This window comes from Enoplosus armatus, chromosome 14, assembly GCF_043641665.1.
Source record: "Enoplosus armatus isolate fEnoArm2 chromosome 14, fEnoArm2.hap1, whole genome shotgun sequence".
NCBI classification, from domain to species: domain Eukaryota; kingdom Metazoa; phylum Chordata; class Actinopteri; order Centrarchiformes; family Enoplosidae; genus Enoplosus; species Enoplosus armatus.
This window is the reverse complement of record NC_092193.1, coordinates 9,576,333-9,720,511: the sequence shown is the minus strand read 5'-3', so window position 1 is coordinate 9,720,511 and position 144,179 is coordinate 9,576,333. Positions and strand designations below refer to the sequence as shown.

At 38.9% G+C, this 144,179-nt stretch overlaps 7 protein-coding genes across 7 annotated transcripts; 4 read left to right on the top strand and 3 right to left on the bottom strand.

Annotated features, from left to right (window-relative positions):
- Window positions 1-1,964: 1,964 nt before the first annotated feature.
- On the bottom strand, window positions 1,965-3,500 carry LOC139296592 (5-beta-cholestane-3-alpha,7-alpha-diol 12-alpha-hydroxylase-like). Its single transcript, XM_070919046.1, has one exon. It carries the CDS (start codon window positions 3,498-3,500, stop codon window positions 1,965-1,967), a length of 1,536 nt encoding a protein of 511 aa, XP_070775147.1.
- Window positions 3,501-10,629: 7,129 nt separating this feature from the next.
- On the top strand, window positions 10,630-13,575 carry higd1a (HIG1 hypoxia inducible domain family, member 1A). Its single transcript, XM_070919409.1, has 4 exons — window positions 10,630-10,744; window positions 11,244-11,318; window positions 11,528-11,662; window positions 11,894-13,575. The coding sequence occupies exons 2-4, from the start codon at window positions 11,249-11,251 to the stop codon at window positions 11,965-11,967; spliced, it is 279 nt and encodes a 92-aa protein (XP_070775510.1). The 5' UTR covers window positions 10,630-10,744; window positions 11,244-11,248; the 3' UTR covers window positions 11,968-13,575.
- Window positions 13,576-15,413: 1,838 nt separating this feature from the next.
- Window positions 15,414-19,678, top strand: ccdc13 (coiled-coil domain containing 13). Its single transcript, XM_070919568.1, has 13 exons — window positions 15,414-15,595; window positions 15,799-15,947; window positions 16,039-16,181; window positions 16,382-16,465; window positions 16,568-16,684; window positions 16,800-16,904; window positions 17,068-17,238; window positions 17,322-17,498; window positions 17,805-18,008; window positions 18,182-18,282; window positions 18,587-18,649; window positions 18,767-18,898; window positions 19,570-19,678. Exons 1-13 carry the CDS (start codon window positions 15,414-15,416, stop codon window positions 19,676-19,678), a joined length of 1,737 nt encoding a protein of 578 aa, XP_070775669.1.
- A 10,577-nt stretch (window positions 19,679-30,255) lies between these two features.
- On the top strand, window positions 30,256-39,532 carry tmie (transmembrane inner ear). The gene is made up of 4 exons (XM_070919672.1): window positions 30,256-30,366; window positions 33,242-33,359; window positions 34,252-34,401; window positions 39,234-39,532. The coding sequence occupies exons 1-4, from the start codon at window positions 30,256-30,258 to the stop codon at window positions 39,530-39,532; spliced, it is 678 nt and encodes a 225-aa protein (XP_070775773.1).
- A 4,003-nt stretch (window positions 39,533-43,535) lies between these two features.
- pth1r (parathyroid hormone 1 receptor) lies at window positions 43,536-65,404 on the bottom strand. Its single transcript, XM_070918758.1, has 13 exons — window positions 65,354-65,404; window positions 63,446-63,548; window positions 57,386-57,496; window positions 57,014-57,135; window positions 53,739-53,833; window positions 51,639-51,825; window positions 46,997-47,150; window positions 46,519-46,579; window positions 45,204-45,270; window positions 44,959-45,053; window positions 44,371-44,512; window positions 43,980-44,021; window positions 43,536-43,898 (listed from the first exon to the last, which is right to left on the bottom strand). The coding sequence occupies exons 1-13, from the start codon at window positions 65,402-65,404 to the stop codon at window positions 43,536-43,538; spliced, it is 1,593 nt and encodes a 530-aa protein (XP_070774859.1).
- A 32,196-nt stretch (window positions 65,405-97,600) lies between these two features.
- On the top strand, window positions 97,601-101,631 carry myl13 (myosin, light chain 13). The gene is made up of 6 exons (XM_070919601.1): window positions 97,601-97,748; window positions 99,302-99,329; window positions 99,740-99,889; window positions 100,062-100,235; window positions 100,339-100,450; window positions 100,535-101,631. Exons 1-5 carry the CDS (start codon window positions 97,641-97,643, stop codon window positions 100,443-100,445), a joined length of 567 nt encoding a protein of 188 aa, XP_070775702.1. The 5' UTR covers window positions 97,601-97,640; the 3' UTR covers window positions 100,446-100,450; window positions 100,535-101,631.
- A 5,808-nt stretch (window positions 101,632-107,439) lies between these two features.
- Window positions 107,440-137,989, bottom strand: LOC139296076 (corticotropin-releasing factor receptor 2). Its single transcript, XM_070918362.1, has 12 exons — window positions 137,869-137,989; window positions 137,635-137,754; window positions 119,108-119,193; window positions 118,406-118,512; window positions 117,497-117,614; window positions 117,211-117,364; window positions 112,623-112,683; window positions 112,464-112,536; window positions 111,831-111,916; window positions 109,623-109,758; window positions 109,033-109,074; window positions 107,440-107,580 (listed from the first exon to the last, which is right to left on the bottom strand). Exons 1-12 carry the CDS (start codon window positions 137,987-137,989, stop codon window positions 107,440-107,442), a joined length of 1,245 nt encoding a protein of 414 aa, XP_070774463.1.
- Between the last annotated feature and the right edge of the window lie 6,190 nt (window positions 137,990-144,179).

Genomic DNA, 144,179 nt, shown 5'->3' with positions numbered 1-144,179 from the left:
TCGTCTTATCATCTGTCACTCGCCTCTCACCTATCTAGTCTGTCTGTATCCAGAGTCGCAATGTTTATCGCCTGGAATGCACAGATTTGATTGGCTGAGTAGCGTCACGTGGGCTGGCGTAACTCGTATGCAATTGGTCTGTGAGTTTCTTGAGCCGCTAAACCAGTGCCGCAAAGACTAGAAAAGCTACGCCGGTTAAAATAGGAGCGCCCCGTCAAAATTTAAAATCCCTTAATAATTTGTTGATTATAGGTCCGGGTCCGTACAGGACGGCGTCTGGGTCCGGACTCGGACCGCGGCCCGCCTGTTAGTGACCCATGTTATAGAGTATATTCTCCTGACATTTTTAGATGCCAAGCCTCTCTATGACCTGTAGGTGAAACTCACACTGTCACAGGATAATGATTGGTTAGGCGCGCCCCAATACGTTGTTTGCAGTCACGTGATTCTGATGACTCAAAATTCAGAATGAGGCAGGAAGTGAAAGGCAGAATGGACAAGATGGAGGAAAGCCTGTACTCTGCTAGTTACTGTTTAGCCATTGTGTCGTCCCAGTCAATATATGTGTGAAATCTGGAATGGTCCATTCTTTAATTATAAACCATGTTTTGTGGTCACAATGACTTGGGTCAAAAATGTCACCTATTCAGTCTCCGACCATCTGTGAAGTATGGTGACAATCTCCCTTCTGTTCCTGAGTTATAGTGTTAAATGACTGCCAAAAAGTGTTTTTCCAGGACAGCGAGGTTTACCTGAATCTGTTTAAACAATGTCATATTTCTCCAAAATGTCAGCTTTTTAGGCATTCTTTAGTTTATCCTTGTTGGTTGTAAAAGTGATTTTAAAGCATGTACTGTATTTGATGATTTTTCTCAACTGATAGTGGAACATGTAGTTGAGTGTGAGCACATCCTTGTCTGTACAGGGAGTTAAAAAAAAGTTATATCTAATAAAGCACCAAATCAGTAATGAAAATCAGTGTTCTGGACCTTCATGTCTGTGATTCAGGACATAGAGTAATCTTAACTAATAATACATATTTCCAGACTTGTAATGTAAAATGCAAATGTAGAAACTGTTTCAGAAATGGTGATATATAATGTCACAAATTCACGTTACAAGATATGCATGTTCTGATGTATGTATGTTCTGTAAATGGATTACAACACCTAGTCTTATGTAAAACTGCAGTCCGCTCAGTTGAATGACAGTGAGCATAAGCAACAATTGATTATGTTATTTAAATGTGGCAATAGCTACCTTAGCTGCTGAGTAAACTCTAAGTTGCTAAAACAGACCACAGTATGTCATAGGTTTATCCGGTCAAGGAAAATGTACTTCTCCTCCAGTCTCATTAAATGAATAGGCCCCGGCATCATAAAATATGATCTTCTGTTTTTGTCAAATGAAGTCTTTATTACAGGTTGAAAAAATCTAAAAACAGTCACATTATTGCATGATCATGATAAGAATTATAGTTTATTATGGTTACAGGTACAGTTTCTGGACCCTGAATAAAACCTAACCCTGACCCTCTGGGGAAACCAGTCTAGTGATGATTGAATGGTTGACATATTAAGTATCACACATATGTGAGACAGAATCTATCAAAGATAACATCTGCCCTCTCTGATATTAATGTTAAACACACAGATGTATTTTTTTTCAATAAGTTATTAACAATTACAAACAGAAAGGCTCTTAATAAAACATTCTTTTAAAAGTTTTTTTCAATTTCATGTAATTAAATCAAGAAATGCACACAAAATAAATCAGTGCAATTGGTTGTGTTGCTGCCCCTATCCCCTCTACAGACATCTGATAAGATGTAACAAGTAAGGTCAACTACTCTCTAGGTGTAGAAAATACTTCATTGTGGAATCACATGTTTCCTAGAAACATAATTGTCAAATTAAAGCTTGATCAAAATCAGAAAATGTTTTATCAGAAAAAGATTGATTGGTTTAATATCTGACTCTGTAACGAAACTGAACGTCTCTTTTGGGTTGCATCGTTCCAAAGCCCCATCGAGTAAAGTCAAATTCAGGTCTCTTCTCATCAGGATTCTTCAGCTCAATCTCAAAGTAGACCAGCATGAGGAAAGCAAACTGTTTCAGCTCATTAGTGGCAAAGAAACGCCCAGGGCACATGGAGACCCCAGCACCCCAGGGCATGTTGTAAAACTTCACCTTCTTGCCTGCTTTGTAGAAATCAGTTTTCTTGGTCCCGTCTGGATTGAGAAAGCGGTTGTACTTGAATGAATGTGGGTCAGGATGGATCTCTGGGTCAATGTGAACGGCACTGTAAGGAAAGACAGCCATTCTGTCACCCTGGCGAATAAAGTATTCACGCCCATCAGCCATCTTGAGGGTCATATCCTGCATCACTTGTCTGGTGAGCATGGGTGAAGCAGTGAGTCGGAGGGTCTCTTCTACAGCACTGTCCAGGATTGGAGTTTTCATTAGCATGTCATAGGTCAGGTTGATTGATGGGCCACCACGTTGGACTTCTTGGCCAGATTCTTTCAGAACCTTATCTATCTCTGCTTTCACTGCTGTCATGGCTTCTGGGTGTTTCATGAGGAAGAAGAACAGCCAGAATGCAGAAGGTCCTGTGTTGCCCTGAGAGGCCCAAAGAAGCACAAACATGTACCTGGTTATCATTGACTCGTTCATACCATTCTCCTCTTTGGCCTGCTGCATGTCCCACACCCAGCGACTGATGTTGTCCTTAGTCTTCATCTCCTTCACTGACAGAGACTTCCAGAAGAATTTCAATAGCCTCTTTACTTCCAATCTTTCCCTTGGTGGCAGGACCCCATAAGCCAGGTTGGGGAAGAGTCTGTCATATTTACGAAACTCGTAAAATAAGGCTTCTGATTCAGCTCTATCTTTGGCTTTGGCTTTCTCTTCACTTCCTTCTGACTTGTGTGACACATTGCCATACAAGGATAAGTAGCCGGCCCTAAAAAGAATATTGTAGCTGTACATAAAGAGTCCGTCTTCCATCCAGGTCCTTTGGTCTGCAGCTGAGGCGATGTTGTGCAACATCAGGTCCTGTAAATTACTTGCCATGGCTAGTGTCATTACCTCCAAGCCATCCCCTTTCAGGTGCTTGCTGCTGGACATATGGAGAATGTGGTGGTCATTCTCTATGGCTTTGTAACCAAACACTCTGTGCACCAGGTGCAAAGCAAACTTGTTGAAGTCCAGTTTTTCTCGACTCTCCTTAATAAGCGCTCCAAATGATAGGGGGTCCTGAAGGAATGTAATATAAAACCCTGCCAGCTGTACTGTGAAAATGTCACCATGCTTTTGCTTCATCCTCTCTAGGAACTTTAACGTGTTCCTGCGAAACTCTAAGACATGACCCAGCCAAGGGATTAGCCCCTTATCCAAAGGGGGTTCTCCTGGTCGCCGCTGTCGAAACACCCTGAGTAGGTGCAGCCCTCCAATCAGAGCGGCAAAAAAGCCAAGAAGGATTGGCAACAGCAGTTCCATGACTGATTCCTCTGGAGCCAGACAGTCAAATGAAGTTAGAGTCCAGATCCTGTATAATAAACAGACATTTGCTCCTCCCATTGCTTGTGGCATGACTTCAGCATTCCAGGAACTGCAGACTCTATAGTACAGAGTCTATACATTTCCATTTAAGCAGTAAACAGTGAAATTCACACAAACAACTGCATTTGCATTCATGTGTGTTTAGATGACAAATGAATGTCTCTTTGAGCAATGTATTATAATGTATATACAGTGCATCCGGAAAGCATTCACAGCGCTTCACTTTTTCCACATTTTGTTATGTTGCAGCCTTATACCAAAATGGATTAAATTCATTTTTTTCCTCAAAATTCTACACACAACACCCCATAATGACAACGTGAAAAAAGTTTTTTTGAGATTTTTGCAAATTTATTAAAAATAAAAAACCTGAGAAATCACATGTACATAAGTATTCACAGCCTTTGCTCAATACTTTGTTGATGCACCTTTGGTAGCAATTACAGCCTCAAGTCTTTTTGAATATGATGCCACAAGCTTGGCACACCTATCTTTGGGCAGTTTCACCCATTCCTCTTTGCAGCACCTCTCAAGCTCCATCAGGTTGGATGGGAAGCGTCGGTGCACAGCCATTTTCAGATCTCTCCAGAGATGTTCAATCGGATTCAAGTCTGGGCTCTGGCTGGGCCACTCAAGGACATTCACAGAGTTGTCCTGAAGCCACTCCTTTGATATCTTGGCTGTGTGCTTAGGGTCGTTGTCCTGCTGAAAGATAAACCGTCGCCCCAGTCTGAGGTCAAGAGCGCTCTGGAGCAGGTTTTCATCCAGGATGTCTCTGTACTTTGCTGCATTCATCTTTCCCACTATCCTGACTAGTCTCCCAGTTCCTGCCGCTGAAAAACATCCCCACAGCATGATGCTGCCACCACCATGCTTCACTGTAGGGATGGTATTGGCCTGGTGATGAGCGGTGCCTGGTTTCCTCCAAACGTGACGCCTGGCATTCACACCAAAGAGTTCAATCTTTGTCTCATCAGACCAGAGAATTTTGTTTCTCATGGTCTGAGAGTCCTTCAGGTGCCTTTTGGCAAACTCCAGGCGGGCTGCTATGTGCCTTTTACTAAGGAGTGGCTTCCGTCTGGCCACTCTACCATACAGGCCTGATTGGTGGATTGCTGCAGAGATGGTTGTCCTTCTGGAAGGTTCTCCTCTCTCCACAGAGGAACTCTGGAGCTCTGACAGAGTGACCATCGGGTTCTTGGTCACCTCCCTGACTAAGGCCCTTCTCCCCCGATTACTCAGTTTAGATGGCCGGCCAGCTCTAGGAAGAGTCCGGGTGGTTCAGAACTTCTTCCACTTACGGATGATAGAGGCCACTGTGCTCATTGGGACCTTCAAAGCAGCAGAAATTTTTCTGTAACCTTCCCCAGATTTGTGCCTCGAGACAATCCTGTCTCGGAGGTCTACAGACAATTCCTTTGACTTCATGCTTGGTTTGTGCTCTGACATGCACTGTCAACTGTGGGACCTTATATAGACAGGTGTGTGCCTTTCCAAATCATGTCCAATCAACTGAATTTACCACAGGTGGACTCCAATTAAGCTGCAGAAACATCTCAAGGATGATCAGTGGAAACAGGATGCACCTGAGCTCAATTTTGAGCTTCATGGCAAAGGCTGTGAATACTTATGTACATGTGATTTCTTAGTTTTTTATTTTTAATAAATTTGCAAAAATTTCAAAAAACTTTTTTCACATTGTCATTATGGGGTGTTGTGTGTAGAATTTTGAGGAAAAAAATTAATTTAATCCATTTTGGAATAAGGGTGTAACATAACAAAATGTGGAAAAAGTGAAGCGCCGTGAATACTTTCCGGATGCACTGTAATTATGGATGGAGGTTATGCACATGATGTCAGCGTAAGCAGAAGTAGCCACAGTCTCTCCTGACTTGGAAACACCCAACAGTCAGCATCTTCCACTGTAAATCTCCAATTATAGTTCAGCTCGGTCAATGGCTGAGTAATGGTATGTGTGTCTATTAACATCATGTGAACGTTTCTGATAAGGACAACACACCCAATGCGACATACAAGGTCATTGTTTTCTGCACTTTCCACAGTTTGTGCCTATAGAGCTGGAGAGTGCCGTTTTATTTATTTATTTATTCATTTTTCATGTTTTGTATTTTATTTTCTATTAAAGTGTTGCAGTGCAAAGACAGAAAGTATGCATAAACACAAAATAAAGTGAAAATTTGTTTTAAAAACATCAAAACAAACAAGGAAACAAAAAGCTAAAGAAAAAACAACACTAACAATGCAGGTCATAAAGGAGTATCATGGGATGATGTATCTTGTCCATGTTCACAATAATATGCGTTATGCATGCATGTACTATGTGTCAGGTTGGTGGATTTTTAACATCATTTATTACAATAATGAGAATTATATTCCTATCAGAAGCTGTTGTCATAACAATAATACCTTTCAATATCAACAGCAGTGACAGTAGTTGCAGTAGTAGTAGCAGTAGTAATAAAAATAATAATAATTATAACAATAACAATCATCATCACAGCAGGAATGACAGTAGTAATAATTGTAATAGCATTAAAAGTTGGTTTGTTTGTTCTTTCATTTAATCATTTATGGCATGTTAGAGATGTTGGGAGTAATATTGGAGGTACTGCCTACAATCTATGAGGGGGCCAGTGGCAGCAGGAAGGGAACGTTTGTTTGTTTTAAAATTTTTTTTGAAATGTATTGTTTTCTCACGTCTCTAAAATGAAAGTGAAATTATGTCACAAATGTTAGAAGACATACAACCATACTTCATGTTAAAAATACACGGTGTTCTCATAGATCACACCACACCCTCATGTAAAACTGTATAGTCAACTCAGTGGAGTGATTGTGAGTATAACCCTTGCCCTTCGAACTGCTGATTGTGGCAATAGCTTATCTATTGTTGCTGCTGGATGAAAGTTAGGAAGGTTCAAGACATGGGTCATCATGAAATATAATCTTTCGGTCAAATAAAAGTTTTATCAAGCGGAAGAGTGTAAAACAAACACACTATCTCATTCATAAGATATAATTAAAGGATTTTATGGTTACAGGTGAAGTTCAAATGAAAGAGGACAACCCTGATGAAACCTGACCTTGACCAACTAGTGAAACTAGTCCAGTGACATTCCTTTTATGCACGTCCTTAAAACTCTGCTGCCTTGATTTACATATTCATGAGCAATTATGAAACAAAGGCTACTACAGATAACACCTGCCCTGTGTAATATAGGGATTAAAGTATTAAAGTGTTGTTCTGCTTTTCTCCACATTGTTAAGCTTTTATGTGTTTTTTATTACTTTTTATTACTAAAATCTACAAGCAAATGTAAACAATATATACATTTGGATTTAATAAGGACTAAGGAATATGAAATAAAGTGCTTTTAGAGCGATATTAAGCGTACTGAATTCACCACTTCACTACTCCACAAAATGTATTTGAACATAAATGTCAAGAGTCATTTGATTTCCATAGTCTGAGTCATCTGTTTGCTCTGTTGTGGACATATGGCACCACCTACTGGAATGTAAAAACTATGTAAAGAGCAGCAGTGGTAGGGTGTTCACTATGAAACCATACAGTCTGTGTGAAATTTATTTGTAAGTTTATTTATACCAGATATATTTAATTATTGTTTGTACTGAGTTAAAACACTCTTTAATGTCAGGTGCACCTATCACGATTGTGACTCATAAGCAGAAGAGCGTAGGAGTTATATTGAAGGTCAACAGTTCTATACAGCTGGGCATTTTTGTAGGCTACATTGTTTGGACGAAAATGATTCTTTCTCAGAATGTAATAAAATATTTGTTGGTTGACCTAATTTTATAGAGGCACATATGAATTACTTAATCCAGTATCTGTGGATCCATTAGATTAACTTTGTACCCCTCGCTCTGAAGAGCCCATGTACATGAAATTTTAAGAATGTTTTTCATAGCTTTCTTACAGCTATGACAACATTTCTGACCATCTTCTCGCAGTCCTTTATACTGTGAATGTTGTCCATCCTCTGTCAATCCTCTGTCACTCAGCACAATAGGCATCTATTCTAGTGTGACTTTTTATGTATTTATTACAATTTATGAGCAGAGTTTAGTGTGTGTAAATATGAGGTATAACAACACAAAGTGCATTTTTGCATAAGAGAGAGCAGCTGAGATTGAGTTAAATAGACTAGCAAAATAGACTCGTGCTGACATTGATGATTAAAATTAATTCAATTTAACTTCTGTTTTGAAGTTACATCCATTGTCTCCTTATTGTGATGATATTGGTTTTGTAAAGGTGGAGGAATTATTGGGTGGTTAAGATGTAACATGGGACGGTCTTGAAAGAGGTCAGCAGAGGTCAGAAGACAGGAAATTTGTGAAACAGGAAATTTGGTACTTGAAACCATCGGGTCCACCCAGGCTAAGCTGGAAGTCTCTGAGTGTGTGTTCAGACTTAACCTCAGTGGAGTTTTAACAGCTCAGGCGATGAGTAATGATCATTTCATTTAGGCATGAACTGTTTCTTTAAATTTGTGTTAATATTACTCTCAAAACACCTCACTGATTGTGTTGCTGAGAACTGCACGAATGTGGGTTACATAATCACATGCAATGGACATATGTAAATCCAATATCCATATACTACCTCATTATTTATTCTTTTAAACAGTGCAATACATACATATACATTGTTATTGTATATATATTTTTATTTTTCACTTTTTTCACTTAAATATTGTAAATGTGTATATTTTTAATTTTTTATGTCTTATTTTTGTACATACTCTTATTTCTAAATTCATGATACTTTCTATTCTTGAATGGGAGCACCGGTACTGTATAATTTCCCCCCAGGGATCAATAAAGTATTTCTGATTCTGATTCTGAAAACATTTTTAAAAATGTTGAATGAAGTATAAAGCTTGAATAAAGTATGGATTTGATCTAACAACTGCCTGTCTATGTCAAGAAACTATGACAAACTTTTAATTTATTTTATATATTATAACTTTTATAACTTTTTATTGGTGGTCGTTGTAGGTTGCTTATGATGATCGGTGGCCTTTATGTTCTACATAACACCACTGCATACAGACACCCTAGCAGGGATAAATTGATGAATCACATTCATAAACAAATATATTTACAGTAAGTTGTAAACGTAGCAGTTACCATCTCACCTCACTACTGATTCAAAAATTCACCACTGGGTGGTGATGTTTTCTTTATTTACAACATAACTGCATCCCTCTGGGCTATTTGACTGAGGCAGTGTCCTTTACAACAGTTTTAAATTTCAGTGCAGTTGCCTTGTTTGTGCACAAAGCAAAGTGAAAAGCTGTAAAAGCTAAGTTAGCATTCAGATATTAGTTGATAATTTTCAATATTACTTCTCCAGGTCAGCAAAGACATATGAAACAAAGGATGGATCAGCAGAAAGTACAGTATGATGTGTGACACTACATAATACAAAACATCAAAGGGGAAATAAATATAAAATGTGTATTCAATTATGTTCTTAGAGGGTTGTCTGGAAGCTACGTGATGGCTGTTTGCAGCACTCCTTCCTTTATCTCTCTAATTTAATCTGCGGTGTGCATCAGGGCCTGGTGCATGATCAGTGGGAAATGATAGTCCATACTTGCATAAAGGATATGCCACAGGCTCATTAGTGCTTCAAAGCTGTTTTTGATTTCTCAAGAAGGTTGAGGTCAACACAATGCAGAAGCTCTCATAAAAATGTGGAAAGTTGCTCTTAAGATACCAAAGAATTATTCTGCTTTGTTTGGGGTGTCATTTTATAGATCAAGAAGTACAACTTATAATCATGCATAATGTGTGCATTAATTATCCGAGCAAATATTTCTGGGTCAACAAAACTTTCTTAGTATATCACTTTGTGTATTTAACTATTTCAAGGCAGAATTAGAAGTTGTTAGTTTTAAGAAACCACGTTTCTTCATTTAAATTAAATACATGAGCAAGATGCTCCAAATGTTTTGTTCTTATACTGTTTTTTAGTTTGTATAAACACGATTGTGTCAACATACACACAGACATCACTGTAATTATTATTATTATTACAATATGTTATTAGTATTACAATAATAATAGAAACCAGTAGTTACTAATAGGACTAGATGCTAAATGTATTACTCAAAGTAATTTAGAAGTGGGTCATACAACTATCCATCAACTCGGATTACTAATAGAAATATTGTAATAGTTCTTGGTTACATTGTTCTGCAGCACGTTTCAGAAACGTGCGACCACGAGTCCTTATTACATGAGCCCACTGTTACATCATCCCAGAGATCATCACGTGAAGCAAGAGGATTAAATTCCACCTACCTCCAACTTCGTTTAAATACCAGTAAGTCATACTGTGGCATTTTACAGTTACAGTTAAAACATTGAGGCTGGGAATGCTGTACGGAGGGATCATACAAAAGCGTAAACCAACGTGGTGTTACTTAAAGACAGAGAAAGAGTGTCGTTATTGGGGGGGGGGGGGGGGGGGGGGCATTAAAGATGCGTTAGTTTCCCTAGTTTCCCCGACAGTAAAAGTAAAGCCGATATTTACCGCCAGAAATGCAATATGATGACGTGAAAAATCAGATGACAGTGTAAAAGAGGTATTTATTGTTTCATTGCGAAACAGACTACACGCCTATAAGGCTGCGAGTATTATCTCAAATTCGTTTCACTGTCTTCGATTTTGTGAGGGGATCGTACAACTCATGTGGCGTTCAGGATAAATCGGATTTACACACCAACTTCTTGCCCTGTTAAATAAGTATCAACCGGAAGCGAACGTTTGTTTTGCTGCCTAGGGTAACATTGTGTTAAGTTATGTCATGTTTAGCCAAATTGAATACTGCGTAGCCCTCATTCAACAAACAAATCCAGCTGTGAGCCCCCACAAGTTAAACTTACAACCTGAAAGCAGTTTCTAGGCGCAATCACTCTTTCACATTTTCTCCTACGACCTGAACACAACACACTACTGATATCCTGCTGACGTCAGACATGCGTGCAATGGTAGTTACATCACGCAGCCGGCTCCTTACTTCCTTCACACACTCTGTGCGATCTGACGCTCTAAAAACTCATAAAACCTCTCTGGATATTTTATTTATAGGCGATTCAAATAGCGACACACTCCTTAAAAACAGGTAAGAATCAGTCCGACCTCCTGTGGCGTAATAGAGGTTTTATCTGCTGTTAAAACTGTAATCCTCACTCTCGATTGTTTTATTTTATTCTCTGGTGTGTTTCTGGTTATTTGGCCTTTGATTAAAATGTAAGCCACTATAACTTAGCATTGCACAATGTGTCCTACAATATGCAGGATAGGTATAGTTATTTAGGCCTATAAAAAGATGTGTCTTCCCACTGCCCTTCATGTGTAACCTCTGAGAACAGTTCTTGTGGTATTAACATTAGCTCTGAACAGCGAATAACAAACCAGCTTGGGGTTACGAATTTAAACAGTATTCATTAGTATTTAGTTGGCTAAAACTTTAAGCCTATCCACAAATGTAGGTTAAGGTTTACAGTGAAGACTTGGCATGGAACATGGATCTCGCCTACATCGAATGAGCTAGCATGCTATGTTTTGGGAATAACATAGAACTTACAGTAATACCCAATTTCCTTTTCTTTTCTTTTTAGTCAAGATGTCTGATTACGAAGAGAATGAGTCCAAGTTCCTGCGAAAAGCAAAGGAGAATCCATTTGTCCCAGTGGGTGAGTACATCATGTGCCCTCATGGTTATATCATGAAAAGGAAAAAGTGAGTTAAATTAACTTGCAATAACTTTGAAGTTAAGACAGTCTGAAACTAGGCTGTTAAGTGTACCCCACTGTTTGTACTTTTTTTGTTGTAAAAGTTATTAAACTGACTTTGTTTTCATCAGTCACCTATGTAAATTGATCTGTCTTTTTGCTCCTTGCAGGAATGGCTGGATTCTTTGCTATTGTTGGGTACCGACTGCTGAAAATGAAAAGTCGGGGAGATACAAAAATGTCGGTTCACCTGATCCACATGCGAGTAGCAGCCCAAGGATTTGTGGTTGGAGCCATGACTGTTGGTATGTAGCTTTGAGTGTCATGTTTCTTATTAGATCATAGTTGCATTGTTTCAGTTTGTTATCAGAATTGGTTTGGACTAAAACTGCTCACATAAAAAAATATAGGTCTGGATCTTGGCTGATTACATTATAACCATTTTACTTGTCAATGATCAAGTCTGAGCTGCAGTTTTTTCTTATCTGTTTGTAAAGGTCATCATGTAACTTATCCCTCTGTTTCTTTGTTTTTAGGGGTCCTGTATTCAATGTATAGAGACTACATTGCAAAACCCAGAGAAAAACAGAAAGAAGTGCAACACAAGTGAACAGGAACGCTGATATTTTCCCCTTAATATTGCCTCATATTAAGGTGTGTAAAGTGAACGTTTATTTTTACAGATGTGTCATAATTTTTGTATGCACACGTCCCTTCAGAAACTCACCTCTACTGTAAATAGTGAAGTAACTTATTGATTACACTTTCTATCCTCTAAGTAGTATACCAGAGGGTCAAGCTATCATTGAGAAGGAGGTGTATTGATCTGAGCTGTTTTTAACACTGGTTACACTTTGTGTGTTTGCGGTTGTAAACCCAACCGGTTTGATATCTGTGTGGACAGGAGACATTACTAAGTTTTGTTGCCTCTTATTTGAAAGGTGTGTAAGTGAAATATAAAAAGTATTGAAAAAAACTAGAAAATGTAGCAAATCAGATGAAAACAGTATGACTAGGCTAAGCCTAGATTTAAAGACAACTACCAATGGTAGGTCGCCTGACCTTTGTTTCCCTTTGTAATTGTTTTATTGTCTCATACCAGCTATCTTTATTTGTGTACCAATGTAAGGATTTTTGCCAAAATGAAAATGCTAAAAAATGGGCATCCCAGTGCATTATGGAAGGCTTTGACAACATGTGCTCTACAGACAAGACCTGTGCTTTCACATTATTTTAACAACAAGGACACAAATGGTTTTTGACTCATTACAGTATCAGATTACCCCACAAAACAAATGTATAAAGTAATGACATGGAAATATGTAAAATAATAACCATGAAACAAAACCATAAAGGTGTCTTGTAGAAATAAAATGTCTGATTTAATTCAATAGCCTTTATACACACTGCTTGTAAAGGCCAAGTCTTTTTTTCATATTTGTATCATTATATTGTGATACACAGGGGTCCAATATTTCATTACAGTAACTTCATGAGACATATGAGCTAAACTAACTGAGGTACACCTACAGGCTGTGAAGTAAGCTATATAAAATATCATCATATGGCCTATCTTGTGATACGCTTAAATAGATGCCTTCTTAAATTATTCACAAAGTTCAGTTGTGTGCAAATACAGAACATTATTTTTGAAGATGTGTTTTGTTTTTTCTCTGAAAATTAAAATTACCAGTCTCATAATTCTGAAATTCTGTTGTGTATTTGTTTTTGAAACCTCTCCAAGTTGCACTGAAAATGTCTTGACTGTTGTAGCTTATTCATAAGAAATGCCAACTTATACTAGTTTATTATGTACTCCTAGCTAAAACTAATACAGTTCAATACTACTAATACTCTAATAATAGTCAATAGTTTATTCTGTGTTATAATACAGTTCAACAGCATCACAAACATCAGCCTCCAAAATCACCATTAAGTTGCAAAAAAAGGTGAACCTTAAAACATACATGATGGTAGGATTCATTGAAGACTGCATTAGTTTAGTAAGGTGTACCAAAGATAGTGGCAATTGAGGGTATAGTATGGTTATGTCAAATGTTATTACTTGTAACTCCTGTTAGTTGGAAAATGTTTAGTGCTCACTTCATTGTGCACCAGTTGGTGTCCAAAAATTCCAACCAATAAATCCATTACACAATTTTGAACATAACTCTACTACTCTCGTCAAATAAAACTGCTCTGATTTCCCTCACTGTTATCTGTTTTGCTTTTAATTATTTTCCTGTGTATTGTCCCACCCTATGACACAATTTAAACAGGAAATGCATTACATCAATTTAGGGTAGCAAGAGGCTCTAAAATGCTGTGTCATTGTGACTTTTGAACTCCTGTGTTGAGTATTACTTACAATAAAGAACACAATGAGTCTACTTGAAATCCGGTAAATAATATGCAATTGCCATGTATCAGCTGTGTACCACACAAAAATGCAATGTACTTGTTTAGTTCATCACAATAACACCTGAGGATAACATAATAACACACAATTATACCAAATTAGCATCCTTAAGATTGTATGGGATGACCGAGTTACTTGTAAAGCTTCTATGAGATTTCCTGTCAAATGAGAAAAAGTATTTCACTTTTCTGTTTTTAGAGTTTATTATAACTCACTGTAATTGTACCTTATATAATTGAATGGGACAAATAAACTTGATTGACTGATAGTCTTGGTGGAGTATCTCGTCACCTTGTGGCCATGTAGGATATTGCTCAATGATAAAGGCTTGAGTTTTATATTTCCACGGGAGAAATACTATTACTCACACTACTAATGGGTCTTAGCAAGTTTTCAAACACTTTTTTTGCCTTGAGCTTACCTGCTTTAAACAAATATCTCTTTCGCTGAGAGTTTTGGGGCCAAAAATAATGTTTTCTCAACTTTTGCACTGTAATGTTAAGATATTTAAAATTACATAACACAACAGCAAAACCGAAAGTACCAGCACATAGGAAAAGCTGGACAACACTCATTAATTTGGTATGTTTTAGCTAGGAATAATTCTTTAATCAGTGAAGAGGTTTTGCAACTGTTACTGTTAACTAAATTAATTATTATTATTAGAAAACGACTGACAGACAGCATACTCGCAGGACTCATTACTCAATTTAAGTTATTGACTTAAAATATTGAAAATATTTAACTTAGCTATAACGTTACAGACCAGTTAACTGTGGGTCTAGCTGGTAGCGCCCTCTTGTTCCCGTGACAAATTCTTGCTCCCGCGAGATGTCGTCCTAGGTCTCTGGAGTGCCGTTGCTATGGATACAGTAGCGTCGCAATCAGGAAGCTGCTGCAGATTCTTCACGTACCGTACAAAATTATGCAGTGCAAAACACCCTCTAATTTATTGACAAGGGCGGTACTTGGATAAATGACAGGTGGGCTATTTTCTCTTTAACCAACCTTAACGTATATGCCACTTAGTAAGGAGTTTAAAGACTAGGATTAAAGTTCTGAGAGCTACGTACTCAAATGATCATAAACCTCAACGTTATCTCGCTGATTGCTCGTTACATCATCTAGCATATACTGCCTTTTTTGCAAACAAGACGGCAGTAGTCAGTTTTAGGCTGTTAATGCAAAATTTAGGCTACCAGTGGGGTCATCAACAATAACCTCGTGCCTGACAGTGATGTACTCTATTCAACAAGAAGGAGGGCACTCAAATGCCATTTTGAGGAGCTATGAAAAGAAGGACTCTTGTTTTGCTGCTACTTTCACAGGGATGAACACAAATTTAGGGCGTTTATTTAAACCAGTATAAGTACTTGATCTTCTAGAAGAATGTAGTTAAAAAAGATTGCCAAGCTGGTAAAGGTAGTGGTTATTTTCATTCAGCTAAAATAAACAAATGCCGAAAACTGTATCACTTAACTGTATTGCAGCCTTCCAGACAACCAGGGAAATGTATATTCAAGTGTCCATGATATTACTATAACCAAATTCCCTCACAATGTTTAGTCACAGTATTGATTTCCATTTCCCCCCTTTATAAGCTGATTCTTTTCTCCTTATGCTATAAATCATAGATCATGGAGCATGATGGTGAACTGAATGACTTACGACTTCAGTTCCAAGCACTACAAAAACAGCAGGAGAAAAGAAAACTGGATAGGAAAAAGGAGAAAGAACCGGATAAGCTTAATGACGGTGTTACCCAGGATGATTTGGATCTATCTAAGCAAGGTATTCAGGCAGACAATCTCGAAAACAGGTGAGTCTTACAAAGAATGAAATAAATGTATACCAAAGTTGTTTTCCAGCTTGAATTGTGTTGATACTTTATTAATTAAACAAAAAATATAAATAAGCACACATTACAATTCTTCATTGGAAATATTCATCACCTACATGAACAATCATGTTCAATTTGTCACTCTCATCCATTTAGTATTCATTTTAATTACCTCCCTATAGACTGCTACAGAATGACGAACAAAATTTGTTGGACCAGCTGAGGGAGGTTAAGGATGAAAATGGTCGGCTTTTCAAACTTCTGAGTGAAAAGGATTTTGAAATTAAACACCTGAAAAAGAAAAGAGAAGAAGAACGACTGTTTTTAACAGGTATAATAACATAACTTCCACTAATTTTGCACCACAGTGATGTTACAGATATGTCACAGCTTCCTCATGACTCAACCACTCCTCTGTTTAGGTACATCGGGCTTGGCAGGGGATTTAGCAGCCACCAAGATTGTTGAGCTGTCCAAGAAGAACAGAGAGCTAACTGCTGAATTTGAGCGAGAAAAGATTAAATCGAAGCAAAACAGCAACAGAATCAAAGAGCTTGAGAAAGGGGTAACAAAGTTTTCATCATCATTTCACTTGATTTGTTGGATGGATGTGCATCATTTCAGCACACAGCTGTTCACAATAATTAAACTATATATTTGTTTAAACAAAGATACATTGTTTATAATGCTGTTTGTGAAAGTATATCATTCATTACAGAGGGAATAAGTTAAAGAATAATTGTAATATTATTCTCCTTTCCATAGCTGCAGGCCGCTTTGGTGCAGTCTCCACTTGGGCAAAAGATTGACACAAAGTCACAGGATAAGAGGTCATCTGAAGACTGTGAGGTAATTATTGATGTGAAAATTCACCAAAAGGATATTTTTTATGTCTTCCTAATTTGAATGATTGCAACACAGTCTAAATCGTATATCATTTGTTCACAAAAGCAGGAAAATCCTGTGGTGAAATCACTGCAGGAAAAATTAGCTGCTACCCAGCTGAAGGTGATTGAGTATCGCAATCAGGTTCAATCCATCAAACAGGAGGTGAAAGTAGCTCAGAAGGTGGTATATTTTTTTCCTGCCTAGTCTAACAGCCCAAGAAGAATATTACATATTCATATGATTAATCATCAGTGACTTCTGTATTCCAAAATATGGACTGCTCCTGCTGTTGTAGGTTTTGATCAGTGAGGTTGGAGAGGAGGTCAACCTTCAGCAATTACTAAGCTGCCCAGGGAGCTTTAGAGGTCGCTCTCAGCAGATACTGGCTCTTCAGACAAGGGTAAGCTAAACATTAAATTATAACTTAAGTCATAATGTGCTTCTGAAATTAAGGTTCTTTACAGAGTTAATAAAGTGCTTTGGAAAGCCACTAATACAAGATAGCAGACATATAAAACAAATGCCTGAATTCAACATTAACAACAGTTGGGATTGTGCGACAGGTGCGAGACCTTGAGCAGCAGCTGAAGCAGTCAACTCAGCAAAGACAGCCAAGTGTTGTGAGTGTAGAGGAAGAGTTTCTGGGCATGGGGGTCCTTCAGAAAACCCCTCCTGAAGACAGGAACCTCAGCTACATCCGCACCATCGAGAAGGAGAAGAGGGAGGCATTTCAGGTGTGTGTACATAAATTGCAAATGGATTGAAATATGAATTTGATAATGTACTGAGTCCCTGCTCTCCTTCCAAAACTGTACAGAGGATCTCAGTGGACTATGAAGCCCTCCTGAAAGACCACGAGGATGTGAAGAAAAAGCTGGAGGCCTCTAAAGCCCGGAACAAATTTCTGTCTACGGAAATGAAAACTCTGAAGGTCCAGATCTCCACCCTCCTGGAGAAGGGAAAGCATGATGATGAGCTTGTGGATGCTCTGCTGGTAAGGCATTAGATAAGAGAAAAATATGTTATATTTATATACTTGGTGTAAGTTCTACTATGTGTACACACACAAATTGTGTATACCTCAATTAGGTATTGTGAGACATATAGAGCAAGAAAAGCAGACACAATTTAACAGCATTTTACACAATTCAGTTCTGTTACTCTGACCAAATAACAATAAATAATCAGGGATTTCACATCACATTTACAAATTTACACATTTAAAATAAGCCACAGACTACAGAAAGAAGGATCTTCTGTGATAAGCCCGTGCTTTACTCCATCCTTCTACCTCTGGCAGAAGCAGCAGACCCAGATGCAGGAGGTGCTGAGACGGCTCAGCCAAGCGCAGAACGTACGGAACAAGGAGATCCAGCAGAGCCCGAGACAACAGCTGAGGGATGAGCCTTCAGAGCACAACGCTCTCATCCACAATCTTAAGCAGACGGTTGCTAAGAAAGAGGCCAAGATAAAAGAACTACAGGAGGAAATCCAGCAGCTCAAGGTAAACAAAAAAAAAAATGAGAATCACATCTAAACTCACCTCAGCAAATATCATGTCTGTTTGACTTCTTAACAAGCTGCACAAAATTGAGGAAAAGTTGAAAAGTTATTCGTCCATCTAAACTTTTCTCCTAATGCTTGGTCATTTACATTACATGAAATGTATGTACACAGGAAGAGGGCGTGGAGAGCCAGTCCAGCCTCAAGACAACAGTTTGCAGTTTAGGATTTCCCCCTGAAGAGGGAGACATTAACAAGAGAATAACAACTTCAAGGTATGTGTGCTAATGGTAACCATGCTAAATGATCATTGTAGTGTGGGTTTTGTTAGTTTACTTTAATGGAATTATTCACTGACAATCAGTAAGACTGTTGGTCTTCTATTTGCATCTCCTCTGCTAACTGTTAGAGTAAGGCTGGGTTCTAAGACATCTTGTCTGGCAAAATAAGGGTTAATCATTCACTCTGGCTAATGGCGAACTGTGATCAGGTTATTGATTTTGTTTGATGCCTCACACCTTTGTCAGTGTATTCTGCAGGGATTCCTGTTAATAAAACTGTCTGTCAACTTTTTTCCAGATCAGTTTCTAAATTTGGTCATAAACTGGTGCTGCCAGATGTCAGAAGTAGTATAGAATTCAAGTAAGTGGACATCTGGCTGATCTATTTATACTTTTCATACCACATCAATTTGTGTATGACTGTGAAATGAATTAACAGCCAAACGGATGTTTTAATGTTGTATCCTTTTGTTCTCAGGGGTCCACGCTCTTCAAAATGTCCACAATGTTCAGCTGATGTGAGTGCACTGATGATCCAGTGTAGTGAATATAAAATTCTCTGCACGGAGAGGGACAGACTCCTTGAGCTGGTTAACATCCTACAGACAAAGTAATATGTTCTGTTGATACTGTAGCTCTCATTTTTCTACTGTCAGTGGTGTTTGTTGAAATGCATATCATGGAGAAACAGATCTAAAAATATCACTTCATCTGTAGCTTTAAAACAATTTTTATCAATTGAACAAAATATCACAACAAAACAAGTGAACACTTTGAGCCAGCAGCACTGGCCATGGGCTTCAAAAGCAAGAACTTTTTCATTCTGTTACCTTTCTCACTGAGGATGGAGTCTGAGATTACTGAGCAAACAACATTACAGCTCGACATATTTTATTTTCATAAATATGAAGGTGTGAAGGAACGTTGCAACGCTACACCACTATAATATTCTATTAATTAGTGGTCCATTGCACGTGCCCATGTCAAGGCCATGGACACTTTTATTTATTTAGTCAAAATTTCTTTGACAGCCTTCAGGCTTAAGTCAGTATTAGAATAATTTAGAATAATAGAATTCTAAGCCAAGCATCACATGTACCCTTTCCTTCACTAGAATCACATTACATTTCTAAATCTGAAATTGGATTATGCCATTATTAAATAATTAGAAAGGTTATATAGGCAAATTACTTATTTTATCAATTTTATTATTCAAAAGTAAGTCAATCTATCGTTACAAACACATTTGTACCAATCAGATAACTTGCTTGAATCCTTCAGAGAGAAAGAGATGAACCAGATGTTTTTGGAAACAGAACAGAAGCACCTGGAGCAGCACCACAGGATAGAGATCCTGGAGGAGCAGCTGGAGAGGACCAAATTAGATTAAAGGTAAGGACTGTAAAATCAGCAAGGGTAGAACTGATATGCCAAGTTTTAGTGACAGCATGATGCAACAATGTCAAGCAGATTTTCATTTTTGTCTTTTTTTAATGCTCTGACTCATCAATTTCTCACTTGTCTGTCTCGCTTGTGGCTATCACGACTCAGGAGCAGCATCCCTCGGCACAAGAGTGGCAGGAGTCTCTGAGCAACAGGAGCTGTCCACAGACAAACTGAATAGACTGTCCAACGAGTCCATTGGCATTTGTAAACATTTTATTTCTAACTTTGACAACACTGTAGATGTCTTGAACTGGTAACAAGCGAGATTTTCATTTTTCCAACTATTTTTACACCAGATGACAGAAATAATCATGCATGGCAATGGACACACTGCCTGTGGACAGTGCTCATTCTAACCCTCGTGTTTGGGCTGCACAGAGATGTTCATGTTGCTCTTGTAATGTATGTTGTCTCCTGGCTGGTCATTTAGCTGCAGGAAACAGAGGCGCTGAGGGCATTGCTAAAGAGCACTCTCCACCGTGACCTGCAGCTCTGCAGTGACGTGATGAAACAAGTCAAGCATGTTTTCCTGCAGGCTCTGTGGCAGCCCAGACAAGACACTAACCAGGGGAACTGGCTGGTCCCTGCTCAACCTCACGTCCAGCTGAGCCCTACCTTCTCCTGTCACATGTGACACACAGCAGCCTGCAGGAAACAGGCTCTTCTCTTCTGCAACACAAACATCATACAGATCTCTGCGTTATTCTCCATTTGAAATCTCAAAGACAATTTGCGGTGGTTCTTTTGTGCATTTGGTGACCTCACTTTAACCACTTGAGTACCTTGAGTTGCAGAGCTTTCAACTTAACCCTGATGGCATCAGACAAGTGTTCCTACTGATTGCAAAAATGTTTGACGCTGATAGGATGGCTCCCCCTGGTTTCATATCTTGTCTGCTTGCTGTTTTATAAATGTCACTGTCACATTTTATTAAATCTATGAATGTCTTGTCCTCCGCTGGCAACCTTAAGTGCATTACAGGTGAGAGAGCAAAAACGTCTGTTTTTAAAGTATTTTTGTAATTTAATGGGGCAATTTAATCAATGAAAAGAGAACCAAATCTCCACCAAATGTTTTGAATATATTGTTTACCCTTCTGGATATGACCCTCCCAGAGTATTGCGGATTTCTTTGGCTCCAGATGGTTGGACATAAATGTGTGACAGGCCAATCCAAATAGTAAACACACCAGTTAAGGTCCCAAAAACTCCAATATTCCTTTTAAATATTACTGCTAATCATTTCTGACTTGAAACCAGCTGTGTGGGAATAGTGGTTGAAAATGAGTGCGTACTCAAGCTGCATAAACTCCCACTGTAGTCCTCCATAGACTCCCCAGAGCATGTCACATATGTACAGTATGTGATCTTAGCTTCTTAATCCAAAGGTTGTCTGGATGTGCGTAGCCTGGTGGGAGTGGCCTCTACATTCATACTAACATCCGAGTTATTTTCTTCCGATGTAGCCAAAAGGATTTCAGCAGAACTCTCCCTCCCTCCCTCCTCCTCTCCCTCCACATCACGCTTAATTTAAAACCATGGCTGAGTTAGTGTGCTGCTTCAAATACCGCACTATTTCTTCCAGGACCCTGTGGGAGATTGGCAGGTCCCCATTGGACTGAGCGAGAAAGTGCCACAAGACAAAAATATCAGAGTTTGGACTTGATGAAGAAAGCCTTTATGCTCAGAGTAACAAAAAACGGCTTGTATTGAATACCTCCTGGATAGAAGGTGAGGCACCCTTTAATGTAGTAGAGTGAGATGTGTCTTTGGAGGAACAGATGAGATACCACAAGCCTTATGACTACATGCCCTGCAGCACTGCCCAATATGTATCAAATGTAGCAATGTGCGTCAGAAAGGGTGTTGATGGAGCAAATACTTGTCATGGTCCCTAACTGCATCCGATTCCAGGGAAAATGTTTAACTTAATACATTTTTGTTTGATGTTTTTTTTTTTTAAATCTGTGTTTGTGAGCATTTCGAATATTTTCCCAAACATGTAATCTAAAGCTTTCATTTTGAACATGTGGTACTTGATAGGAACAAGGCCAATATTATCAGCTTTTGGATTTTAAATGAAGCTTATTGCTGTTCAATACTCATTTTTCTGTGTAATTTCAGTTTCAAACCAATGTTGTCGATTAATATGACTACTCTTGTTGACTTCAGTTATTAAAGAGTGTCATCACTTTCAAATAAATTACACTTCACCAAACAATTTTAATATTGTTTTATGTAGCTGTATTACGCAGAAAGGTGTAGATTTATTCCAAAATGCCCAATAACCCACCAAACCAAACACAAACTTATGTAAACACAGCATACGTAAACAGCCTCACCTATTTGTCATTCCAGGTTTGAATGACTCCTTTCTCCATCCTTCTCCTCAGAGGTATTCCCTCGTTCTGGACCAATGCTTCCTGCAGACCATTGACTGCATCCAGAAACTAAAGTAAATAGTGGAGCTGTGAACGCAGAGGTTAAAGTTAGCCATCAGTATATGAGGGATCTGTGAACTTTACTCAGGCCAGAAAACGGTTTGTGCCTCTATGAGTCCATTCATCTCCCAGTGCCTCTCATTTACATGTAATGGAAAGAAAATAAACAGCAGAGTCCTAATGTGCTCATTTACAGTAAGTAGAAATAAAGTAATGTGCTGTTATCTATATTGAGACAGTGGGGAAACAGTGATAAGCACTTTTTTTACAAGTGAAATGTTGATTTAAGTCTAGGATGAGTTAAATTGTTGCTGACGTTGATATCCAAACTCAAGTATGGGGGTGTTTACCAGTCACCCACAATTCATGGTGATGTGTTGACAAGACACATTCTGTCAGCAGATTGTCTGATCTTGATTTTGATCTGTGCCTCTTGCACTTTCTTATATTTAAACTTTGGCTTTGCTTGCAGTTCGCCAATAGACTGGTCTGGTGCACTAAGGTATCATGTCAATCCTGTATGCTCCTTTTTAGTCATTTTGTTTATTTTCAGCAAGTTTAAATACATATGGCATCACTAGATGGCAGTGTGGTTAGTCATGTACTATATATCAACCACTTTAGATGATTTTTTAGATGTCTGACTTGTTATTGTCCTGCAATAATGTCGTCTAAAACCAAAATTGCCAATTAAACATATACAGCTTAATCTGTTGCACACAGCAATGCTGTGCAGTATCTATTCAATACAGCTCAATTTAATTACCATCATGATGACCTAGTTGTGATTAAATCAATAAAGTAAAGAAAAGTGATCTTCCTGCTTCTGAAAGCGATGGAGTGAATAAATATGAGAAATACAATAATGATACAATACACATCCTTATAGAGACTATATTGTCTATTGAAACAAACAAAGAGAACAGAACAGACAAAATACGTTTGTATGGCAAAATACAGGAATATATCTTCTTGGTGGTGACATGACTGTAGAATAAAGCAGCTGTGTTTCTGCTACTAGCGCAAATGCATTGAGAGCAAACGGACACTAAAACAAACTGACTCTGAAATGGTGACAGCATTGCTTAGAAAATTGCTATCTTTTGACAAACTGTAGCTCCTCACAGTCAGTGCCCTGCATGCTCTGACACTACAGGCTGCTTTCCTCCCACAGTTTCCTCCCCGCTGTAGTAACCCAGCCGTCACTCGTATCTCGGCTTGTCCTCGTGGCTTGTCCTCGCATCAACCCCTACGATGGCAGAACAATTTTCTCACTCTAAATTGAATTGCTCGCCGTGCTCTGTCAAACTCTAAAATAATCAATTTCTTCAGGAATCACTCCACATCTGAAGACAGTCCTGGCATAAAAACAAACAGAGCTTTGTTTTATTTCAATATCTAGTACTCGTCTACTGACATTGTTGCATTCTAATGTATCTCAAAAACTACCACTGTCAAAGATGAAAGACACACAGTGTGTTCATGTAGACATACAGTATATATGTATAGCTAAAATGAGAAGAAGCTGGATGTTTGAATCATTGGCTGTGTCATGTGTGTCCATCATCACTGGTGCAGATATCCTTAGTGTGTCTCTAAGCGAACAAAGTTGTTCAACCAGTCCGTTAACACAAGCTGACACAATGGCATTGACATTTTGCTTACAAACATGATCACTGCCAGTGCGATCTGCTGCTTTCTAGAGATGTGTGCATGAGCACCACTGATCACAGGCTGCTGATTTTTGTAGTTTTACCTTTATCTGATAGTTCACAGCAGAGAGAGACAGAAATAATTGGGAGAGACAAAAGGGGATGACATGCCAGCTGAGCCACCTCGACGCCCCAGGAGGCTGCTTACTGTTCAGTGAAATACTGTCTGTGTGTGCTTTATGAATATATATTAATATATTATATATATAAATGTGTGAAGCTTTGTTTTGACACAACAATCACATCAACTGATTACTACTTAATGGGTCCTCACTGTGTCTGCACAGGTTCATATACTATAGCTCGTCATGTAGTGCACGATGTAAAGGTGTTATGCAATTAAATATTATCAGACCCAGTAAAGAAAAAAGAAGATGCTCGGATATTTTAAGATGTTTTGAAGCTTTTCTGACAACCCTAAATGAGATGCATTATTAAAACAGAGTGCAACTCAATTTTAAAATGTGCATATGTTTTGTTTATTTCTGTCAGCCACCGCACCCTGAACAAGCTGTTCTGCCTCTTATTATTCATGCAACTGGTTCCCAACACTAAAGATAGTCTGTAATTCGGTAAAAAAGGACATTTTTATTAAATATTTCACACATTTCCATGCCATAAGTGGAGGCCCTACCACCTTGTCCTCTACCCCCTGATACCAGGCGTTGATAATTCCAAGTGTGTTTCTTTTTATCACACATCTAGCTCAGCAGATGGCCATAGGATGGAAATGTCAAACTCACAGAGTTTGTCCCACTGGAAGTGGCCTTTTGACTCCCTGTATTACAATCAGACAAGTGTTCTGACCTTCAGTGTTTGAGGCTTGAGGATGCAACATGTCCTTCTTAACCCATACTTGACCAACACATCAAAATGGTAGTAAGACTGCCAAGAAAGATCATTCTATTTAGTTTATTTACTCAGAGTGTGCATGCATCTATCTATTCTATCTATTTAATAGAAGTATGCGTGCATCTATCACTTTCATTTCTACTACCAATCATTTACTATCATTTTAAATATTTATGGATAAAGCGTTTCTTGTGATAAAAAATTCCATACAGCCACAGAGTTTCTGGTAATAGCAGCTTACTACTATTTTTCTTGGTGTGTGCAAATAAACATTCGTGAAACAAGAATAAACACTGTCATAGATGCAATGTACTACTACTTACATAAAACACAGAGAACCACCAATGGTTGAGACTTTGTTACAAAAAGAAGAACAACAAATAGTTTGTCACTGTTAATTAAAAAGTTACCCGGGACCAAGAAAAGAATCTGAATCAGAATCAGGTTTATTGCCAAGTAGGTTTACACATACAAGGAATTTGCTTTGGTAGAAGTTGGCCTTGTTGATGAGGCCAGCTGCGGATGGGAAGAAGCCTGAGGTGAGTGACTGAAACTGTTTGTGTCCAGGGTGGGAGGGGTTGGTCACAATCTTTCCTGTATGCCTCAGGCACCTTGAGGTGTACAGGTCCTGGAGGGATGTCAGATTTCAGCTAATCACCCTCCCTGTGGAGCGAATGATACGCTGCAGTCTGCCCTTGTCCTTGGCTGTGGCAGCAGCTACCAGATGGTGATGGATGAGGTGAGGATGGACTCAGTGATGTGGGGCTGGGTTCTGAAATTCACAACCATCTCCACAGTCTTAAAGAGTTGAGCTCCCAGTTGTTCAGACTACACCAGGTCACCAGATGGTTCATCTCCCACCTGTAGGCATACTCATCTCCACTAGAGATGAGCCCTATGAGGGCCCTATGATGACTGGAGGTGCAGTTGTTGGTATACAGGGAGAAGAGTAGAGAGGAAAGGAAACCAAGGAGTGCAGGTTCTGGAGGATGAAGTGGAGGGCCATGTTTACTTCCTCGTCTCTGTAGGGTCTGTAGCAGGGGGTCCAGGAGAGGGTCAGTAATGGATTTGAGGTGTGACAACACAAGGCGCTCAAATTACTTCATTACCACAGAGGTCAGGACGACGGGTCTGTAGCTGTTAAGTCCTGTGGTCCTTGGTTTTTGGAGGAAGGGGATGATAGTGGAGGATTTAAAACAGACTGGCACATGGCATGTCTCCAGTGAGGTGTTGAAGATGCCTGTGAACACCAGAGACAGCACAGTGCTTCGGGGTGGATGGAGAGACAGAGTCCGGTCCGGCTGCTTTGCAGTGATTCTGCCTCTTGAAAAGCCTGTTAATGCCCCCCTTCTGGATGGAGAGAGTTGTCACTGGGGTAGGGGAGGAGGGGGTCTCTGAGGTGGGCAGATGTGGAGAGGCAGAGGCCCCTGCTGAGATGGGTGAGGTGGCGCAGGTGGGCTGGAGCTGGTGGATGGTGTCAGGACTGTCCTATTGTCTTTCAAAGCGACAGTAGAACTCATCCAGTTTGTTGGCAAGACGAAAGTTGTTAATGGAGTAGGGGGCTTTAGGTTTGTAGTTGGTGATCTGTCTGAGCCCCCACCAGACAGGAGCAGAGTCGTTGGCTGAGAACTGGTGTTGAAGTTTCTCAGAGTACAGTCGTTTAGCTTTTCTCACAGCCTTGCTAAACCTGTACTAGACTCTATAAACCTGTCCCTGTCCCCACTCCTAAATGCTTCTTTCTTTTCCAACCTTAGCTGTATGAGTTTTGTTGTGAACCAGGGTTTGTTGTTGTTATAACTCACCCTGGTGCTTGATGGTATACAGTAATCCTCACAGAAGCTGATGGACGACATCACAGCCTCTGTGAACTCATCCAAACTGTTGTAGCTGTTGTAAATGTTGCTGTTGTAGCAGTCCTGAAAACATACTAGTCAGTACAGTCCAAGTACATCCTCCATAGCTTCACTGTTCCACTGCTTTGATGTCCTCACAATAGGTTTACCGAGCTTTCATTTCTGCCTGTATGCAGGAATCAGGGGGACCATGACGTGGTCAGTGTCCCAGTGACGGCGTGATAGGTACTGTTGATTGTTGTGTGACCAGAATCTTCTCCTCTCTGGTTGGGCATTAAATTAATTGTCTGCATTTGGGGAGCAGAGATTTCCTTTGTTAAAGTCACAGAGGACAACAAATAAAGACTCCGAGGTTGTCCACTCCACCAGTGCGCTGTGCCTTCAGCATGTTGAGCAAATTGAACTATAATGACATATAATCCACTTCAGCTAATGGCATTTCTTATTAAAGGGCATTTTAGACCTTCTGTGAGACCTGAGAATGATGCTTGAATCCATGTGAACAGTCTCTCTCAGGATTCTTCAGTCATTTAACAGAAATCTTTATGTCATCTGTAAAGTAAATATAAAGTGCTGCTGTTAAGTAGGTTTGAAAATCGATATTACCCTCACAATAGCACCAAATGACCTGAGATTGGATAACTGACCCTAAAAGACATGCTGGCAATAAGTTCTGTACAAATTAAAATACAGCACAGTAAAACTCAGATACTGTAAACATATAATGGTGGAAAGTAACAAAGTATATCCAAGTACAATAGTTAAAACTACTTTAATCAACATTTTTATATTAAAGGAATAGTTTGACATTTTGGGAAATAGGCTTATTTGCCTTCTTGCTGAGAGATAGATGTGAAGATAGATACCACACTCATGTTTGTCCGTTTTATAGGCTACAGCCAGGAGATGGTTAGCTTAGCTAAGCATCAAAACTGGAAACGGGCTTAGGGCTCTGTCCAAAGTTAACAAAATCTATATAATCTATTATATCTCATTTGATTAATCTGCATGTAATAATTTGCCTGTTTCCAGTCTTTGTGCTAAGCTAAGCTAACAGCGGCTGGCTGTTGCCTTATATTTAATGGAAAGATACAAGAGTGGTGTCAATCTTCTCATTGAACTCTCTGCCAGAGATGAATAGGCGTATTTTCCTAAATGTCAAACTATTCCATCAACAAATGGATCAAATTAAATGTGTAATGTATAAAGGGTCAAATCTGTGATCATCACAGTATGTGCGCTTACAACACTGTGTGTCAAACAGAGTGGTCAGTAACACCGGGGCGCCGCAGGGGACTGTCCTCTCTCCCTTCTTCTTCACCATCTACACCATGAAGTTTTCAGATGACTCAGCAATAGTTGGATGTATCAGTTAGGGTGATGAGGAGGAGTACAGGGCTGCTGTGGACAACTTTGTCACATGGTGTGAGCAGAACCATCTGCAGCTCAACGTGACAACAACTGTTTCCATCCAGGGGGTCAGTGTGGACATTGTAGAGGATTACAAGTACCTGGGAGTTCACATTGACAATAAACTGGACTGGGTTAAGAACACTAATGCCCTCCACAGGAAGGGCCAGAGCCGTCTCTATTTTCTGAGGCGGCTGAGGTCCTTCAACATCTGCTGGACTATGCTGAGGATGTTCTATGAGTCTGTGGTGGCCAGTGTTATCCTCTATGCTGTTGCATGCAGGGGCAGCAGGCTGAGGGTGGCGGACTCCAACAGACTCAATAAACTGATCCGCAAGGCCAGTGACGTTGTGGGGGTGGAGCTGGACTCTCTGACGGTGGTGTGCGGGGCATCTTGGACAATGTCTCACATCCTCTCCATGACGTACTGGTCAGACACAAGAACACCTTCACTGGGAGACTCATTCCTCCCAAATGCACAACGGAGCGCCACAGGAAATCATTCCTGCCTGTGGCCATCAAACTGTTCAACTCCTCCCTCTGAGTGTCAGACACTCAGAAGAAATAGAACAGACAGATTCTGGACAAATTCCTCTCAACAACTACTACCTCATTATTATTCTATATTTATATTTATACTTGAACTGTTCACTACTGACTGTTACTGACTTAAAATTACAATAACCTGTACAATAATTCACCAGTGCAATACATATATATACATACATATACATTATTATTGTACATATTTTGTACTTTTATTTTTCACTTAAATATTGTAAATGTGTATATTTTTTATTTTCTATTTCTTATTTTTATATTTTGTACATACTTTTAGTTCTAAATTTTTGCTACTTTCTACTCTTGAATGGGAGCACCAGTACTGTACAATTTCCCCCCGGGGATCAATAAAGTAATTCTGATTCTGATCTGAATGTTGCTCCATATATGCCGGATGTGTATTTAAGCAACTGTTTGCAAACACATTGGACGTATCAACTGAATAAGTTGATTATATGTAAATATTATGATTACAGCTTGTTTCTACTCCCAAGTGGCCAAAAAAGTGTTTCATGAAAATGGTTTCATGTAGTATTTCTATTTTGTAGGGAAATAATATTGTCATTCTTTCTCTTGTATTTTTGTATCTGACGGCTGCTGTACTGGGTGGTTTACAGATTAGGATTTCATAAGCAAAACATGAAATAAGCTAATAGAAAATAATGCATTGCTATTGTTCAGACCACCATCAGTACTGTACGAATTAGTTAGACCTGGCTGCATAACCTGGACCACCTGTAACATTAAAATACAGATTTGCAATTCACCTGACTGATCTATATGTTTTTGTAGTTGTCATATTTAAGGACATTTGAATGTTGTTTCCTTATTTTTACATATGAGTTATGAATAAAACACTTTTAATTAAATAAAACTTTTAATTGAGTACTTCTTCCACTGTGTTATGGCTTCTTGTGCAAAAATAATTATTTTCCCATCACTGGAAACATCATAGAAAGAGATCTTATATATTAAGAGCAGCCACATACCATACACACAAACAAACAAAAACCATTGAAATAGCATTAACTTCACTTCTGAGTTGAACACAAATGACTGCAACCAAAGCAATGTGACTCCAATGTTTTTGCTCTTTCCTGAGGCGGGTGCATATTGAAAATGTTGGATTCAACAGCTCCTTGGCTTGTCACATTTTGCCACACTGAAGGGACGAGGCTGTGAGGACTTTTACACTCCAGATTCTGAGGCAATAAACATGATGACGCTCACAGCCGTGTGCTTCCCTGTCCTGCGCAGGCCAACCTCATGGTTAACTGTACTGCCCATCCCCCCACACTGTGTTAACTTCCTGTCCCCAGCAGGACGAGCTGGCTGTAAACCACACCAGGTCTATTAATTAATTTATGTACCCTAACAGCAGGGTTGGCTCCCTCCATTGTAGTGGAGCTGTTTTGAGCTGCCTGCAGTGGTGACCGCCGGTGTGTCTTTGAGTTCCTACAGTGTTGTGGGAGAAAGGAAAGAGATAGAGAAGCAGAGCAGCAGACAGCTGTGGATGGGAGGAAGCCGTCAGCACCATAGTAACCATTAATCACCCCGGGCCATTGTGGTCCTGTCCTGTAAACGGCGCCAGTGCAGGCAGGCAGGCAGACAGAGAGAAAGAAGAAGAGAGGAAGAGGCAGAGGGAGAGGGAGAGAGGGGGCAGGGTGGCTGCAGGGAGAGAGAGGGGGAGAGAATGGTTGGGGATCAGCCTGTATGTCCACCTCAGCTCCTACCGCGGGGCTGGGGAGCAGTGCTGCTGTCTCAGTGCTTGTCCTCCGTGTTCTCCCAGATCCCGGATCCTGAGGTAAGAGATACATCACCATGTCCTCCACAGGTTCCACTCAGGAATATCCTGAGGGTTTCTCTCAGACGGGTGAGGGGTTCTGGCGTTTAGTAAAAGGTAGCTTTATGTAATTCATAGTTATTGTTTGGTCGCCAGAGTTGTTGCTTGCCTTACTTGATGAGGAGTGAGTGAACATATGTTGAAACCTGATACATTACATGGTCTTACATGAACAGCCAAGCCTCGTGTTTAATAGTATGACGAGTCCTGGTACGACCAGTTGTTTTTGTGCTTTTGGGCTGAAGAGAAGTGGGTTACATTGCAGACAATATAACTACTACGACGATCTGACTACAAAAAAGCAGCTGTTTTCTAAAGCATAAGGTAATCAAATAATTCTGCATCTGAAAAAAAGGAAATGTACTTAATTTCAAGGCAGTACTCTGTGTAGAAACATGACTGAATGAACAAAATGCCATATTAATATCACTGACAAAACGTCCCTTTATATCAAAGTGGATCATCAGTTGTGGTTGTATATTATAGACATGCTAGAAACAAAGGACACAAGGAACTTCTAGAAACAGCCTCGCTCCTATAAATATAATGTTTATACTGTTAAAGGCCAGATCAATAGTATCAGCCTCTGTGGGTGTCAGACAATAAATCATCAGTTTTACTGTCATGTGCATGTGGCGCATGTGGTTAATTCACTTTTTCTCAGGTAAAATACACAATACAGTAACAATAAAAAATACACATGGTTGCAAACATCAGGAAATAGAATCCAAATGCTGTAGGCATGGCACACATTTGTATATATCCTTTACACAGGATATCTTTGCTTAAGGCATTACTTAGCAATTAGTATTTTGCTATTACACGAATAAATAAACTTTTATCCCAGTGCTGATTTTTCTATATTTAGATGCTAATCCTCCGTTCAGTGATAGCCTACTAATCTTCCTTGATTAGTCCCTAAAGGATCTTCTTGGAAAAACAAAACACTTACTTGAAGAAGAACATCCAAACATGCCATTGAATATGTAATGAACCAACTAACCAACCAACCAACCATCCCACCAACAAAAGTATGCAATAACTTTGGGTATATAATGATAAACATGAGGTAAGTTAAGGTCAGGATGCTTCTGAGCTTGTGTTGTTTGTTCCACCAAAAGAAAACTTGAGGCTTATAACCACTAATCCTGCCACATGAAATGCCCCTCCAGGGGAAAGGACTTAGCATTACATAATCACTCTTGAGGCAAAAATTGTTATTATTTAAGAGCAGTGCTAAATATCTCCATCAAGACTAATCCTTCTGTGGGAGTCGCACAAACGGGAGCGTAAACTCATTCAAACTGTTTTCTTTGCAGCTTCTTTGTGCAAGTTCACAGCCCCTCTTGTGTCCTCCTCAGCAGACAAACAGTATAGAGGCCCTGAAGACAGCTTGTTCTGTCACATTTGACATGTTGGCTCGCTGAAGCCTATTAGGTCTGACAAACAGCAAAAACAGGTTCCTTGGCCCTGGTGCTGAGAGCCTCACATGGCACAAACGAAAAAAAAACATAGAGATGTTGGAAAAGCTCTTATGCTTTATTTGGTTACTTTCACATGAACTCAAAGACATATTCTCTGCAAAAACTTAAGGGTACATCCATGGTCATTGTGATTATATGTTTTTATTTTAGTACATTTCTACTTTTTAGTACATTTCTACTAAAGCAAACTTTTCATCCTCTGCAGAGCCTTCAGCTTATTCTTAGAACATTTTTTCTATTTCACCATGAGTTATCAGTAAAGGCAGGAAATGTAAGTGTCCACTTTCTGATCCATCTGCTTGTTGGTTGATGGACTAAAGTATAGAGTTTCCAAGACAACCTTGTATCATCCAATCAAGTGATCGATATACAGTAGTCAGGGAGAAATCCTCATGATGATTTTATCAGAGAGCTGATGCTCTGCCGGCTCCGGTAGTGATCCAAGGCATTGATTTAACACAGAGACACGCACACTTTTTATTCTTATTGTTCCCCAATCCCCAGCTCTGGAGAGATAATTTGAAATGCGAAAAGTGTTTGTTTTGGAACGCTATTGACTGAACTTTGTGCAGCAGAGAATTCAGGCACCTAAGACCACTGCCGAAGTTCAGAGAAAATGCAGGAAAAATCTGGAAACCAGCCCACTCTGGTTGCATGGTGTCATGCCGGTCACGTTTGTAGACCTCACCACTTGTTGGTGTTGAGTAAGACCTTTCCACTAGGGCCTTTTGTTTTTGTTTTTTAACATTTTTACAATGCCTTGAAATAACCCTTTTCCTTCAAATCAGCTCTGTGGTTTTCTCTTCATCTATTTCTGTCAGGAACGGTATGTCAGTTCAGTTAGATGTCACAAATCTAAATAATCTAAATTAGATAAATGATAAATGAAAACATCAATCACACCAATAAGGTATGACATCACAGACTGACGGAGTTCAGAGGGAAAGGTGAGGTTGTGGATGGATCCCGCTGAAAGCAGACTGAAATTACCATTGAGCATTTTGGGCATGTGACACTTATGATAACATGATAACTGGTGATTGGGGAATCTGTGCCCTTTAGTGGGCTTCTGACTCCTCTTTTATATCAACATTTTGTGTCTAATATGTAAATTAGAGTTCATCATTGATTCATTTTCACTTGAAGTCAGAAAGATAGAGAAGGGGCTGAAAATTTTTACATTAATTACTTTGATCTTGTGGTAATGTAGTTTACATTACCTCAAGATCAAAGTATCACGCAGAGAACTGAGCATTATTGAGCTACTCTAAGATCGTGTTTATTCCTTGAGCTTTGCTCTCCGTTGTAAAACCCTCAACTCAACATCAATGTTGTCTCTTTTTTACCCACAGCTTTTACCCACAGATCCCCCAAAGAAGCCGGACCCTGTCACATCAGAGACCGTTGTTTTCTGGGGGCTGCGCTTATGGCAGGTTATCGGCATCTTTGCTGTGTTTGCTTTAGCAGTTGGTCAGTATATCGCTTGAAATCGCCTTGTTGTCACCTTCACAAACCATTCTTCAAATAGACAGCTATCTTGAGAAAGAACTGCAAGCCAAAGATGTCTGTGCATAGCAATTATGCGTCCACAGTGTGATTATCAAACACATTGTGATTAGTGGTAATGACACAGATTATGATTATGATATGATTATGTCAGGAAAGAGAGGGATCACTGCTGTGTTTCCAGTCACCCAAGGAATAGCAGCAACTGTAGAATGAAGAAAGAGAAACTCTCACTTTTCACTGCTTTTCACCCTGATGGCTTTAATGTTGGTTTAGACTAGTTGTTTCATTTTAACCAACAAATTGTGTAGTCCTATTCTTTGTTTAAAGGGTCAGTTCACCCAAATTAGGAAAACAAATATTTTGTCACTTCCCTCTTGTAATATCTAGCCATGCAGATAGTTTGGGACATATGCAGTTTTCTGGTTCAACCCCAACACAATAAAGGTGAAGAGAATTGAGTATTTGGAGCTCAAAGGACAAAAACAGCATTTTAACAAGACTAAGAGTCTACAGCCATGTTAGCGTTTCTGTTAGGAAGGGTTGCTGCTGAATTTTGTAAATGTCATTTCTTCTGCTGCTGTGAGCACCACAAACAGGCAGAAATCTCTGAGACAGGCATGTCAAAAATTGGGCAAATAAAACCAAAACTAGCTGAGGGCTAGATACCACCAGAGGTAACTTAAGTACATATATATATATATATATATATATATATATTGTAATTTGGGTAACTGTCATTTTAAAACATTTTGAAACACTTAAACCCATCCTAATCATGTATAAACTGTTGCAATTTATTAAAATGTGTTGAATTAAAATAAACTCATTATGTCCCTGTTCCCCTCTCCCTCAGTTATCACTCTGTGTTGTATATTCAAATGTCGAATCCCGAGAACCAAAAAGGAAATAGAGGCACGGCATGCGCAAAGACAGGCCGCCAAGAAATACGCCAACACATTAGAGACAGTGCCACCTCTGAATGAGCTCACCGAGATCCCAGGATGTAAGTACCTCTCTCTAATATCTTTACAATATTAATGTGATGATATTAAATTGGCAATTAAAAATGAACAAGCTGAGATACACAAGCTCTTAGTCTGTGGCGCTTTCTCGGAATGGCTCTGCTTATTTTATTTTGTGCCAGCGTTTCTCTTAATACTCCATATGAGAAAATGGGAGATATATGAAATATATATATATATATATGAAAATAGTTTGAACCTTCATACATTGAAGTCCTATGACATCTATAAACTGCACAGAGTACGTCATGCTCCCTTAGGCCAATCTGCGATTGTTTTCTGCAAAAGCCCACTCTAGAGATCTGAAAAGCAGGAGAAATAAGTGTGGTGAGTCCAGCTCTCTGTGGATTGGATTTGGGTCTCTTTCTATTGGCAAGGTAGTGTATTAAATACCAGAGTTACATCTTTTTCAAATCTACAGGGTCGTACAAGACTCTTGCTGTTGTAGTCCCATTTTAAAATGAAGGCTAAGAGGACAGCTGTCTTTTTACATAACATCTTTTCTGGGGCAGCTTTCATTTCTTAATGAAAAATCTTTACTGTCTCTTTTTTTCACCTCACAAAACTTGCTGCACTTGTTTCAATCCTTCTGCTCTGTTTTATGCTCTGTTGTACTAAATTTCCTCTTCTCTTCTTTTTTCTTCCTCCTTGTTTTTTTCCAGCTACTCCAGATGCGTCTGCAGTTCAGACAGTCTCTGAGCAGGTCCAAACTCAAAGTGCTGACAACAGCCAGCTCTCAGGAGTTAGGGTCAGCGAGGAGCACCAAAGCTCCCTCACTTTGTCAGAGATGGGATGATTTTCATCCCCTCCTTTTCTTCTGCTCTTATCTTCTTTCAGACACTCCTCTTGGCTAAGTGATTTTAAAAAACATAGTGTATACATCGGTGGCCACTCAAAAAGGCCTCCTCATGCATCTAATGCTCATCTATCCTGAAGTCAGTCCATCTGGTCTTCTTTAAATTGCTATTGCTGCAAATGGAATTTAAGAGAGATTCAAGCGTAAAAAGAGGCACCTCTCATTCAACTGCTTACCACATCACTTGTGTAGCGAGAACAGAGTACAAGTTGAATTTTCCAAACCTTGCTTGGTAGTGGAGTTATAGTGCAGCAGTTTCTTTTACTGTGGCTACCAAATGCAGATTGTACTGCTTTTGCAAATATGATTTCTCTTGGGCAGCTGGACTTTTGTATTTTGTGAGGCTCTCATCTTTAGATGTTTTTAATATAGATGCACATATTTTGCTTCATGCGTATTTGCATGAAAATGTCAAGAGCATATAACTTGATAACTTCGAGGAAATTATGAAAATTTGCTACCAAGTAGTGGAAATGCTAAAGCATGCAGAATGCCTGTTTGTGCTCTGTATCTGTCTCTTTCCCTACCTGTCTGTTGGCTTTCCTGAGATTAGCTTTGAATAAAGCAAATCATTCACTATCTTCTTGATGTCAACAACACTGGTCTCACCTGTGATTAAATGTTCTCGTTTTTACTTTTCCTCTTTCTCTCAGGAATTTGGTGTGTTGCCATGTGTGTTTCTAAGCCGTCTTAGCTGCTTAGCTGCAGCTTTTTCAGGTTAGGAAATATGACAAATAGGGACTGACATCTGTCTCGTCCTGTTCCTCTCGATGATATATTATGCATTCGTGTGCACAAATACATTCGTTCCTTATTGTGTAATTAATTATGGGAGACAAAGCATTGGGCTGTCTATAAGTTTTTCTTGCATGATGACAAAAAAGATCACACTGTAAACCTACTGTGGTGAGAGCATCCATATCTCCTCAATCTCTAGTGTTGATCTGATATGCACAGGAGTAAATCCTCTTCCGTGACTATATGACCAATCAACTGTGTGGCTGGGAGAGGTACACTGACTACGCCCATTATAAAGAGTGAGGATGAACACATATTCACTAGCTGCTCTCAAACATGAACTCCAAACAAACCACACTGTAATGTTCTCTTCTGGATTAACTTCTGCCCCTGGAGGAGGGCAATATAAATGTACAAGCAAATATGCTCAATTCTGCTTTTCTCCAGTGATAATGTCATGCTTAGCGGACACTGAGATGAAATATGCAATAATATGACCACAAACAGAGAATATAGAGAGAATGTAGTATTGTTGAATATTAAGTAGTAAAAAATGTAAATATAAAATTTAATTCATAATCAAAAAGTTTTTGAAATGAGGACTTGATTATGCAAAACAACAGTACAATTAGAAAATGTTCTTCCTGAGCAGTCAGTAAAAATAGCACTGAATATAACTTAGCAGTTAATTCACTGTTACTAAATGATGTTCAAGAAATGCCCACTCTTATCTTTTGGATGAACAGAAGCTTCTAATCTGTTGATGTGTTTCCAGAAAAATGTGTTGTATAAAAGCACTCAGGGAAAAAGAAATGGGGCTTATACTGTAAACTGACCTAAGTTAGTTTTACAAGATTCTCTTAAGAATTTCTCTGTGCCTCCATTTACACGTACTTACTCAACAGTTAAAGGCATCTGGGACAACATCTGAGAAAAGAAAGCAGTGAGCCTTTCCAGGTTCACAGAGAAAGAGAAGGAAGAAACGAATGGTTTGTCTCTAGCTATCATCGCACTCTCTCCATTTCCCTCACAAGCATTCACACAAACATTTAAAAAAAATACAGTGACTGAAAAGACAGGGCTGTGAATCAATCCCTGCTTCACTTATCTGCCATCAGCTCTCACTAGACCTGCTGCTTCTACAGTACAAAGTGCTTAATATTCAAGTAGCTGCAAATGAAAAAGTTCTGAAGTTGTGTTTTTAACAACTCAAACACATTTCTCACACATCTGTCCCCTATAGCTCTGAATGGGCTACAGGGAAAAGGTCATTTGAGGTTCACAGCACGCCGACTGATGAGTGATGGACTTGCGAAAAATTTGGTTACAAGTCGCGCTCTGTTGTGCAAACTTGCAAACTTACTTGAATAAAAAAGACATTATTTGTGATATCAGAGAGACAGTTTGTTGCTACCAGGAACATAATTTCTGGGATTGCGTTTACAATTTCGATTATATTGCCCCAATCAGACTGAACTGTGATTATTTTTTCAAATGTCACAATGCCAAAATGCACTGTGCCCTCAAGTTTTATCAAAAATTCTACCAGCTTTATTTGAACTGACCTTTTGACATTTAGAAGTGGTGTGAGGGTCAAGGCCTTTTGTAGAAGGCAATGTTAACCTTTAATTATTCCACTACCATACACAGTATGTAAACAACAGGAAACAAGGGCAAAAAAGGCTCCAGCACTCCCGAGTTTGACCAAAATTGGAACAATGTCTGAGCCTGAGACACATCTGGGTTTCAAAATCTGGCATTTAATTACAGCTCTTCATTTATCCGCCACCAACCCAGACTTTAACCCATTGCACTGATACATCATCTCTTGAAGTTTTGAAAACTTCAGAAAAAATCAGACTGTTATAAAGAAACAAGAAGAAAATTAGGCAAAAGAGCTTATGAGTGGAGGACAAATGCATGAGGACAAGAGCGGAAGACAGTTGCAGAACACAAAGAAATCTATTCAAAAACATTCTGATGGTTGGTTGATTATTTTAAGTCAGCTGGATTCACCCAACACAGTAAAACACGGGACCAAAATACTTTCAGGTTTACTCTGACCCCCTCCGGCAACTTTTGACATTTGGCGTGTGTTTGTCATTTGGTTTCCTGGCCCTTCGATTGAGTATCCAGTGTCCTTGCAGCATCTGTAGTGCACCGGTAAAATGTTTGCTTTGCTACTGGGAAAACATGCAAAAAAAAAAAAAGAGAGCAATGAAGCTGTGTTTGGACCCAACCAGAGTCTTTCCTGTGAGCAATCTTCACAGCTTTTAAACAATAGTTGCTGAAGTGTAAAATCACACCAATGTTTCTTGTTGGTCTATAGCACAGTCAGGTTTAATTTGTTAACTCTCGTCTGATCAGCTTTATTTTAGGGGTGCAACTTTCATGTGGAAAAGCTATCAGTAAAATCTGATTCCAGAAAGAAAGCGCTGTGGGCTCTAATGTTCCAAGAAATTAATTAAAAATGTGTTTTCAATTAATGTGTTGTGTTGTTAGAAACTTTTGATTTTCTTTTCAAATACTACCCTTAAACTCTAACTTAGACAACCAAAAAAATAAATAAATGTGGCATAATTAGATGTATAAAAGGAAGAGGCTGCAGGGTCCACTTAGCATCTAAAGGTGAACAGCTTTTGAACATTTACTGGTGCAAAATCTCCACAGGCCAGCAACCTGCTCATTAAAGATTATCTTTGCATGTATAATTCAGGATTTATCAAACAGGTTTGGGGGATATTTGCTCCAGAGAAAATATAGTGTCAGTGAAGGAGAAGTTTAAGCAATAGTTTTGATATTTTGGGAAATATGCTTAATTGCTTTCTTTCCAAGAGTTTGATGAGAAGATTGATACCACTCTCATATTTGTCTGTTAAACATGTAGCTACAGCCAGCAGCCAGTTAGCTTAGCTTAGCATAAAGACTGGTAACAGGGGGAAACAGCTAGCCTTGTCTCTGTCAACACACACAAAGTTGACTGTAAAATTTAGCTCTCCGTTTCTCACATAGGACGCACTTGAAACAATCCCATCAGAAGAATAAATAGACCATGCTTATTAGAACAGATAGAAATGGATGTGCCTTCATTACATGCAACCTACTTAGGCATTCAGTTGGATTAAATTCTCCTTTCCAATTAGTGATACAGACAAGACCCTGATGATACCTGACGCTGCCATGAAAGCCTTTAACCTTTTGTTTCTTGTTTTCCGGCAGCTGCAAAAGCAGAAGAAAATGAGGAGGTGACAACAGTCTCTGGGAAAGTGGATGCCGATAAAGGAGAGAAGAAGACCAAGGAGGGAAAGAAAGAGGGCAAGGGTGCCAAAGAAGGGAAAGGAGATGAAAAGGATACATCAACAAAGAAGAAGGGCGAAAAAGGTGAAAAGGGAGCAACCAAGAAAGAAGGCGGTGAAGGGAAAGGGAAGAAATCTGGAGAGAAGGGAGATAGAGGGGAAAAAGGAGAAAAAGGAGGCAAAGGAGGGGCTAAAGGGGGAGCCAAGAAAGCTCAAAAGTGAACTCTGCCTTCCATGGACAAAGATAATTTATTTTTCACTGCAAGCTTTTTGCACACTTTTGTTTTCTAAAATGAAATTTGTATCATATATTATATTTGAAATAAAACAAAATGCTTATATATAAGAAAATGCATCATTTGTCTACTTCAGAATTATGAAAGTTGCAAGAATATCAGAGTACAGTAAAATTATACATTTATTGTCTTATTCACAATTCACTGATGAACATTAGAGACCAGAAAACATCTTCCTATTTTATTCCAAGTTTACATTGATATCTACAACGTGCCTTCATCACTATAGAGTGATGAGAAGGTGAGATGTGTCTTAGCAAACACTGCCCACATACTCTATCTAAAGAATGAAGACCAATGTCGACACCACTGAGTACATTTCGGCACGAGATAAATAAAAGACATTAAAACACATTTTATACTTCCATGAGAGGTATTTGAAATACAACATTAGCTCTATGATTATTGGCCTTATAGTACACTAGATTCCAAAACACAATCATTTTACAAGATACAATCAGAACAAAATACTGTATTATAGGGTATTAAAGTGCTCAAATATAATTTCCCCAAGTGTTTTTTTAATAAAAGATTTTCATGGTCTGATACTAGCCGCCTTTTGTAATGAAAAACTGTCTGGATTACGTAACAGCAACATAATGTTTACCTGCCCAGTGGCAATTAGTGGAAAGCCAGATTGAGTATGAAGGGTAACCACCTCAGTCAAATGCATATTTAAATGTATGTACTACAACTATACTCCTGAATGGGATATAAATTCAGAATTACTGAGGAATGCAATAAATACCAACTAAAAGAAGTCAGTTAAATATGAAAAGTCCTTTAGTGAGATTAAGATACTGTATTATCAAGTGACAAAGGTTTCCCTTAACCTCAGTCTGTTCCTTTTTCCATCACTGGGGCCTGCAGCCACCAGTAATTAGTGCTGTAGTCAATCCACTCAACCTCAAGTCGCAATCATGACCGATCCCCATGGAAAAGGCACTTCTCAGAATTCCACTGCTAATTGTTCAAAATGCACAAACATCTGACCGACTAACAAAACAGTTGGAAGTTGTCTGAGCTCAAATTAGTTGTTTCTAAAATGATTGGAGGTCATTCTATATTTTTCTTTTTGCCAAGAAACGCCATCTTTCCAACCACGTCTTTATCTCTTATCCGAAAACCAATTGAAATCTTTTGGTTTAATTATTTTAAAGGCTACATAATTTCCAAAAACAGCAGGGCACTGTAGCGTTTAGCAAATGTTACACAAACATGAGTAAATGGTGCATTTGTTTGGGTCTATTTTAGAGTGCTGATTATTACACATTTGGTGTACTAGTGAGTATTTACGTGCCCAGGACGGTGTTTGTGGGATCGCCTCAAAATAAACTACATTGCCTACATTCGGCATAATGCAGAAAAATGTAACCCAGTGCAACAGCATGCCTTCATATTGTGTTTTTAATAATAATAATAATAATTTTTGACAACAATGGTGGTCTATGGCACAGAGGAATAAGCTATATTAGACGATTCTCAAAAGTCAGTTCATGTTTGTTTTGGTGTTTTCATGGGATTTGTTGACAATAAGAAAAATATAGAATAATACTAGACTTATCTTCGCTATACTGCTTAATGGAAAACCAATGAAGACGGTTTGTAAACTTGTCTGATTTATTCCAAAGTAATCTGAAGCAAAAGTACTAATTCAGTCTAATACCATCTACAGTACTCTTTTAGATGCAGTACAAATGAGCTGGATGGCTTTAACAATTCAAAACTGAGCCAAAGGACACACCTTAATGGATCATCAGGTGGAGCAAAACTGGGAATCAGGGGAATTGGGAGCATAATTCAGTCAGTGTGAAGTCACCAAAAAGAACACAAGAGAGCTTGCCATGAAATTGTGGTCACTACTGTATGATAAAAATAAAAAATGTGGCAAATATTAGCTTTGGTCACATATTAGTTGAAATAAATCAGATCTAAATCACAACTCCATCAGACGTATTAATCCAAACCAAATAGCGACTAAGACCTCCAAGTGGAGGATTAAGAGCAACATAACTGCCTTTAATATTAATGGTCTCGGTTCATTGTTACTAAGCTACTGACTGTTGTGAATGTTTTTCTCATTTGCCTCACTGCTGTTTACATGAAACTGGGTATCTATAAAGAAACAATCTGTGTGGGCGCTCTGTTTCAACACTTTTATTTTGACATTTTCCTACACTAACTACCAGTAGCAAATACTTTTTTATTGGAGGGTGATTTTACCGCAACTTTAAGACTTTTTGGTCAGTGTAAACAAGATGGTGGATGAAAATACAAAGAAATGCTGCAAAATAATAATCTCTCTGGCAGCAAATCATCCTTTTCTCTTTGGTATAAAAGATAATGTGACCTAACCTGCAAACCATGCAGGTTAAGTTCTGTAAATTAGAAGTTGCAGAGTTTAAAATATCTTGTGGAATGCTTCATTAAATGCTAGTTTGAATGCCCTCTGACACCTGTAAATATATTCACCAGTTTTGTTCTGGACTATCTACATAATCAAATATTGAAAACATTCCGTAAACAAACACATGAAAAAACCTATACATTGAAACATAGCTTTATAACATATCCATACACATGAACACTATTAGCTCACAATTAGAATGTATTTCTGATCTTTGTAAACATTGTGACTTGTATATATACATCAAAAAGCAGCATAACACTGGACCGTCTGTAAAAATTACTGTGTGTTATTCATTTCTGGGTTTTCCTTCATATCCACACAAATGTCACTCTTGGAATTCCAGCGGAACTTGAGATTTTCTTGGATTCTTCATTTAATTAACATTCCACTGGAATATATGAGGGTTTCCTGCTCCCTGTGTTTTCAAATGGGGTCTCTTCCTTTGAAGACTTTGTGAGAACATAATGATAAGTTCTTCTTTGCCTCAACTAACACTGTACTCAAAGAGAGAGAGAGAGAGAGAGTCTTCAAAGATATATTCTTGCTTTGGCAGCATGTTCTCTCTGTGTGTGTGTGAGTGTGTGTGTGTGTGTGTGTGTGTGTGTGTGTGTGTGTGAGAGAGAGAGTATTTTTGGAGAAAATTTGAATATGAAACATTCATTTGAATTTTTCTGTTGTTTATCTGTTGTATTTAGAGAGATGCTTACTGGGTTTTCTAAACAGCAAAAACTGTACAACATTTTGAAAAAGAATATTTAACACAGCCTTATATAACATGCCAACATCCTCAGAGAAATGCTGACCATGCCAAAACACCACTTTAAAAGTATAAAATTAGGTGTGCAACAACAGAGGACTTCAATTACCTGAGTACCTTCCCTTTTACACTGAAGTGGATTTAAGTCAATGCAGAACAAATGAGATACCATGCCAGAAAGCATGAACAGATGCCTCAAAAGAGTAGCATTAATCATTTTTTAAGAAGAGCCTACGCTTAGTCTACTCACAATGACTTAATCCCAAAACTTGCTGATGAAGTTGCCCACACAAGTGCACTCAAAATCCACCTGGCTTTACATAGGTGATTAAGGCTGTTTTTGGTAACTACTGTAACTAACCCCAGTTTTATGAATGCACAAAAGCTGAGCACAAGACATTTGCCAAAAAAGCAAACAGAAAACAAGATAACAACAGTTATGGCAGTGGAAAAGAAATAAGAAACGGCAGTCTGTTTTCATCCTTTTACACATTCACTGTGGCAGGTGGTTGGGGAAAGAGATGAGAGTATTTGCCACAACAATGAGGGTCATCATCCCTCAGATAAAGGCTGCCCAGCTCACAAAAGTGATACACCCTTTTTGCCTTGAGCCTCATCAGCCGGCAATGTTCTGGCTCGATTCACAGGAGAAAAAACTGGCAGTGTTGATGCATGCAGCCGTCCCCTTCAGACCACCCTGAGACCGTTTCATGATTTGTTTTTTCCCTCCGTTTTCATCCTTATACACAGCGCTCCTGGAGGTCACATGACTGTCTCCCTCTCCTCCTCCACCACAGGTGAGGGTTTCTCGTCCTCGCAGGGCCGCGTGTGAGCTGAATGCTCCTCGTCGGGAATGTGAAGCTCCTGTCCCGATGAAGGCATAGAGTTCTCAGAGACGGAGCCGTTCTTCACGTACCCGGGGAGGTTCCGGTGGCCGTTCACAGGCACTGGCCCCAGCCTCGTGGTGAGGTGGAGGGCCAGTGGTCCTCTGGCAGTGACGTTGGTAACACTGGTGTGTGACACCATAGGTCCATAGCTGTAAGTGTTACTGCCGCTCCGAGCTTTTCTTTTGAAGTCCAGGGCCAGAGTCCTCCTGCTCCAGGACTTTTTGATCTCAGCTTGCACCTTTTGAAGAGAATAAGTTATTTATCCACGTAAGAGCTTAAATATCATACTGGAGTTTTGAGAGTAAAATGTAAAACTTACCTCCCCATTGCAAAAGCAGTATATGATTGCCACTAAAAATCCCTGGAAAAGAGTAGAGAATGATTTTATTTCCAGGCCAACTATCTGTACTTAGCGGTACATATTTGATATTTAGTATTATATTTTATATCATCAGCCACCCCTCTCTTCCTCTTTATCTTATTAAGATAATTATAATAATATCTAATATCTCAACAATAAGCAACTATTGGACATGAGGTAACTGATCCCTTCCAGTGTTTTCGGTAATAAAGACATGCTAACCCTGAGGACTTGTACAATCCTGATTAGGTCAATCTGATTTGTTCAACTTGAGAGGATACAATAATATTTTCTGGGGCCCTCAGAGTTAGATAAGCATTTCTGGCATTTCTACCACAAACAGCTTTACCTGGAAGGAGTTGAACAGCATCTCATAGTGCATTTGGATCAGCCAGGGAACTCCAGACACCTCTGTATATGGCATGGCATTGAATATGATGTAGTGGACACCAAAGAGGGGCATCAGCACCAACGTGGACTTCAACAGTTTTCTGTAACAGTAACATAATCTTAATAAAATACTATACAGTAGTTTGCCAAACCTTCTGCACATTATAGAGCCAAAACATCAACGAATCTGAGTCGAAGGTTCAAGTCATTTATCAAGCAAAAAAGCAAAATTCTTTGTTTCCAGCTGTTCAGGATTGGCTGAAAATGTTTGGGTTTTGGACTGTTAGTCTGACAAAACAAGCTATTTGAAGACCTCTTCCTGGGAAAATGCGATGGGCAATTTTCACCATCTTCCAACGTTTCATAGACTAAACAATCTATTAAACAAAAAAACATCTGACTGATTAATCGGTAAAGATAATAATCATTAGTTGCAGCCTTAAACTTTGGTTCATGACAGTCAAGGGACATTGCTGTATACCATTTGTAATGTAAGGAGCAGCTGGTCTTGACAGGTTAAATTTTCACAGTGTGCTGTACTCAGTACCTGTACTGTTGTCTTGTGTCGCACCTTCCGGCATTTGTTTCTCGTAGTTTAGTTGCCAAGACTCGGATGATGTTCAGAAATAACATAAAATTAACCTGAAAAGAAAATAGAAACATAATGATATAATTACGTGTCATAGCAAACATGATAAGTCTTATCCAACAGCCGTAATGCCACAGGTGCCGTGAAACGCTGTTATTTCCTACACAGCAGGGGAAAGGTGCAAGCATGGAGCATATACTCACCACTACAGCCGCCAGGATAGGCACTTGATATATCCATTTTAAATTGCCAGCACTTAAGTCCCAACACCTGCAGTAGATAAACAACAACAGGGATCAGCCAGAGATAAGTGAGGATCATGCTGCTAGGTGTGATGATCCAGGATCCCTCTGTTCAACTCTGGTGTCTTTAATGATGACTGCCATCATTTCACTAAATGATAGGATTTAGATAGAGATTTAGACATTTACTCTCCCCTTCCCCTCTAAGAACGATCTGACGGTTCTAGACACAAGTATGAAACCATTCAGAAATGAATTCGATTTGTCAAAATAAATATTTCCAGCTTTAACTCCTCATGAATTGATTCATTACTCATGGGCTTCACATAAAGCACCCTTCGTGTTCAAGGGCCTTTTCAGTTTGCGCCAAGGCACTGAAAAAACAAAATGTGTGCCTTTTTTTTAGTTGGTATCAAAACAGTTATCTTGGCCTAAACTGTCACATGTCGTTAACTAGGGCTGTAACGTGGACACTGAGGTCATCTCCTCTAGGGGGTATTTTTCTGTATTTTTGTGTCCTTTAGCGACAAGATTCATAGATCTGTGAACAAAAAAGCACTGATAGTGGGTTGATATTAACCAGTGTGGCATCTACTGTCAATAGATTTTATTTTAAGATGCCTACTATTACTTTTTATTGCTGAATGTACATGCCCGAGCTGTGGTTATTATCATGCTTGGTTTGTTTTCCTGCCCAAAAAGGCCTAGAAGGGAGGCAGAAATCTTCTTCTGCTCTCCTGCTGACTGGACAGTGTCTGGATACCAGCTTAGCCGTAAGCTCGCAGCTCCAGAGTCGATACTCGATATTTGACGATGGTAAAAGGACCAATGTGGAGACTACAGATAGTACCAGTAAGAGGGAGTTTAGGGTCCCTCTTGAGGCAGTTTTCTCCCTGACTAGGCGTCCAGAAGTGGAAGGTGAATCCACATTAATTCTTTTTCTTCTTTCTTTCAAACCTGTCCTCAATTCACGACATGTTTGGTAATCAGGAATTGTGAAGAATGCCAATATTTTTAGGCTTGTCATGTTTAAATTTCACAACTTAATCTTTTGAAACTTAATTCTGTGTGAAATGCTGCTGTGTATACTCTATGTATATACTGTTGAAGGACTTCCCATGAGATCAGCAAAATAAAACTACTGCCGCAAAGCATACCTTATCTGTAACTCTGTTTATGCACCTGCCTTCTTTGCTTCAAGGAACTCATGACCTTTGTATTTCTGTATCAAAGCTTAACAAGAATAATGTGTATGTTATTTATGCAGATCACTTACTCTGTGTCTGCAAACGTGGCTCTCACAGTCGCCCAGACTGTCACAAACATAGCTGGTACCCCTGAAAAAGAAAAGAAAAAATATTACAATTAATGCGATAAAATAGCCATCGCGATGAGAAAATACTCTACAAGAAGTTCATAATTTTCTCATATGGGTAGAAGCTGGCTAGCACAGCATCCACATTGTATGCGCTGTGCTTATTTAACTTATACGCACAGTGTGTACAATGCAGGAACTGTAAAGCCCATATTCATACAGTGCTTTTACACAGACACAAGTCATTTTCCATTGTCCTCACCTAATTATTAATACAATATCAGCAAGGGATTTGATTTTTCCCTAAATGGTTTTGCATATTAATTAGACCATCAAAAATTAAATACCTTACATATAGTCTAATTTGCATGGTATTAAGTCCACCAATCATATTATAATCACGTGCATGTAAGGGGAATGGAAATGAAGCAGAACTCACCCCATCCAATCAGAGTAAATCCCCACAGATACTTTCTGTCTGAGAAGAAGGTCATAAAGATGAGACTGTGGAGGTACAGACCCTCCACGAGGATCCAGTAGTAATTGGTCGCCAGAAAGTACATGAACAAGGTCACAACCACCTTACAGCCAATCTAAACACAGACATCAGACAAGGAGAACATATTTAATCAATAACAGCATTGACAAAGAGTCACAATTTAATTGTTAAAATATATTTTGTATGTTCATTTCTCCTCTCATAATGCTGAATTAGCTCTGCCATGAAGCCAGTATAACTCATGTATAGAGTGGTGATCACACTTTGATTTCAGCTATAGGCGATGTTTGGACAAATGATGTAAACAAGACGCATACTTTTGATTATTTTCCACTTTCCATTTTTGTTGGATGTGGTGTGCAGGGAGTGCAGCTGTTGAGTATACAGTTCAATGAAGCCAAGCAAAACGCAAAGAGTCCAACACAAAACACACCCTTTAAAACAGAATAACATTTACACTGCAGTCACACATCATTAAATAGCTGGAAGTGAAGAACAAAGTTTGGAAGTGGAGTATGTATTCAGTAATCTGTACTGGAATATCCCCCTGCAGATTACTGAACACATACTCCTTGATGTACCTGAAATAAAACAATCAAATCAGACAGAGCAGCAGCTGATTCAGACCTCACTAGACCAAGAAAGACCAAGAAAATGGATCACGTTTCAGATCTTTGCACTAGCTTCTTATGTCTCAAAGAATTGATTTTGGAATACTACTGGTTTAAAAAGCAAAGAATGGTTTAGGGAAAAAATATATTTCTGACATGCAGTTACATTATGAACCTTTCCCATCTCTCTGGGACAGGTTTGCTTACTGTACTCAGGGTCAAAACTAAGTACAGAGGAGCAGCATTCAGTTTTTATGCACCACACATCTGGAACAATCTCCCAGAAAACCGCAGTAAACTGCAGAAAACTTGAGGTCTCCTCCAACTCTCAGTTCTTTTAAATCAAGGCTTAAAACGTTTCTATTTGCCACTGCCTTTTACTAAATAAAATTTGGTACCATTCATTCATCGCCCTGTGTTTTTTTAATATCTTGTCTTAATGCCTTTTATGTGCTATAAAGCACTTTGAATTGAATAGCCCTTCCCTTATATAACTAGAGGTCAGTGATGTTATTGACATACTTTTAAAGAACAGAACATTGATGATGGATAAGTCTGCAAAACCGAGATAAAGTGCCAATTGAATTGGCTGAACTGAGATCAACATAGTCCCAAACCTGGTTGCACTGCTTGTATTGATGTATCAGTACATGTCTATCACTTCACCACTTCACCACTGAATACCTCCGTCTTTGCTGACTTCAACCTCCCCTCTAGTTATGTCAGATTGTGTGTGTGCTAGAGACTGCCGGCACAAATTCATAACGGAACGAGAGAAACATCACTTTAATTAGATATTACATTGCTACAAATTAGATACCGTATGAATTAAATGTAAGGCCACATCTATATAGTTCCATAATCAGATTTAGTATAAGTTTGTATTTTCTTGCCAAGTGTGAACAGAGCCTGTGTATTGACTACTATTGTATTGACTTGCATGCAAGGATGTAAGCCATATTGATTTGCAATATCTGTACTGATTTGTATGATGCACATACAGCATGTTAACAATAATAATTACTTCGATTTTTTTTCCAATTAAAATGCACAAATAATCATTTTTGGGGAGGTGTGAGTGAATTACAATACTTGCATGCCAAAGCAGCTGGAGCTGCCAGGAGGGGGTGGCTTGCATTCCTGTGGATTGCCGACATGGGACCGACCCAGAACCGGTAAGACCTGCCATACTGCTCACTCAGGGACGAATTTGAGCCGAAAAGTCAACCTCCACACAACTGTCATTGTCATGCCGTAATTATAAGAAGCCAATTCCTCTCAGCACTCCTTTATCTCTGTACTGATTACCAGTCTTATAATTGTCATCTCTATCTTTTCTCATCAGTTTGTATTCTAACAAGCATTGTTGGGCTACAGCAGGAGTTTTGCCATGGCACAGCTTTTTAATTGGAGCTTTATGTCTTTAATAGAGACACAGGCCTTGCCGACACACCCACCTTTGCAGGCTGAATGACAGCCATCCATTACCCTGACCTTGCCACACTGACCTTTCACTACGCTACATAAACAACACACTATAGTCCTTTATTAACACTGAATAATTAGGAATTATTAGTGAATGGACATAAAGCATTTCCTTTGAGAATAGAAGTCATTTTTCTTGGCTCTCCTGTCTAATCCAAAAGCATGTGGGAGAATCAGCCTACAGTATACTCTCCCTAAAATTCACACATTTTAAATGGCATTCGTGCCTGTGTTATTCACAGCCTGTTATTTCTCTCTTATGCGGCGTCTTGATTCATTATCTACACTTGAGGAAGCCCAAGCTTTATTCTGGGCTTATTGTTTGAAAGTGCTATCACTTTCATTTTTACCCGAGTGAAATTGAAAGTAACAGAACATTTTAATGTAATATGCAGTTTTGAAACTGTGGGACTTATCACAGTGTAACATGTGGATAACAAGTCTTCAAAAGAGCTTTCAGCTGCCAGTTAGTGTGTTTGACACTTTACCAAAAAATAAAGTAATAACAAAAAATAAATAAATTAGAGGTTGTCATGGATGTATTTATTTTTAAAAGTGATGTGACATGAATGCGTCATATGAGTACAAAACACCTTTTCTGTGCTAACTATCTAACAATTGTTAAAACAATAAATACACCCAACACAATATATAGTGAACTCAGGAATCAGGGCAGAGGTTATTGGTGTCACAGCAGCGAAATGCAGCTTTTGTGATGAAGTAAAATTAATACATTGCTTTTCAGACCCTGTGAATTTCCCCTGGGCCTCGCTGGCTTGTATTGGAGAGCATTGAAAATCGGTAGACATGTCGCACAAGTTATTGATTGAATTAAATTGAAATCTAAAATAAATAAATAAATTTAGTCCAGGTTCAAAATGAGTATCCTAGAACTGTGCCTTTATTATACCATCTTGAAAGTGACATTTATGTTATTATAGATGATTTCAGTTTGAACAGAGAAATAATAATCCAGTTAGTATCATGTGCAATTGGTTTGACAGTATGTGTGGAAGTCCCAGGAGTCCATACTGATTTAGTCAGCCATCGAGTAGGCTCCAGTTAAAGTCAACCTCCACAGTGTTATCCAGCAGCTGTTGCTGCTGTATTGTCATGCCATGATTATAAGAAGCCAGTTCCTCTCAGAACTGCTTTCTCTCTGTATTGATTACCTGTCTTATTATGGTCATCCCTATCTTTTTCTCACCAGCTTGTATTGTAACAAGCATTGTTGGGCTACAGCAGGGGTTTTGCAATGGGGCAGCTTTTTAATTGGTGTTTTACACCTTTAATGGAGACACAGGTCTGCGATTTGAATATTTCTGTTTCAATCAACGTTATCTATTCTTAGATACAGATTTATAAAGCTGCTGATTATTGCCAGTGATGCTTTGGTGTAAACCCTGTGCCGTGTAACTGCCGGGAATAGACCAGCTGCAATAAACCAAGACATAAAAGAAGGGTGTGTAATCTCTGACATAGCCTGGTTATATAAGGTAATTTTCATTTAAATTTATTTTACATTTTTATTGATTTCTCTACAGTAGCCCAAATAGTCTTGAAAAAGGGCCAATTTCCATTTTCATTAATTAAACATCACTTTAATTAGATATTACATTGCTACAAATTAGATACCGTATGAATTAAATGTAAGGCCACATCTATATAGTTCCATAATCAGATTTAGTATAAGTTTGTATTTTCTTGCCAAGTGTGAACAGAGCCTGTGTATTGACTACTATTGTATTGACTTGCATGCAAGGATGTAAGCCATATTGATTTGCAATATCTGTACTGATTTGTATGATGCACATACAGCATGTTAACAATTTCTCTACAGTAGCCCAAATAGTCTTGAAAAAGGGCCAATTTCCATTTTCATTAAGGGGCCAGGTCTTATAGCTACATACACTACAGTATACAGTAAGCACAAACATCTGTGTTTCTTCATTGTGTCACATATGTTGCCTAGTTTAATGAATCAATTGTAATCCAGTATAACTCATTATGGACATCCACAGGATAAAAGTGTCCACTAAATATATTGCGCAAACTGTTTGTTTGTGTATTAAAGCATGCATGAAAAGTACCCAGTCTTCACCCATTTTTTAAACTTGACTCTGAAAGGGAAAGCCAAGTACTGGCCTAGTAAAAACTTGGCATGGTGACAGACAGTACAGTTTATTTGCTCCAGCACTGGAAAAGCAGGTGAGACTTTGCAAAATACCACTTCCCCTCTGGAAGCAAAATGTTAAACGCCCAACTACACTACAAGATAAAATTACCTGTGCATGTAATGCAATCAAACAAAGAGGATTCCTGTTTCTGTTTGGAGAAAGACAGTAAATCCTTTATTGGCCATATTGTGTGAAAAATCTTCTCTATAAATAAGGTCAGTGAGTGTTTTTCCTTCTTTTTGTATATCTTCAAGGACAGAATTCTTTATATTGACCCCATCCATAGGTGTGTTTTAGATGTGTACTTACAAACTGTGTTTTGTTGGCTGGTGGAGCCTCAGTGATGGACTTGAGGTCTTCCACTGTGACTCTTTCCATGTTCTCTAAGGCCGATCCAGAGTAGAGCACAACATCTTTCACAAAAATACTTATAGCTCTTAGCATGTAGGACACAAATAGGTGCATGTGGATGTAGTTCCTGGTGCAGTGCAATCGTCTAGGGAGAAAAACAAACAAGAGCAGCAAGGTCAAAAGATAGATCTGTTGAAAATTGTGCCTGTGTTTTCTTGTGTGTGTGAGTACGTGTGGGCAGGCACAACATCATGTTAAATGAGTGCAAGTACTTTCACACACACATGAACAATACTCATCCTAATTAGAGCCAGATGAATTCCACGCTGACTATAACACATTCTTGAGATTTAGGGGCTTGAAACGCACAAATATTGAATTGCTCGTCTCAAAGTGAGCTGTAAAAACAAAATTGCAAGCATGTGTCGAGAAAAGCATGCAAATCTCCTTCCAGACAAGCACAAGTTTATCTGTCAAAAATTCTTCCAAAACATCCTGTCTGAGCGTTTACTGTGGAGTGAGCCTCTGAGGTCACGCTCCAGTATTGGAATCAGGTTGCTGGATCAATGGCCATGAAGGTTACGTCATTACAAAGTCAAGTAAAGAAAGTCAATGATAATTAGTACTGAATATTCTGAAAATATATACTGAATATAAGTGTTTCAAGAAATTACAAAAGCCAACTTGAACATTGAATATTCTCAGTCTCATAATAAAAAATCTTAAACAATTAGCCACTGGATACTGAAATTGGTCCACCGCTATCCATTATTAACTATGTCTTTCTCTAAAGCCTCATTAATGAGCTGAGTATCTGACATGCTACCATTAGAGAAGTATTGATTTAGGAGTGGTCGGCGAAAACTAATCTAACGTACATTTCCCAGGTGAAAAATACTGAACACAACTGCTAATGTGAAATATCCCCTTTCTCTCCCTGGAAAACATTTATGAGCTCTCTCCTGTCTAAAAGCTGACATGTTGAAGGGGAGACATGGCTGGAGTGCTCCGGAGCACGGAGCCAGAATGTCAGATGGGCCCCTGGGATAACTTATTAAACTCATTTGGCCCTTAGATTTCCTGGTGCCGGTTGGGAGCGTTCCTAAAGCCTTCTGACTGCCTGCCTGTATGGCAAGTCACGCTGGTGGGAACAGTGGTAAACAGCACCTTCACATCGATTTCTGATACTCCCCATGCTAAACAAAATAAGCAAATAATCACAAATCTGCCCTGCATTAATCAGCCTGTTGCTGCACAGAAAATAAATTCAACCCTGTTTTTCTTCACTTAAGCGCTGTTGACACAAAGGCAAGAGAGGCAAGATAAGGCTGGTATATACAGCATCTGTGGCAAATCCTTTCATCTCTTACATTCCGAAAGCACGATACAATAATTGAGTATTTTACTCTCAGCTCTTCACATCTTTTGAGAATTTCTTTGTTTGTTGTTCTTTGTGTCAGTTGGGAAAAAAAGGAGGAAAGAAGCACACACTTTGTGGCTTGAGAACTGTAATCTTTGTAAGCTTGGTGGAATTGCAAAATCAATACCCAAGCTTTGGTTGTTTGTCATCGAAACCCTGAAATCAGCATGAAAATAACAACGAACTTAAATGTCATCCAATGAAGCATGCATTACTGCAAGCCTGGAGGCAGACTCCTCCTCAAAGGTAGACATATCATAGTCTGTTAAAAGTCAAAGTAAAAGTCAAAGGTAATATTTGATACAGTTTGCATGCTTCATGTTGTTGCCGTGACACACTGAATTGCATGCTTATACAGCTATGGTGAATTGCATGATTTCATGATAAAGCCTCTTTGATTCCATTAAGCCATCATGACATCAGTATGCTCTGTGTTTCACTGTATGTTTGCGACTGATAAAATGGCATGGTGAGCAATTGTGCCATCATGTCATTAAACATTTAGACTCCCTGTTTTGATCCCTTCTGCAATTGCTCTAACCTTAATGTCTGACCCTGTACCTAAATCCGTCTCTTGGGAGCGTCTGTGATTGAAAGGGTTGATTGGAAAAAAAAATCAAGTGACAGCATCGACTCACCGGAAATATCCCAAGATGACGACGGCCACCATGAGTGATCCCAGAGAGATGGAGTACCCCACTGTGTAGATGAGATACAGACGGTGAAAGACCTCCTGTTGGAAGAGGATAATTTGTCAGAATTGCAACAGGGCAGCAAAATGACTACAGCATACTCCCCCTTTGCTGTTGTGCTAGATGTATTGTAGGTTTTAGTTAGATTACTGCTTGTTTGTGTAAAAAGATTGATTGATTTATGTCTAGAAAAATAATACATTGTAGCAACAATAGCTGTTATGTTTGTACATAACTACAAATAAATCACAAATACCTGTGATTCATAAAACCCCCAAACATATACACTACTACTGTGTATGCAATTAGTTTAGGATTTTATTTTCAAAAAAGTCCTAATGAATGCATATAACAGTTTGGAAATTTAAGATTGCATTGTTGATTGAACAAGAAAATAGAACTGAAAACATCCCTGTTTCCTAATTGTATTGTGTGAATGTGAAGAAATGGACTTATTTCACCTACCAGTGCAAAACATATACACTGTTATTGTATATATTTTCATTTTTCACGTAAATATTGTAAATGTATATATTTTATTTTTATTTATATCTTTATTTGTATATACTTCTCATTTCTAAATGTATGCTACTTTTCTACTCTTGAATGGGAGTACATGTAACTGTGTAATTTCCCCCCGGGGATCAATAAAGTATTTCTGATTCTGAAATGGCTAATAATATTGTATAATAGAATAGCAGTGAGCACCAAACTTTGGACAAATGCATACTTTTATGTTTAGTTTTACTGTTCATAATAGCCTATATTTGTATGCTCATATACAATGAATAAGGTTCAGGAGGCCTCAGTTACCATTTTTTACATTCAGTCAGTATACACTATATCATCTTTTTGATAAAAAAAAAAAAAGGGGGGGGGGAACATGTGACAAATGTATATTTATCTCCATCTGTTGGAAAATAATATGTATACTGGCAGGCTGCTATTCAGTTTAGTGATGCAGACAATTAGGAAAACTAAAAACATTCGGATTACATATGTTTTTGTTAGATGTTACAAGACTTGGTTAAATACACTCAGGCTTCAGGGTTATTCTTTGTGCTTAGTCACATTACAACAAGATCACATTACTTTAGGCAAGTGATTTCATTTCAAAGAGCAGGTTTTCACAAAGGGCAAAGTAAATATAAACATAAAAGGAAAGTTCACTTTATATTGGCATTTTGAAGCATTTTTTTGGGGGGGAAAGCTTCAAAATGTGTTAACTTCAGTGTGTTTGAAAATGCATTGCCACTTGGTGACAGAAATGTCTCAAGCACCCAGACGTTACTGATGGAAGCAACATCTGACATGGGTGGCGGAGCTGAGGAAGGCTGGGTGGGGCAGTTTGATCTTCCAGCAGTGAGCTGGCAGCCAGAGGACACTGGAAGGAGAACCACTAACCAGACCCACTGTGCGTCAACATGCTGAAGGGGCCAAGAGCCCCGTGTGATGTAACCAGATACTTCACTGCTGTTATCATTTAGCATCAGGATCCTGTGCCAAAAAAACGGGTGCCTAAGTTGTGGTGGTGGTCCGCGGTACGGCAGTTGTGCTGTGTGGGGGCTTTCATTCGTGCATATGTATTTGTCATTAACTGCTGCAACCGCTCCCTCGGGAGCCCATCAACATAAACATCTGAAGTCAAAAAGAAATTGTAGGGGGCGCCATGATGAGGTTATGCCCACATCCTCTGCACCACATTCAAGCAGAGGAGAGGAAAATCTATGTGGGGCAGCTGATGTTTGTATCGTTTCATGGAAAATCAAAAATTTGATTATTAAAATGCTTCCGGACCACAATTCAAAAAATTCTCCATAAAAAAAAATCAGAATTATTACTGTGCATAATGCAATATTGCATATACAAGAAAAACATGTTCATATACACACGGTAATGGCTGAGTAAGTGCTGTTTTTCCATTTACAGCCAGGTTATAGCTATTTTCCACCCTTCTTACAATACCCAGTAGTCCTACTCATTGCCAGTGTTATGATCTGACATCCGACCCTCACACAATGATAGAGAGAGAAACACTACAGGACCAACTGCGATCAGGGTCATTTTCTCAACATGCGCTGTGGTGTGATGGTGATGTCAGTGCTTCTGGTATTTATGATCCCAGGTTTGACTCTCACATGCTGATAATGTTTAGATTTTATGTTACAGAAATCTGTGGTTTAAGGTTGAAAAATCGTAATACTTGTTGTTAAATTAGAGATATTAAAACTGTAAGGGTGTGAAAAATTCATTTACTTAAATTTTTAACATGACTAGCCTCAGAGTATGATTAGACTAAGAATGTAGTCAGACACAGAAAACACACACAATATGGCCAAATGTATGTGCATGTACTTATTCTGCAGCTATTTTTCATGGTATGCTTCCAGTAATGGCAAATCATAATGCAGCAGCATACAATGATATTACAATAACAATAGTGCACTTCCAACATTGTGGCCACAGATTATGGAAGCCTTTCCCGTTTCAATGTGGTGAAAGCGAGCTCCATAAAGACATCTTGACTGGCCTGTGCAAAACCCCCATCAAACACCTCGAGGACACCGGGGATGGGATGGACCGCCGACTGTGAGCAGGGTCTTATCACCAATCATCTGTGCCTGAACCTCAGTGATGCTCTTGTGGCTGAAAGGGGGCAAATCCCTGCAGCCAGGTTTCAAACTCAGCAGTCACATATGGGTGTAACGTTCAGGTGTCCATATACTTTTGGCCATGTAGGGCACATTAAAAGATTTGAGTGTCTAAATTTCTTCTTATCACTGTCTAGTTGCTGTGAAGGCGGCTTTGAGGTTTCGTCATGATTGACGAGTTCTTAGTTTTCTCTGAATGGAATGATTTCTGGGAAGTTTGCAATTAAGACTAATGTGACACTGTTTTCAGTTTATGTTTGAACGGACATTTAGCTAATTACAGCTCATATTATCACAAAGCAGCACATTACCACATTGCCATCCTGTCATTATCTCCCTGTACATTATTCTCACTGTACATCACGGAGAGGGCATGTTGAGAATGTGTTACACATTTCAAAGGGGTTGTAATTGCAGGGTAAAATGGTGCAATAGCCGCCTGAAAGGTTGTAACATGTAAAGTGTGACAATTTACTCTGGCGATGAATTCACAAAGGCTCTTAATTATTGAGAAGGAAGGCACTGTAACTGTGTCTATGAGCATGTAAATGGAGATGAGACGGATCCCACCTTTTCATGGCTGTGGTTGTAATGGTAGAGGAATTTTGCACATTCGTTATAATTGGCCCATGTCTTGTTGGCTGTGACCTGCTCCCACGTTCCATTGTTGTCACACCGACGGTATGCTAGTCCTAGACACCAAACAGAAAAGTCTATTTTTAATTACAGATTTCGCCAGTTGTTTGCCAACACAGTCAATTACTTGTCCTCAGCTTGTTTCTTACTTCAAGCTGCATAATTGTATAAATGGCAGACAAAGGTTCAGGACTTCCAAGATATGATTGCACACTATGCAGTAACACCTGAGGCCTGGTGCTCTTTCACCAACTGAAAATGAGCTCCAGGGTTTCAACTGCTGACTTTATCCAGGGCCAGTCTTACCTTTGTGGTTGAAGTCATAGATGTACTCTGGACAGGAGGTGGATACAAGCTTCCCCGGAGGCCCTTGAGGCCAACAAACAATGCCGTCCCATTCTGGTGAGCAAAAACCATCTGCGGAGACAAAAAGCAGCGCTGACTTTTAAAAATAGAGCCACCGAGTGCTGCTCTCCCTTGGTTCCAGCGTTACATGGCTTATAGGCATGTAAGAGCAGCAGTGCTGTATGTTTTGAAGGATTCAGTTGTCCTTTAAAAAGTAGGCCAGATACATGAACTTCACACAGTATGCAAATCAGCACTGCAGAGCAGCCATGCAATTTGTGGTAAGTGTGACTGTAAATTAGCTTTTTTTATTATGTTGAAGGAAAACAAACAAACTCCCCATCTATTGTAATACAATTAAGACATGCAATCTTGAAATTCCCACCATGCAGATAACAAGTTGTCCGTTGAATGTAGTGTGTTCATTAATGCTTGTTTGTTAGCTGCTCGTACTGTTTTTATGTTGTATTGAATTGGTTTCAGTTTGGATCTCATTAAAAATATTCCCTGCAACACTGTCTGCATTGCAGCATCCTAAGTAGCCTATTATGGAAAAATAAAAGTGCTACATTATACAGCTTATGATACTCTTTGTATCATAGGGTTGTTTTTGACCTGCATCAAATTCAACTTAATCAGGGATGCAACTAACTATTGTCGACTTTTATTATTGACGTATTTCTAATGATCTTTTCCAATTAATCAGTTAATTGCTTGGTCTATGAAATGTCTATGAAATGTCAAAAAATAGAAAAAAAATTATCTTCAAATGTCTTTTGTCTGACCAACAGTCCAAAATGTTGAGATATTCAATTTGAATTAATACAAAACACAAATTTTCACATCTGAGAAGCTGTAAACACACAATATGAGTAATTTTTGCTTTGTGAAACAGCTGTAACATTTGATTAATTATCAAAATTGTTGCCAATTAATTTTCTATTGATTAACAAATCAATTTATCTACTAATTTTTTCAGCTTTCAGCTTAATTGTCGGGGAGCCCGGGTGGTCTAGGGGTCATTTTCTGTCATATTTTTACTCTCACTATCTAAGAAAGATAATAATATTAACAATAAAACTGATTTACCATATGTCCTTGAATATCTCATCTTTTGTCATCTTGTGTTAATGAATAAACATTACCAGGTAAACCAATCAAAAATCAACTATTGTAACATACTGTAAAAACACACACCAGGAATCATTATAACAGTATTTTCCTCACATTCTTGAGACTCCTACAAGATTGCAGACGGTGTGATTTTCCCGAAGATCACAAAAAAACGTTGTCATCTACTTTCAGTGACGAATGACCTGCGTACGTGAGACTTTGTACTCATACATCTATACTTAGTTCAGACAAAGAGCTACAGGTTCAAAGGGAAAGAATGCCATCTCAAAAGCGCAGAGCCCCCTAATTGTCAGCTAAACCGTGGACCTCAGCCCTCTGATAGTGGGAGCAAAGTCCCTTTCCCCATAGATTCCTGGCAAACGCCTCCCTTATGGCTTGGCATTTATGTTGTATTATTGAAAACATCTGCCCCACTTTGACCACTAATAAGTAGCTAAGGATAAAACTAAAACTATCCTCTCTTTGCAGTAGATCCATTATTTTCTCATTCCTGTAATCAAACTTACAAAGAAACATCTGAAGCAATGACGACATGCTTTTTATTTGACTGTCACTTGGAGCACAAAATTAAAGAGCAGACTGAGTGGAGCTGACTGATTCCTACAGATCTCTGGTGGGAAAAAAAGAGTGTTTAGTTTTGAAAATCACACTGACCACACATCCTGGGAGTAAAAGTAGAATTGCTGTTCACTATTGCCATAGGTTTTATTACCATAGGACCACCTACTAACAGGCTTAAATTAAATGCAGAACACACGTATATAATTTCCCGTACGTTTCTTGACCACGATTTAAATAGAAACGTGAATATTTGGTATTAGTGATGTCACTGGGGTTTTTAACAAGGTTTTCTTTCCCCCCCAACTCATTTGATTCTGACCTGCAAATGTCAAAACACATATTGCATTTTCTCATGATACATGCAACCTTTTATAATGACTGCTGATGTTATTCTACACCCAGACCACAAGCTTGAAGGCTGCGCTATTTTCACACTGCAAGGTCTGGGGCATTGAACCCACATCCCTCCACTGTACTCTCCAGGCAAACCTCAGTGTTTCCCTCAATGAAAACCTTGTCTCAGTCACGTAATGGAGACTTTTGTGTATTTAAAGTACAAATGAGGAGTAAAAACAAATAGATAAAATGTTGAAAAAGCTTTAGCTTCTCACAGGGACCTAATCCTTTTCTCAATTAACCTAGAATTGCACCATCAACTCATTACACAGAACAAATCCTGCACTTCACACTAGCATTTTAAAATAGTCATCACTCCACATCTCCTATAATAGCTCAGAAAACCACCAGTTTACAGTGCCAGAAAAAAAACTCAGAGGGTGGTCAGGCAGGACACAGGCAAGGCAAACACAGATGTAAAGCCAAAGTCCTCAAAATATGCACGCTAGCTGCTATTCTCTGAGTTTACCTCAACCCACAGATTCAAGGTCACGCCACAATACATGAACAAAAAAAGAATATGTTCAAAAAACATTACAAGAGTGAATTCAGTCCAAATCCTAATGACCACTTCAAGGAAAACGCTTACATGGGTCACCAGAAAGCACAAGTAATGCTTTCCTTGAACTTTATCTCAAATCTTGACGGCCCCCTAAATTTCACTCAGCATCACAGACAAACCACAACCCAGATTTTAAATGATTTCCACATTACATAATTACAAAAAAACAACCAGATGAGACACTTGAGTTCAAATCAAGTTCAAATGAAGTGAAGTTAAAGCAATTCATGTGCCATTAAGTAAAAACAAATCTCAAATCAAGCATGTTAAATGAGCACATATGTGCTTATCCAGGCATACAACACAATCACACTGGGGATTCGATTTTTTCTTTATTAAGGTAATATGTTTATGTTAATTCCTTCAGCTGTTTTGTGATTGAACACACATGTGCAACCTTCCAAAAGAGGTCAGAAAACGGCCACCGCATGCAGGATGAGTCACATCCGGTGTGTGCCAGCATCATCAGGTATGCAGGTCAGCTCTCATGTGCTGATGTGCCCCCAAAACACCGCCTCATGGTTTCACAGAATCCCCATCAGACATTCAGTATCAACATCCTCCCTGATGTACAGATGGAGAAACATGCCCATGATAGAGTATATAGTTATAGGCTGCAACTATTTAGATTAGACAACTAGTCACTTTTCTTTTTGTTTAATCTATTAATTGTTTATCCTATAAAAAGTAATGATGTCTTAAATTGCTTGTTTTGTGTGCTCAAAAAACCAATTTATTAAAATCAAATGAAACAGAGAATATATGGCATTTTACCTTGATAAAAGACTTAAACAATTAATTAATGAATCAGTCACTAAAATCAACTAATTGGTTAATTGAATAATTGTTCCAGCATTGCACTGCATGGAGAAATGGCAGCAATTACATTGACTCATATCTACAATTAAAGGAATAACTTATTTTGGGAAATACACTTATTCACTTTCTTGTCAACAGTTAGATGAGATGATTGGTACCACTCTCCTGTGTGTACAGTTAACATGAAACTGATAGTAAGTAATTAAGAAATTTGACATATGTGCCACTCATATCTAAGTCTGCAAAGACTGTGTGAAATTTTTAATTTGGTTTAATGCCACAAAGTTTAAAAATACTGACATTCAAATTAAATCTACAAATATCATGGAAATGAAAAGACAGCTGCAAATGTGCTTGGAGGTGGCTGGTGAAGTGTGACACCAGGCTTGCCAGTCACTACGACATGTCAGGATGGATTAGGCATGATGGTGGTCAGATGAGCAGCACAGACTCTCATCTGAGAGAGGCCTAATGTTTGACTGGCTGCTCTGCATTAGCATCTACGGCCATCACTGTTAAATACGCTTTGAGAAAAAGCACAGCACTGTTATATAAACCCCTGGACATCTTACGCAAGCTGCTGTTCGGCGCCTGCAGTTCTCAATAGTAGCAATTCTGTCATATTTTTTAAAATCCAATTTTGAGATTTGTGGACATTTATCAAAACCATGAAAAGTTGGGAAATACCACACGGGCCAATGTAACTAGTGGGAACGACGGTCAACAAAAGCTTTTGTGCTCTTAGCCTGGAAGTAAACATTTTTAATTATGTGTTTCATTTACAAGGGGGTATCGTTTGGAGGGTCGAAGAATTCAGTGCGACCACAATGCACTGGGGTTAAAGGGAAAATAATACGATTGGTTTGGCTGTGGAATCCAAAATCCTCCTCTGAACAATCAGCTGGGAAAAAGACAGTGACCACAATGGGATACAGTAGATGCTGGGGTCGGCTGGAAAATGGTGCTCTTCAGACACCCATAAATACACAAATACACCCCTGGTTCTGCTTGGTCTTCAATCCCAGCCTCCGGGAAAGCCACATGGAGGACAAAGGAGACAGAGCAGCATTTTATCATGTAACCAACAACTTACAGCACACATTCAACTGCTCAAAAAAAAAAAGGGTATTTGACTTGTTACGTTTCAGCAAACAATGTGAAAAAACTGTCTCCAAAATCTTTATCTATCTTGAATTTTTTTAATGAAGCATCTAGGTGGTTCTCGTAGAGCGCTTAAGTGTGCACATCAGCTGATTAGTATAGGCACTTATAATCAACAATCACATTCAAACAAGTCACCAATCACGTAAAATCAAGACAACAGGGCGGTCTTAGTAGTCTGACGCACTCTCACTTTCACTCTTGTGATCATTGTGGTTCTGCTGTTCGCTCGCACAGTTCCTGGTAAACTTTACTTTTTGTGTTGATTGATTTCTTCCTCCATCAGTCCAGATTTTTCCTGGTACTCCTCCTACATGTAATGACATCCCCTGCCTTGTACATTATGTGTATTTCAAATCTTTCTCCATGAGGTTCTCTTCTGTGTAGCCCCTGAGAGAATTTATTGGACTCTCCATTGAACCTCTCGTTCCAGCTGGAATTCATTGGGGAGCTCCCTCGATAGCCGAGCCTATTCTGACAAATAAAACCATTTTTGCTGCGAGAAATGCCTCAGTCTCCTTTGACATAAGCGTCTCTGACAGAAATCTTCTAAAAGCAACTTGTTGCAGGTAGTGGAAAATCACACAACTGGAAACCGATCAAGGCTAATGAAGTGGGTCATTGCCATCACGAGCCCTCCAAATCTCCACATCCTACAAAGTTAGTTTCCTTCAGTGTTGCTAAACCAGGCATTTTGGTCGATATACACAAAGCATGATGGACAGGTTGATAGATTTTATTTACTATCTATTCAACACTCAGTTAATTGGGTGATTTGCATGACAAACATGACAACACTGTAATCCCTTTGTTATTCTGCTATGGCATGACAAAAATCACAATCTGGTTAAAGGAGCAAATGATGGACCAAAAGCTACCAGCTCTCCAGCTATTACAGATGTCCTTGCAGCAAAAAAAATGTGGTCAGCGGCAAAAAAAAGGCATCCTGCAATAGGATTAACTATCTGTGATATTTAAAACAATTATTATTATTGCACTTATTGCATAGTTAGCCACATTTTCTACAGACGTTCATGGCCCCTTGAGGATGAATCCCACTGTCTTTGGTGATCCTCTGACTTTTCCTCTAGCACCATCATGAGGTTGAATTTTGTGATTTTGAGTTAAATGTCTCATCTTCATTTCAAAAGTTTAATTTGTCAGATACTTTGGTTTATGACCAAATGGCTGCAAAACTAATGACATTCCCATCAGCCTCAGCTGTACTTTGTGTGGCACTAATTAGCAAATGTTAGCAATTGTTGCAAAATGCTGAACATGCTAAACATTATAATTACTAAATCAACATATTAGCAAGCTGACATTAGCTTTCAGCTCAAAGCACCGCTAGCATGGCTGTAGACTTTTATTCTTGTTTCTTTACTCACCAGGAACCTTGTGCTTTGACTTGATGTTCCCCTCACACTTCCGTTTGGCTCTGAACAACAGGCCTATCTGTTCCTCTTTCGTCAGCACATCGTCCGCGTAAACCTGCAAAATTAGACAATGACAAGAGTTAATAAAGAGATACACGATGTAAACCCAAAGCTCCATCAATAAACAACATAACTGAGCAATATGACAATTTTCGATCCGTCTAAAGAGACTAATTTGTTTTTTACTTAACATTTGTGGTCCCATCTGGATCTGAAACAAAGGTTCTGACTTTGCTCTTGGAGTAAAAATTTGCATGAAATGCAAAATAGCAAATACAATAGCAATAGCAAAATACGATTGAATCAACAGTGAAATATTGAATATTGAATGCACACTGAAACAAAATTGAAAACTCTCATTATGTTTAATGTTGCATAAATGTCAGATTTTCAATCACGACTGACACTAAGTCAACACTAATTCATCCCATTATATTAGTGAGTGTCTGGGATTGCATTTCAGTTGATTTTGATGTATTGAAACAATGTTACAGTAAATAAGTACAAGAAAACAGACCATGACATTTTCTTTATTCATACAACATTTGTACAAATTATATTGTTCTCTACATGTAAATAAAGTAAAGCTTTTTTGTTTTTGTTTTTTTAAATAAATGTATCCCACACCTAAAATGGTTTTGGTGGGAAACTTGGCAGTAGACACATTGAGACAATTTTGAATTTGTTTGTATTTCAGTGTTGAAAACACATTTTTCTACGTTTCTACTGACTGCTGTAGAAATGTTTATAAATAGACCATAACTCAATGTGGAATTAACAACTTTTGCTATCTCCAGACATGATTTTCTTCTTCAAAGCTGCTTCACAACCCTTTAACCATAGTTCTGCGTACAGCACGTTCTATGTCCTTCGGTCAAATGTTCCTCAAAATGTACACTACATTTTCTCAAATGGAACAGGAGTGAAAACAAAAGGGTGGCCTGGATGTTAGCCTGGTCTGTATCTGGTCATATCAGATTGTACTTTGACCGCAAAGCCTTCATGAGCAAAGCCGTATATTTATTTCTGTCTTAACAGTCATGAAGCAAAAAGATGTTTTTCCTTGACTAAACAGTGTCAGTTTCACTTGTTGTTTATAGTCTCAGTTTCTATTCCTGTGGTTATATCCACTATGTGATCACTAATCTGACATGACAAAGTTATAACACGGACAAAGACGACATTTCTACTCCCAGCATTTTCTTACACCTTATATTTTCTCAGCTTTTGAACATTGTGTTTGAGAGTGGCGTGGTACCTCAGGTGTGGTTTTCCAGTCAAGGAAACATTTTCCATTCTAATAGGTCACACTGACTGGCTCGCTGTTTGCCCGTGGATCACTTTTGAGCAATGACAAATGTGACTGTATTGAAAATGACCACATTCATTTTTAACAGAGCGTGACGAGAAAAGTGGAAATGAAAACATAGAAATTCAAGCCCAGTGCTAAAACTGAAGCACAGATCAGCGCACAAATCACCAAGATTTTCTCCTCTGTCATAGAAGGCTTTTTATGGTGCTTTGAGACATACTGCAGCAAAATGCAATATGTATCCAGCATGAAAGACAAACTAACGTGTATGCCATACAGTGTGCCTGGAGGTATGGCAAAAAAAAACCCAAAAAAAACCTCCCAGTCTTGTTTTTTTGGTTCAGTGATGCAGAGCAAACAGTACAAATTAAAGACAGACGTTTGCTCAGAGCAGCTGACTGCCTGGCTGCAGTTACATTTGTCAGTTTCAGACACAAATTACATGTCTGGATGTAAAGAAATCAAATTTTGCTATTACTATCAAAACAAGAAGTGGGCAGGTTCACATGGTGATGGAAAATTAATTTGCCAAGAGGCAGTTAAGTCACAACACACAGAGAAGAAAGAAACGAAAAGAGACGTGAAGAGGTTACATGCATACACAAATACAAATAATTATACTTCTAATAATTTGTTACTTCCATTTTCAGGCCTAATTGGATTTGTAAAGTCTGATAAATGGCACAAATTAAAATTCAAGATTGAACCATAGCCTCTGCTCCAACTACCAAAAAGCAATGGCAGTGTGGAGATATTCTTAGGATATTCTTATGTTCTGTCCTGTCTGTAGCTACAATGTGATTTGTCCATGTTTCCCTTGTTAATGAGATTTTAATCTGGCCAACATGATTTATTTGTTGCACATTATTGCATACTAATGTTTGTGTTTAGGCATCTAATAAGTTACTACAGACATTAACTAATGTTGCTTTCTATAAAAAAAAAGATCTATAAAAGATGCAGTGGTGCATGAAGTATTCTGATCTTATACTTTAGTAAAAACAGTCATACAACAACGTAAAAATACTACATACAAAATACTATTACAGTTAAAGCCCTGCTTTCAAAATCTTACTTAAAGTATCAAAAGTAAAAGTACATGACCCTCTAAAATGCAATGAAGTAGGAGTATAAAGTAGTGGAATATGGAAATATTCAAGTAAAGTACAAGTACCTTACATTTTTATTTATAGTCAGTACTGTACTTGGGTTAATGTACTTAGTAGTCATGCAGTTGCTGTTGTAGAAGTACTGCACAACAAGCAGTATCTATGGTACTGCTGCAAATGACATGAGAACCAACTATTGCAGTAAAGCGAAGTTTTGATATCTTCCATACTTTTTAAGCCCTTTCTGGTGCCTGTTTATAATCTGAAATAAGCAGCTAAGGAACTTCTAAATCTGCACGCTGAGACTTATTTGGGAACAAAGACGTGCATACATTGTCTCTGATGCAAGTGCGTAATTGCGTGAGCTTAAAATTAAACTGTAAATACCAAGCCGTCGTGGATTTGCTGCACACAAAACCATAATACCTCAATCCATCAATATTTTCACTACCTTCAGCCCTGAAATAAGGATGTCCAGTCTGAGAGCTGAATAAGGTTACAGAATGAAGACGTTTATGGCTTTGCACAGCAAACAACCACAGATGGAACAACATTTGACCGCAGGCGAACAAGGATAGATACTACCTGTTTGCTGTGCTAACTATGCCAATATAGAATATTCCACTGAACCGCTCCTGAGACATTCACACTATTTTCATCTAAATAACTGGCTGGTGTTATTTTAGGTGAAAGCTCAGCCAACAGGAAACCAGAAACAGTGAATCTGGATGGTAACTACTCTGAAAGGACAAGTGTCATTATCATCACTGTGGAGTACAGTATAGTATATGTGGTTCTGCAATTTAGTAATTGTGTATTTTCACAGTTTGAAAGGAAATTAACAAGCTTTTAATTTGAGTGAAATGTCAGCCAGTTTACTACACTGAGATCACAGGGTGCACATCAGTTACACTTTTTTTCTACAAACGTGGTAAGTGAAGCTGTGTTTCCAAAACATTAGGAACAAATATCTTAACCTTTGCAGCGCAGTTTGAGCCCCTGTGAAACATTAAACTAAAATGAGGCATGGTTTCGGGGGTTTATTTTCTTTCTCAAAAACCAGGGAAATGTCTCCTTCGCCTGCAGACTCCCACTCGCAGGGACGTAGAGGAGTATCATTTACCATTTTAAGAAGAGAATCCTGGGTAATAAGTGTGCCTCCTGATTATTTCTGAAAACTATTCCTCCTCCACTGGCCAGAGTCCAAACCTCCAAAGTAAACACAACTCTCACAGGGAGAAACATGGACATTCTTATTTACTGCATTTCATTCAAAACACAGTAATCTTTTGTCAAATGCTTTTGAGCGAGAGCCAAAATGAAAATTAGAAAAATACACACCGTATAAATATGTGTGTTTTCATCACTGGTCGCTAGAATACAAACTCCACTTGAATAAACCACAAGTTTCTATTTGTCTTCGCAAACTGCGGCTTGATGACTTAAACTGCAGCTCTCTGCAAGGATATAAGACCAATATTGAGAGAACTGTATTTAGGCTGGTGTGTCAAGACAGTGTTGAACCACTACGACTAAATACTGACACTATGTAGTATGAGAGTGAAGGCACATTTACAATTTAGTTTTAGTTTTCTAATTCCAGAATTTGGTTACTGAATTATTTTAGTAACTTAATGCCAAGTTATATTTAGTTATAAAAGTTTAGCTTTGGTGCCATAAATGAATGTCTTTAGTGTTCATTTGTTGATTTTTTGAATTTATAGCGAAAGGATCAAAAAAAGATGTAAAAAAATCAAAAATGGAGTCATGTGGATAGACGCCATGCATACATTGAGTGGAGACACTGGGTTTCCGGTACATTACCAACAGTCTTGATTGTGGACAGACTTGCGCTTTTTCTTTTTTTTCTTTTTTTTTTTCAAGAAAGTTGTGGTTGACCAAAGTCATTTCCTGAAATGCCCTACAGTGAATAAGAGAGTCAAATGCTGGAGCTTGTGAGGTAGACTTTCATTAGAAAGCACAAAACAAAAAAGTTGAGTATCCAAAAACTTTAAATGAACCGCGAAAAACACCACTGAGTTAAATGTAATTACCTATAATAAGTCAACAATGGATTGCGAGTCAAAGTACAGCCCAATGATCTCATTAGTATCGTCTCAGACCATGAGAAATGAGTCTAAATACAAAAGAAGCTCATGACAGAACAAAACTCGGAGTGGATAATAGAATTAAACCCATATTCAACTAGACGTTTGAACGACCGTGACAGCAGAGAGACGATGCTTCAAAGGTTTGTGAGAAAATGCAACCTGATAAACAAATACGCAGTGTTACAGTAGATTGCTTACAAGTATATTTACAATAGTAAGGGTTAGATAAAGATGAATAAACAAAGATTACTAAATGAATGCAGGGATTGGACTGCAGTGGAGGTTTTTAGTTTTTTTTTACCATTACATGGCATCAATATGAAAACACAATCTAACAACACACCTAACCGATTAATTCCTGCTATAAGTGAACTACTATCTGCAGTAATTCTGAATGATTTTAACAGTTACTGAAAGCTCCATGTAGCATGAATTATAGGAGGTAGGAAACTATAAAGTATGTAACAAATACGCAGCAGAAAAAGGCTGAGCTGTGGTCATCCAACTGCAATCTGTTTGACCAGCAAGATTAGACCAGTAAAGGACAAGAAAATGACAAAACTCTGACAGAAAACGTAACCATATGCTGGTCTAGTGACAGATAGCATAGATTGGTTTAGTGGAGCAGCCACTGTGTGGCCTAATGGTGGCATTACGGGAAAGGTTGAAGGATTAGGATACATTCATTTGAAAACTGAGAGGCAAGCTTGATGGTGGCACTAGAGGACCACTGAAAGTCCATAAGCTGACTCTGCTCAGTCAGTCATTGGCTGAGAGCCAGAACAACAGTTGGGATTTGGAAAGCCTCTCCATCTTCATCTCCAACATGAACAAAATACGTTTTGTTTAAACGCAGATTGGAACCAACAGCAGGAATGCTTAAGTGTGGTGCACCTGAAAAACGTCACTGAACAGTAATAAAGATAAAATGACATTTAATTTGCCTAAATCGACAACAGATTTTGATGTTCCAGCACATCGAATGTGCCTTATACCAATGAGGCATATCAAATCCCTCGTGGGTACATCTTCTTCTCATCTTCTCATCATCTGCATGATTTTGATGTAGTTTGATCATATCACATATGCAGTGCTGTAGCTGAATGGAAAAACAACAGTTACTGCTGTTTTCTTTGTATCCAGTGTTTACACAAGAAGCACAATTCAATTTACATGTATCATGAATATACTGTAATACATGCTGAAATGATCTGTGCTAATCTTGAATATTTACATAAATCAGTAATAATTTCTCCCTAATTATAGATGCTTTTACAGAGATATGTTAAGTGTGAGATACAGTATCTGGGGATGTGTTTGTGGGCGTTACTGGTTTTCATTTCACCTGATTTTGAAAACATGAGACTCGTATTCAACCAACTATTACATTGTTTATACATATGAGGGGAAGAGAGCAAACTTTGTGCTGTAGATACACACACTCTGTGTTATACCTCAGTGTGTGATCGTCAACATAAAACTCATCACTGTTACTATTTTTACTGGAAACACAAACCATATTAATGTTCTCTATCACTTCTGAGTCTTCCAATAATGCCTCTCTCTGTTGGCTGATCCGTCGGTGAGGATGAGATTTTTAGGTAAATGGTCGTATAAAGTGAGACTTTCCTTTCCAGGTCACACTTCATCACATGGATGATAAATAATATACAGATAATATTTACTCTAGTCACTGTAAAGCGCCTCTATTATGGGACTACAGTCAAATGTTTATTTTATGTACTTGTTTTGGTCATTTGCCATTCTTTACACCATAGGCTAACATTCACTTCCTTGTTGTTGGCATATATTCAAAATTTGATCCCAAGGGCTTTTGGACTTTCCTGTACGTTTTTTTTTCTCCACAAAATAGGGGGGTCTAGAAAATTATAACTCTGCTGAATCTTGTTTCTAATGGCCTGTCCACTATCTGGAAAAAACATGAATATGTTACTTTTGACATATTGCACCGCATGAATGTTTTAGCGGATGAGGTTCCTGGATATTATAAACTCTATGAGTCAGTGCCACTCCTCTTCAACTGTGCAATTTGCATTTGATGATAAAAACCACAAACCACAAGACTGGTTGTCCTTTGGAAATGCTTGCAGACCACATTCTGACTTAGAGCAGCATTTAGTTCCTAATTATACCCTGCTCTGGTCGTAAGCCTGAAGAACAGCACTTTTGTCCTTGATGGAAACATTGTGTGTGCTCTGAGAGGCAGCATACGTTTCATGGAGCCCAGATAGCTGTGATTGTGTTGTTCTCTCAAATTAAGAAGGACCATTCTTGCATTACGTAAGTGATTTAATGCACAAAGTACGAGCCATTCCTCAAATAAAGCAATGCAAATGCAGCATTTTAATTTACATCAAAAGCTTAAAAACTATTAATGGTTACGCAATCAAACAATCAAATGCACTAGACATTTCATAAAATCTTAATGCATGTCACTAAAGTGTCAACTAATAACACTTGTGGCACACTGCTAGCAGGACAATGGGTTACAATAAATGTAAATATAGTCCTTTTTTATATAGGGATTATGAGGATTATAGGTTAAAAATATATATTTTAAAGTGGATTTATAATCCATTAGAGCTCTTTTTTTGCCAGATGTAACAGATCGTGTAGTTTTATTCCATACCCTGTAGCATTAGTGGAATATGATATCCTCTCATCCTCTAAGTCACAGTATGAAACATGAGCTGTGGTCATTTTAGCATTTAGAAAGCATCATTCATTCATGTTGAGAGAAACACTGAATCAAACAAAAACTTGTCGACTACATTTTGCCACCTTTGAAATGATACATTCACACATTATATGTTGAGAAATAGACTTAAGCCATTCAAAACTCTTTGTTTAGGTTTTCTATTTGTTAGAATGAGCTGTAATAATGAATGACGTGTCAAGATTGTGGATTAATCTAATTACCTGCAAATCACCTTGACCGACAGTAATTTTCAAAACAAAATAGGTGCGGTCGCAGAAAGTAGGGCACTACAATATTTATTAGGATTGACAGCAGGTACATTCTAATGGACTCATCCATTTTTAAATGACACTTTTTCACCAAAATACATACTGCTGCAAGAAAAAAACAGGCTAAAGTGTCTGAAAGCTTTCCAAAGGTAATTTTTTCTTTTACACAAAAGGATTCATAAATGAATGATGACAGTGAATTGACTGTCCTGGCCATGTCATGTGGCATTAGCGGTTCAGGTGGAGCATCCAGTGTGCTAAAGTTTGTTTCTGTTCATTCGTATCAGTGTCTTCTCCCCTGCCACAAATGTTTCTCTGTTTCAGCCTCTAATTAACAGCAAATCCACTTAACTTGTAGAACCTTGTTCCAGTATTGGAGCAGTCGACCTCGGTGTCAACATTATAATTAGATGCCTGCGGGGAGTTTTTCAGTTAATATTCCACTTTGTTTAACATCACAGCGCTTTCACAAGTCTAAATGGATGTGAGTGTCAACCACCAATGAGCCACCATCAGCATTCTCGGCATGCAGATCATTCTGCTTGCTCAAGCTTGTTCCTTGTACAGTCAACAACAAACAAAGTGTGATAATATTTTACCCTCATTTTCATACATAGAGCAGCAACATAACAATATAACTACAATATAAGTGTCAAATTATCTATTACAGGACTGTTGTACTGGGGAGCATTACATTGCAATGTTGTTTCTGCTAGGTCACTTAGTGTGATCAATTCATTTCATTAATTGATGGTTTAAAGACAGCAGTTTCCAAACAACTAAATTCGTTTTGCCAGAACAGAGGTTCACACACCATCATAAACAAATGTGTGCATAGTCCATCACATGAGGATTAAAGAGTAATCACAACCTGGACAAAAATCACTGTCAGTAATGGATGCACTTTGTGACAATGTGTACAATGAATCAAAAGAGATTTGGTAGAGATTTTGTTGTCCTTTTAAAATGATTTAAAAAGAATTTTTAAATGAGCTGGATTAATTCATGGAAATATTGGATTTACACAGTTTTTTCATCAAATTCAAGAGCAATCTTGATTATTTATGTATTAAATTCACTGATAAGCCAAAATCAAACCCTACCACCTGGTTATTTTATGTGTAAAGTATAGTTCAATAAACGCTCAAGAAAATGTACCATTTCACAATGTATATAAATATTGTGATACGGTTTACATTACATATATTGTCACAACATATTTGATCCACTTTGTTACGGCTATATGCGCTTCCCTGTGCTGTTTGTCCCTTTTTCAGCCCTCTCTTGCTCTGCCCAGGTGTGCCTCATCATGATTGCCCAATGAGGTGCACCTTGCCTTTGCATGACGTGCTTAAAAGATCCTATGCCAGCATCAGAAGCGAGAGGCTTCTGGTGTGGAGACTGCTGGTCATGCTGCCTCTCAGCCTGGGATTTTGTGCCTTTCGTTTGTCTTGGTTGTTTGTACGTCTTTTTGTTAATAAATCCCATGACTTTGGTTGTTTTAAAGGTGTTTCTCTGTGGTTGATTGGGTCAGGTAAGGGTGGGGAGCGTAACCATATTGCTCACCCCTACTATTTAGAGCTGAAATGACCTTGTGTTTTCAAGGCAGATGTGCAGTGATGCCTAAGAAGCTCAGTGAGTGAATTTGAACACATGACGGTAAAACTAAAGTCAATGATTTAGAAAACTATGTGGTAGGGATTTAACAGTCCTGAAACCGAGACCGAATCCGTGATACAAACGTCCACGCTCTCGAGTCGCGGTTCCGTCTTTCGTGTCACATGTTAAGTTTTGGCAGTGCACCAGTTGTTGTCCATCAGTTGTAGCATGCTAATTGGCTTAGCCCGGTTAACCAGGTTAGTCAAGCTCATGTAGTGTTGCTGCCACTGAATGGCAAACACAAATGATAATGGCATGACATTTGTGTTATTTATTTATTTATTTATTTTACTTATTGACAATGTGCCAGTATTTGAGGGCATGACCCCAAAATCAGAGGTACATACTGAACCGTGAATTCTGTGCACAGTTACACCCCTACTATGTGGACATGCCTGTCCAAGATTCAACACACTTACACAAAACGTTTTAGCAGTGGGAGTGCAAACAATTTGACCAGTAAGACTGAGCACACTGAAGCACACTTTGAAGCCAGCAGCCAATGCGACGCTTGTCCTTCTGACCTTACAATCCTGATGAAAATATATTCTGCAGCAAGTATACTGTGTGCCATTACCAGCGAGAACAGAGCACAACGCAGCAATCAGTGCCGTGGACGTAGTTTAACATTTAAGTGAAGAAGGAGCTGAGTACAAAAAGGTGACACATGTAGAGGGCAACACTCTAAGCAATCAGTTCCTTTTCCAGTGTTAACCAAAGGGGCACCGAGCAGCCCACTGCCTGCTCAGAACCAGGACAAGGACACTGTTTATATAAGACCCCTAATTGTAACTGCCTTCCCAATAAAGCCTCTAAATTGTCAACAAATTAGGCCCTGCTTAATCACCCACAATGTCTGCCTTTGCCTGCTAATATTCCACCCTTTTGATTTGCTTATTGAAGAGACTGCTGAGAGTGAACCTTGTTCAGATGGTCACCTTGATTGAGGTGATTTTTAAAGGAGCCATTCTAGCACAAACATCCTTTTATCATAAAGCAAAGGCATGAAGCAAATTACACTGTAATTAATGAACTAACCATTATGAATTAAGTATCGTTTTCAAAATCTAATAACGTTGGCATGTGGTCAGATAAGCTGAAGGTATTCCAATTTATCTTTATCACAGGGTTATATTATTTTTTTCCTGCTGCACAGAAATTAATAAAACATGACAGTAACCACATTACTGTGACCTTCAAAATGATATTTAAAATATGCATATGTTGTGTCTTTCCCTAAAGCACTGCTGTAAGGGTTAACATAAATAACATGTACCATAATTCCCAGCGTGACTGCCAGGAAAAAACATTCACACGACAGAAGTCCACTTGAAACTCAAGCTATTATGGAAGATTAAATAGAAATCACATTGTGGCCTCAATCAAGCCATAATTCAAAATAGAACCATTAAACAAGGGTAAAAAAGCATACCAGGCAAGTAAACAGGGTCCCTATTACACTTGTCTTTGTCTCTGACCAATATATTTTGTTTGTCATTTTTTCATATTACTTTTCAAATGCTGCTTTCATGCCTGCTCACTCTATAAAAAGCTGTTCCAAATCTGATTCTGTAAAGCCACTACATGACGTGCTGAGCCATTAATGGATTAACTGCAGAGATAGATACTGTACATACATCACATTATGACTGCATTTAAAGGATTTAATACATATCCGAGACACAAATGTTAATGCATACAGTTGAGGACGAAGATGCTCAGACTGTCTAGTGAGTGAAGAAAATGCAAGCACACATGGACTACACTGTTCACGGTGTACTCCAACTGCGAGGCCTGCAACTGGCCTGTCAGCATGAGCTTTCCACTTTCCACTTATTACAAGGTCACTGGCGCTGAGGTCTTTGAACCATGTTTTTATTTGACTGAAAATGAATTGAACTCATGGGTAAAAGACAGAGTCTGTAGCAAAAGGCAAACAGCGCGCACAGATGACAACAAGTCGATATACATTCGGCTCACTGTAAACACAACAAAGTAAAGTGAATTCAATTTGCACTTCAGTCACTAAAAAGGAATATTAAAACACAAAAACATTTTCATGGAATAAGTTTTGAACATTTCTTTTTTTTACCATATATGAAGCTGGTGGTGTGCACTGTTGCCTAATGACAAGAAGTGATTGGGTTTGAATCTTGTTAATATGCTGTACATCAATGGTTTAAAAGCAGTACATCTGATCCTTGGCACAAGAAAGTATATAACAGCACCAACTTTTCTGAGCTTTTCCTCATCTGCATAATTGTTTGCAATCCTTCAGTCACAAACTGAAACCAAACTACTGTACCTTGCAGATCAAAATAAGCTTATTACACCAAAATTTCACTGACATCAACTGACATCACTTCAGGCAATTCATCAGATTTCGCGCAGCTCCCTCCGGAGCCACAAAAGGCTTTATACACACTTCTGTTACATATGCAGTAGTACTCCCCAAGAGCTGTAAACAGACTTTGGTGAGTAAATTCGGTGGAGTTCACCTTTAAGTTTTCATTGAATGTATACTTGCATACTCATACCTTCATTGTACATTTGGTTAAGAGCATAACATTTAGTATCTGGATTACATTCATGTCTTTATTACATAAATATGATAGATTGCCAAAATTAGTTGGGATATTGAGGCACTTTACTATCTTCTTCTGTTTACTACATGTGTCTAAATCTCCTTTTAAAGCCACATTCACTATATTTTTTTTGTGGCCACAACTAAAGAGATATGCTGTAATGACAGTTTGTTCAAGTGGAATCTGGGCATGCAATTATAAAACTTTGTGGGGATATAAAAAGAATGAAAATCTTCCAAGCTAATGTTGTAGCCTCCAATATTTATTACAGTGCACGCTGAATGTAGGTTCTTGATTGACTTTTACAGTTCTTTACTGTAGCCCTTATGATGCTTGCCTTGAAAAAAGAAAACCCTCATCAATAATAACACATCAAATAAACGTATTCCACACAGAGGTCTGGTTCTTCCAAAAATGGCCATGCCACATTACATCACCAATAAAAATAATTGCAGCAATGAGCCACAAACTCTAACGGATGTTCCAGCTCGAGAGTCACATGGTAAGTTTGATAAATTATGTAACTCAATACTAAAACACTGCTAGGTCACCATACAGCAGCCAATCCATGGGCTACATTGACAAACACTGCCTCTATTTAGTACACATTTTTAGGCACATGAACGCAGACATAGTGTGAGTTGAAGTATAATCGCATGACTAACACTGTGCATTGTATGATTGGTGCAATTGTATCACTAATGTGCTTTTGTTGTTTGTCAAGCTTTGATTTTAATTGAAAAAAACAAGCTTAGTGCAGCTCACCTCCCCAAAATAAACCTGCAACAAAATTACAGCTCAAATATAATAAACCAAAATTCTGTGTTTTTAAATTGTTAAATAAGTTATTTACTCACTCATTCATTCATTCATTTCTTACCATCCACTGAGTGTATAGGGCCACAGGGTTGGCTGGAGCCCGTCCCAACACACACGTCACAAGTCTACCAGGCGAAGACACCGATGAGCCATATCTTCTAATTTTGGAGGAAGAACTCAAGCGATAACACTTGGAATTAATCATCTATCTGACCTTCAATACACAATTAACATTACACTTGTAAATGTCAGTCCCAAACATCATTTAAATGCCTCCAGAACCATACAAGTATATTCATATGGAGCACTTTAACTTCAGATCTGCGATGAACTTGAAAAATAACTTTTGCAACATTCAGAGTTTGTGCTCTCATCGGCTCATGTAGTAAATGCCATGGAGGTAACGCAGGGAAGTCCAGCCAAACTTCGCACTGTTATCTGAACATACATTGGCTGAGATTTCCCCGGTGCAGTGTGAGGATTTCTTACTTATTGCTGGAAAATCTGGAGCTGTGAACTGCATACTTACAAACCCATAAGCCCCAGAAGTTTTGCAATGAAACTAATAAAGGTCCTTTTAAGAAATCTGGCCTCCTCTCAGCCATAAGCCATGTGCCAGGGGAGTATTCCTGCCCAAGATTTGAGCTGCTTCCAAATCACGTAAACAACTGGATCAGATGTGTGAAATCCTACTCTTCCTGCTCTTGATAATTTGGGGGAATTGACTCGGAGCTGTCTACAAACTCAATTCTTGTTGCATTTAGGAGAGTAGAATGAGTCTGGGAGCTTCTATATATTTGAAACTCAACCCCTTCACCAACAGTGGGGGTAGGGCTGAGCAGAAGCGTCGGTCAAGGGTGAAGGCATCTACATAGCTGAGAATTTTCACATGTCAACTCAACTGAGGTACTCTGGGATTCCAAGCATATTGCCCGCAAGGAAGTCTGCACCACAATATTGATACAGCAGGTAACTGATGAAAAGGGACCACATAGGACGCAATCTCATCTTAGCACTGGAAATCGATATACCGCTATTCTTCTGTCCAACAATGCTAGAGTGAAAACAATGTTGATGCTGGACATTCTCAACACTGAGTGAGTAGAAGACAGAAGCCAATACTGACAGAGGAGAGGCAGCTTATCACTCTGAAATGTGTCAAATGTTTGACACATGGCCGAGGCTTTAACTTCTCTGAGATAACCATCACCACATACTGGCATGTCTCGGGTATTCAGCTGAAACTTCGGAAACTTCTGTCTGTCTGCAAGAAAAAAATAATTTCATTTATGACATGTCCACAATGAGGAAAAAGAAATAGTGAGAGGCGAGGTATGTGATTGAAACTGTCATGTAGTTTACCAAAGCATCTTTGGCATCATTAAATACTGTCTTGCTTTGCTTTCACTGATCTTTGTCAAACTGCTACTCATAAGCTTTAGAAGATGCCTCATTGACAGGATCACTGGGTGCAAACAAGTTGCTTTAAATGCATCATTAAGTCGTCAAGGTTAAAAAAAAAAAAAAAGGAAAAAAGCTGTCAAACTCATAGACCGCGGCAGATCTTTACAAATGCTGAAGGTCATATAGAGGCACATCATTAAAATATCTGTTGGAAGTGTACGTTTTTCATAGGTGTAAAAGTGGCATTGAGTTACACATACTCTCGCATTCTTCAAGTGGAAAAGTTAAGAAAAAAAAAGCAGAGGTCACGGTAAGTCAAGAAAACAAGCCCTTTCCTGAGTCAAACACAGCCATGGTATAACCTTACCATGCTGGTGAAACTGAAGACTCTCCTATTAACACACACGTTATGAGTCTGACTCACAGGCCCTCTAAAAACTGAGCAATGTGTCAGTCAATACAAAAAAAAAGATAACCGTGGCATTTCGAAGATAAAGTTCAAGGAAATTAGATTATTCTACATCATCTCAGGAATCCTCTCCGCTACTGTAAAGCTCTGCAGCAGAATACAGAGCATAATGACATGCGTGTGAAGGGTATTTTCCCACTACAAGTTGCCTCTGTGAGCTGAATCCCATGCTGATCCCAGGAAAATTCAGGCAAACATGTTAACTGACCAGTGACGACAGCGAGTGACTCACGATCTGCAGCGACAAGCCATGTACAGCAGCTGATACAGACTTTACACCTCCATGCTGCTTAAATCCACATTACGTGCTGTAAAACTAAATTACTTAACAGGATGTCTCAAATCTGCCGTTCGGATGGAGAAATGACATCTTACCAAGGTGGGTGTAAATACCATCTGCGCACTGAAATAAGCCCTCTTAAACCCTTCAGCTTTATGTACTACTGGTGATTTTCGTTTCTCCAGTCCATCAAGCACAATTACATGATGCTCTCAAAGTGTGTAAACATGTTATTTTTGATGTGTTTCAGTGACTCGATGTGACATTTCACTCAAGAAGTGAGTGTAGTGTTTGTGGACCGTCTCCACAGAGCTGAGAGCTTCCTGTGGTTTACAGCACTATCCATAACTATATCTTCTATATCTATAACTTTAAAAGCTTTCCTGACCTATTGTCAACCCCTTACAACTGTTAATTCACATCCAGCTGGTGGGTTTAAATGTATATTGCTCTGTAGCGTGAAGTTTCTTGGTCATTTTAAAAAAGATTTTGTAAAAACAAAAGAGCTCACTATAATTATGATTCCACTCGCACTTTTATCAAAAGTCCTTGTTAAGTTCTTTTTAAGAGTTCAGAAATGCAGCGGCCTCCAAAAAAATATGATAATTTGAATGAAGGTTGTGACTTGAAGTGGTTGGTTGATTGATGTGATACTGTTTCCTGTATCTAACCTTCTTTCTAGCAACTTGTTATGAACTGATAATAAAATCCTACAATCATTAGATTACCACTACCTGACATAACAATGTGTTGCAGTCTTTTTCTGCATTTTTCTACGTACAAGATGGCAGCCTGCAGGAGTGACATCGTACAGTCTGCCTAAACAGTACAACAGTGCAGAAATGTGAACCCCCATCAGACATTTATGTTTACTAACTTAAAGGGAGAGTGGACATTTTCTATTTATTCACTAGTTATTCTTTTCATAATGTGAAAGTTGCAAAAGTTGTCACAAAGTGTTAAAAAAAAACTTCCTCAAAATTTCAATGGGAAAACAACCAATGCTAATAGGTCAGTGTATACACAGACATGCACAAACTGACTAGCTAGTATGATGCCAGTATATGTCAACATATGGCAAATGTACGCAATCACATATGAAATAATCCCACTGATGTTCAAAGCAATGAATTGTTATTATGTTTCCGTATGTTATATATTACCTGAAACCAAGTCCCTCGTATGTGTAAAACAAAACTCTGAAGCTGAACTAATCAATATCTTATATTTACAATGGATCAAATGACTACATGTAATGCAAAAGGAGTTGCTCATAGTGACAAACTTAATATTACCTGACTTTGCAGTTTGATTCCGCTAATGGTCGATAAACAATAAGATTGAGTTATTGCTGAGCTCTACTAGCTAGCTATATTGTGTTATATTGCTGCACGGCCACCGGCCAGTAATTTCATAGTTTTATGTACTGGCCAAAGAAACATTATTCTGTGAAAAGTAGAGAGGCAGGCTGAAGAAAAGTGAGCACAGCAATTGATTACAGTACTTCAGTGAAGACCAATCAAGCTGGTTCTTTATCTTCCTTTTAAATTGAATTATTTCCTGCAAAACAGCCGCAAAGTACTTTCTGTGACCTTGTGGGGCAGATGGAGAGCCACAACAAATGAACAGGCTATACCGCACCTTCAGTTGAATTAGTTAATCCCATAGTTTATTCAGTTTATTTAATGAAACCCTCATATAGGCAGAGTAACAACTATGAGACATTTTGGAGTAGCAGTTGGCAATGAAGCACACAAAATAAGCATTATTCACATTCTCAGACACTATTATCATCAGTATTAGGGCCCTGCACTGTGGAAAAACAGTGGGAGTTCCCTGTTGATTAAAATCGTTAACTCTAAGCCCAATTAAAGCTATAATGAAAAGTGTTTCATGTTTTAGTATCACAGTCAAATTAGCCAACATAAAAATATGTCACAAATACCTCAGGGCCAGTTTCACGCTCACTGCCTGTTTTGTGTTATGTAATAGGCGAGAACTCTAGTAGACATAATGAGGCAAAGATAATCACAATATATTTTAATACTATACAAAATCATACCCACGGAAACTGAAAGTCACTAAAAATCCAGTTTAATGATTTTTTACTCTACCCCCCCTGGACATACAGTATATATTAATAGCATTAACAGCTCTTAAAATGCATTCATCCCAGTATTGCTCTTACAAACGAGGGTGTCTGAGAACCCACATGCCAGATTATCAATGAGTATTTTGTTTGTTTTTTCTGTTGTGGACTTTGGTGTGTTCATATGGCCAGATGGCTCATTTTCTCTTGGCCTGGTCTGTAGCTTCCCGCCATTTGCTCAAGCTAAGAAATAATTAGCAGTCCGCTCCACTGATCCTCAGCTGCTAAAGTTGAATTAACTGGCTGTCAAGGCTGCGAGCTTCCTTATATTTGTGTCCAGGTTTATGATTGGCAAATCAACTGGCAACTTACAGCAAAAAGTGACAATGACAAAACTGTAAAAGCCTTTTGTGATGCACACAAATGCCGATGAAAATTGGTTAGGCCAAGCATAAAGCAGTAATGGATTGCTTTAAAAGACGTCTGTGAGTGAAATTGAGTGAAATCTGTTCATTATGTGGGAAAAAAACACAAAAATAGCAGATTGAAAAGAAATTGTACCATATACTTTTGAAGCAGTCTGAAGGCAGCCAACAAATCCTGGCTATTTTTGACAACAAAATTGAACTTTGCTACTTAATCATTACTGTCACACCTCCTACTGCTTCTCTTCTCCAACTTGGGAGCAGTAAAGGTCACGATATGAAGTCTGGCCACACGTCATACACACAAAAACAAAAACTTTCATCATAAAATAACCCTAAGGATGCAGAAATAACACATTGGTGATACCTATTTTGTAAATATAGCTGGGGTGGGGTTTTCCTTTTAATAAAAGGAATATGAAAAGACACCCACTTGACAGAGATGTACACTGAGTAAATTGGTCCTGGCAGGGCTTTGTTGTCCCTCTGTGTCCTAATGTGGCCTGATATGAGAAGGAATCAAGATCAAGGCTGTGTCCAAACTGTTTGAACTCCCTGAGGAAATGCATCATGAAATGCTGGTTACACATGGTGTGGGTGGCATTTTGTTGTTGTTCCTCACACTGTATAATGAATGAACACATCTAAGGTATGTGGTCAAATACCTGGTGTCACTCTGCTGTTCTTTTCATATAGATTTTGGATTGATTTACTTTAGACTTTCACCACATTTTATGGGATGTCCTCGTATCCTTGTCCATAACATCCTCTGCACTCATATTTTGGGCCATTTTCGCTGTTGGAAATGTAGCTAGTTTGCTATACAAGCGAGCAAACCTGTAATTCTTCCTAGCCCCCAGCTACATCACTGTACACGTCAAATGACGGCGCTGGTACCGGAAGAATAACAGATTTTGCAGCTGCGCCCCAGAGACACAGAGAACATCGGTAACAATTGCAACCGTTTTTCACTATATCCCCAACTCTGAGGTTCAAAATCTGCCATATTTGTCTACGAGAAATCCTATTCATACACCCAGTTTCATCAGTCAGAGGTGGCATATCGTACAACCAAAGAGGCTATTGCAAGAAGAGTTTTACTTTCAGCTCACCTGTAATTTCGAGAAGAGGTGTCATTTGTTTTTCAAATGGAAATGAATCAGTGCTGCACATTAAATTGGAAAACAACTCGACCTTTGTCCGTGTGCTAGTACAGATAATGAGACATGAGATAATGAGTGACATTATCACTAAAATATTAAAAATACAAGCAAACAGAGAATAATTTTCGCCATGTGTGTCCCATTGGGTGAAAAGATTTTTGTTGTTTTGTGAAAACCAAATTTCATAAATAAGTAGATGTGTTAAAATATTATGAGAATTTTGCAACAATATGTTTACATGGAGAGATGATAAAGTATAGATATGATAAACTATCACTCCGTCTTACACAGTAGGGTGAACTGCATCATCTCTTATTAGGGAAAGTTAATGGTAAATAACTCTCTGCACGAAGCTGCAGGGTAAGTATAATTGAAGGAGGCAATCAAACAGACTGAGGTCTCTGCAGTAGTGCCTAAATTACTCAGCAAAAAGAAAATTTGTGGAATACATTTAAGGGGATGCTTCACTTCATACTCCTTCACACACATCATTATCATAAATCATGCTGGAGATCAGTTAAAAGGGCACACAAAGATGAATTTCAATATTAAATCCTATTTCACAAATGTACCAGCAGTTCATATGAATTAGTGAGAAGTAATCTGCTGCCCCTAATTACGAGGGACAGATTGAGATGAGATTATCCCGCTCTCTAATCTTTGTTATGAATTCCCGTTGAGGGTAATTTGCCAGAGCTAGATACAGCTACTCTCAAAGGTTATTCCGAGGGTGACGCAGTGTCAGATTTTTAGGACCGTTGACTGTCCTAAGGCTTTTGTGAGGCAGTGGATTATTATAAAAATCAATTTTTTGTGTTCATTTCGTGGCACATTTCTATCCTGTTAGAATGCATTTCGATGAAACTGTAGACTGCAGTCGTGATCCTGTGGTTTCAAATTGATTGAATGTGTCAATAAACATCAAACGAGTGCGTCTCTGCTGAGGAAAATGGACGTAACATTTTTAACAGTTCTCTATCAGTTATTTCAGTGTTTCTCTGCAAAAAAAAAGTTTAGGACTAAACTTGTCAATAACTATATTTTCTAGTCGAACTAGTCAAAACTGCCTTGTGCTCTACAAAACATGACAGTCCTCACACTCATATTTTGTCCAGAGCTGACATAATGCTTGACTGTGGCATGCAGATGCAGATACAGCTCTAGTCTCCCAGTGAGGATCCAGACACATGCAAGTCATCACGGAGAAAAACACAGTCATGAGGTAGAAATTAAATACTCACTGAGGTTCCTGAAAGCACTGCTTCCGCTTAATAAATGTAATAACTGAGTAAGTGAGGAAGCCAGTCACACTGAACAAAGGCTGTTTGAGGCAGTGCTTTGTCTGTGAGCTGTCACTGCATCATGCCTGTTGAGGTGTAAAACACAATGGAGAGATTCCTTGTCTGTTCTTGTATCAGCCAATTTCCTCCAAAACTGTGGACAACACCTATGGACCCAAACCAGTTAATTGTGTTCTTTTTTTGTGTTTATGATACCAGGATATCCTTATTTACATGCCGAGCCTCTGGAAAGTGGCGCAGTCCTGTACGTAATTTGACAACTGCATGTCTCAATTTTAAAAAGCTTTGTGTTCTGTCTTTAAACAGAGGACGCAGACTTTCCACTCTTAGCTTTGGCTTTCAGTGAAATCTACGTACTGTTTGGTCGCAGTTTGGAAAAAATATTACCTTTTTTGTGTGGAGAGGAAGACTAAGCAAACACCAAACTTAAAAAACGGGTAAACACCATTCACAGACAGAGCCTTTTAACGACTGAATGTTGAATCAGCTATAAATACACAGCTATGTTATAATTGTTTTCCTCTGCCATCTAAACCAATGAGCCTAGAGGTCCACTGCGGTACAGTGATGGACCACATCACTGGGAAAATGCACTGTACCTCAGAGCCTGGGCGAACTGCCTGTTGAATGCACAACAGCCTCAGCCAAAACACACAGAACCAACTTGGTGCGCTGCTCTGCCTGCACAGTGTGTGTGTGTGTGTGTGTGTGTGTGTGTGTGTGTGCGCGCAGCAGGGCCTCTGCATACAGCTATGGCAATATTTGACAGCGCAATTATAAATCACAATGTCGGGCAAAAGTAAATCATTACAGCTGTGAATCAGAGAGGTGTAATTGTTCAGGTGCTGCGGGACTTATGAATGAAATATTTACTGCCATTCTTCACGGCAAGAATGGCTTGAGTTCAGACAGGTGAGAGCTTTGCAAGGCCATGAAACATGAAAAAATCTGTAGTAAACACAATGCCCTGCCTATTACAGGAACTAGGTTACCAGGCGCTGCTTTACACAAACACTGTGTTGTTGCATTGTAACTGTGGGAAGACGCATGGAACAAGAGCGTAAGCGCTAATCACAGTAGCTTGTTTTTAGGAGCCCTGTCAACCTCTTCAGTCCACTTAGGACTCTGTCAATACGTGTCAATACGCAACAGTGTCTCCAGCAATTTAAGCTCACATGCAACGTATTGGCAATTAAGCCTGTGTTCACTGGCAACATAATAATCCCAGAAGCAGTGTGACATGCAGCACAGGGACAATTAGGTGGAGGTGATTTGAGCACAAAGCATTTGTCCTCACCCCTGGTCCTCTTCCTGACTTTTCTTCTGGAGGTCAGAACAGCCATCTTTCCTTAACCTTGAATACTCGCTCTACTTTTATCATGATTTGCAAGAGATGCAATGAGCAGGTTTTGCAGAAATCCAAAGCTGAGAGTAGATATGCTTTGCAGATATGTTCAATGTGCACGTTTTGTCTGATTTACAAAATTACACTTTTCCCCAACATTTCCTAACACAAAACATTGACATATGATACATGCAGCTGCTCTGCCTGCTCTCTCACATGCTGTCAGTGATCTGTGCACAGTGGAGGCACCGCTGGACATCTACAGCTCAGTGCAACATCAGAAAATGACATTTTGGTTGGGATACTTGCTTACATAATAAAAATTGACTTACCAGGTATAAACTGCTGACTAGTGAGATGAGAAGAAAGTCCAGATTGTGGAGCAGCAGAGCGGATCCCATCCCTGACCTGAGGCAACTCTACCTCGCAAAGAGTCCTCGCGGGGCTCAAACAGACGCTGATGATGCTCGGATGAAATGATTTAAGCTACTTAACTCTCTTCAAAGTGGAGCGAGTTGTGTTTTTTCATTCCATCTGGCCTCTCGATGCTTATGGCGGCTCGTGAAATCATAACTCTGTAATCGCCTCGCTCTGCCCTCTTTTTTAATTTCCTATAATCTACTATATTCTCAGGCTCAGCCCGCTCTCTTTATTTCTCTGCATCTGTCTTCTTTTTTTCTTTTTTTTTTTTCCTCGTCTGAAATTACATCCACATGTCAGAACTATTTATGTCGCTCTCGCTCTGCGGTGGGAAGTTCAAATGATTCTTTGTAGGGGAAGAAACCAACGCTGTATTTTTAGGTCTTTTAAATTTCCCCTCAGACTAACTTAAACACTTCAGTATGGAGCTGTGCGCCTTATGGCTTATTCCAGTCTTCTCTTCCAAGTGTTAGATCAGTGTTGGACAAAAAAAATAAGCCCGAAATGTATCACTCCATCACCGGTCGCTGCTGAATTATTTCACTATTTGACTCCCTGTCATGTCACCTACTCTCGTGCGGGCAGTGAGGCAGCAGGGTCTCAGACAGGCTTCACTAAAAGCATGTAACAATAAACAGAGTCTCGTGACACAGCAGAGCGTGAGATGACAAACTTTTCATAGATTTGTTGACTTGATTTGCGGGAATCAACGCTAATTAACGCGCTGAGGCACGTCACTTTCCTTGGTTACACTTCTTTTTTTTTTTTAACGCATTACGAAAACACACAACATGGAAATGTGTCATGTTATGTCCACAAATCGCGTTAACAGCTATAACACAAATCTAGCGTGGCCGTCAAACAGCGACTGAATGTATGAAAAGTCCCGAACGGGCTCTGTTTAGCGATGGTGATGTAAAAAAGAAAAAAAAAAAAAAAAAGCAGCTCGGAGAAAGACAGAAACGCCAACTTGACTTCAAGAACCTCTACTTACTACCGAGAGAGAGAGACAGCCAAATTCACCCTGACGGATAGACAAGTCTGTGTTTCTGCGCAGAGGGAATGCAAAAAAAAGTTGAAGTTTCTCGTGTTGGGAAGCGTCTCCAGATGTGGCAGGCGGCAGGTCGTGTTCAGTAGTGAGTATGTGGATGGAAAAGGGGGGGCGGAGAGGAGGCAGGTAGGGTGGAGCGTAACAGCCTCTCATTGGTGCGCACTCTCTTACGTTGGAATAAACCACGACTCCGAAATGACATATTTTCTCAAACAAACTCTACATTCAACAGATCGCAGGGCCTTTGCCAAACCGCTTTTTCCCCCTGCAGTCTCTCAAAAGTTGCATCTAGTAGGATTGGATTACCGAGACATAATGCAGAAGATGTCCGTGTTTTTTTCTATCTCAGGCACCATCTGCTGTATGCTGCTATAATAATAATAATAACAATAACAATACTAACAACAACAATAATAATAATAATAATAACATTAATAATAATTGCAAAAGCAACCAATTTTTACTTCAAATTCTATTATCTTCTCTTCTGACCTTTTTCAATCCAATATGTAGAAGTAGTATTGAGAGAAGTAATTTGTTATTACACTAAATAAGGAAGCATGACAAGTTTGATGGGCTACAGACAAAGAAACGTGTCATCGTACTCAGTGATGTTACGTGTGTTTGGGGTCGATTATACTCCAGAGAAGTCGAACTCCCTGTGAGACCTCACATGCACCTGTGTGGGGAGTCATTTGAGAGGAGTACTGTACTGAAGTACAAATTTGAGAAAGGTGTACTCTCCTTGAGTATTTCCATTTACTGCTACTTAATACTTCTACTCTACTACGTTTCAGAGAGAAATACTGAACTTTTTACTCTACTACATTTATGTCACAGCTATCGTAACTACTGACTTTCATCTATGAGCTGTCAGCAGTTCCAACCAAAGTGATTTCCCCTCTAAACTTATTAGATGGTTTCATTCAGATAACTGTTCAAGGGCCAAAGAGGTGAAACTATCCAATATTTCACAAAAAACAGCCAAGATTAGATTAAAAGTCCAGAAAATGAATACAGATTTGTGCATCAGAACTTTTGTTTGTTCTCCTTTCATCTCTCATTGAACATGTCACGACCCATGAGATTTATCTTGTGACCCTTTGGAGGGGCCCGATCCCTGGCTTGGGAACCACTTACCTACCTTACAGTATACACAGTAGTTAAAACTAATTACACCTTGACTACCCACAACAGTAAAATGCATCAGTATTAACAATCAAATAATGTCACATTTGATAATATATCAGTCACAGGGGACAATTTTCTGCAGAACCAGTTTTTACTTAAATACATTTTGCTTATAATACTTGTGCACTTTTATTTAAATTGGAATCTAATTGAAGGACTTTAATTGTAATGGAGTATTTTCACATTGTTGCATTGATACTTTTACTTAAGTAAAGACTTCTTCAATGCAACATAAAAAGTACTGTCAACACCAGTCACAGAAATAGAGCATGTGGAAATTCACAACTTCAAACAGAAGTAACGGAAGTAATGTGTAATCTTTTTTAGCAGGTTCCTGAAATACATCATCTGTTCAATATCATGTTTATATTCTCTTAAAGTTACATTAAGTCAATAAAACAATGTTAAATTTGCTCTTTGAGCTATTTAGGTCTCCAGCGATTAGATTCTGTCTTTCTCCAGCGGTAAATGATGTCATTCTTTTTATTCTGTAAAGTCTTGATATTCCCATTTAAAATGCTTCTTTTGCCTCTCTGATTCTGAAGCCTTTACGACCTGCTGCTCTGAGGCCAACAATCAGTGTGACCTCCCCCGTTAGACCAACTCAAGTGTTAAGATGTCCAACTGTTTTTTCTCCAAAGAGAACACAGAAACTGCAGGGTTATGATCACACCTGTTTGGAGGAAAATAGTGATAATATCGGTGTTGCATATTCAAGTAGCTATTATACTCGAACAGCTGAGGGTACAGTGCTGTTTTGCATGGGTCTAAATGGTGAACAAGCGCTTAACCGTGGCAATATGAGCGAAATGTCCCACCTATTAAACCATGCAGGGCGATGATAGCAGAATAATTGTGTAATTCAGTGATCGCCTCACAGGCTCTGCTGTTCATAACACAGCAGACACAGAGCAGCAAACAAAGACACAAAATTGAAAACAGCTTTGGTGTAAAAGCTTTCACCGTTGACATGCAGTGATGGACTGCTGGACCGAGACAACATATGCATTATCCAACCGAGAGAATAATGTTTCAGCATCAGAGTCATTCACTGCCATATGTTACTGGCTCACAGGCACTAAAGTGCCATTTATCCTCATGTGGAATCTCATGTTGTTGACAGTGTCATCACATGGTATCAGATTTTCATCAAATCAGATTTTAACTCGCCTGCACTCATTACATGTGCAGTTATACTTTAGAATGCACATTGAGACGGATGTGGGACTTAAACTGTACGCTCAACGTGCACTTGAATATTAATAACCTATCCCTATTTAGCATTATGTATAAGCAGTATATGAACATTTGAACGCATGGTTTATAACACACTATAATGTAGTTGTAAAGTGAAAGCTCTGGAAAAAATCAATTTCTTCTGCGATGATTCAGCCCATTTTTTCTGGATTACCAACAGGGCAAAGCCGGCAACTGCACCCAAAGGCTCCACGTTCACCATATGGCACTTAATTAGATCTAATTGATTGCATATATGTATGTAAATATTGTATGAATCATCAAGGCATGGAGGACCCATCTAGTAGAGGGACACCTGAGGTAAAATCTAGTTTTAAGGTTTATTTTGTGTGTACATGATGCATTTTACTAAATACATTTGTGCTTGAAACATAGATGAGAGAAATTGGGGGTCCATAATCTGGCCCTGGATTTAGCTGGTAAAATATGAAATTAAAGTTGAAGTTGAACTTTGATCAAATGCAGTTTTACAGAAACAGGAAATCATTTGCAAGCCAAATTGAATCATAGTCATTTTTACTTTAATAATTACCTACCTACCTAGCTATTTAAAAAAAAAAGCAATTCACTGTCTTGATGTGTACTTGGTGTCAAGTGTTGTTGAGTTGCTTAGCTCAGTAAATCAAAGATAGAAGCAACAATTGAACTACAAGGAGATGTCTTTTTAAACTAACTCATAAGAAACATTCAGTATATGACAGCAGCACCTGCTTCACAAACGTGTGCATGAGCAATCTGTATGTTACAAAACATGTACAGTAATCAAAATATTAATACATTTTTCTTTTTTTCCACTTCCCTTTTCTCCTTCCTTTTTTTTTTTAACCCTATGCATTCCTCTTTCCGAGATCATGGTATTACTGTAACAATATCAACCGTAATCGCTGTGGCTCAACCATAATCAGCCTTCCCATCATGAGTAGGTTATTCCTGGGGTGAGAGGCAATGAACAATATGAAAGCTGTCATAAACAAGCAGCCAGCAATAAGACATGTGACCATACATTTGCTCATCCACCATGTAGATGATTGCACCCTACTGCGTCTCCATGGGAAACTCAGAATACTTTAAGCTGCAGAAGATTAACAGAGGCAACCGTGTTCATGACATATGTATAATCTCCTCACCAAAAAAAAAGACAGGACAAGCTTTGCTTTTGAAAATGTTCTTTGTGAAAGGTTAAGTGTGCTTTTAAGCCAGCCACTGTATCTCCATGCCGCTATCATTGGTCGTGGTACTTATCCCTGGCTGTGGAAATCTTCTGATCCTTGACATCCATCTGGAATGATTAATATCCACCTCCAGAACATGTCCCAAGTGCTTGGCAAATGTCATCCATTGCAGGCAGCAAAACAGATGAGAGCTTATTAACATGGGACAAATATTAAGCATCTGTCTTGTAAGAGGTGTTCATTCACTGAGCCATTGGCAGCAGCCAAGTGTTTGACATGATGGTGTCATTTTCTTAGAGAGAGCTTGGCAAGCTGCCATCGTAGCTCAATACTTACTACTCAGTACTCCATTTGGAGATGCTTATTTTCATGCCTTTACATCAGTTGTGCGATCCGAGGCAGATGTCAATGTCTGTGGGACCGCTCACGGGGGGGGGGGGGGGGTTTGTGATCATCCAGGAAGTTGGACACAGGTTCCTGCCCTACATACAGAGTCTGCAAGAAACCTCATCTTATCATTGCACATGTGGATTTTTTTTCCTACTACAGATATTAGATTTCATCCTGACTCATTGACTGGCTTTTTATTTGATGTCATTGTCCAACTCGGCCAATAAGCTTTCTCTAGTGTGTGTGTTTTTTTTTTAAACACCTTTTCAAAATCAGATAAACACGCCAGCATTCACACTTCACATTTATGTTTGCTTGACATATTCACTGAAAAGAATGAAGCAATATAATGTACCCTATACTGAAACCCTATATCTGTGTGACGCATTCCCCAAAAGTCAAGTAAAAAACCCATATATAAATTCAAAGCACATGTATGTTTTTGGGCACATGATGGTTTTCATGTGTTTTTGTGCAACACTCATAGTCTCATGTAGCATGTGAAGATTTCTATTTATACTTTCAGTTTGATCTTTTCCATATGAACATTTTTGTTAAATGTTTCCACCCACATTTTTTTACCTTTTCACATAACCCTGAAGATTTGCATATTTCATTTGCACGTGAAAGCTTTACATGCAAAAACACAATACATGGGTGAAAAATATTTTTCATGGAAAATGGGAAGTTTCACACGACCACCACTGTACCCGGAAAAAGCACTTGGGATTGGAATGACTTCTTCTTCTTTGCTTCATTTTTAATCACTTCCATTTACTGTAGACATGATTTGAAATGTCATATACAATATATAACCAATGCCCTTCCTTTGTCTCAAAACAATTGGTGAAATCCCCCTGACGAAGCTATTTCCAGTTGGATCGGGGTCAGGTCATCTTCTCTGAAGCAACTCTTGTTGTCTTGACAGCTCACCCTCTCAGGTCTCCCAAAGGTAAACCTCAGAAATAGAGTAAAGGAACAAATCTTGGTCAAAGAAAATGTGTCCCTGACACCCTAAATACGGGTTACAGCTACACACTGCTGAGATGGAGGTCTTTATGATTTTACTGACCTCTACGCACTGAGAAATCGCCAATAACATCAACAGGCCTCTGGCACATTGTCCTGTGACCTGGAATTGACACAAATACCAGTAGTAGTTTTTATTTCCACGAGGGGTTTGAAAGCCAGATGTTTTGCCTCCTGGTGAAGTATATATTTTGTCATTAAATGTCACATGTTGTTATCAACCTTATAAAAACCCAAACAAGGGTCCTTGCAAATGATCTACAGTAAGAAATTTGATTAACTGCTGACATTGAACAAATTGAAATTCAAAATAAATCAAATTAAAACACAAATGCAGTTAAATGCAACAACATGCAGCAGCTGCACACTCATGTGAAGTACAAATTGTGTTGTAATGTTTGATTGTCAACAATGTCGTACAGAGTCAACAAGTTCCTGAGTAACCAAAGTGTTGCAATAGGACAAGAAATTGTGAAACAAAACCAAATACAAAAACAGAGTTGGGGGAGTGTGTCATTGTGTCAAAGTCCAGCAAGTGAGAAAAGTTTTATGGAATTGTTGATGCTCTAGTTTCTATTTTTTCTGAGCTCTTTAAAGATTTCTCATCTACGTTGGCTTAAAAGTGAAGCCTGTGATTTAGAGGTCCTTAAATTACTAAGAAAAACAAATCGAAAGCTTCAGAAGAGCTTCAAAATCGAGTTGTTTTGTTTGTTACTGTTTCAAAGGTCAAGCTCTTTAAATTCTATTGATCTAGTTTTATATATAGTGCTGCTCAACAAAGTAACCATAAAAAGTTGCATCAAAAGAACAATATGTTAGATTCAACAAGGTGTGCAGACACTTCTGTACAATAAACAATAGTGCAATTAAAAAACAGTACTGTGAGCTAGGCAAGTGAAAAAAGCAATTACAACCTCAGGGAGTCGAGCTGATCCAAGTTCTTCAAGTGTTTGTTATGTAATAGAAAATAATATCAGCCATGATTATCAGAGTAGACAAAAATGTGTACAAAAAATAATCAGGAAATAATTCATGCAGAAAATAACTAAACACAGATTTCACATTTTTATGGAATAAATTGATATTCTATCTTTTTATAAATGACAGTCTTAACCATTAACATACTGAACTTAGACGTTTCAAGTTTTAGGAAACGTCTCAAGTCATTAACATACATCACCACGAGAATCATTACATTACACCGCCTTGTGCAACTAATGAAACCAACAAAAGGGAACTTGTGACTATAGTAGAGATCTGGCTGTATGGACAGAGCAGAGTAGGTGATTTACCTGATCAATAACAAACGGACAAGAGGGTTGTTTGTGAATTTAAAGGCGTCCGCCTGCACTATGCAGAGATCACCCAGTATGCAATTTCAGAATAAACGAGCGCTTGTCACAGTGACTTGACAGTTAGCACTGTCGCCTTGCAGCAAGGGCGTTCTGGTTTGCGGTGGCCACTGTGTGCAGGAGAGAGGCTGCACACTGCTCTGCTGAGTCAAATGCAGAGAACGAATGTCCCCATGAGGATCAATACATATAACTTTCCTCAATAAATATTTTCTTTCTTCTCATCGACTCATGAAAGTAGGACAGCAGTACAGTAAGGGGGACATGGTGGCAGATAATAATACAGAGAACAGGGAGAATGGGGTTTTAATCAAATGCACAGGATGTGTCATTGATCTAATGTGAGGACACTTTTATACAATGCTATCTTGGAAATGTCAGAATGATTTATTGATGCTGCTCAACAGGGCTCAGCATCCAAATGACCAAATGGCCTCATTGTTTCTGAGTGTAAGCTAATGTTAATTGAGGAAAAAAAAAATCCAGGATGAAAAATGTGGAAAACGTTAGATGAGGAAAGCTAAAGAAGACAAATGTATTAAATTGGGGATTCAGAAAGTAGGTTTTCAGTCCCAGCTAGTTACCCTGTTACCAAAGGAGGGCGCTGTGGCTCAGCTGTTGGTGTTTTACTGCACAGATGTTGACAACCCATAACTTAGGCCTGCAGACTGACATCCTGCCCCTGAATAAATAATACTTACTTCTAATTACCTTTCAGATTTTAATGTTTGATGCATGAACGCTATGCTTGTGAACACTGAGGACAAATGTTAGAGGTGTTTAATTGATTGTGAAAGAATGGAACCAAGAATAGTTCAGACCTCAGTAAATTGCATGTTGCCTCTTTGCGACGCACACATTCTCACACACAAACAGGAACAGCATAAATGTTTGTTTGTTAAGGCTAAAATGTTTTAACGGAAATCCTGCTGTGAGTCCCCAAAAGCTGTGTTTATATTATCTTTACTAAATAAGAATTTGTGCCAAACAACATGGCAGCAGAGTCTACGTTGGAGTGAAGCCTGTGCGGACTGGCACCGTCACCACTTCTGCACACTAAACTGGATACCACATCGGGTCCTGGTTGGACAGGGGACAGTATAATTACATGCTCGCTCACTTCACTGACTGCCTTGTGGATTTGATAATGAACACGTCACATCTACCAGGAATCCAGCTGGTGTATTAACCACCTTATTATTATTATTAGGATTGGCTCAGACACACTATATCCTGAGTGCTGGTAAATGATCACAGTGGAACAGTGTCACCACAGCTCCACTGAGAGGTAATACCATAGGAGAGCTTCTGTCTGTTAATGCAGTTACAGAGCACTGCATACACTTAATACTGCAGTTTAAACCAATCGACATGTAAATTAAAGGGTTTCCCCAAGACTGGGACCTGCTGCCACTTCAATATTGATTGACAGGTATTTTACAACAGGTACGTACATTAGACAACAACTACCTCTAAGATATGGATGTTTTCTGATGCTGTTGATAATTGGTTTAGGTCAGAATTGAAAATGTTGTAAATGGCAGGAAACAAGTCTACAGTTCAATAGTGATCAACTGAGAAACACAAAATTCTGCGTTTGAATTCAAAACTTTTTAATCATGTATGTGAATGTGTATCAGTTTTGTTATTGTGTGTATTTATGTGTATCATTTATATTATATAAAAACCATTGCAAAATGTCATATTCATAAAATGTTTAATTGGTATTCAACCGATGAATGCTAATTTATCTAGATCAATTGGCATTTTAACTTTTATCTATGATAAATTAGACTCACACAGTGTGACAGTTGATCAATTCTAATTTAATCACATGTAAGGGGCTATATATATATATATATATATATATATATAAACTCAATAAACAATCAACATCATTTTCACGTGAATAATGCAAGCGTTGGAGCTGAATCAAAGTTCACATTCAACATTAAGATTTGTCAAAACTATCAGCTGAAGGATTTAAGAGTCTTATCGTGACGTTTTCCTGTCGGGTGGGTGGGGCACCTCAGTCGATTTCAGAGCGTTTGTCCTTTTCATCATGCACCTCCTCCTTCTGAAAATAGGGTTCTCTGTATCTTCTCTAACAAGATTTCACACTTGTCCACCATTACATCACATACAGCAGGGTGAGACATATTGCCTCAGCATCGAACCGCATGGCCTTTGAGTACTTGATTAATGATTTTAACTTTTTTGTGTCTTTCAGCCGCAGAGCCACTTTTTTGTGGCGTAATTATATAACAGCCCTGCTTTTATCCTAGCTGTTAACACCACACTGCAAAGGCTACAGCTGCACTGAAGGTCATCTGATGGGTCCAAGTAACAATTGGCATTGTACACAGATTGGAGCCTTTCCATGTACATACCAGCCAGACAACAGACTAACTCCAAAATAGCAAACTGCACAGGTCTTTGATGTTTCAAGAGCATGACTCAGTGCGGTTCAGTCATGTCGTGAATTGTTGCTGAAGCCTGTCGATGAAAGTCACCTGGTGGGACCTGAAATGGGATTTGACGGCGACCTATGCCGAGCTGGATCCATTTATACTCAGACTGACATACGCAGTTTCAGCCTGTGTCACTATGTAGGTTAGCTCCAGCCAAACACCGACAACTGCATGTCATGTGCTGTTTGAAAATAATGAGGAACAAACTGCAGCCATGACTTATTATTTCTCCAGCACGCACTAATCTGGTGATTATTTTATGCTCTGATGTTCCATCTCTTTCATGACGGACCAGGCCACAGTGAGTGCGAGGAAGAGGAGCAGAGCGGGCCTAATTATTTTTCTGTGGGTGTTTCTCTTAATTGTGTTTGAAGGATGAGATTCTTTTGATCTTTATTATGGTTTAGATTCTTCCCACGCATCGTTGAACAATATCAACCTGCAATGATATATCAAAATGTCTCCAACAATCCATGCAAATCCTTTTCCTTTTTTCCACATTGTCTCTGACATCATCAAGCATTAATTCAGTTGGTTTGTTAAGATTTGGGTAGTTTTAATCATGCATGACAACTAGATTATCATCCCCACAGTGAAGTGATCCTGTTCAAACTTGCACAATATTGTTGGTCGCAGAGGGGATCTCACAGCTCATTCAATATTCATATTGACTTAAAAGTCTTTGCTTTTCATTATGAACAGGAAATCTGAAAACTCATTCATTTCCTCTGAAAAAGCTGGGGTTTCAGGTTTAAAAGCAAATGGAGAGACATAAGAGGAATGCACATGGTGCAGCACTGCAAGCCCAACTACTGATAATGAAGGCCGTGCTTTGCATGCACATCCTAACTGTGGATTTGCCAATAATCACCATTTGCCACTACTGACTTGATCGGTTGCCACTTTTGTCACATGATGGGATGGGAGATGGGAGGGAGCCAGTGCTTTAAATATGATCCCAGAGCAGCTGTCGAGTAACATCTGTTAGTGCAAAGACAAAGGGATGTAATAAACTCTGTGCGATTATAGATGGCCTGTAGCTGGGTGAAAAATCATTTATCAGGCACATTGATACAAGATGCAAAGAAAAAGTGCAAGAATGAATTTGTATCACTGTATTGTTAATGGATTTCTCAGTGTTCAGCTTTATCAAGCCTTTGAAGCTGCAGGAGAAATTACTTTCTTTATTTATGGATTGATCGTATTTCATCCTCCTTATGACAACAGCTACAAAGCAAATTTACAAACCAGTTTTAGTCTTGCAGGACTATAGGCTGTGAAATAAATGACTCAGTCCTCATAATTATGGTAATTATGATTATTATTTATGACTTCAGTCTTACCTGCTGTCATGAAATTTAAATAAGCTGTCCTACTGTGACCCGAAGAAATGCCACATTGTTCACAGAGATTAAGCACGCCATCCTTGGTAATATTTTAATTTAGGGAGTTTTTACTAGTTTTACCGTTTTTTACTACATTGCAGGTTCAATTTCACATTTCAAAATATTTCAAAATTATTCAATATTTTTGAAGCACAGCCTCATGCAAAAGCAGTTGGTGCAGAAAACACACAGAAATACACACCAACAACAAGAAGAAAAAAAACTGAAGTTGAAGTAAACAGAAATCCATTGAAACATTTAGTTAGTTAATTTAGTGTAGGTGCAAACCCCAAATCACCAGGATGGCTGTTCCATACTTTATGAGCATTAACACTGAATGCTCTATTGTCTCCATTCTATTGGGTTGATAGTATGTGCTTATGTTTTTACAGTGTGTTTATAAGTAGATACACAGTCACAGTGTGGACGCAGTCTAACAACTGTTATTGGGAGGAAGGCCTTTGAATGAACCTTCTAATATGAATGGCCTTTAGACGCTGCTCCACTCTTAATTCATTTGTAAATGAATTGAATGTTTCCTCAAGTATTTTCACTCATATGATATTTTTTTCACAACAATGCGAACACCACCCTGGCTGCCACTCTGTCTACAACCTCTGTCTCCATTCAAGTGTGAATGGCAGCTTCACAAAGTGGCACTTAGTGTCATCCCGGATTACTTTCCTGACTTCTATGTTCTTGAGAGAGGCTCGTTCGCACATAACTACACTCGAAACAGTCTTGAGATCAGACAGAAACAACATTCTGTGAATCCTATTTTGGGGCGGAATGCAAGTTTAATGCTCTGTAAATCTCTCTGATCAGACCAGACAAATCGTCATCAAAAAGGCTTGTCCCGGCACATTGTTTGCAATTTTGAATAATAATCAGGGATAATTGCAGTTCATCATACAGCATTGTGACATTGTAAATTAAACTTCACCCCCCTCTTGTTCAGCAATCATCATTTTCGTCATCCCCTCCTCACTAATAACCACCACACTTCACTGAGCAAGGTCAGCAGTCCGAGATAAGGGCGGTTACACAAGGTCTCACTGGTGGTGTTGATGGAAATAGCCTTAACAGAACCAGGCCTGGGATTTCAGCTAATATAGTTTTGCATCATCCATATCCTGATGATGTACACGCACACACAACAGCCTTTGTCTTAAATAGAAGCACAAAGGCATATCCTTTTATAGTCCTCCCCCTATTGTTGGCAGTGTGGTTTGGCATGGAAGGGGGGTGGAGATGACAACTGTGGACAGTGGATAAAGGGACCTAACCTCTAATGGGCCACCTCCACCCACAGTGTGCTGGATCCCTCTGGTGTGTCAGTCCTTCCCTTTGACTCCTGAGAGCTTCCTGCAATGGCCCCCAAGAAGAAGGAAGAGCCGAAACCTGCTGCAGCAGCGCCCCCCAAACCCCCAGAGCCTGAGCGCCCTAAGACCCCGGAGTTTGACCCCACATCAGTGACGGTAAATAAAAACAAAAACAGCAATGTCAAGCAATGTAAATCGGCTGTAGATCGAGACAGTGTTATAATCTTTTAAATGACCAATGATTACTCACACTGGCATAGTAGCATTTCTGTTTATCTCACAATTAGATCATTACTAATAGGGAAATTTCATAGAAATGTTCAATGGTTACTAGTTAGAGACCCCATGTGACGTAAACGTGGCAGTGCAAGCAAAACAAGACTGTACACCCATTTGAATGGGTTATGGTTATGCTGGCAATTTGTAAAACATTCATAGTTATTTCATCTCTATAAAACATTCATAACAAATTGTGTTATACAGACAGAGAAGCTGTGCCTTCTTGTTAGGTTCAGAGGCAAACTAGCTGATACCAGACATCATGGAAAGATCTTCTGCTGACTTGGCCCCTTCTCAATGGATAAATGTTTTCCTGGTTGAGCGAGCCGCCATGTTACAATGGAGCGCGGTTAAAGCCACAAAATATGATTTTCATTATGTCTGTGCACAGCAGACCACCCGCACCAGTTCTCTGAGGGCAAAAGGGGTGGAAAAACCGGGAGGAAGAAAAATATAGATAATTATATCCATTGCCATCCATCTTTAAACATGCTCAGATAAGTGTTTGGATAATATTTTTACAAAGCCTCATGGAGGGGGCTGGGGTTTGTAGATATCCAGACATCAGACGGAAACTGTGGCCACTATCTGACGGGAGTCCAAAATATACATGTAGAGTATAAACAGTCAACATTTGTCATGGATATTCAGAACAATTTTTTTTATTTTTAGACTTAGAGTAACACATTAAACAGGAGTGCAATGTGATTGTAAAACTGAGTACCCCTACAGACAGTAGTTGGTTTAACATTGATCTCTTTCTCTGGTATAGAGCACCAAACTACTGTATTGTACAACTGATTTGACCCTACAACCCTACATCCCTTTGATATGTACTTCAGAAAAAAACTTGTGTTGGTCTTTTAAAGCCCCTTTCGTACTGTGAAGTATTCATAAAAAATGAGGGAAAAAAGAGTTCCCCACAGGGTCCCCATTAAAGTTTTGAACTGCCTTCATGTTTCACTCAGCGAGTGGTTGATGAATTAGCAACACATGTTTTCAATGAGTGCATCTCAATGAATGTAAATCTGAATAAAACTGTGCAGAACGTCTTTGTTTCTTAATCTTTCTGTTTGGCCGCGTTGAGATTGTACCCCGGTGGTGTTTATAGTTACCAAAGATTGTTTGCCACATATTGCATCTAAAAATAAACTCAAATGAAGCTGGCAGCAGCAGGCAGTATACATACTGCAAGAGGGAGGTGTTAGACCCAAGGTCACTGATAAAACAATGCACTATGATTGGAACAGATGCAGACTGTAACTAGATCTGCTAGAATGTCATAACAAAGGTGGGGTCAAGGTCAGGGGTCACGCTTATTCCTCTGTAATTTCCTCTGCTGTCAATCCCATTCACTTGACTTGTGAACTGTACTAATCCCTGAATGATCAGCAGCTTCTGACCGCCTTGTGTGCTTTGTATCTTTGCAGCTGGAATTCACCCCCGAGCAAATTGAGGGTAAGGTTGAGGTGGTTGTCACAGTTTGTGTTGCATGGACTGCTATTTATTGAGGGAATCAATGGTTTGTGTGATCATGCTCTCCATTAGTGTGTGAGAAACGTTCAACAACACCGGATGATACAGTGGTTGAGGTTGAGGTTGAGGTTGATCTGTTATTTTAGAATGAACACATACATCTAAATCGATCCCTTTTGAGAGGAGATGAAAGCAACATGGTAGAGTGGACTCTTTTTTTTTGGCTTTGTCTTTAGCAAAGGACCCTTTTATCCGAGGGGTGTCATTATATATATATATATATATATATATATCATTACTTTGCTGCGTCTTCAAGGCCTGTCCTCAAAGATTCTGCTCTCTCGGATCATCAGAAATCAAAAGGAATCACCTGTTTTTCTTTTTGTTCACAGACTTCAAAGATGCTTTCCAGCTGTTTGACAGGACACCAGCCAACGAGATGAAAATCACTTATGCCCAGTGTGGTGACCTGATCAGGGCTTTGGGACAGAATCCTACCAATGTGGAGATCATGCATGTCCTTGGAAAGCCCAAGCCTGAAGGTGGGTTGTATGCACATTATGCAGAGTGATTCCCCTGTTGTCAGACTGGTGTTAATGCTCAGCCTCTGTCGAATACAGAGAAAGGATCAAATAAAGTTTGGTCATGACAGAAACCGGTCCAGCTTTTTTTGTTTTTCTTCGGTAAAATCAGCACTTTCATTATTTTCCACAGACATGCAGACCAAGATGCTTGACTTTGACCAGTTTCTGCCCATACACCAACACATTTGCAAGGCCAAGGACCGTGGAACATATGAGGACTTTGTGGAGGGTCTGAGGGTATTTGACAAGGAGGGGAATGGCACCGTCATGGGAGCCGAGCTCAGGCACGTCCTGGCAACACTGGGTGAGTTGAACAGTCTTACCGCAAACTGATTTTATAAAGCCGTCATTATAAGGAAAACATACTGAGCTGACAGTTCTCCTGGTTTCTTCCTTATGGACCACAGGTGAGAAGATGAGGGAGGACGAGGTGGAGCAGCTAATGCAAAACCAAGAGGATGCTAATGGATGCATAAATTATGAAGCTTTTGTAAAGCACATTATGGCATCTTAAAAACGGTACGTCATTGTCATTCTGATGCCACATCACTCTGCAATATGAATCAATATGAGTGAGTAATGAGTTTGTTTCTTCCTCACTAGAAAACCAAGACCCTGAATTCTTGACCGCAGGAGATCTTCATGTTTCTGTAAATCCCATCTTGTATATTTCTCATTTCCATGCATCTCGGATGCATCTATAACTCATCAATATTTCACCTTGTTTTTCTAGAACTGATGCTGTGCAAACATTGCACATTACCCCCTGCTCATATTGTAGATCATGGTAAATAAATAAATTCATTTTGATGGTGTTCTCTTTTTCAAACCGATGCTCCTTATCTGTGGTTTATTGACAAGAGACAGTTTACAATGTTAGATAAGACAGAATTATACACACTTTATGTTACTTGAATTCAGGCACACTGTCAGTACTGAGCTCAACAGAAAAACATCTTTTCAATCGTGGACTTCAGTGCTGACAGTGTGCTGAAACTAAGAGATTTTCTTTTGCATGATTTAATTTTCTTACGCACCTGATCACCAGGTGTACAATAGACAACACTTTATGTCTCTAGAAAAAGAAATAGGCAAAATAAAGTGTAAATTAAAGATCAAATTAAAGGGGAAAACAAGGAAAGTAAGAAAGCGATCAGACAGAAATGATTGTTGTTGATTTTTTGCTGATTCTTTTAGACATTTTTACAGACGTGAACTGGAGTTTAAAAAAAAAGATATACATATATATATATATATATATAAAGTATACAATTATAAATGTATATCATCTGAAAAATGATTGGTGCATTAAAACAATATATGCATATACAGATTGAATAAATGGATCCATCACATGAAGCAAATTTGTAGTAGTAATTCCTCCTTTTAGCCAGCAGAGAGAGCTGTTGCCCAGATAATTTCTTCTTCCTCACTCTAATTACACTGGTTTAGTGAACACTGTGGGGGGAAAAACATGTCATTTGCTGAATGAATGAAGAATCCTTAAAGCTTGATTCACGTTTGATTCATTCAATACAGATTCAAAGCTCCAGTCCTGTTTTAAACACACAAATGAGATCATGATAAATCTCTGAGATTCACCTGTCACATTTCATCCATCCTGCTGGTGCCACGAAATTGAATGTCATTGTAAATTAAAATTTCCATTTGATCCAACCAGTGGCACAGTTTCATTCACATTGCCGATATATAGCGCTTCAAATGAACTCTAATAATCAGTGTAATTAACAAAATATAAAACAGCATTCACTGTCTTCAGGCCATTGAATAACCCTTTTCTCTCTCTCTTTCTTTTAAACCCACATTAAAGTGAAATAAAACAACCTACTCACATAATTTATTATGATTCATTTTGTGCTGTTACACTGCTGCTTGAACTTTTTGGTGTTTACAGAAGTCTGGTGTTTCATGCTAGCTTACTTATCAGCTCACTGTGGTTTGCTAACTGCTATGTTGTTAAAAGAGCTGCTTTGCATCATGAAATGTCACTTTCTTTGCTATAGGCTGGGCTGGCAGCTACTAACAACACCAACAAATATCAGTGTATTCATGCTGACTACAACTCAGTGTTTTGCTGGAGGCTAAAGACAGTTAGCCCCTTATGTTTTCACCATTTATTTCCCTTCAAGTAGCTTTAAGTTGAAAAAATGCTTTTATTCCACTAACAGTAGGATCATATCAGCTTGTTTCAATTCTTCATTGAAGCTACATATATACAGTATATGTATATAGTGTTAAAACATAGTTTAAACCCATGTTTTTTTAAGCTTCACTATTCCTTCAAATTGAAATAATCAGAATCAGAAATACTTTATTGATCCCCGGGGGGAAATTACATGATTAGATGTCTTGTCTCCCCAAAGTTCAGAAGTGAGTGTAAGAGTGTAACGTTGGCAGTTTACACTATAATTAAAATGTTTTGTGGGTTTGAATGATGTTTGGCTTCACAGCATGAACTTATAATGACTAGCCCACCGACTAACTCATTTGGAAACAAATCCACTCGAACTATTTTAATTTGTAACATTAATATGACCTTCACGTTCACCACAAATAGCTTTTTCAAGCATCTCTCCTCCTCTGGTCTGCTCACCTTCATCACACAATCTTTGTCAGTCAACTCTCCTCTTCCAGCCTGAGCGTTAGGTTATATATTTAGCCATTATTTGTGCACAGCCAATTTTCCACTGGACCTCCAGGATGGCACCAGCTTATGGTGGGGATATTTTTCGACTCAACTGCTCAGCCAGAGTAATTCAGTGAACCAGCTGTATCATATTGGAATCATTTCCTTAATGTGATTCCTCGTGAAGCGCAATGCTGTTTAAAGTGCACCTTAATCGTACTCAACCTCATCTCCCAAAAGCCCATATAGGGGAAATAAAATTCTGAAATAAAATGTTCTCATTTGACATTCTTTGGTTTAATTTGATTGATATATTCAGCAGCCACTGTGCAGTTTATTAGCCAGAGGTTTGAGCCACAGTATATTTGTATTCCTCTGAATACAAGAAATATAATTCCAACATTTGAACAAATAAATATAAAAAATCCTAATAATTAGAACATAGAAGAGACTTTCCTTTTAGCGTCTGGTTGGAAGTTTCTAGGGTGGAGACGGGAATGGAGGCAATTGGAGGTACTTCTAAGATCCTTTCTAAGATTCTCTTGTCACACTTGACAAAGCTCCTCAAAAGGAACAGAAGACATTATACAGCTGTTTTCACAGGCTGAGCAGCACTCCCAATGACAAATAAACTGACATTTATGTGTAAAATTGACAGGGTTGCCACTCAGGATCTGTAAGAGATCATCCTTTCTAATTAAAAGCAATAACTCATTAAGAGATTAGAAACATACATAATCTTATCTTATCTTGGTTGTGTTTTTTTGTTTTCAGATTGATGCATAATGTAATGAGAAACACCTCATCATGCATTATAAATGACAAAACATTAAGACTGTAGTGGCAGCCTCGGGCTGTCATGCCAGTCATTTATTTCTAGCTGAGGTAATGACTGGTGAAATGCAGTTTAATATAGACACAAAGGAGCTCGGGGCAAACAATCCACAATGAAGTGCGGATGTGCTGCCCGCCTCTGGCATTGGTACACTCCAGAACGTCACATCCCCTGTCCGCCTTTCATACTGTTGTCAACCATCAAAAGCATTAATTGTCACAACAAGCCTCAGCTAATTGTTTGGGGATGTATAACTCATTGAGTCCTGAGGGTTCTGGGTACAGGCAGTACTGGAGCACTTCACTCCAGCCCAGCCTGAATTGTATGAAACTGTATCTGCATTCATATTACATAACCTAGCAGGCGCTCCCTCGGGGTATCTTCACTTCCATCACTGAAAACTCTATTTACAAGTTAGACAATTACGACCGTGCCAGTGAAGCTGCAGCAGTCTACTCTATCATAAGAATGATTATTTGTGTGAGTCATTACAAGACTGCTGCATCTATTTCATGCAGTGCTTGGCGAGAGGGGGATACATAGCAAATGAATCAACTAAACAGATCCCATTAATGCAATCTGTAGCTAATATTATATTGCCCAGTGTAACTGAATAGACATGATGCATCATGTCAACACAGATCACTGTTGTTTACGAGCTCCCTCGAAAATATGAGACCTTTAAGATGAAAAGCCAAAGAGCAAAAATAAGAGTATCATTTTAATTCAAATCAATATTTTTCCTTTCACATGTGCATGTACAAATGTTTATCAGTAAGACAATGATACATCATTTACATAGACATTAGCTTAAAAATGCATTTCCTTTTGTTTGTAAGGCAACATGTGTGGTTCAACAAATACTTTTTCCCTAAAATCAGTAACGTATTCATGTACAGTAAAGTTAACAAGTCTGACATCACACCGCGTTGAATACATTTCATCATGTACAATAAATGGTGTACAAAATAAGGTCAACAAGATTTGGTCTACAAAGTGCAGTGGCAACAATAGAAATATGTAGACAATAAAATTCTGGATGCTGGTAAACATGGTTTGTCTCTTTGGTGAGTTTGAATAAATGATTTGTTTTCTTATTTTTGTATGAAAATATTTCACAACTATTAGATGATGTCCTTTTTATGTTCATGTATGTTCATGAGGTCATGGAGAGGTGTGCAGCGTTTCAACTGCACAAGTTGTGATGCTGGAAACAGAAAGTCAGGTAAAACAATAACATATTTACATCAAAATCACTTTGATGTTCAACATTTGATACAATCTCGGAACCAATCGACTATTGTCTAACAACCATTTAGCCTCTGGGGGCAATGTTTCTGGGCTTATGGTGTAGCCAGCGGATATCTGGATAATGGATAACGGAAATCTGGGCCGAGACTTCCTCTCCCATGCGCCAGTCATTGTTTACAGCAATCTTAAAACGGCTAATAAAAAGCTAATCTCTAGGGTTCCAAGATTGATAAAAAAAAAAGTTCAATCCGATTTCGGCCAATGCGTTTGCTTCTTTTGCTCTCCACATGGACTGTTTATCTTCATGCAACCAAAGCCCGCTCAAACGTGATTGGTCATTACCACTCGAACTACAGACGGAAACCAGAACACTTCCGATAACAAAATCTTGACCCTTGCCTACAGATTCTGCATTCATATGCAGACATCTGTTTATAGAGATTACATGTGATGTAACGGCTAATGTTAGTCCAGTTAAGCAGCACATCAACAAAAAACAAAAATGTCTTCTGTAATGTAAGAAAAAATTACAAAATAAATAAATACAAATACAAATATAAAATGTACATTTTTACAACGAGGATGAAATATTTCATGTTCTATACAACACGCTCCAACAAATTTGATCACAAAAATCCTGTATTTTTTCTCCACAGTAGATCCAGTGGATTTTAATCCTGATAAAAGTATCAAAACATTTCAGAAATATCAATCAACAAACAAATAAATACAAACCAAACTAAAACAAAATAAGAGTATTTATTCAAAAGTCTTTGACATTTTGAAAAATGTGCGGATTTGCTTTCGTACTGAGAGTTAGAAGAATGACTGCAGCCTGTTAGCTTACCTTAGCATGAAGACTGGAAACATAGGGAAACAGCTAACCTCTGCCATAAGGTCTTCATGGTTGTTATGTGGTGCAGGACTATTTCTTGGCTGGGAGCAGTGACTTCCTTGTTGTCTCTATGGGGTCGCCAGGCAGCCAACAGATACCCCTTTGGACAGAACTAAGCTAGCTGTTTTCAGTCTGAAAGCTAAGCTAAGCTAACCGTCTGCTGGCTGTTAGATTCATATTTAATGGACAAATTTGAGAATGGTCTCAATCTTCTCTTCAAACTCTGCAACAAAAAACAAATCAGCGTATTTCCCAAAATGTCAAACTATTCCTTTAAACATTCTCAAACGTACCACATGACAGGCAGAAATACTTCTCTGATGTTATGCAGTGGAAGTCACACAAAGGAGCATCATCATTTAGCAACATAATTCAGATTTTTTGATTCTTCCAAATCCTTTTCAAAACTAATATTTCCTCTCCCTTCTTCATCCTTTTGCAGAAAACATAAGTATTTCTTGCAGTTTGACATACAGATAGATGGCTGTTCCCATTATTGTGTGAGCAGCCTGAGCAGATGTAAGGATTGGCATTACAAGTGTTTAGGGACGCAATTGGTGCTCACTTCATCAAGCTTCTCTTCTCTTGAACCAGCAGCTTAGTTGTGACACTGATTACTACAAAGCCACAAGGATTTCATTAAGCTAAAAGAATTTAATCTGCTTCCACTGTGCCTGCATGATAAATCCATGCATGGCTCTTAACATACATTACACAAATTACTTAGAATCACTTTCCAAACTCAGTAAGTAATATATATATATAATCTCAGCTTTACTCGTTTGGAAGAGAGCTTTAATTTGGGACCGCTCCTCCATCAGCCTCAGGGAGAACACATATCACATTAAATTGCTCTTTATGGTCACACCCTCCTTCTCTGAGGAGAAAAAAAGCTAAATCCGACAAAGGGGTAGCAAAAACTAGTGGTGGAAACAGAGAGGAAGCTTAGCTGGGGAACACGTATTTTAACTATGTTTACAACAGTACAGTACAAGACAAAAAAAAATCATTGTAAAAAGGAGCACAGATTTAAAGGAGTAGACTGTGACTGCTCTGAGGGCACATTATAAAGCTCCATTAGCATGGCTTGTTTGTATAAAATCATTAGCTCATATTGACAAAAACGTGTCACCACTGGTTGTGAGGTGAATACCAATTGTTCACTTCACACTATATCATTTTTAATCCCTTTTCACAAGAGAGAGCAGTGCCTCTTTTGAATCTCATGCCTTTTACACTGAATAGTTTTTGATATTTAATTCAGGTGAACCCTCTTTCTCCCCAAAGCCTCTTTCCTAGCTGTCAAAAGCAGCTGTTGATGCCAAAGAGCAGTTAACTCAAAGAGCATCTTTTGCGTTTTGATATCCATCGTATTAAAAAGAAATGGCTTTTTTGGAAACGTTTTGAGTGCATCTTGGTCAATGTGTCTAATAAAAATGATTCCTTGTCGCCTTCCCACTAAATAACAATAATGGAGCAGATGTCTACAAGAGTCTAAGTATCCTACTCCACTAATAACCACTAAGCAGTGAGATGACAGCAATAAGAACACTGTAAGATCAGAAGATAAGACTTCTTGTGATGTGACAGTTTGATGAAGATGCCATTTTTATGTCTTTTAAATACTCTAATGTCAAGGGGGAGATAAATCCTCCAAGAGTCTTATGTGTCCAGTAATAGGTCATGTGCTGTCAAAGTGTACTTTTAGATGCTATTACTTGTTCTCACCAGACAACAGAAGTGGCTCTTCAGTCCCACTCGACACATCGTGGCCTTGTTTGAGGAATCAGTCTGTTCTAGAAATCACTTCGTTGTTTGCACTGGACAAAAACATAAAGTCTGCTCCATAGATGTTGTAGTGGAGATTACGTGCTCCCTGGTCACACAGCTGTGGTCTGTTTGATGCTGTGGAAGCTGATCCTGGTTGGAGACGTAGGGATGGACATGGCTCGTGCCACTCGCACTCGGAGGGCATGGTTGTCCTGCCAGCGGTGCCACCGCTTCCTCACCGCAGAACGTACCTAAAAAGTTGAGGATTAATATAATATTTCCCTTGTCTTTTTTTTTTGAAAGGACTAGTTCGACATTTTGAGAATAAAGAAAAGATCATTACCACTCTTAGATCTGTTTATTAAATATGAAGCTACAGCCAGAAGACTGTTAAGCCCCTTTCAGACATACAGCCATTTGCATCAATCTGAAGGCATTTTAACATGTTGGTCTGAATAAGCACCACCAGCCATCACTTTAACAGCTAAAAGAAGCCAGTTACGTATTCCACGTCTGAAAAATGTTTTAGCTTAGCTTAGCATAACAACTGGAAGAACATCTAAAGCTCACACATTAGTTGTTAGTTATTCTGTTTTTTAATCGATTAAACAAACATGTCAATTGGTGAGCTTTAAAGGTGCTGGTAGGTGGATTTCTTTAAACATTTGGATTTAGCCAGACTAGCTATTCCCTCTAGAGTTAAATGAGAAGATAGATACTGTTTGAGTGATATCGATCTTCTCGTCTAACTTTTGGCAAGAGAGCATATAAGCATATTTCCCAAAATGTCAAACTGGCCTGTTAGTGTTGAATTCAGACAGAATACCAAAATCCTATTTTATTATTAAAAGAACAATGTGTGGGTTGAAATTCTTACAGAATATCTTAAGGTTCATGGAAATAATAATAAGTTATTATTATGTATTCACTGTAAATATTTGACTAGGAAAATTGATAGAAATGTGGAGAAAATGTAGGCATTTAAAGGCATGCTCCCCTCCAAAAAAAAGCATTTTACCCCTTTTTATCATCAAATCAACAGAGGACAAGAGTATAATTTACTGCAAACAAGAAAACTCTCTACATCTACTGCATGAGGGCAGTGAGTACAAAATGTCCACAAAATCTCAATGTCCAAAATTGAAATCAATCCCTTAATGCCAATCACTTTTGCAAATGCCAATTTTGAACTTGTATTAAAAAACTGTACAAGAGCTGTGAAATTCTTCACAACTCCTCATCGAATTAACCGCCTCTTCATCCCCGAGCTTTAATTCGAGGGAGAGCAGAAAGAGGATCCTTCATTTTTCACAGTTACTGACAAATATGTCATTCTCGTAATGGCATTAAGGTCTTTCAAACAGCTGGAATTCCAGCAATTTGCTTTTATCTTAATAAAATGACAGAGCTCAATTAAAGTTTATTTTTAATCATATTTAAGGACCATCATCAAAATGCTACAATTTCCCTACTCGAACAGAACATCTTTTAGCAGTTTATTTTTTTCTTTATGAAAGCTACCTGTTCCTACCCCTGCATGAACTCAGCAACAATTGTGACTAGGAGGGAAGTTAGAAAAAACATTACTAAACTAATCATGGAAATACATGTGGGGCTTTATTAAGATCATAAATCAACAAACACAATAACGATTTAATGAAATTCATAAATACTGACAGTCTTTTGCAACTCCAGTGACTCACCTCTCCATTTAGAAAGCAGTAAAACACTGACACAAAGAACCCCTGCAGAATAAGACACATTGCTATTAGAAGAGGTAAACGCAGCTGTATTGTGTACTGGCACCTTAATTAGACATCAGAGAATTCAGATGGCGCAGTCATGAGAAGAAAACGCAAAATAAATTAAGGGTTCAATTTTGGGAGCAAATTTTGTCATGTCAAATATAATTCTCGGCTGGAAGAAGCCATGCCTGAAATCCCTTTTTCCTCCCACTCAGTCTTACATCTAAGCACATCAGATAGAAAGATACAAAAAAAAAAAACAGAGCAGAAATCATGCCCACGTGGCCCTGTTAATCCTAACGGCTGAGAGCGCTGAACATGAGGCAGGAGGGCTGTATTGTGCATAAGCAGAGCCAGGATGCTACTTCAAATCATCTTCCCACAAGAAGGCTCATAACCCGAAAAGTCATCCTGTAAGAAGTGACACGGCTCTGCGATAAAACGCATTAAGAAATCAGTATGGTTCACATTGTTCCCTTTGTATACAGTGTGAGTGGGTTTTCTGAGCATTGCCCAGTGTCACATTGTGTCATTATCCTTATTCTCACCTGAAAAGACTGTAAAAAGGAGTTGAAATAGATGAAAACAATTTGTGAGATGTCGTCCTCCCCCGGATTCACAAAGAAGAGCATGTAGGTGATGCCCAGCAGAGGTAGCAAGACCAGTGTTGCTTTCACGGCTTTTCTGTGAAGACAGGGATGGAAAATCAGCAGCCTCATTTATAAAATTACTATTATAAGAACTTGGATTTCATTCAAGTTGATTTTTGGAAAATGTATGATTCTGTGTCAGTGGCAGCCTGGGCAGAAACACACACACACACACACACACACACACCAACGCTTTGCTTCTCGAAATATCAACACATTATTAGAGCAGAAGCCTAGTTTGCAAGATGGGTACAGAACCACATTCCCTTAAGGGTTTATATGATGTAACTAATGGCTTTATAAGAGGTTAATAATAATGCTTTATCAAATGTACGGCATTAACAAGAACAAAGTTTGGGTTGCCAGGTTGCAAAAAATTCATTTTGATTAGTTTTTTTAATCATTTTTAGTTGGTAATAATGCATTTCTGAATTTTCATAATGCATTAATATACAGCAGACTCGTGTTTTTGCAAACAAATCATCAGGTCTGAAGTAAAAACGTAAATAGGTTATTAAACGGTTTTTGCAGTTATGCATAAAGCTTGCAGGTGTAAATGTTAATTAGTTGTAATAAATTAATTTTGGTTTGGAGGTTCTGCACGTCTTTTCCACAGGGTAAGTAGTTGAACTGCCCATTGGACTTCTGATGAACTAAAGAGCTAGCTAAAAGAATGTGGGAACCCAAAATGTTTAAAATGAAGTGGGCGATTTACTTATAAGGAATTCTATTTTATAAAACATGTGTTTCATGTTTTAAAAATGTTTTATGCACAAAATCTTGACATGCTGTGCCAAACAAGCACTTTAAATATAACAGAAAATCCCTTGTCTTTCCTTGACCCCACTGTTCATATCATTCATGCATTTCTGGTAAAACTGGCAGCATTTTGTGCTCTACTTTAGGTCAACAATTTATGTCTGACACTCCTGTCCTCCACTCACTTCAGCCTGCATGGCTCATGTCAGCATATCTGTCACACGACAACCGTAAATCCAACTCCAGCCTGAAAAGCCTGAATAAAAGTTGTCTGAGCTGTGACACTGTCAACACCATGTACTCTCTAAATAATCCCAGAAGGAGAAAAAACACTTAAAGTAAAAGGTGAGAAAACACTCACAATTTAGCGGTCAGATGCACAACATAAATCAAGACTGCACACAGCTCACCTCCCTCAAGCAAACACCAAAGCTCTGCCTTTACTCACTCATCAAGTCTTGTCAGACACATGAGAGGTTTTCCACCTCCAACATGGTGGGACTAAATGAAATGGCCTCTTGCATGAAATACTGTGACTACCTTGTGCTCACTCAGGTCAATTTGCTTGTCTAGACTTCATTTTAATGAAAATATGACAGGCACACATATATCATTTTTGTCTATATGTCTATAAATTGAAAACCTGATGTCTGCCATAGTTTCTTCTGGAGATTACTGAAACATAAGAAATGAAATGTCACCTTAGATTTGCAAGGAAACTGCCATGCAACCTAATTCGAGCATGTGCCATATAATATAGGAAGTGTTGTAGGAAACTATTTCCATTCTCCGACCAAAGAAAGATGATTTACTGCTTAAAGTATCAATATGTTTGAGTGGAACACATTAAAGAAATAGGTTTTTAGGGTGTTAATATGATTTATTGATTCTGATTTACCAACAATAATTGCAGTTACAGGCAACACTTATCCTGAAAGAGGCATAGCAAAAGCTGTAAGAACAATAATTAATCTCTACTATATATGTATCTACCTTTTCTCCGAGCATCTGTGAGCTAGATCCCCAAAAACCTTTCTGAGAGGATATTTGCAGATCAACCTCACAGATTTGTATGAAATGAAGTCAGAATTTAAATGTTGACACTAATTGTGAAGGTTTAGTCTGCTTTCTAAATTGGCTACTTTGATGCTAAAAATGCATTTCTTCACAGCCCTATAACATCGCAGATAAATATCATTTTTATATTGTACACAACCATTAAACCATCCACAAACTGAGTGCAGTGACCTCTAAGGTGCCCTTCCATTGGAGAAAACACAATGAAGTGCACTAATGTATGCCCTTAAAATACACGAGTCTGCCACTGCATCCACACTATCAACTCACCTGTACTGTATTGTTTCAGATGTGGTCGAAGCTCTTAGTTTGGTCATAAGAATTCTTACTATGTTAAAAAGGAAAACAAAGTTTATCTAGAAAAAAAACAAAACAAAACACACAGAATAGTTAGTTTTACACTGAAACACACCAACTGCAATTTTCTGCTGTGAACAGACTCTGCTCATTAAATGCTGAGTAGGAGGAATAGAGGGCAACACAAGTCAAAGCCACCTCCTCTCTCAACAAGACAGTGTTAGCGGAGCACACAACTCAGGACTGGTCACCGCACTATTACATGCTGGTAACAGCTCGCACACAGCCATTAGCAGATACATTCCTGTGGATGTTATATAATTTATTATTTTCTGGATTCTTATGCGTGGAAATACCTTAACCCATCAGGAAGATTAATTCCACCTTTCCAACAAGCTAGATGCAGGATGGAAATGGGTTTCATTATAAAACCATTTTCATCTCAGGGCAGATATTTCCGTCAGTTTACATCTACAAGCAGGCTTTAGTAATAAATCTCATGCCAGTGTAAAATGCGCGTTATGTGAATGAATTGTTCAAACAAATAGTGTGAAAATAATGGCATATTGGATGAACAGTGCAATGACTTCCTGTGTTGTTGCTCACCAGGAGCACAAGAATAACTGGTCCCTGGTAAATGTAGTCCATATATTTTCCAGGTTCTTTACCAAACCAACATCTGTTGACAGGAGAAAAGAAACAATTAATACCATCGAATTAGACATTTAACATTATAGGGTTTTGGCAAGAAACTTACATACTTACTGTTCATTTTCATAATACAACTTTCCTATGGCCCAGGCTACTATTATAGGGCATGGAATACCTGGAAGAAATAAAAAGATAGTCAGAAATAACATAAAACATTTACAGAATAAGGGGCATAGGATATTGTTAGAAAAAGCTCAATAAAAATAACTAACTACAAACAGTTTTTCTTTTCGGTGGCGCTGGTAGGTCAGAAAAATGAAGGTGAAAATCACAGAATGTATTTCTTTTGTAGAACCATATAACTTTGTGCCGCTGGATAAAAATGTATAAAAATAACAAGACTACAAGCTCCAGGGCTACAGGGCTGTATCAGATATAGTAACAGCATTTAAGCCTAAATTGGCTTCACAGTCATACGATACATCGCTCAGCAGCAGCTGCCCTCATAGAGGTCCAGCGGAGAAATAATGGATATAATGTATGTACATATATCTGAAAATAAATGTTATAAATGAAACTCTGTCAAGGTAAATAATACACTTAGAATTACTCATAATAATATGAGAAAGATTTGTTTCCACATTTAGATATGTGGCAAAACAGATGGCATATGTGGCATGTTAAATTGTCCGTCCTTCACGTAGGCCTGCCGCAGCTCTCGCTACTGAACATGGACCACATTTCAACAGTGATCCGTCAAATCAGCATGAGGTGTCGAGTGAATGCATATCAAAAATAGGGGAGAGAGGATGGCCACGTACTTGGCTCCAGAGATTATGTTTTATCAAGTCTGCCTTTAAAAAAGTGAATCGTCAATGATAAAATTCAACCATTTGAACCTGAGAGTTCCCTTTTTTCAGTTATTTATTGAACTTTTTCACACTAGAACACTTGCAACTATTGTATTCATCTACAATCCTTTATTTGTTTTCATGTTAATGTGGTCTGCATTTCAGAGGTTATGATTATTTTGCAAACTGTTCGGAGACTGTGCCGTGTGTCTGCTTTCTGCTGCATGTTCAAGTAAATCCCTTTGGAATATCACCAAAGCACCCAGGACTGCAGTTCAAGGAAGGTCTGCTGCTTTTAACCCATAAGAACCCAGACCCATTTCCCCTCAAAGGAAAATTATGGGGAATACACCACAGACCAAGTGGACCACATTGAAGACATTTCTGATGGGGTTTTTTTATACTACCCCTTAATGTCAAAGATCTGCGATGGTACATATACGTTACATTGGGCGTTTATGGTAAATTTACTTGTTTTATTGTTTTACATTAATTTGTTCAAGAAATATGGTCAAAAGAGGTTGACTGTATACAGGACACACTATTAAAGCATTTAAATCGTTAAATGGGTTTTAACTTACCTTTAGTATCAAAATACAGGCTTTTTGAAATTAGTTGCTTCCTTCACTTGTGTTTACATGTCACACCACCATTTTGAAAAGGTCCCGACCAGTCACAGTCACATGACTGTGACATGACCACCACACCAGGATGTTTCGTATATGTCGCTTTGGGACTTAATGAGTTAAGATCAAGCACAAAGCTGTTAAGGAAGATTCTGGGGCCTTTGAAGCGTGTGTTACACTGGTGTCACCATGGGTTCTTATGGGTTAAACAAGCAGTTCATTCTTGACTTTCTCACTCTGCCAGCGAGCCGACAAGCTAAATGAGCAAAACATCTTCCAGCTAAATATCAATAGTGAGTGCACAAATCAGATGTGTTTTTGTAACTAGCTAGACAAAGTGGATCAGATGTAGGTAACGCTGAAAAGATCAGTGAAATGACCTTTAATGGATCTTAAAGAATACAGGTCTAAACCTATTTCGATCCCAGCTATCAAGGCCTCTGGTGGAAGACAGATTTAATCTGCCCCACTTCCATCATATCCTAATGAATTCTAATTAACAATCTCTCAAGACTTGTATCAGTGGCACAATGAGAAATCTCTTTACTGGCTTGTGGCTTCTACAATGCAGCTGTGATGAAAGAACAAAAGAATCTGTACAGATTATTCTTCATACTTATACCAATTTACCTGTATTCATAATATGTGTTGTCCATTCACTACAGCTACCTGTTTCTATTTTAGTATGACTCAAGGGCCGATATTTCATTTCACTGTTTTGGGAAGCGGGGGGGGGGGGGAGCAATTAACATAACATTTCTTAAGAGCAATTCCTGAAGGGGACACCAAAAGTGCTGCCAAAAGCACTGTTTTAACAGTTAATAATATATCAAATGTATGGAAAGGAAACCGTCATTACTACTGCAGTGTTTCCTGTGGAAAGTCTGTAACCTCAGCCAAACATGATTTGAGGGGGAAAGCCCCGACTGTAACGTTTCGATTTTCTTAAGCCAAGTAAGTAAGAAGTTATAACTTTATGGTTTTCAAAAAAACAACAGAGTGATGGGTCTGTTGGTCAATAAACCCTCTTGCAGTGCCCAGGATGTTATACCGACATCGTCTGCTTTTCTTTTTCTTGGGAATTATCTGAGATAATTATTTTACTAACTTGTAATATGAACTGACTGGATTTTGTAATGCAGACATGAGAGAGAGAGGGGGGCAGGAATCGGGCTTTGCTGGTAGAACAATAAACGTGTTGCATTGTATGTGTATTGTATGTATTGAGGAAGTGGATCAGATGATTGACTGCAAAATGTATTATATACTCTGTGGCTGCCTGCCAGCAAAACGTTACCAGTGTAAACACTGAACTATATATATACTGATATACTGGATAATTGACAGGTAAACAACTTAAGGGCTGTACCACTGCGTACTAGTGTGTGTGGGGTTTGGCAGATGGTAGGCAGTGGATCAAACCAATGTTATTTGTGTCAATAATTAGCACAAGTGCTTTCCATGCATATTATTATTATTCAAAATGATATAGTTATGTTTACAATGATATATTGAGGGGGACAACTCAATCTTTTTTCCAGGAAGGAGGGGTTCAGACCCCCCTGTTCCTCAGTAATATCCGCCTATGACAAGTCATAATTTCTTCTATTCTATATATTACATTTTAAACATTTACAGTATTCCTTTATCTGCGTCCAACCTTTTTAGCCTTCTAAAAATATATATTTTGTTGATGGAACGTGAATTTCCCTAACAAGCAAATTATACTTTCTTTACTCTTCTACATCACAAATAGATCATCAATGACAATACAATATTATTTTTCAAAATCTTGTCTTCACTGAAAATACAGGATATGTGGCTGCACAGATATATTGGATTAAAACAAAAACCAAGTTTAATCTACACCTAGTGCTTAGTGAATTTCAAGTGCTGATGAGGTGACCTTCCTCAAAGATAATCCTCAAAGTAATCGTATCATGATAAGAATCACTTTAGGTCATTAAAACTAGATTGATACGTGTGATATCTGCCTTTGGTTACTTCTATTTTAAAGCCAATAATCATGTCATCCATGTGTCACTACCAATCATATGTCATCTGCTCAGTTATCTATTTATTTTTCATTGTTGTGCTCATAAAGCTCTGCTGCATGACCTAGATGCAGTAAAGTTTGTGTTTGTTTTTACAAGAACATGCAATGTCCATTACATAAAAAGATTGTCAGACTGGCTCAGGGAAGCATACAAGCCTGTTTCCATGTTTTCTGCTTCAGGATGGAATATTCTGACACCATGCGTTTCCTAATAGCTTGAGTCAAGGTGAGCATAGATAATTTATGCGGTCATGACAGGACATTCGCTACATGTTCAAAACTCATTCTATCACTGGAAGTCAAGCACAAAAAAAGACATTTTGCACACTTCACTGCAGCTCTGTTCTCTTAAAAAAATCAAAGTCTTATCTTAAGTCTGAAGGACTAAAGGGTCTCCCTCCGCTTCACTCGCTGACCAGACTTCACTAAAGTGCTGTCATTCAAGCAAAAGCTCACTTTGAAATGGGGAACTTTTGAACAGGGGCCCAGCTGTTTTAAAAACTGGTTTTAATTTAAAACAGCTGAGAAACTCTTATCATTTTGGGCAGATTAATGTCTGACATCAGACATCAACACTAACACCAATATTTTCAATATATGTAAGCATCTACTGTGTCACAAATACTCATGTACGTTCACAGTTAATCCAAAACACTGATAATAATTCAAAATAATTATGTGATATGGCTGAAAGTCCCAGTACAGCCACTAAATGGACTTTAAGGTGAGAGTGTTTTGTCAACTACTGTTCCAAGGAAAATAAATTACAAACCAACATGGATGAGAAAAGTCCTTAAAGTGTTCAGTAAATATGGAAATTTGAACCATAAAAATGAGCATTTGCAGATAAAGATCACAAAGCTCTCGGACAGCTGCTAAATAGACCTTGAGGTTAAATGTTTTGTCGACTACTGTTTCTGATGAAACTCAATTCATAATCTTGGGTTCTAATATTTGCATTTTGAACCATAAGAAAAACTATTAGACTATAAGAAATCCTGTTTTTTATACATCTTCATGCATACTGAAGACTAAACACTTCAACTGCCATTTACTATTTTCATTCAAAATGACAAATAGAGTAAGTGTACCAAACTGTGAACACTACTGTACACAACCAAGAGCTGAGTAGCGTGTTGCTAATGCACTGTCAGCATGGACATACTCACACCAGCCGATGAAAAGGAAGACCCACTTTCTGAGCTTATCAGTTGAATAAGTCATCACAATGGCTGTGTGAAGGTAACATCCTTCAACAAACATCCAGAAAAAGTTTGTCACCACAAAATAGTTGTATATGGTTGTAATTAATCGACACCAAGGCTGAAAAAGAAAACACAAGACTCAAAGTTACTTGTGAATTGCAACAGAAATACTAATACTTTGTTTCTAGCTAAACTTGTTAAGACTTTCTAATGGCTTTATATATACAACACTGTGAATCAATGACGTTACCTCATTGCTCTCATGGATATTGTGGTCTATCAACTGAAGCAGAAACCACATAACATTCCTCAGTATGAAGGTGGTGATCAAGTTCCAGTGGATGATGTTTCGAAGACATCGTATGCTCCTACACCCACAAGTCGAATTAAAGAAATGTTTTATTATCATGTTTTCATAGAGGCAGTAACGCTTATTCAGAGAAAAGTGAGGTCTTAATAGTAGAATAAAGAAATTAGGGCAATATTGGTATACTGTTATACTGTCATGTTATTTATAGAGGCTCCAATAGTACAGGCAAACAGACTGTAAAACCATTATTTTATTTATTTTGCCTAATTTCATCCAATCATTTGGATCTTCATTTTTCAATGTACTTAAACTTACAAAAATAAAGATTTAAAGTGTGCTGAATTAGATATTAGCTGTTCCTGTTCCTGTATCACTGGATTACTTTACTCAAAAGGTTGTCATTTCCTATCCTGCCAAGAATAAACTTCTGTGGGGAAAACCCTAAGTAGTGGTAGATTGTTCCATGAAATCTAAAGAGATTTAATCTTGGAACAAAATATTGACTATTTTACTCTTTAACCTAAAGAAATCAATATTTGCCTCAGAAGCCCACGTCGATCAAAACACAGTGAACAACTCAGCAGAGGCTGTTAAGTATCTGCCCTGTTCTGTAGGTGTGTGTGTGTGTGTGTGTGTGTTTAAACCAGGACATGAAAAGAGGTATGACTGAAGAGAAGTGTTATGAAATACACATTTCTCCAGCTGAGCCGAGCAGCAGAGATCTCTTCATTTGACATAAGCGAGTTAATGATAAGCAGTCCGAGGATATTACATAAATTTCCCTGATTGTCTTCTATAGAGTCTCATGCATACAGGACACATTTAGATGGGTACTATTTCTGTACTTGCCTTAAGCACAAGAAGAGAATGAAGGCCACAACTAGAGCTCCCACAGAGATACAGTGGCCTAGGTAGTTGATGATCAGCGCAATTTTATAATGCATTGGATATTTTCTCTGCAAAGACAGCACTTAAATTAGTTCTCTAATGTAACTGCTGGACAATAGAACAAAGAGAAGAGGTTAGGAATACACAAATACATGAATAGAACCAGGATGTTATCTCTATATTTATCTATGCAGGCTTTATTGTTTTGTATTAACTTAAGTGAGAGAAAGCAAATGTCATTGACACACTTCAGATGTCAGGCTTAAAATTATCTGAGAAAATAGAGCAAGACCCAGAAATACACATAATCAGGAGACATGATGTGAGGTAATCAGGCCAAAACTCATTACATACAATACATCAGTCTTACAGTTTGGCCTCTGGCTTTGCTTATAGGGACATGGACAAGACTGTACTTGTGTATTTGATAAGTGGTCTGGAAACAAACGTTTAAATAATTTAAATGCACTACATAGATAAAGAAAATGCAGTTTAATCAGCGTTATGCAATCAAAACACCACATTTCATTTGCTATATCTGATTGGCCTTCCCCTTGTGCCATTAGTGTAATGATGAGAAGCTGTGATGAGCATTTATCTGAGACTGTTAACAGATGAAGAATGAAAGACATAGCATGATTGCTCCTGCGACGCCACACTAACCTTCTCCTCCAAAATGGGTTCACAATTGGAGTAATTGCTCTTCAACGCCCACGTCCCATTATCCATGCATTCCCTGTAAGCACTCCCTGCCAGAAAAGAGTTTGGAGCACGGTTGAGAAAACAATGAAATTGTAGCATTGCTGCAAACACTGATTACGTTTTCAAATACTTGTTGAACTCCAAGATTTGTTCATCTGTTCAAATCTCCCATCTGTATTCAACATCAGACGTGGCTCTGAGCTGAGTAAGTGCTGGTGCAGGCCGGTTGTTTGTTGTGTTGTTGTGGTTGTGTTTGCCAAGTAGGTAAGCTAAAACATCCTAACATCCTTGTAATTTCTCAGGAGCTCAGTTCAAACTTGAGCACTACTATCTGTCTGAGCCTTACACAGAACACCAAATTCAGCAATGCATTTTTTTTTTTTATTCATGGTGGGGAAATGCAAAGCCTCTTACTCTGTCAGTTTATTTGCATATCTGTTAAAACCCGCTTTCCATAATCAACTTTGAACTGAAATTCATTCATTTTGCAGTTCCTCGCTGCACATTCTGAGGGCTCTTTATCTCTTCAACACTGAAGAATGTATAAAGAGTTGGGGCGGAATCAGAGCAGCAATAAACGTGCAAAGGTTGTTTTCTTCTATTCTATTATGACCAGCCACTTCAAGTGATAATTTCAACCTCTCTGCTGCCAAGATACACATGATTTATTTAGGTGTCTCATTATTGTGCATGAAAACTCACAGCAGTTATGGTTTTGCTGCTGTCAGAAGCTACAACCGTCTGATTTATACTGTTTTTAAAACAGCATTAAAATAATAGATTCAGTACACCTTCTGTTATTATTTTATGATATTTTCACAGGTCAAGGCCTCCATTGTGTGTTCCATATTCCAAATAAATGCCTTACAGATGAACTTTATTTGACTGTATGATCAGTTTATTTCTAAATAATCAAACTATTCAGCATTATTTCATAGATATTTACTGATATGTTACTGTGAGTAGATATTTCCCTAAATATACAAACGGATGAATGAATAAATACATTTATCTCGATGTTCAGAAAGTTGCATAATGCTTATTTCTTCCCATTGGGGATTTGCAGTTTAGACAAATCTCACACAAGTGTAGACTGCAATGTTTATATTGACTCATCCTGACTCAAAGATTCTTGTAAACAACAAAACAATATGGCAGAAAGTGAGGAAACCATGCACCTCAGAAATGCCGACAGCGACTCTTGAAGCAGTGGCAGCAGCAGAGTAAGATCCTTTGCATTCGAATTAATGTTACGTAATGTTATGTGACATTTGTATTTGGAGAGCAGACAGCAGAAAACAGCTTGTGGCAGCTAGAAACACAGAAGCAGAAAAAAAAGATCCTTTAAAACTGGCTCATTATATGCTTTCATTTGACTTATGGCAACACATGCTGTATTGTGACTAGAAAATGCTCAGTGCTGTACATGAAGGGAAATCCCTAATCACAAATCCATTTGAGTAGGAGCTGTGGTAAATCAAAGCCGGTTAAATCACTATAGCACTTGAACGAGTGGAATGTCAATCCTCTGAGACGCAGTAGAACAGTCAATTACAAAACACTCTGAAACACACTGTGCTTGTTTGGTTGACTTTGCGAAAAAAGCTGCCTCAATACGTTCATTGATTAGTTGCCATGTAGCATTTACAGATTTCTTGTGCAGTCTAAGCAACCGTGTTATGACAGCTAATGTCTCATGCATGGTTGGAACATGAACTTAGGCAAATAAACTGGAGAATCAGGGCTGCTGTTTGTTGTTTGTCTCATCGGTGAGGACATCAAGTGATTTCCAGGAGGGACATTACTTATTTTGCATAATAGTGACAAATAACATTAGTTTGGAGCCATTATGATACCGCTCAAGGTGCACAGTGAGTGAACAGACACTGTTATGGAGTACAATACAACAGTCAGGGAGGTGTTGATTCAACTCCATGGTATAGCATGTTGAACGCCACATAAAGTTAGCTACAGTAGCTGTATGGGTAGTCGACTCATCTAATGGTAAGTTAGCAAGTTAACGATACGTTAGCAAACGTTATTGTGTGACAGTAATGAGTAGTAACAAGGTAGTAACAAGTTAACGTTACTTGCGACTATTTCATTAGAATGAAATGACAAAACGTGAATAAACGTAACGTGAATACAACTTTAATTCTGCCTCATTACGTCAGATAGATTTGAAATCATCTGCAATGGTGGTTGTTTAACAATGAATACAACAACTCCCATGATCCCATGCTACTTCTCAACGACATCAAAATACATATTTTGTTATGGTTTTGACTGAGAGACACCGAGCACCAGAGATTACAAGATTACACGTTTAAAAGAGAGTGGAAAATCAGCACCAATAATAATGCACCAGGGGATGTGAAACATATGCTGTGTAAACGTACATTTTGGTATTTCACTTCAGTGTGGTTGAAATAATCCAAAAATGTTCCACCTTCAGAAGTTGTTCCTTGTTAGTGGGAAATACTTCTCTGACGGTATCTGTTGAAACTCCGCTTCCTCATCCCAACACAATTACTAAAACTTAAAATAATCTGCGCAGACAAACAATCACAAGCACTTCGTGTCATTGTAATCAAGCTGAGAATCAGTGTGTCAGCATCAACAGGACATTGGAATCACTTCAAGTCATCAACAACTAAAATTACTCCAGTCAGGTAACTCAGCCAGTCACAGTGCAGATGTTTTCTGCCAATCCAATGTTTTAGTTTTTTAAACTACACATTTATTTTCTAACATGATGGAGAACACTATTCTCATCAAGCGACATATTACATCTGGGAAAAAAATCATGAAAACTAATAGCACTTTTACATTGTCTGGGTAATATTACAGTAGCAGCACAAGGTTCCAGATAAAGTTCTCAGCCTCTCCAGGCAAATATCACACTGTGTTTGTGAAACAAGCAGTGACAGTGCAGAAATAGAGGAAGGGGAGCAGGTTGTGAGTTCCTGTGAGCTATTCCACTGAGGCAGGACTAATTCAAGGCACTGGTGCAGGGAGAACACATTTCTGACAAACCATCTGTGCATTACGCATGATAAAGCTATTCTCTTCACATTTTTCTTTACAGTGCGTTATAGTCATACAGCTAAAATAGAAGTCGCTACATGTCTCAGTCTCTTGAGTTTGGGTAAGGGATAAAGCTGCCATGTGAAGGTGTTAACGACGCCGTAAGCAGCCCAACACGGACCACACTCTGGCGTAAAGATGCATAAGGAAATGAAAGAAATGTGCAATTCCCAACTGGCTCACTCCGTGCCAAAACTGCCCACCTCCTCCGCTAGCCACCATGCCAACTTTCTTGCTTTTCTTGGATGCACAAATATCCACATGCAAACAAACACCATATGACTGTTCAAGGATTAGAAGATTGGAAGCTTGTTTGTCGAGATAAATGAGGAAAGGAGTTTTGAATTGCATACATTTAGCATGTATTGGTTTATGGGGGAGTGAAAACATGAAAGATTCTTAGGTTATTAATTGTGAAATACATTTTTAATACATTTTTTAAGAACTAATCTGGAAGACAAACCAAACAGTCTGTGCCTTCTCTGCTGCTGAGCTTGTTTCTGTACTACCAACTGTGGGACCTGCAGCAATGCCACAGGAATATTACTGTACAACATTTTTCACTTAAAGGTTGTGTAAGCCTGCCTGCCTGTGTCTGGTGTTTGATTGCTCTGTGCTTTAGTTTGTCATCTGTCTCTTAGTTATCTGTTACTTTTGAGCCAGGGGGTCGGTTTCCTGATTGATGGACTCAAACAAAGAAAACTGCTTCTCCTCCTCAAAGCACCAAGCTGCTGCTCACAGCTTATCACAAATTACCCAGTTTCAGTTGCTTTGTGAAATTGTCAGTAAAGCTGTGGACTTCTGTTTGGATGAGTTTCAAATTGTAGTAAAGATGAAAGGCTATAATATCTCAAAGTTGAGTGATCAGCAACAGCTCATGCGAGCGGCACACCTGAGCCAGTTACGGCAGCACTTCCTTCGAGCCATTTGAAATTTAATTTCATGAGCTGGGGACAGAGTAAACTAGGCCATACCTTAACAGCATGGGAACCTCACAGCTCATTGCAGTTTGATATTTCAGTTAGGCGGCAAGAACTGGAGCATAGCTGCCATGTTAGATACACAGACATCTGAGGGCAAGTGACGACATGAAGGCAGGAGTCTAGAGGGTATAACATGACAACTTAAAGAACATGATGAGGGAATAACAATTCAGTCGGTATATCATATCAGTCTTTCTGTTCTTTTACATCACTTTTGACCTGCTGAGATTTAATTGAGGTCAAAATCAAATCAGGAGGATGGAAAAGTATCTTAAACAGTAATTTAACAATAAATAATATGACAATTATTATAGTAAAATAATGTTTTCTTAAACTTCCTTCCACCCTGAAAGCTCTGATATTTGACAGTACATTAAAGGGGAACTCAACTTTACTCATAAAAAGATATTTACAGGTCTTGGGAAGTACTACTGCATATGAAAAAGTTGCATACTGCGCAAAATCTGATAAATTGCCTCAAGTGATATCACTTGAGTAATCATCGGGTGCGTCTGAAGACTACAAGTTATAAAATGTAAAACAATGGTTTACATTGTTTATATTTACGCTTTATGATTTAACCCTTCTAACCCTTTCTCAATATAGCACTGCCATACGCCACTTTACTTTAAAGTGTGTGCAGAATCCTTCTCAGCACCTCAGACTGCCATGTTCAGAAGCTCTTAATGGCATGCGGAAGCACTCATTCTCAAGAGCTGCTTTGGGAAATGCGTGTAGAAATGTAAGAGTGTTCAAAGAAAGGATGTTAGAAAAGACTGAAGTGAGTTAAACGCTTCAATTTTGCTCACATCTATCACTGTGCAAGCTGTAGTTTTCATGGGGAGCCACATAATCTTTGATATTTGTCTGGAACTGTTTCAAAATAATATAAGTTTTTTTACATTGTAAGTACCAGTTTAAGGCCTGCATCTCATCTCCAAGTCTTTTGTTCTCTTTTTGTATTACATGCAAAAGTGTCCTTTTCAAAGGGCAATGAAAAACTGTTCTTCTTTTGCTCATGTTTCCTGTATTCATCATCTATCTGGAAAAGGAATGCCGTAAATGATATGTTTGCCCAAATCACCTAACAGAAGGCACAAGGTGCTCCCTCTGTGCAGTACAGTGAAAAACTTAAACTGTTCTCTATCTGGAAAGAAATAATCAGACGCCAGTTTCCAAAACTCACATATTTATGGATCAGATGACCTGTGGTTCAGATCATAAAGCATTAGTCTCCGGTGAGTCTAACCTGTCAACATTAACATGCCAACATCACAACGCACAACTGTTCCCAAGCCCTTGATTGACCCAAGTTTGATCAAACACAACATGGCAGTGAAACCACTTCACAAAAAATAATACTGTCCCGTCCTTGTCACATTCACTCTGTTATACATTTTGTCAGAGGTGCTGATCCTTTTCAAAGCAAAACAAAGTCCCTGGCTCTCTGGCATTATCAGCACACGCTCCAAAAAATGGCTGGATTACCTAAAATACATCTCTGGGAGGTTTATGCTGAGGAGGTACTGAAACCCCAGACTATGTTAGATCACAAGTCACACATATATCACAAAGTATTTAAACTCATCCCTCTGGGTAAAAGCTTTCTGGCACTATCACTGAAATTAAACTCTGATGCTCTGAGCTTTTATATTTTCAGACATATACATTTGACTGTTGATTTCTACCAGTAATTAGCACATTGCTTAAATAAGCTAAAGGGAAAAGCTTGTTAACTCATAGCCTGTCCTGTCTTACTTGTTTTCAGGGATGATTTATGCATCTAATAATGTCCTCTGAATTGCTCCTGGGAAAATGAAGTTGTTGCATTAAGCTGCATATGAAATGAATGTTAGACGGTATATACAAAGTTTAAAAGTTTAGAAATCAAATACACATTTGACAAACTGTGCTGGAAGTCTTTGTTTTGTCATCTTTTCCCTTCGTGAATTTCTGACACACACTCTTGGCTTCTATAAAGGGAACAGCCCAAGGGGAGGAATAGCTCTAAAGAAAGACGTTCAAGCTTTTTCTGTGTCATGCACATTTGTGGCTTGTGCAGAAATGTGCATGACATTTTTCTGCTGAGAATTAGACACCCACTTCTACTGTAGATGCTTTCTGTAGTTTAAAACACAAAAAACGTGTGTAGATTTTAGTTGGATAACAGAAAAAGACAAAGGGTAGAATTTAGTGCAGGGAAGCCGCCTGAATACAAATATCACTGTTGCTTTACTGTTTTTTTAAGGTGACTGTAAGCCTCTGTGCCACACTATTCCTCCTGCATCTGACAGTTGAGATAGCAGTAGGAGATGTGGCTCTAGAAATGCTGCACCAGGTTTAAAGAGAGACATTTCTCTCAGTGGTCAAGTGGTGCAGCCTCATGGACAACCAAACCATACAAGCTCAGGTCAAACTCCCCTGAGCCAATCAACAAAAGACATATGCCGTTAGTCTAAAAGCTTTGGCTGCTTGCCTGACCAACCTGCTACTACCGTCCTTTACAGTGACATACACAGTGGCTTACAATGTCTTTATCCCACATCCATGCTGCATAGAGAGCAGAGGGACATATAATCTTGGTAATTTAGCCAAAAGGATGAAAACAAATTCTATTTCCTCAAAAGAAATAAATATATTTACCAGACCACACTTTGTAACTTTCAATGGCTTGACAAATACATGTTATCATTCAGTTTCTCTTGAGGATAGAACAAGTGTGCATCTGAGTCAGCCGGAAAGTTGATAAGAGCTTCACTGCTTTTGAATGAAAGTTTCTCCTCCTTTGTAGAGTTTAACAGTGTAAATATTGCATTTGACAATATTGCATTATTTTTCTTTAAGGGTTGTAATAAGAGAAGGCCTAGATGAATGGAAAGAATTAAAGTGTCTATGTTTAAAAATAAATGACAAAAGAGAGAGCTATTGAAATAATATGGGCAGTAATGGGCTCATCGGGCCACATTTTTTTAAGGAGGTTGCACACGCAATAGGAGGAAGTCCAGATGTGAATACAATTAATTTGAGGTGTCTAACTTCGGCTCTTTTGTTTCCCATCTGCATCATGGAAAGTCGTGCTGCTTTGGCTATAAGCAGTTCCTGTTTGAACTGTACAGGCAACAATCACCTGGATTACTTTGATACTGTAAGTCTGAATCTGATGATTATGAGCCAACATCTAGATAGAGATAGATAGATAGATAGATAGATAGATAGATAGATAGATAGAGAGATAGATAGACAGATAGATAGATAGATAGATAGATAGATAGATACCACATACTTTTAATGTTTAACTCACATGTCAAATATGAGGCTCTCTGCCTGGAATTAGTAGTCAGTCAAGTCATGAATAAACTGATCAAGCAGAACAAGAAAAACTGCGAGGGCAGCTATGAGGAGAAGCCAGCTGACAACATGTAGAAACAGCTCAATCATACTCAGACAGACTTATCACTTGCCTTATCAGTCTCTGTTTAGAGTGTCCTGACAGGCAGATTTTATGACAATAAGACACCTGCAAAGTTGTAGGTTCATGTTGTTAATATCTGTATCTGTTAATATTCTATATTTTAAACAGCTTTGAGATAACAAAAAATATCTCAAAATCTTTTCAATTATGTAATTGTGACCCTAGGTCACATTGCACCTTTTATAAGTCTTTTGGGCCGAAGCGAGTGTCTGCCTGAGCTTGTAACATATGTGGTGTGTGGTTTTGTCAGCACTACCTGAGTCTGTGTCATCTTGGGCATTTGCATCAGATGTTGGCTGATGAGTTGCATGCAGAAGTGTACGATTTCTCCTCAACAGTCCTTCCTCAGTTCTGTTGAGGTAAGACCTTGGGGCTGCTGTCTGGTGTATAACTCATCTCGTGAGTGTTCTCCGTGGTGATCCATACACTCTGGCCTGGGAGCAAGTCGGCTCTGTGTTCTGTGACGTTTGTTATAGAGTCGCTCTTCATTCCTTTTTCCTTGTGTTGATGTTTGGCCAGTGTGGAGAAAAGGCTTTGGGCACTTGAGGCAGAATGGTCCTTCGCTGTCTCCCCATGAGAAGCTGTGCTGAAGAATAACCGAGGCTCGATAACTGAGTAGAGCTTTAGCATAATCTCCTCCCTCTTTCCACAACCCTTTTACAGTGGCCACAGCTCTCTCAGCCTCTCCATTGGCTTGTGGGTATCTTGGTGGTTATGTAGGTGAATCCATACTCTCTGGCATAGTCTTTGAAGGGAGTACAGGCATACTGTGGGCCGTTGTCTGAAATCAGCAGCTCCCCGACCCCATGCCAACCACAGATGTTCTTCAGAGCCAATATGACTGTGTTGGCTGATGCCACATTGTGATGGGTGACTTCAGAGTACCGGGAGAAATAGTCAACCACCACGGGGTAGGTGTTCTTGTCCAACATAAATACGTCTGTCCCTACACGTTGCCACGGTCTCTCAGGCACAGGAGTTGTCAACAGGGGTTCCCTCTGTGTTGTCCTGTGTTTTGTGCATATGGGGCATTTTCCAGCTTTCTGGCTAACGTTAGCTGAAAGCCCTGGCCACCAGCTCGACTGACAGGCCCTGGCTCAGCACTTGACTATCCCTCGGTGCCACTGATGGAGAATGTCTTCTCTTAATGAGGTGGGGATGATTCCCAACCAGGGACAGGAACTGTCTCTTTTTCTAGCTGGGACAGACTGTCTCAGTGAGTTCACAAAGATTTGGACGTCTGCTTCATGCTCTTGCTCTGCCTGAGTGACTGCGTGCTCCATTGGGACTCATGAAAGTGTGTTTTGGGTGATGAGTAGCTTTCCGGGCACATGTGCAATGTCATAGGAGAATTTCTGCTAAGTAGACTCTGTTAGTAATAGACCAATCTCTTTCTTGATTTAACCCCAACAGTAATTGTTGTAAACTGCAATCTCTCAGACAGCCTTTTGTTTTTGTCATTTCAAATCAGCGGCTTGTTTAAGAGATCAATAAAACAACTGGAAAAAACAAACACTTATTTTGAACTTGCAGGTTCTCACACATTGTCATGTCGGGAGTGATATTTTATATTTTCTGAAAGACTCGGAACAGACCGTCTGTCTGTGTGACTTGGACAGGGACCTGATCAGGGAGCTCTGTTGCTCTGCTGGGTTCCAGAGGGAAATAGAGACTGAACAACCAAAATGATGCCACAAAATTATGCCAGTTTTTTACAAAGCACTTTAAATAGGAATTTTCCTTATCTGAATCCAGGGTCTAAGGACAGAGGGTGTGTATGCAGTACAGACTGTAAAGCCCCTTGAATTTGTGATTTGTGATATTGGGCTATATTAATAAAACTGACTTAACTTGGCTTGACTACAAAGAATAGCTTGTTCAGTTTCCAAGTCAAATTCAAACACACCTTGGAGTAGGATGTTAGAAGTCAATTGGAGGTTACTGAACATGTCTGCTGGGAATTTGAGGATATTTTATTTATTTCATATCTCTCAACATGTCAATTGTATGGATGGGACTGAAGCATTATTCTGTAGGAAGGGAAGGAAGAACTATGATTGGCACTCTAATTACACTTGAGATGGTTCGTTGAATTCCATAAATGAACTAATGGGAAGAAGCACGATGTACATACGCGACGTGAGTTTTAATGTATTACTTGTTTATGCCTATGATGAGGTTATATGGGCATTAGAGGCATTCGTGAATCTGAACATCCCCTCTGGTAAAACATTAATGAACCTGAAAAGAATACGTTCTTTTAGAATTAGCTCAGTATTACTCAGATGTCTAAGGGTGATTATTTTCAAGAAGAAGAGAATTTAAAAGTGAAGAGAAAGCCGCTTTTCTAAGCTGAACTCAAAGGAAGGGGGCAGGTTTTGTTTGGGTTTCAGAGTCAGTCGGGTGGAACTGCTGGACACACGCAAGGAGAGAGAGACAGAGAGAGAGAGAGATACAGCCCACAACTGTTATTATTCCTCTCGGTAAAGATATTGTTTGTTTTTCTTTGTAACCGACTATACAGATTTGGAAAGTTGTGGAGGTCATTGCATAAAATTAAGTGCATCACCCCAGCTGGAGAACATTTCAGAGGCACAGTTCAAGGTGAGGATTTTTATTCATCAATATTTATTCATGGCTGCTTATTTCTGGGTTAACAAAACTCGTAGGTTTGAAGTAACAAAAAGAAAAATCTACTCTATTGTTATATCATTAGTTTTAATAAACAAAAGCTTTGCATTTCTATTTCAAAATAGTTGATAAGTCATTGTAATGCAAATATGCGCATAAGTTTAATGCTCAACAGTAGCCAAGCTAATTCTACAAAGAGGGCTATCATCAATTATGTGTGCCAATTCTTTTCTTGATAAATCCATTAATCAGTTTAGTCCATAAAGTGTTGGAAAATAGAGAAATATATCCATCACAACTTTAAAGCTGTCATACTGTATTCAACCCAAAAGTACTGAGTTAAAAATCAGAAGATGGAGAAATGATCCTCAAAGTTATGACAACTCATCCCATGGGATACATTAATTCATGTAATAGTGTAAAACCACAAACGAGAGCTTCATGGTGATGTTAGAGGAAAAGTCAGGGGATCACCAAAGTCATTAGGATACATCATCTGGAAAGCATGAATGTGTGTACACATTTTGTGCCAACCCATCTCGAAGATTTTACTCCGTTGCATGCTCTGCTGCGACGACACAGTCTGTGCTCATCTGGAGGCACACATAATGCACACTCTGCGGAAACAAAATTCACCTTTGGGGACAATAAAGTCTGTCTATTTTTCTTGGTGGTGCTACAGGAAAAGCCATGGGATTACCACACTCTAGCCACCATGACTCTCTGTACAAAATGCCATGGCAATCACTGAGATATTTCAGTCTGGACTGAAGAGGTGAACTAACTGACCCACATAGAGCCATGCCACTAAAATAGTTAAAAATCATTAATCGATTATCAAAATTGCTCCAGATTAATTTTCTGTTGGTTGACTAATGAGTTGAGGCCCTCCAACTGTTTGAGAATTTCAACATCTAGTTTGATCATTTGGATGGTTGAACAAATAAAGGTTTGCATAAAATTATTACTAGTAGCTTCACTGCACATGTCTTATAAGCATCTCACCATGAACAATTGCAATGAAAGGGAGTTTGGGTAACTGTCAGTCTATCTCCTTTTGTTTAGCAGGGAAGACTGAAACACTGAATCTCTCTTAAACAGCATCATGCCTTGAGTGATGACCACTGAAGCAGACAGGCCAACAGAGCCTGAGGAAGCTGGGTAATCTTTTACTCACAGCTGGGTCTCTTAAGCTTTCCTGTTTCTCTTCATGCCCTCATGACACATTAGGAATAACTACAATCGTAGGTCATAGATTCAAACGTTTCCCTGCGTGTTTCCTGTCAAACTCTCACACCTCCAGCTATACTGAAGTCAGTTGGTGAGAGAAAAGGGCTGAGTAAAATGCTGTGTGTTACAAGTCTGTGGCCCTGCGGGAAACCAACAAGCCAAACATTGAGGATAGCGTGTCTGGATAATGAGGACATATTATACCACATTACACAGCCAAAAAGCATGCATATGCTGTCACATTTTATAAGTACTTTCTCAAAGACATTTATAGCAGGTCACTGCAATTAGAAAAAAACCCTTTTCAGTCTGATCATTATCATTAAAATCAAACAATTCATTTGTATTGGTCCTGTGGCCTTTGACTTTAATAGAACCACAATAAAGAGCTCCCAACTCTCATTTTTCACTGTCAAACGTGTAATTCCACACATAGTTGCTGCGCTGGATTACACTCACTTGCAGCGTTTTTTCCAATCCAGGAATTGTGACATTCTTATACTACACAAAGTCCATGAGGCGGAGGTTGGTCAACGTGTTGTTACTGTATGTTGTGTTGCGCATGGGAGACTTTCGTACCCTGACTTTAGACTTAAGGGCAGTGCCTCATCTCGGGCAACAGAAGTACAACACAAACACAACATCGAGCTTCATGGAGGGGAATGAAAAAGATGAACGTACTTGACAACCCCAGTAGCTAGCTATTGAAGCACACATGTATGCACAACTACAAATATGAAGTAACACACAAAAGCACACAAGTAGACTTGGTCAAAAAGAAAAAAACTGTCACAAACAAGAGGGAGAAGCATTTCCAGAAGGAGACGAGATGAAAATGAGAGGCTGCAGCACTGCAGGGGTGTTGTTGATCAATACCACTGAGACCATTGTTACCTCTTGTAACAGGTGCTGAGATTTTAGGCTCTCTTAACAAGCAAGCTGGTCCACCCTGAGTTTTGATGTGTGAAAACGACAATTTGAGACGAGGCTGGGGGGTCGGGATGGAAGGAATGGAAGACACCTGCCATGACTCCACTCCAACACCACTGATTTGAATGTAATATTTATGAGATAGGGTTGGTAATTCAGTGTCATTTGGAGAAACAAACTAAGACATCAAGGCTTCATGTCTGAGACGAGGAATTTAATAATTAAAATGTTCTTAGAAAACAATGGAATGTCATCCCTTTCTCAGGTGCTATTATTCAAATAACAGAAGGTAATACCCAAAATTAAAAGCTAAGAGCTCCGTTCTCAACAACAGTAACCATGGATGTGAGTATTATAAAGTGGCTTAAAAATGTCTGTCCGAGTCTTGTACTGTATGTGTGGATGCTGAGGCAGGGGTGAGTGCAGCCAGGGGAGCCTGGTGCTGATTGGACCCCCTGGGGGACTTGTGTGCAGTGGCAAGTGAAATGTTTGCTACACATGCTGACCTGAATTTGCTGACTGACTAACCTCTTACCCAGTCTCGCCGGGGAGAAGTGGATCAAAGGTTTCAAGGGGGTAGATTCACCACAGGAGAGGTACTTTACAGAGGAGTTTGGTGCAATCACTGGATTCAGCAAAAAACAAAATAGCACAAGCTGTAGCAGCCAGGAGGGCGTGATTCTCTGCACATCGGATGTCAATTGCATCAGTAGGATTAGTGTCTAAGATAAGATGTTCTGTGGTTTTGAAATGTCAAACCAAAAAGTACAGTTTCATATGTGCACTTTGTATATGCAAGTTTGTGCATGTTGAGTCAAGTCAAGTCAATTTTATTTATGTAGCCCAATATTACAAACCACAAATTTGCCTAAGGGGCTTTACAATCTGTACAGCATACAACACCCTCTGTCCTTTCTGACCCTCGATTCAGATGAAAAGATTTAGAGGAAAAACTCCCCAAAGAAACCTTTTTATCTGGGGAAAAAATGGAAGAAAACAACAATAGCAAGCAACATGCAATAGATGTCATGTGTTCAGAATATACATCTTAAAATTACATTATGGACAATCAGGATGACAAGATTATAGATAGATTGTAAACATATGTAAAGAATATGGAACCTGGAAGATATGCTTTTTTAAGGCCAAAATATGGGTTTCATATAACTCCTCCCCAGGGGAATTATGGGGACATGAGCTCACTCACAAGAAGATGAAAAGCATTATCACGCTCATTTAGACTGTCATCAAACCTTAGTGGCAAACATTGGTGAGTCATTAGGTTATGCTGATGGTACAGCAGAAGGGTTTCTTTTACGCTGCTTCGTAAATCGGTTACACAGCCTTGCCTTCGAATGATCTACCTTACATCTTCAGTCACTTTTAAAAGATTTGTGGCCTGCCGTCCAATGTCACTTGTGGCTCTTGAACAATTTTAATAAGAGAAAAAGATGGCTGTTTTATGTAGGTGTTTGGTGTTTTCTCACACATAATGAAAAAATAACAAAAACACACACAGCATCTTAAAAAGCATCACCATGAGCTTCCTGAGTTAAAAATTTTAGCCCGTCTCTGTTTATCCGCCGTTCTGTTTCAGTTTCATGTTTGCCTCCGAAGGATGAGGTAATGTTGCACAGACTGATCTCTGATTTAAAATAAACCATCTAGCTGTATCCCCAACAGGCATCGCTGCAGCAGCTCCGCTCTTCTTTCTGAACCTGATACACACCACGGCGCCGGTACGTCTCGGACTTTATTAATCCTGATAAGAGAATCAATAAAGTTCTATTGTGGAAACAACAATCCTGACATTGAGCTGTGTTGACTAGAAAGGTACATTATGTGCTGACAGGATGTCTCCTCGGTGACAATGAAAAGAGACGCACAGGGATGAGGTGAGTTTTGTCAAAGGAGGGAACGAATAATTACAGTTGCACTCTGAGAGTCTGAACAGAGAAAGCACACAGGTCACTGAGATATGGCTTGAATTTGAAAGACTGGCACGTTGCTGTTGATATCGTTCATCTATACTGCTGTGAACATCTTGTCTTGCCTGAGGCTTGACAGAAAGCACGTCACATGGCAGTGCCAAAGACAAGACAATGAAAGTCTAACAACTCTGCCCCAACAATGTGATGTGCATGTCATGTAAACCAGAGAACTAGATAAATGCACCAAAAGAAAATGACGATGGGGCACGGGAAGGTTTAAAAATGCATAAACCTCTTAAGCCGCTCTGCACAGACATTAATATTTATATATGCTTGAAGAAATGGAAAGGAATTTACGGTCCCTTACCTGAGCGGGCCTTTTAAGTCTGTGAAACCTCTGATTTTTATAAGAGAATTGCAGCATTTTGCTGACATTAAACTTACTCAGCCGTTCATTTTAAAGTACTACAGGAAACCCACGAGGTTACACACGAGATACTGAATTTATATCCTCCAGTGTTCAACAACTGGGAATACAAAGCACAGGGCCTTGTCCTTAAAATATAACAGTAGCCCATCCAGGGTCATGCTGTTCTAATATGCAGGCCTGTAGCATTAAATGTTTAGCTCTGAGACATCCCAAGGAGGCAAATGGAAGAGAATCTATTGTTAGTCCCATAGGTCAGGTCCTGTATGTGGCCAACGTGAGAGACTAAAAAAAACACATTCAGTTAGGCTTTAGTTTGCACAACAGTGTGCTGTAGCATCACATCAAATTCATTTTCTAATTCTTTATTTCAGACTCTGTGTGTAACTGCACTGTGTTAATTAACACCTGCTCATGTGAAGTTAGGGCCTACTTCTATTCTTAGTCTGACCTATTTTGTGATTCCAAATTTGTATTTATCCGTGGCTGCAAATGGGATCAGCTAGTGTGACCCAGCAGGATCAATATAATCACCTCCATTGTCTCAGTATCCATGTCTCTTTGTTGTAAAAACATGCAGCATCCCTTGACTTAAGTATCAATTATGCAACTACGAGTAACTTGTAAATGCTTCCCTGTTGTGCTTAACCAGAATCTATTGCACTAATACGTTCACCCTAATACAGTGAATTTAACAGACTGGATGTCCTTAAAATTAAACACGACTTGGTCTTTGGGGAAACAAATCAAATTTGCTTTATTTTTGACCACTGTGTTTTGTCCATAACTTCTCAAAAATTGTTTGAGTTACTGTTTAACAGAAATCAGAGTGACAACGGATGGGAAATACGATGATGTAATGTGCATGTGAACATCTACAGACAGCCTACAGAGTTTCACAGTGCATATAGACATGTGGTAAAAGGTCAACGGGATCTCATTGTACAATGTGACACAACAACACACATACTGTAGCCATCATTAACTATTAAGTGAATACGTTGAGTGAAGAAGTGTATTTCCCAAAATGTCTAACTATTTAACATTAACTCTGCCCCAGCGACTACTGTAACGTGGCTTTTAACCAGATATTTATCCCTATAGATGCTCGGTGGCTAGCAGAGGAGAACTTGGCAGGTTGTAATGCCTGTTGCTTTACAAATGTGATATATGGAAAAAAAATGTCTCACCAAGTAAAATACTAAATGAATGAATAAACTTAAACCCGTTTTTCATCCATGAAAAGTGAATGCTGAGGCTAAGCATGCAATGTTTTAACACATTATCCTGCAGCCCCATCGACCTCCCACAATGACTCCATGCTCTTATGCATCGCTGCCATAATCGACTGAGACTCTAATACTCTTTCACATGATCAAAAGTGCATTTCCATACCACTAATTCTCATCAGCCTATTACGATTCCTGTGTGATTCCTGTGTTTTTTTTCATATATGACAATTGATCACAGACAGCTAAACCGATCAACTCTGCCACAGTGGCTCTAATACAAAATTCCATGATCCAAAAGTCTATTATCTTCCGCTACAGTGGAAATATTTTCTGTTACGTGACAAACAACGTGGACAAACTGTAAAATTCCCTCACATTCTTGCCTACTTTGTCCCCTTTCTGAAACCTCTTCCATAATCATCCATGGAAAATGCACTGAGAGCTCTAACGGACAAGGAAAATAAAAGCATTTGTTGTAATGATGTTTATCAGAGGTTTATAGATTAGCTTTATGACATCAAAGCTTATTTCACAAATTCAAAAGCACATGTATGTGACAAATCAACTCTAATTTTCAGTCCTATATGTGGTAAAAGTAAATGGCACTTGTAATAATAACTGTTGGTGCAAAAAAAAAACCTGTACAATCTGCTGTGAGAAAGACTGATTCCTGTAATTATCTTACTCGGGGCTCCACACAAAGGAACAAAAACATCTGTCACCTGTTTCATTCCACCTCAAAACTGCAATCTGTTTAACAATGTGACTTCATTTTCCTAAAATAGTTTATTTCATCTTTGATTCTTGTACTTACTTTCTCTCCTATTTGATTTGAACAGCAGGAGGCAACGAGAGTAGTGACAAGAGCCTTATGTCATTATATATTATATCATCTCCAGCAAGCAAAAAATGCCATTATACTCCAGTGCATCTGACAGGCCTATTGTTTAATTGGAAGATTGGATCAAGTTTACACAAATATTCAATCACTGCAATCTCGCCACAATATCTAACGCTCAGCATGTCAAAAATATTATATCAATCCACAAGCGTGTCAATAAATGAACTCATACGTCAGAGAAGGTGTTGGCACATGTTGTAATGGCAAATGACTGCGCTTTTCACACCAAGTGCATCAAACCACCAGGCATGTCCAACTGATACTGAGCACCAGCAGAGCAAAGGGCGAATCAATGCACTGAGAGGTGACTGAGCAGACAGTAGGGTGTGCGTGAGTGTGTGTGGTGGGGGTTAGTGGGTAATGACACTGCACCTGAGCCTGTTACAGAGATAACAGCTGTGCTGAATGAAAAATTCAAGCCTCTGACACTTTTTCACTGTCAGCCTGAACCCCCGTGCTCGGCGCATCACAGGAGTTATTTTCTGATGTTATTAATGCTTTCATTTACTTTTGTGAGTGTGTCAACAACAACTTCATTGGCCTCATGATTAATACAGGAGTTACATAACGTGACAGTGTTGGGGTGGTAGAGAGTTGTGATGTGCTGTTCTCAGCTCCTGGTAAAACTGTTGGCGGATACAGTTTGGGTTTGGAATTGCTCAGTGTTTCAAGCCAGCAGACAAAAAAAACATCCCTTCAGCTTAAGTTAAAAATGTTATTATTGTTGAGATGTTGCCAGTGACTTGGCTGCAACTTGATGTTAAGACTTGGAGTCAAGGTGAAGCTGATTAAAAGACAAACAGCTGCACACTGACTCCAAACCACAAACGTGTTTGACTACACAAATAACAGGATACACAGGATCTTCATCAGGTCACAATCACAGCCAGGGAGGCTGATGGGCTCTATGATGACAATGTGCGGTTGCAGTTGAAGCTGCAATGCCACAAATTCATCCTTCTGAAATTGTTGCGGGCTAGATTCAGGAAAACATATTTGATTGCAGGAGACCACATTAAGTGGACAGAAAACTGTGCTTCCTGGCTGACAGTCCTGTATGTTAGATTGCAATGCATTCTGGTCATTCTGGAGTAAATTTGTGCCTCTGCTTGTGATGAATTCTTCTTTTTGTTTATGATTATTGACCATTATTGACAACCTATATCCCCTTGACAGAGCATTTTATCACAGAAGGTCTTCTCTTGTCTTCTACGTGAAGTTTTATAGTTTGGCCAGGTATCTGACGGAACAATCACAAACTAAGCAACAGAATTGTACAAACTGTATTCACATCTCATTTCAGGGATGTTTTAGGCAGATTTGTCCTTTAACATTTAACAGGTGAACAGCACACATGCTCAGTCTGATGCGTCTGTTCCAGTGACAGGAGGTGTAATGATCATTGAGATCCACTGTCATCACTGCTTTACATCAAAACAGAAGGGCTTCAACAGACCCAGAAAATCAGCCAGTTTAACATCCTGAAATGGTTCACCTACAGTGCACTACGACACATTATGTTGTTGGATTTGTGAGCGCAGACTCCAAACTCTCCAAAATGACATTTTACTTCTGTCTGCAGGTTTTTTTCTCTTTTTTTTCCACAACAAACCAATTCCGTACAAAATGTATAATGTTGCAAATGCATGATGAACAACTCTTACTCGTTGTGTTGTACTTCACCCCGTTGATGTACTCAGGGCAGGGTCTCTCTACAATCCTCCCGGTGCTGGTCCGCGGCCAGCAGGTTCCAATCTCATCGGTTGTGGCATTGCAATATAAACCTTGGGGGGGGTAAAGTAAAACAAAAAAAGGCGGACGCTTATAGCTTCCCTTTATCCAAGACGCAACACCTCTTAATACTGAACAAGAAAAAAAAGCAAGCAATTCCATCTTACCATCAGTGCTCAGCAATGACAATGTAGCGTTTTCCAAAAAAGTGTCTTGCAAAGCGTCTATCAAACTACAGTTGAAGTCCCCGAGCTCCCCAAATATGATCTGATAAATGGTAGCATCCATGGCGCGAGCCGCCGCTGTCAGTAACTAGAGATTAATAAGTCCGAGAGGAGGTGGACACACTGAGCCCAGCGGTGTTCATGGGCTTGTGAATCTGAGCAACAGTAATGACAAGTAGAGAGCACGGTGCTCCTGCTGGGATCCGCGTGCCCGGCCAATCAGAGCCGCGCATCCGCACATCCATCCACGTGCTGCAGCAACCCGGTGAAAGACAGCCAACACACCGAACTGACCAGATCACACACTGTCACTCTGACATTTCACACCTGCCACCCACCTGTCGTGTTTATTTATGGGGGGGGGGGGTCCCTGCATTCAGATGAGAGTAACAACATAGAATAAATGTGCACATAAACTACACCTGTTGATGCCTGTCTGAATGTGTTCTGAATATATATATATATATATATATATATATATATATATAAAAACAGCTAATCAGCTGCAAAGTACATCAAGAAAAGGGTGGACGATGTAGGCCACTGTATTAAAAGAAAGAAAAAAATGTCAATCATCTTTTCTCAAATTGATTGATAACTTTGAGCATATTTTTAGGGTTAAAGTTATAATGAAATGAATGATATGAATATCCTATACTTGATATCTACAAGTGCTAAATTATAAGCAACTGGACAGTTTGCCTCTCATACAAAGTCATCTACAGGAAGTCCACTAGCCTTTGATTTAGCACTTCTAGTTAATGGAGGCTTATGTATGCGTCCTATTCTAGTGAATTTACCTAATTTCCAGATAATGTTCATGAACACACCCAGGCAAGTATCCCTAGCAATTTCATCCATATTGGACAATGCTGCAGTGTGTTCAGTACCATGAACACAATGGAAGCCAGGGTGGTGGATGGAGGTGTAGCACATTCACCTTTCATGCTTGAGACTGGAGTTTGTGTCCCTCCACAGACCTGTAATTAATGTCATTTTTTCCAGACCAGCCCCTGCAGATCCATCCTCCACAACATCAGGAGCATGCATTCGTTCCTCACCCAGGAGGCAGCACAGGTTCTGGTCCAGGCTCTTGTCATCTCGCACCTATTACTGCACCTCGCTCCTGGCTGGTGTGCCTACATGTGCCATCTGACCTCTGCAGCTGATACAGAATGCAGCAGCCCGACTGGTCTTCAACCTACCCAAGTTCTCCCACACTACACCTCCTTGGTTGCCAGGTTGGCCGCGGTTAAAAGAACCAATACTGACTGTTCGTAGGAGACAGGATGCAAGCCGTGGTCTATAGTGTCAAAGTCAGACGCTTTATACATCAAAACATCCACCTCAACCTCCTCCCTAAGTGGTTTTGTGACATTACAACAACATCATGCTATTTCCACCTTTGTTTCTGAGATAGGACAGCCATTCTTTCCACTCAGTCCTCCATTGTTTTTCAGAGGAGCAGAGCCTGATTTTACATTCAGTGACAATAGCTTTTGAAAGAATAAGAGTTCTTAAAATAGGTGGCTTTCCCCTTAACATTATGGGCCAATTTGTGATTTCAAAATGTGAAAATAATTAGGACCACAATGAAAATGATCATGGAGTTCAGTACTCCTAACACTTTCCATTCCAAAAAACTGCAAATTACAATAAGGTTGAGTGACTCTCCTCTCTAACAATCAACTGCTGTGTTCACTTGAGAGCGGATTTAGCAGCGTGTGCAATTTGGTTTAAGTTTCAGTATATGTCACATGAAAACTAAAGCCCTTCACAGTACAACAGAATATAGCCAGAAATGTCAGTGAATTTTTCATTAACAAAGTGACCTTTTAGTCAGATCTTCTGATCAGAATGAAAAAATAAAACAAAAAAATTCCTTAAATCAACAAACATCTATTTCTTTACAATTTGCTTATATTTCTGTTAAAATGAAAAACATATATATATATTCAAAATATTGGCTCCTAAACTGATAGTTGGGTGTCTAGACTAGAAATGTGTCTCATAACTGAGTCTAATATCTTGGCTGTTTACCTGCAAAAACTGAGACACGACCTTTTCACCGGCGTGAGGCTTTCTCTCTGAGGTCCCTCTAAGCTCCCACATGCAGCACTCCATCTCATTTCACCGCCCTGTGCTTTCAGGGCACGTACTAGATCTGTAACACACAGCGCTAAGTCCAGCATCTGAATGCTGACTTGACCATGTGATGAGCAATGTTATAATTGCCCCTGCTATTAATAGTACACCAAAAAGTTAATTAATTCTCCCACAGCAAACCCCTCTGAACTACACTGCTTTCTGTGATGGGAGGAGAAAGACGTGTTTTTATCATATCTCACTAAGACTATTTGTAAATTGTTTTATTATGTTGTATGTTGTCACACAATGCATCTTATGTAACATGTGAAATGGAGCAGAACACTTGCAGACACTTTTCTAATTCTAATTATCATAATCATCATGATGGTGATAAACATAATCAGAATCATCTGGGGTTGAATACCTCTTTGTAACTTCACAGATCAAATAGAATGTTTTATGTATTTATCACATACACATCGCAAAGTCTGAAATTAGTTTAAGTAACAGTATAGCACGGTGCTGTCGTACGGAAATTATTGTGGTGGGCAGAGGGGCTGAATCTTATAATTCATTTAGTAAAAAAGCAAAGTCCTCCCCACATTTTAGAAAAAAACTGCCATACCGTCCTCCCAATATCTAATTTTGAATAAAGAGCTGCTAAATCAACAATCACGACAGCCATCAAATGAGTGAACCAGGAGCAGACAGCTGATTTTGTTGAGGAAAATAAAGCCCAAATACAGAGATAGGACTGTTGTTGTCCAAATGCACCTTTATGATAACACTACAAATTTAAATTCTGCACAGATTTGCATTGCAGCAAACTTCAATTGGGCATAAACAGAGTCTTTTACTGATTAATCCATAATTTTTTGCAAAATTATCATATAAACTTGGTTTGAGCTCATAATTGCTTTCCTCTGGGTTTGTCATTGCTAGAGGTGAGGGAATTGTAAATCACAATAATGAGGATCTGCTTGAAGAGCACATTTGTCGAATAATGTGTAATAAATCATGTTGCCAAGGATTCAAGCTCAGCAAGCTTTCTCTTCTGTCCACATGACATTATATGATGCATACAATATGTTGTCATGCTTTCAGTAACCTGTACTCTTTGTTTGAACAACAGAGCATTCATGAGGGACATTTCATCATGGACCCAAAGCTCGCATCTGTGATCTTCAGATCTGGGAGCCTGGGTATCTCGAGACCCAAAGGCATTTAAGCCTAATCCCACTTAACTCAACTCAACCGTGGATTGTGTGCTGATTTATAAAAGGATGTGGATCTTATGTGGGATTTCTCTGCCTATTCTGAGCCTTAGGGTGCTTGATGACTCAGAGTTTTATTTGGTAATGTAAGTAAGGGCTGCTGATAAGAAGCCAGTTTCATTGGGCCGGGGATGACTAATCACATGTACAGTGGACCATAGAGCAGAGATTTAACTTGTGATTATTATTGGTTTTCGCTAGTGCTTTTTGAGGCTGTTAATATGGTTACAAACCAAATGAATCACTTGAAATTAATGGGACATTTCTGTTGTTTAAACTCAGTTTTGTTGCCACTGGCATGTTGAAAGCTCTTTGAAGGAAAGGTCTATTTGACCTAATTCGAATGAATGTCATCTCTGCAAGTGAGCCTTTTTTGCACAATAAAAAAGGCACTTTTTTCTCCTTTGGCTGACAAAGACAGAGCCAAACTCTTGTGTCGAAGGATCATGGAGGTGTGGCTCAGAGCAAGGGCACGGCATGGAGAAACCCACTGCAGAGAGGCAAGGGGGGGGGGGCACAAAGTACACCTTGGAGCCTCTGAAGAACCTGCATCGTTCAGAACAAAATGAGACACAGCAAACCAATACCATGGGCTAAATAGGTCACATTTCAAAACATATCGTCTAAATACTAAAAGCCAATACCAGCTATACATTGTACAGCACACTGGCAGGGTTTGATTAAGCCTTAACATGACTCCCTGCAGCATAGAAGGGCAAAGTGGTCTCATGAGTCAGCCTGAGAAGCTTTGCATGACTGCAGGGTTTAGTATGAGCTACTTACTGTACTGAATGAAATGACAGCTGCCGAATAAATATCCTCATGCACAGCATGTAACAGTGGTACAGGCCTCAAGGTGGCTTAATCAAAGCATTTGACAGTGCAGCTCAGCAGTCACATACTGGGCCCTGCCCAGGTGGCACAAGTGATAAAACCTGCTCATTGTAGTCATTTGACGTCCATTTCTTTTGGCTGAGGATGTGAGCAGTTGAGTCCAGTCTGTTATGTCCTGTTGCTGCTGCCAGCCATGACCTACTCCTCTGAGTCACCGTGCCACAAAACACTGGAACGGCATGTTGGGCACATGCCTCATAGAGGGAAACCTTTGACCACTCTGCTCTGTCTGAACTGAGTGGCCGTGACTACATACAGCAGTGGTACCCTCCAGTTCATTGCACTGTTTAAGAGGACCTTCATGTTAAAAGACTGCACGTGACCTCTCCGGGGACTGAGGCAGGCATCTGTACTGTAATTAATATGCTGAACTAAATGACCTGTTGTCACTGGTATCTTTGTAAATATCTGCCTACGTCACACTGCGAATTCTGCCTCCCCGCTGAGCCACACCGAATGCAGTGTGTTATCCCTTGTGAGGTGTGAATGGAAATCCCACATTTCTAAACAGTGTTTGCCGAAGCAGGTCATTATAGTGGGCTGAGCTCAAACTGAGATGCTGCAAATGTTGCACTGTAGATAAAGATGCAGCTTCGTACTATTGATGCTGGCTCTGTGTCTAGCATCACTTTGTTGTACACTGAATTGTCACCTGGCCACACTGTGAGTAAGAACACAACTTTGAATGCTGATGAATCTTGTTTGTATATATATTCAAAAAAAGGAAAAGAAAATATGGTACCCACCTGAACTGTATTGGAAAGTGTTTTACCAAGCTGTTCTAGGTCATCTGGATGAGAAGTGATTTTTAAATTGATAAAAACATACGTATTAACATTGACGTAGTGTAATAAAAGTGGTAAAAACCAATTGTCCACTTTGTAAGTAGGAACATAAAAAAGGAAAAAAGAACACACGTTCAAGGGAATGAAAACTCTAAGAAGGAAACTCTATAATGAGACCAGTCCAACTGGGCTGAGAGTGAATATTCTCCCGCTTCCTCCAGCTTTCACCCCAACAAATACACTCCAAAGCTCAGCTCAAGCTTTGACTTTTTATCCCAGTTTTATCCCATGTGTTTGTGCTTTTTGTCCGTGTCTATTTATGTGCATGCATGCCCTAGTGAATCTGTGTCTGTGTGTGTATTTGCATGTTTTTTGTTTCTTTGCCACTATGAGAATAATCCAAGCGGTTGTTTTTACAACGTGGGGCTCAAGTGGATGATCTGAAATGACTTTTAGTGGTTTGTGTTATTACCAGGACTCTTGGGAGTCTGAAGTGTGAGTTATTTGGGTGAAGATGAGAAAAGACTTGTCAGCTGCAAGCTTTGTTTTTCTAAGGCCTTTGTCTCAGAGTGTGTACTTTTTTTTCTCTTTGAGTAGTAAAGAGAGAGCATACAGAACACCTTACAATAACAGGGCTACCTGAATAAATCTATTTGGGCTGTCACTGTTTTATTCTTTTTGGAATAAATCCTCTCACTCCGACTATCAGACCTGTTAGTGCAGACAACACAGATTTCTTGCAATCAGGCTCCGGTCTCAGACAACAGCAGGTAGATGCTACAAATACTCACAGCTTCACTGGTCTGAAAACACACATTTGTCCATAGCTACATTTTTCAAATTGGTGTTTTGAGGTGTATTATCTTATTAGTAAAATATGATGTTTGAAATATGACACAAAATCTTATTCTGTTTTCTTGTGAAACACCTTTTGTCTGTAAAGCATTGTTTTTGACATTCGCACCAAATCAAATGAAGCCCAGAAGCAGCTTTAAGTGCGTTGTTTTGATTTTACAGACCATGTGGTTGAATCCCAACAGCTCTAACAAGCTCCGGGCACCAGGAAGCACGAAGCGTTTGTTTGTTTGTTTGTTTGTTTGTTTGTTTGTTTGTTTGTTTGTTTGTTTGTTTGTTTGTACACTCCCTGCTCTGTTAGTGAGTGGTTAGTAAAGAAAGTCGAACAAATACATTTATATCAGGACAGACTAAGACT

Bases quoted from the DNA above. Each gene is read 5' to 3' on its own strand.
- myl13 (XM_070919601.1), top strand. From the start codon at position 97,641: ATGGCCCCCAAGAAGAAGGAAGAGCCGAAACCTGCTGCAGCAGCGCCC. The intron at 99,330-99,739 runs GTAAGGTTGAGG...TTTTGTTCACAG, and splicing joins CACCCCCGAGCAAATTGAGG to ACTTCAAAGATGCTTTCCAG. The intron at 100,236-100,338 runs GTGAGTTGAACA...TATGGACCACAG, and splicing joins GCACGTCCTGGCAACACTGG to GTGAGAAGATGAGGGAGGAC.
- ccdc13 (XM_070919568.1), top strand. From the start codon at position 15,414: ATGGAGCATGATGGTGAACTGAATGACTTACGACTTCAGTTCCAAGCA. The intron at 15,948-16,038 runs GTATAATAACAT...TCCTCTGTTTAG, and splicing joins AGAACGACTGTTTTTAACAG to GTACATCGGGCTTGGCAGGG. The intron at 16,685-16,799 runs GTGGTATATTTT...CTGCTGTTGTAG, and splicing joins AGGTGAAAGTAGCTCAGAAG to GTTTTGATCAGTGAGGTTGG.
- higd1a (XM_070919409.1), top strand. From the start codon at position 11,249: ATGTCTGATTACGAAGAGAATGAGTCCAAGTTCCTGCGAAAAGCAAAG. The intron at 11,319-11,527 runs GTGAGTACATCA...TGCTCCTTGCAG, and splicing joins GAATCCATTTGTCCCAGTGG to GAATGGCTGGATTCTTTGCT. The intron at 11,663-11,893 runs GTATGTAGCTTT...CTTTGTTTTTAG, and splicing joins GGTTGGAGCCATGACTGTTG to GGGTCCTGTATTCAATGTAT.
- tmie (XM_070919672.1), top strand. From the start codon at position 30,256: ATGGTTGGGGATCAGCCTGTATGTCCACCTCAGCTCCTACCGCGGGGC. The intron at 33,360-34,251 runs GTCAGTATATCG...CCTCTCCCTCAG, and splicing joins TGTGTTTGCTTTAGCAGTTG to TTATCACTCTGTGTTGTATA. The intron at 34,402-39,233 runs GTAAGTACCTCT...GTTTTCCGGCAG, and splicing joins GCTCACCGAGATCCCAGGAT to CTGCAAAAGCAGAAGAAAAT.
- LOC139296592 (XM_070919046.1), bottom strand. From the start codon at position 3,500: ATGGAACTGCTGTTGCCAATCCTTCTTGGCTTTTTTGCCGCTCTGATT.
- LOC139296076 (XM_070918362.1), bottom strand. From the start codon at position 137,989: ATGGATGCTACCATTTATCAGATCATATTTGGGGAGCTCGGGGACTTC. The intron at 119,194-137,634 runs GTAAGAGTTGTT...CTTTTCTGGCAG, and splicing joins GGTGAAGTACAACACAACGA to GGAGTGCTTACAGGGAATGC. The intron at 118,513-119,107 runs GTTAGTGTGGCG...CTGTCTTTGCAG, and splicing joins AACCCATTTTGGAGGAGAAG to AGAAAATATCCAATGCATTA.
- pth1r (XM_070918758.1), bottom strand. From the start codon at position 65,404: ATGCATGTAACCTCTTCACGTCTCTTTTCGTTTCTTTCTTCTCTGTGT. The intron at 53,834-57,013 runs GTGGGATCCGTC...CTCTTCCAACAG, and splicing joins ACAACCACAGCCATGAAAAG to GAGGTCTTTCACCGTCTGTA. The intron at 44,022-44,370 runs GTAAAGCTGTTT...ACTCTTTTCCAG, and splicing joins TGCTGTTCAACTCCTTCCAG to GGATTTTTAGTGGCAATCAT.